The 138,365-nt window shown below is 41.7% G+C and overlaps 7 protein-coding genes across 16 annotated transcripts; 5 read left to right on the top strand and 2 right to left on the bottom strand.

Annotated features, from left to right (window-relative positions):
• Positions 1-26,752: 26,752 nt before the first annotated feature.
• s1pr2 (sphingosine-1-phosphate receptor 2) lies at positions 26,753-46,704 on the top strand. Its single transcript, XM_030058892.1, has 2 exons — positions 26,753-27,404; positions 45,348-46,704. Exon 2 carries the CDS (start codon positions 45,480-45,482, stop codon positions 46,593-46,595), a length of 1,116 nt encoding a protein of 371 aa, XP_029914752.1. The 5' UTR covers positions 26,753-27,404; positions 45,348-45,479; the 3' UTR covers positions 46,596-46,704.
• A 6,058-nt stretch (positions 46,705-52,762) lies between these two features.
• On the top strand, positions 52,763-69,069 carry dnmt1 (DNA (cytosine-5-)-methyltransferase 1). The gene is made up of 34 exons (XM_030057876.1): positions 52,763-52,955; positions 53,555-53,597; positions 53,990-54,097; positions 54,190-54,433; positions 54,562-54,634; positions 54,782-54,866; positions 54,972-55,012; positions 55,089-55,143; positions 55,248-55,331; positions 56,030-56,139; positions 56,811-56,929; positions 57,088-57,180; positions 57,277-57,428; positions 57,519-57,706; positions 59,429-59,612; positions 59,971-60,068; positions 61,365-61,515; positions 61,609-61,724; positions 61,820-62,021; positions 64,323-64,456; positions 64,552-64,731; positions 64,841-65,050; positions 65,137-65,329; positions 65,733-65,823; positions 65,941-66,081; positions 66,228-66,510; positions 66,637-66,778; positions 66,904-67,070; positions 67,178-67,355; positions 67,534-67,729; positions 67,846-68,009; positions 68,296-68,412; positions 68,594-68,687; positions 68,774-69,069. Exons 1-34 carry the CDS (start codon positions 52,909-52,911, stop codon positions 68,809-68,811), a joined length of 4,521 nt encoding a protein of 1,506 aa, XP_029913736.1. The 5' UTR covers positions 52,763-52,908; the 3' UTR covers positions 68,812-69,069.
• A 1,895-nt stretch (positions 69,070-70,964) lies between these two features.
• On the bottom strand, positions 70,965-76,528 carry eif3g (eukaryotic translation initiation factor 3, subunit G). 2 transcript variants are annotated; one of them, XM_030057879.1, is made up of 10 exons: positions 76,417-76,528; positions 76,281-76,327; positions 75,542-75,630; positions 74,960-75,019; positions 74,743-74,847; positions 74,294-74,489; positions 74,080-74,190; positions 73,809-73,945; positions 71,197-71,303; positions 70,965-71,080 (listed from the first exon to the last, which is right to left on the bottom strand). In XM_030057879.1, exons 1-10 carry the CDS (start codon positions 76,437-76,439, stop codon positions 71,065-71,067), a joined length of 891 nt encoding a protein of 296 aa, XP_029913739.1. In that variant the 5' UTR covers positions 76,440-76,528; the 3' UTR covers positions 70,965-71,064. The 2 variants fall into 2 exon arrangements, with proteins under 2 accessions (XP_029913739.1, XP_029913737.1); XM_030057877.1 differs by lacking the exons at positions 70,965-71,080; positions 71,197-71,303 and adding an exon at positions 71,587-71,699 and having other exon boundaries at positions 73,781-73,945.
• A 1,286-nt stretch (positions 76,529-77,814) lies between these two features.
• On the bottom strand, positions 77,815-84,483 carry LOC115363161 (suppressor of SWI4 1 homolog). The gene is made up of 13 exons (XM_030057262.1): positions 84,262-84,483; positions 83,715-83,885; positions 83,338-83,439; positions 82,862-82,912; positions 82,488-82,658; positions 82,220-82,296; positions 81,753-81,860; positions 81,468-81,591; positions 81,302-81,380; positions 80,979-81,108; positions 80,736-80,893; positions 80,019-80,452; positions 77,815-78,738 (listed from the first exon to the last, which is right to left on the bottom strand). Exons 1-13 carry the CDS (start codon positions 84,274-84,276, stop codon positions 77,830-77,832), a joined length of 2,529 nt encoding a protein of 842 aa, XP_029913122.1. The 5' UTR covers positions 84,277-84,483; the 3' UTR covers positions 77,815-77,829.
• Positions 84,484-86,474: 1,991 nt separating this feature from the next.
• Positions 86,475-89,404, top strand: angptl6 (angiopoietin-like 6). Its single transcript, XM_030058461.1, has 6 exons — positions 86,475-86,945; positions 87,056-87,193; positions 87,305-87,512; positions 88,477-88,670; positions 88,870-89,140; positions 89,220-89,404. The coding sequence occupies exons 1-6, from the start codon at positions 86,475-86,477 to the stop codon at positions 89,402-89,404; spliced, it is 1,467 nt and encodes a 488-aa protein (XP_029914321.1).
• A 5,505-nt stretch (positions 89,405-94,909) lies between these two features.
• On the top strand, positions 94,910-100,853 carry LOC115363011 (hemicentin-1). Its single transcript, XM_030057072.1, has 11 exons — positions 94,910-95,080; positions 96,153-96,443; positions 96,538-96,867; positions 97,103-97,345; positions 97,479-97,805; positions 97,977-98,237; positions 98,475-98,792; positions 98,923-99,159; positions 99,328-99,555; positions 99,689-99,952; positions 100,124-100,853. The coding sequence occupies exons 1-11, from the start codon at positions 95,008-95,010 to the stop codon at positions 100,306-100,308; spliced, it is 2,757 nt and encodes a 918-aa protein (XP_029912932.1). The 5' UTR covers positions 94,910-95,007; the 3' UTR covers positions 100,309-100,853.
• A 970-nt stretch (positions 100,854-101,823) lies between these two features.
• trip10a (thyroid hormone receptor interactor 10a) lies at positions 101,824-120,660 on the top strand. Of its 9 annotated transcripts, none has more exons than XM_030057500.1 (16): positions 101,824-102,123; positions 108,853-108,968; positions 109,577-109,633; positions 110,164-110,311; positions 110,815-110,877; positions 111,509-111,613; positions 111,735-111,863; positions 112,202-112,348; positions 112,529-112,717; positions 115,933-116,097; positions 116,445-116,468; positions 117,221-117,330; positions 117,601-117,733; positions 118,413-118,501; positions 118,590-118,723; positions 118,980-120,660. In XM_030057500.1, the coding sequence occupies exons 1-16, from the start codon at positions 102,100-102,102 to the stop codon at positions 119,129-119,131; spliced, it is 1,785 nt and encodes a 594-aa protein (XP_029913360.1). In that variant the 5' UTR covers positions 101,824-102,099; the 3' UTR covers positions 119,132-120,660. The 9 variants fall into 9 exon arrangements, with proteins under 9 accessions (XP_029913360.1, XP_029913362.1, XP_029913359.1 ...); XM_030057499.1 differs by having other exon boundaries at positions 101,825-102,123; positions 110,161-110,311; XM_030057502.1 differs by lacking the exon at positions 116,445-116,468.
• The last annotated feature ends 17,705 nt before the right edge of the window (positions 120,661-138,365 follow it).

Raw genomic sequence — 138,365 nt, 5'->3', positions numbered from 1 at the left:
TCACATCATTTACAGTGTGGGAAATACATTTAGGTCTCATTTTCAGTGGCTGGTCTTCCACATGCGTTTCAGTTCCCCCATTCAGATCTCAGAGGATCAGTGGGAAAAAATCTTAAGTCCAGTTGAATAAGAGCAAAACTGGAAGGGGACAGCAAAGAAAGCACTCTCTCTCTCTCTCTCTCTCTCTCTCTCTGACCTGGCTGTAAAATTCAGATTTTTAAAAAAAAAAATTCTGTTTCATTATGCCCACATCTCTCCGTGTTGATATAAAGATTCACAATTTTCTGCTTCCTGTTTCAGAGACAAGCAGAATATCTTGTATGTTTTCTGCTGAGATTCTGTAGGAGCAGCATACATCACACCATCAAGTCATTGTTGCCTTACTGAACAATAACAGTAAGTGTGACATCATTCACTTTCAGGAAGAGGTGAATGTTATCCCTGGACTTTCCACCAAATTGCCAGAGTAAATTGGTATGTCCTGTCACCCCCTTCCTACCAGTACTTTCAGTTTTCACAGTAGAAAATCGCCAGATATGGTTGCTAATGACCAAAGGTATGAGCGAGAGATATGAAAATGGGAACTGAAAGTCTGATGATACAAGTCACCAGAGGTTGTCAATGTGGGAGACTGTACGCGCGCCAGCCATAAATAACAAATGTGGAGGCTGGGACGCACATTTTGTAGGAGGACCTAGAAAGCGCACTGTATAATCAGACCTGCAGTGGGCTCTAGTGTTTGCCCATGACTGTCACCATAACTTCCAAACGGTGGCTGAAAACACAACTGTCTGTTTGTGGTTGTAATCAAATGATAAAGATAATCCATTTCTGGGAGCATTCCATCCCCAGCTTTTCCTCTCTCAGAGCTTCGGTGAACCTGAGGCGAGGCGTGCAGTGGAAGGAGAGATTGCCGGGAATAAACAGCAGCACCCTGGAAATTCTGTGGAATGCATTCAGGGTCAAAGGTTACTTAGACAATCTGTGAGATGGGACCTTAAGGAGACGATACTGGATGACATGCAGTTTGGGAGACCTTGAAAGCCAAATGCGGAGGGGGTTTGTGCTGAGAAAATAAGCATTTGGATTCCACTCATGTTTCTAAAGCACTCCCTATTCACAATAAATTAAAAACAGACATTGTGTGGCATTATTTAGTCTGTGCTCCCACCGCGCTGCCTGAGGTTCGTACACACTTGCATAACAGATAGAAAAGATTGTTATTACAACTTCAATAAAATGCTATTGACCTCTTGCCAATAGTAAACTTTAATCTCCTGACAGGGGGTCCGCGTTTCCAAGCAACAGGGTCAGCGGAATGGAAAGCTAAACAAGTTGTGCTGCCAAAGAGAACTGAAATGTTTGGAGACCTACTTTAGGATTCAAACGTTCTTTCTAGCTGCACTATGATCAGTATCAGCTCCCCTTTTTCCAGTACTGCTTCCTGTTCATGTAAGACGTGCAGGGAGGGACCTCGGAGAGTTTTAAAGGTCATCTGTAAAATGCATGAACGAATATAACAGGCGTGGCACCGTCCTGTGTGAAATAGGACAGTGCCCAGTTTGTATGTATTTATTTATTTACCATTAAAACATGTAAGCAATAATCATGACATGGTCAATTAAATATTTATGAAATAGTGAAACTTTCATGTGTGCATGTTTGATTCATTACCATTTTTTAGGCATCGCTGAAAAAGTGAGAAAGTTTCGGGTGGTTTTGATATCATACTTTGCCATACTCATGTCTGTTTGATATATATATAAAAAAAAAAAAATCCATATTTTCTACCTCTGTTTATTTTATCTAGTTTACAATTAGTGTGTCTGTATTTGTATTGTGGTGAAGGGTTTACTATCAGTGGTCCTGTTGGAAAATAAACCCTTTACATTGTGAGGTATGATTAATATGTAATCCTAAAATGGCTCTGTATTCTTCCAGCTATTGTTTCACCTAAAATCAAAGGAACTAAGGTTAAAGAAGAATAGGAATCCCTTGAAAGCAGGAAATGAAACTGTCAGTGAAACAACAAATAGTAAACATAGCAAGGGGAAGTGCAAGTACATGGAAGTCACATGATTTGCGCGAAAAGCCCCCGAAAATTAAGTTGATCTCATACACAGTTGAAGTGCCATTGAGGGCTGGTAATTACCGAGTATGCCCCCTTTTAGCACACGTACATGTGCGCCCTTGCAGACGTACAAGCCAGGGCACAAAGAACAATGAGTGGGAGGGAAGTGACTGGAATGTGATGAGGCTGCTGGCTTTGAGCAGCAAGCTCCAGCAAGTACCCTGCAGGGATTTGAGACAATGATAACTCTGTCACCAGCCATGTCTTGTTGTGCAAGATTAAGAGAGAGTAGCTACGAGAATGAAACAATGACAAGGACCAGAGACAGAAAAAAACTGTCAGAATAAGTAAAGTATGAAGCATTTTGCATGTACCAGCCTGAAATGTGATCGATATTTAAAGGAATACTCCAATGTTTTGAGCAAAATACCCTTTTTTATTATTTAATCAGAGACAAACAACTCCGAAACTCTCTTATTTAGACAAAAAAATAGTGTGTATTTGAAACACAGGTCTTGGAATTAAAAAAGAAGAATGAGAGTCACTTTAGGAGGTACACATCCCAAGATGTGTATTTTAGATACACTTGATACTCTGTGTCAATAAAGCAGCTTCAGGGTTGCTGTAAGGTTTATTTCACTTTGACAGAGCTAGGCTAATGACTCCCATAGACTTCAAGTCTTTATGCGAAGCTATCGCGAAATGCTACCCATATGAACCTAACCATTGGACCTATAGAGCTGAAAATGGTATTAAACATCGTGTCTTAGTCTGGTAAGTCGGAAAAAGGGTATTTTGCCCAAAACGTTGGAGTATTCCTTTAAACTGTAGCCTTCTCTGGACACTGATAGAGTGACCTTGTGCTTGTTCAGAGCCAAACCCACGTCAGCTTTGGTGAGCAGATTTTGTTTTCTCACACCTCTGAGTACAGTCCACCCGCTCAGCATCTGTGTTGAAAACGGAGTGAGCATTTACCACTGAAAAACAACGTTTGTGAATACAGGGGATAAGACCAGAGACATTCACATTGCAACAATACAACTGTTGTCCTCTTACTTAGTGAAGCAAAGCTTACTGTAATGTGATCATGGAGAATACATGAGTCTAACAGAGGTCCTTCTGTGCCTGCGGATTCCTTGTGCAACTGCTGGCATTTTAGACTCATTTTGTCTGTCTTGCGCATGAGAGATGCTCCCAGCAGCGAGACACATTCAGTGAGTTTACCAGGGTGCACTTACTCAGAGGAAACCATTGACGACATTCCGCTTCCTATGAAGTTAAAATTATTAGCCGACTGCTTGCATCATCAAAAATGCGGTTTCTGACGAAGCTGCAGACAGTTTGCCTCCCAGCTTTGACTCATATGTATCAGCAGTTCCTAGGAATTCCAGAATAAGACATAACCTGTACTGCTGATAAGGAAATGTTTGTGTTCAACACACATTCCTTGATTCCCGTTGAGACCTCACAGTGCACAAACCCCTGCAGTTGGCGTTGAGAATTTACAGGCCTCGGTGTTAACACAAAGAAAATTCGCCCGCCAAGGACTGCATTCTTTCCTCGATCATTAAACCGAGCACAGGTCAAATCTGGACCGCATGTGTGCTTTTATGAAGGAAATTGTACATCTGATGCTATATAAACTGTCTTGGGGAGGTGCCAGTGAAACAAATGCAGCGCCCTTTTCCCATACCTTCTTAATCATGCAGTCAGTACTTCACAATAGACTTTCATGGGTGTTTCTGGAAAGAGGAAGTGAAATTCATTCCTATCATTACCTTGACAAAACTTCTCTGAGTTCATTTGTCCCTTTAAAAGGTCAGTCGGTTTAGCTGTCATTTCCTGTCAGGAGGGGGTGGCGGTGTTAGTAGTTGTATCAATTCCTCAATTGTAGACACCCCATCAAACACCTCAAAGCAAAAACACTATTATTTGTGTTTTTTAGTCCGTCAGGTTTTCTGGGAGATGAGGAGAAATCAACACGTGGCTAAGTAGTTGACAATAATCTTAGCTATTACCAGTGTGAACAGGGGAAATGAAGTGTATGCAGGAAGCAGATAACAAACAGGAAATATCCAGTTTATGAGGTCTGTGGAGGGACCTGACAGCAGACTCATGACAGGAAGAGTGTTCTCAAAATCACAACCAGAAGTGGGACCCTGACAAAGATGACCACTGTCCTGTAATTAATGAGCCGCATGGCATGCAGCGGCCTCTTTGCCTCTTCCCCAGTAATTTTCCCTATCCGACACCCTGACCTTAATCTGTATCTGTTTACTGAACCCATGAGTAGGTTCTTTTCCTCTTACATAAACCCTCACCCTCTCTGTCTGTCGGCCACTGATTGCATTGTATAAGTTCACAGGAAATTTCCCACCATGAGTCTGTTATTCCACATTTTAACTCTCACTTAACAAAGGAGCAACATCAGGTGTTTTTTTTTTTTTTTTCATTGAATAGATATGGTGCTCCGTGAGTCAGCATGAAGTCAGCATGCAGCTTTTGGCTTAAATCCTTTTTGTCCCCTGTTTTGTCTTATACCCCCCTGTTTTGACCATCATTCTCCTTCCCCCTCTGTGCTTGCCATGTGCCCCTTTCTTCAGCCTCCTTTTATATGCATAGCTCTCTTCAGCTGGAAATGAGGGAGGGGTAGTGCTGATGGATTTGAGGGTCTCAGCTGTCTGGAGGACTTTGCTCCCCTCTCTGAGTAATTACGTTGTTTCACGCAGGGAGGCTCACAACTCCTGTCCAGCTGAGTCATAGCAGAATCGTGGAAGTACTACAAGAGTACGCCTGGCCAAGAACAATCCGCCCTTTCCCATGTGGAGGGGGCCCCTCTTTGCCCCGAACTTACTGACAACAGTCCGATTCATCTAACATGTCCCAGGTGGCAGGGGAGGACAAGGCTGAGGATCACCTAAACAGGCCCCATTATCTGTCTTGATTACAGCCACAGAAATTTGGAGCACATGAAACAAAACACATTATTTTATTTGTATGATGCTGCACAGATCCCTACTTTCTTTCTTTTTTTTTTTTTATCTCTGCAGGGGAATTCTTCTTATTTACTTTACTTTACTTGATTCTTTTTTTTTTTTTTTTTTCGTCCCCTGTAGGAGTGCCAAGCAACAGGTCAGTGACAAAATATTGGCCTTGGAGCTGGTAAATGTTGTTTGTCTTGCTCGAGGACACTTCAACATGCTAGATGGTAACAGATACAAGGGCTTATCTCTTCAGTGCTGGTCTTATCGTTTGGTATGTTAGTACAAATGCACGCTGCACAGCCAGGCTTTGTTCAAACCCACAAAGTCTAGTGGCAATCCCAAAGTTTCCAAAAGACACCACATACGTCCTTCAGGGAAATGTGTATGAAATGATGCACACAACAGCTAGATATTTTCTATCTGATGTAATGGTGGCCATAAAACATGTTGGGTTTGAATATTTCACTCAGCATAAGTGTAATGTAGCTTAGGGGAAGTATTGCAACCAGCACATGCAGAATACGTATGTGACATCATCGTACAACAGGGGAGACTTATTTATCGCAGCAAGGGGAACTTTGAAGGGAAAACCTGAGTTTCAGGGGGTTAGACAAGTGGGCGTTCTGGTGAGTGAAGTTCTCTTTGGTAACTTTGTCACACATAGGCCTGATGGTCCCCAGAGAGCGACATCACTCTGAAACATAAAGCTTGACATCATAGCCATCTGGGAAGGGTTAGTGAAAGATGGAGGGGAAGGGGAGCTCTGACCCGAGTCTTTTCCAAATGATCTTTCAGCCACTTTCGCCCACATCGCATCGATAACAAAACACATAAGATAATGTTACAGCCAACAAAGGACGATTTGTGCTTTTGCTTTGCTATTTGTTTCACTCACAAAGGGGGGGAAAATTGTGATTTGGGTGGGGAATATTCTCTGTGATGGGACTGCAAAAGATGATGTAACGCATTTGGGAGCGATAAACTGTAAATATTTTTCCAGTTCAGTGAAAAAAGACCCTCCTACATCATTTTATTGTTCCAAGGGGAAATTCTTTACACTCGTCTTTTGCATGAAACCTAAGCCCATCAGCAGCTCACAATATTGGCGCATGATCATGAGGTAAAATTTCATCTTCAGGTGGAAGAAAAGAGACCAAACCAGTGGCTTATTACAGTATGATGCTGGAGAAGTCACCGCATGGAAAATAAATTGATCTCTGGCACCCCCACATGTTGAATACATAGCAAATAACAGCAAACAAGCCACTTCCTTTGATTTCTTTTTGTGTACCATATGTATTCAAAGCCCTGTTTTACTGACAGATCAAACTAATTTTGACATAATAAATATAATAATAAACATTTCAAATGGTGACAGTTTTACTCTGTTTGACAGTGTTTTTCAGGGGCACTGCTGTACAGGTGCACTGGTTTATATAGTCACCACTAGATAGCAGCAAAGTGTCAAATCTAACACCAGAGCTCTGGCTTCCAGCTGTTTCTTGAACCATCATAGGTGGAGGAAGGGGTGTGCTGTAACCAGTTGGATGTTGTATGGATTTGGGAAACCTCAGAAGCGGCAACCACAGCGACCACATACATTCTCTCTGAGGCTATAACAAAGCTCATGGGAAAACCCAATTAGCAAGGTCAGAGCCAAATGGTTTTGATCATAGGGTTCCTATTACATTTACCTTGAAGTAATCATTATTAGTGGAGGGCAAGAGAAAGCATTACATGCGTCGTCAGAGCCCTCCACGCTCTGCTTGTTAATGCAAATCAAAAAAAGAAATGGTTGGTTCTTCTCTTTGTCATCACAGCTGATCTCAGAGACTGGAGCTGTATGTCAACTTTGAACAGACATTTGGCAGGAAATGTGATTCAAAAGCAGATCTCATGAGACATCACTGTGAAGTCAGATGGTTACAGTTCAGACTGAAGACACCACAATTTTTTACGTACATTGGTGTGGTTATATTACACTGCAGTGATTGTGAAACAGCTTTACTTATCCTGTCTGCTGGTGACCAAAAAGGGAGACTCAGTATTTTAGAAGCCTGTCCTGCTTACTAACCAACATTTTTTCCCCCCCAAGTACTCATTTTAGGTTTACACAGAGGTGCAAGGCCTTGTGAGCACTTGAACATGCACAGTATACAGATTTACATAAATGTTGTTGAACTGTTGCCAGAACGTCAATACAAAATATTCTGTACATGACACCATCCTTTAAAATGTGGCCGTTGCGGTAAAGAGCGAATAAATGTTTCTTTATGAGTCTAACTTTGATGTCAGCAATTATTTTGTAAAGGCGAATGTCACATTTCTCAAATGAGACATATCTTAATTTGGAACAAAGCTTTTCAAAGGTAGCACAAGAGAGTTAGAGGGCAAAAAATTACATGCTATCTACATTTACTTCAATGTGTTGACAGATGTGCAGGTGAAGCTTCAAAGGATGAGTACTATTACAGCTCTAAAATAATTTGTGTGTGAAAGTGTGAGCGATTTGTGGAATTTCCTGAGGAATGGCTTCCTCGGTGAGATACACCTCTAAAAAAAATTCTTAAACTGCCTTTTAAAATGTTATCAATAATTCTACATTTCTACATGACATGGCAACCAGCTGTTCCTCGACCAGCGGTGTAACTGTTACCGAGATTATTGGTTGCATTGTGGTTAGATAAACCACAAAATTGACAATTTCTCAGACCTTTGAAATGGTAACACGGTAATCCTCTGTTTGTAAGAACTTTAAACATAGAGATCGGCCGTCTTTCTGTGGTTTAATTTTAACTTGTTTGTTTTGGGCCGGCTCCAACATGTGCTGCAGATGGACACATTCTCACAGAGCTGTTCTGCCTGGAGCTTTTTCCAACTCTCTCCAGCCTGCTCGCTTTGGTTTCGGTCTGACACAGAGGCACTGGCCTCGCTCATGGCCTCGGGACCCAGTGGATGCACTGGCCTGCCAAAATGTTGTTCTGTTGTCTTGCTCAATGCCCCTTTGCCCACACTATGCTAGTATATGTTTTATGATCAGCCTTTCTGCCCTGGTAGTTTGCCAATACTATCGCAACATGCTGATCTTTTTGGTTCTCCTGGGAGTGTGTTATAACTGCGACTGGAAGCAGCCCCATGTGACAGATATTAGTATTTTACCATCTAACCACCCTAAGGTTGTCGAGCAAAACATCATTAATAAATAAGTAGCACAGCCTATAGCAGCCAGATGAGAGCCAGTGCCTGTTTTACAGACGGGAATTAGCATAGTAAAAAGTGGGGCCTGAGGGACTGTGGCTCACTACCATGCCCCTTGACGCTCGAGGGTCCATACTGAGGAACAAATAGGGCCTAATGATCGTTTTTTCATGGATTAATAGAGCCCAGCTTGGTAACACTGTATGGGACATAAATCTGAGACTGTGACACAAGATCATTTAGTGAGGGTCAAGGGGAGGGCAAGGAGTGAAGACAGTAACATAAGCTGGCTCTTGAGAATGGCCATTGATTTTCTACGCTGGATGCTCACCCTACTAGACTGAGAAGTACACTAAAGGGATAGAAAGGGAAGTGTGGTAGGGTTGTAATAAGCCCTGGGCTGATGAGGAGCAGCTGACATAAGATACCCAAAGGCCAAACCCAAGGATGCAGACAAATGAAACCCAATAGTGTTTACCACCATCACCATCTGGATAGAGGACAGCCACAGAAGACTTTGTTTGCATGTATGCGAGCCCACCTTCTTTTCTCGAATGTTACCAGGATGTCTTTCAAACCACACCCGTGTTGTCCATGCAGCTTTCCATTTGAAGCCCCGCTGATCGGCGCAAAGAGGAAACAGATTAGCGATTACCTTGTGAAAGGGAAAGGATGCATAGGCCTTTATGTGGACCCAGTAGGAGCTTGAAAGGCCTTGTGACCAGCCCCCCTCCCCCTGCCTCAAAGGCCTCCTGGGCACCATTAACGCCATGAGAGAGGGGGCACTTACTTCCAAAAGCTTCGTAAGGCTGGAGAGTACAGCATCTCGACATCTGGAAGGCATTACGCTGTTACTGCCCAAGCACAGGGAGACGATGAGGGGGGAGTGTGTGTGTGAGTGTGTGTGTGTGTGTGTGTATCTGTGTGTTTTAAAGGGAAGGCTTAATTACATTGTTGTGTGTGAGTTAGGGTATGAAAGCATGACCTCTTGGGAAACACTTGGAGAGTGAATGAGGGTGGCAGAAGGGAGGTAAAAACAGAGATGGAGGGAGATAGTGAAATACTGTGTATTCTTTCTGTGTGTGTGTGTGTGTGTGTGTGTGTAGGTGGGTGGGTGGGTTGGGTCGGGTGCATGTGTGTGCGTCCACAGCACACAGCCTGTATGGGTCTTTGTTCATGCAACTTGTTTGAAGACTGGTCCTTTCACTGGGCGGCAGGATGTGGAGCTCAGGACCCTTGGCAACAGAGCAGTTCCATCTGAGCCTGGCTTAAAACAAGATGGCTTTGTATGAGCAATCACCATGCTGCCCCTCCCTTCCTTCCCCTCACCCCTCTACCTATAGTAGTGCAGCCTCGGGCTCAGCACACCAGGTGCTCCCCCTCATCAGGCTCACAGCAACCTATGTCATAAGGAGCAGAAGTCACCTCAGAGCAACCTGACCTTCACTGAGAGTCAGAGCAGCCCACTCTTTAATCAAGACTCCGCTGAGCTCAGTCTGTCAGAAGCAGGCCAGCTGACAGGGAAAAGTGATACCACATTGGATGTCTCTTTTGTCTGAAGCTTCTGTGCCGTGGCAGCAGGGCAGCTGTTAAAATTTAAGAGGCAAGACATGATCTGGCTGGTTGGAGGCTCATGGTGTCAGTCATAAATGAAACCCGTCCTGGGGTGAAGCAGAGCATTCTGGTTAATGGAGTGCTGATCCTTATCTGAACCCATAGATGAGTATATTTAGGGGGGTTTTAGAACCACGGACCACCTCATGAGGCAATTACCACACGGAACCATCTGTGATTAATGAAAAGCAGGGAATTTGTCAGGCGGCTCTGGAACATTCTCCGCCATTTCGTGAGATTTTCCTGGCTAAGTAGTTTTCACACCCCCACCCCCTTTGACTAATTTTTTAAGAGAGAGCAGAGTCCTCTCCATAACACGAGCACATGCTGTGCTCTGCCAAGCGCCTTAGGCTCACTGGAGACAGGCACTGGACAGTCTATATTTTCTCCTCCTTCTCCCTCTCCTTTGCTCCCCCATCAACCTGTCATCTGCTCCTCCACCCCCACTACGAGTCTTGGTTCTCATCATCGTCCCTCCTCCCCCTGCCACGCTGCGCTGCCATCACTGGGCTGTTATGAAGCAGCAGGCATTTCACAGACACTCCCACTGAGACCAGTGACCTCATCAGTGGGCAGGAAGTCAGAGGGTTCATGTTCCCCCTGTGAGAGTAATCCCACACATCCTTGTGTAATCGATTCAGGAGAGGGGAGAGTGTTCTGGGCCATGGGGGTGTGGAGTCCCCTCGCTCACTTGTTTCTCACTATCAGACCACGCCACATCATCACTGACATCACGTGACCATAGACGATTGCCTCAACTGTGCGGCAACAAGAACAATCTCGGTGGAAAGCCTAGCTAGATCCAGGTGTCTCAACTTCCCCAGTTCCTTTGGGCTGCAACGTGGCAGTGGAACAATGTGGAGGAAGAGACCGGCTTACATAGGAAAAGACAGAAGAAGAGGGAGCCTTTAGCACATGACGAAAGACGTGGTGTATATTTGACCATTAATAGACAAAGAATACAGTGTTCTCCTGTCTGTAAGCTCACGTTGGGGAATCAGAGCCAGTTTGAAACATCAGGGACACAGACAAACTGATTGGTGGCTTTTTCCCTGAAGTGGGTCAATGACCTTGACTGTTTGTTTGCCTCTTCCTGTCAAACTCTGTTGCCTCAACAAATGACATCAGTGGGAATATAAACCAGGACTGATTCAACTCTTGGCTGAACACACCCACCTGGCCTCATCAAGGCCAGCATATTACATATTATGATTTTTTTTTTTTTTTTTTTTTTTTTTTTTTATACTGTTCTAACCTTGTAACACTCAAGTATATTTTTGTTACTTGAAGAACAGGCAGAGCTGCCAACCTCAAATAGCAATAGCTACATTAATAACAACAGCTACCACACAAGCTATACTGTATAATAGCATAAGAAATGTAGAATAAATAAAATAGTAACAGTATCACCTGCACAAAATCTCCATCAAAACAATCACATTGTCTTAAAATCTTTCTTAAAGCAAGTTCTGCCAGTGGGATGTGTGTGTATGTGTGTGTTTGTGTGTGTGATATTGCAATGCTGATCAATTTCTTTCCAGCCAGATCTTTTTTTTAATTAAGTGTCATTTTCTTCATACTAGTTGGCAGATCTGCTTTATTCTTGTTTCAACATATCTATACTTATTCTTTCTTATCCCAGAGATGAGAAAAAAAAAATCCTGAAACCACTGTGGAAAAAAACGAGATTATCTCACTCCAACCCATCCAGTTTTAAGAAAACAAGTGAAAACTTGCACTGAATTTGAAACTAAATTATTGAAATGGAGGTTCTTTGTGTGTGGGGTTGTCTTTATATGATTGTTGACACTACTGATCATGTTGTCTCACCAACAACCAAACCAGTGGAAATTTTGTCAAGGGTAAAGTGGTTGCACATTCTGTGCTCAATATTGATCCATTCCCATTTCATCCATCAAAACTGCGGCATGTGAGTACATGTTTACAGTCGATCAATTGAGTTCTGGCCAAATGTATCCCAAAGCTATCATGCAAATCCCCCCCCAACCCCCACCAACACACACGTTCACACACACATACACCTCACACCTCCATCCATACATTATATACATTACTGTGGATCGAACACTCCCTATGAGCATGCAGTCAATGTTGTAAACACTTTAACACATTTTCACACCAAGTGCTCTCACTTCCCACACACACCTCCCTCTCCTAACCTCTTTAGAGGAGCCAGAAGTGAGTGAGTTGCAACACGTTTGTTACCGGCAGGTCTTGGTTTTGAGCTGACGTTGCAGAAACACACTTCAGTTCCAGAGGGTTGCGTCTGGGCTTGGCCACTCAAGGCTTGCACGGCATAAAAAAGACACTAGCACTGCCAGAAAGCCCATAGCAATTCCACAGAAGAGGAGAAAAACAGAACACCCCAGAGGAGCTCACAAGGCCAGGCAAAAAGCAAAAAAAAAAAAAAAAACTGACTACAAGCTAAGGCAGCAACTCCGCTCAGCTCATCACAGATCTCTGCCTGCAGGGACATTGGTGGGTTTGTGCACAGATGTGAGGGAAGGAGACAGAGCTGAACAGTCATATCCAGGGTTTGTGAATCCTTTCCAGCTCCTCAGGCACTGTCCATTCTACTCAACAAAGCTGTTGTATTTCCAGGCACTTGGCATCCGTGGCTTGATCACTCATCATTCTGACACACACAAATAACAGGCTTTGTTGCCTTGAAAACAGGGGAATAAACAGGCACAGCAGAACACTCTCCATCCTAACAAGTCATTTAGATTCATTTTGTGTATTAAAACTGAGTCAGTTGTGTGTGACAATTCTGTAATCAAGCTGAATAACATTAGAAACAATTTTATTTTTCATTTTATGTTTTTCACTGATGCAAATTTGTGTGTATGATAGTGTCTCCTATCATTTATGCTAATATGGTGACCAAAATAAATTGAACTTGAATTGTGATGTTTTGTCACTGACTATGAGACTTCTTAAAGGGGAGATTTTTTTTTTTTTTTTTTTTTTTTTTTTTTTGGCAGTGCACTCGTGCATTACTGTGTGCACAGTTTGATACTGTGAAGGAGGCCCAGCAGCAGGAAGCATTGTGTTAACACATATTTTATCTCGTACTTATCATTCAGGAACAAGAATGCAGTGATAAAGAGATGGAATTAAAACAGAGCCGCGTGTCTGTCGCTAGTCCCTATCACAATCAGCCTTCAGAGTCCTACGTGCCGTCCATGTGGAGTCTCTATGTGTTTTAAGAGCCTTAAATCTCTCCTCCCTCTGACTCGACGCCAATATTCATGCTTTGGTGAAACACAGCATTCAGACGGAGACAGCAGTGAGACTGGAAGGACATTCACAGATAAACTCTGAACTCTCACAATGAGAACATTCAGACTTGTGGGCAGAGATGCGTTCTTCTCACTCAGCAGCCACCAGTTCACCATGGTGCCTCTTGTTTATCACCACGACTGGGGCTTTCGTCATCAGTCAGAGAGTTAATTGTGCAGTTGCTGGTAAAGCATGTACCTAAATAATGAGCTAAACCAAAAGTGAAAAGCGGGCCAGTATCAGCATGACTCTGTGGAAATGTTGCTTATGTGAATGCATGTGATGTATAGACAGAGAGAGAGAGAGAGGGAAAGAGAGAGACTGAGAGAGGGAGGAGAGTCTGAAGAGATAAGTGAGGGTCACTGGAGTCTGGCTGCTCTGAGGTCAAGAAGGTCAGCATTGCCGAAGAAAGGTGGAACACCATGAGCTATTGCTGTGTGGGAAAACTGGGAAAGAGAGTAAGGAATAGTTTCAGGTCTGTTTGGGATAATTGAAGTGCGTCCTTCAGCTGCAGTGTGCGCTGGTTGCACTGGGAGGGAGAGAAGAGGAGGGAAGGAGTGAGCGAAGGAGTGAGAGGGGATTTGGTTCCTAAGCAGGTCTGGTTCCCATTAGACCAGAGGCCCGGGGTCGGTTTGTTTGTACAAGCAGCGCGTCCCTAAGGAGCACAGAGGCAGCCTGATGTTGCTCCTCCCTATTGGGCCACCATAGAGGGAATATCATCTGCGGCACTTCACTCTCACCCTTCCACTCCCCGTCCCTTTTCTGCATCCGTCCTTCCCACCCACCCTTTTTGGAGCAAACTCCAAATGGGTTTTTGAAAATGTTTACGGATGTTCTCTGTTTATGTCCTATTCATGAGAGCCGGGTCTTGAGTTCCTGTCAGAGCCCTTGGCCCGACTTCCCCCAGAAACTCTGCCCTTTGATAGATATGTCATTCACTTGTGAAACCAAACCTTGCTTATTAATCAGCGTGACTGCGCCTAATGGGCAAGTAGGGACAGGTCTATCACTCACACGGGTTGGGCCTTGGCACGGCAATCACACGCTCCTTTTAGACATCACATGCTACTCAATTAAACACTTTTCCACAAGTACAGTAAAAGTACGCTTGTGTAACTTTTTTTTTCCTTCCCGTTAGAGGGTGTTGTATCATGGAAAGTTTTCTGAGTTCTAATTTTGGAGTTCTTGCTCCAATTATTTATAGAAATTTGCAATATTAGCTTCCCTACACTGATTCTCCTGCAAGGGACAAGTTTTTTGTTGTTGTTGGTGTTTTTTTTTTTTCGCTATGTGCTTTGTGATATTACTGTTAGAGATAGCAGGCAGTTAGGGATGAATGGCACCACTGAGGATTGCGGGCAATAAAAGGCTAACGATACTATGGCCACATGCAGCAGCACTAACAGGTAAATAATTCAAAGGGGACTGATTGAAGCAGCATGACTTTGACGCCACAGTGGTGCGACAGACAGGGCCGTAAAGATCTGAACGCAGCGTGACCGGCTCAAAGTGGAACACAAGCACCTGGTGAGGAAGTGGAAAAGCAGCGAGGAAGCTCTCATCTGCTACTCTATACTGCAAAAAAAAAAAAAAAAAAAGTTGGTGGGAGGGGGAGGGGTAGAGCTGGAGAAGGGTGGGGAAAAGAAAGGGAAGAGGATGATGTTTCTCCCTCGGTACTCTGCAGGGAGCGGCTGGGGAGTGGAAATGTGATTTATGGAACCCAGAGATTCACTCCAACTTTTCCTGGAACTGGGAGCTGTTTTTAGGGGGAAGGGTCCGGCTTAGCAAGGGGTCGGGGGCAAGCGTGGTCCGAAACTAGGGTAAAAGCATTATTTTACAGTGGCCAACTAGCTGTTAAATCATTTCATCTCACAAAGAAGCCAGCTAATGAATATTTTCTCTTTGCACATTGCATTGAGATACAGGGTTGCCACAGGTTGGAGGGCTCTTTCTTTCAATTAAGCTGTGTTATTGAAGCTTATTGACATTGGCAGTGCAGATTATTAGTGGCCAGCACACACCAGGAGTAGAAAGCTGAAGTAGAAAGTTGGAAGTGAACAAGAGGAAGGCGCTCTTGTAAACAGTAGTAAAAGTCCCACAGCGAATATGATAAGTGACTCATGCTGTTTCCATTGGCGGCAATGTGGAGAACTTGTGAAAAGAGTAAAATGAGATAACAACTGTTTGAAAAATGTGACCACTACTGTTGCAACAGAAATGGTTGCTTAAAATGAGAAGTTACAATATTTTTAAAAAATGAGGGCAAGTACCTTAAGTCCTTGGTTTTCAAAATGACATGTTTACAGCCTGGATCTGTATATTAGAAACATAAAGTGATATGTGTTTGTGTGTGTGTGCATTCAAAAGTGGAGAGCAAACCCATATCCGTGATAGTAACGCCAACTAACTCAAAGTTAATAAAGTCTGTGGTTCTGTTGCTGTTTGACCCCAAGGAAGAGTGTATATTCAATGTGTTTTAGGTTAGTGTGATTACTGCAAGCCATAGAAGAGTTTGTGTGAGATGCTAATTAAACCCAGATTTCTCTCGTGTTATCCAGCAGTGATTTTCGTCACTTTATGGAGCGCTCTCCAGGGCCGCTCGCAGTGCTGCTAAATTCAGATTTTTGGGGTAAACACTGGATCTTCCCCAAGATTATACTTTGTTTGCGCAAGATTACACCACACACGCACACGACATGCACCGACACATTCATGGCTGCACAGTCTCAGTAAAACGAAAAGAAAGTTTGAACTCCTTTTGCATCTCCCATCAGGATCTAGTGCTCACTTCTTTTTTCTTTTCTTTCTTTTCTTTTTTTTTTTTTTTTTTTTTTTTTTTTTACAGTTAGAGCTGTTTCGATTTAACTAGCAGTCACACTGATGAAGCAGTCTGCATCTGTTCCCCTGGGCTGCCATTAGGTCCATGACGGCTCAAATGGCATGACTCACATTGAGCAGAACCAACCCAGCTGGCAAGCTGCAGCATGAGTTAACAGTCACCATCATGTGAAAGCATCAGTCACAGATGTTTGCATCCAGGACACATGGATCAGTCCTTTCTCAAATGATCGGATGAGAAATCAAATGTCAGGGAACACACTTTGGCCATCAGTCATCTTCTCTTTAAGTAGCTTTGGCTCAGCCTGGACTTCAGCAGGGAAAATGTGATGGCTGAATGTCTGTATCAAGTTTCCTGATTATTCAGTGATGACTGAATGTTCTTGAGCAAATCTGTGGTATCTGGAGCTGCAGTTAAAAGAATAGTCCACTCAGAATACAAAATAATAATAATAACAACACTAATAAGAATATTTCCACACTTACCCCCAGGACAGCCTGTCTATTCAGTATGTTTCTATGTGATTTGGTGAGGTCTGCTGGGATCTTCCCATTGCTCTAACTCAGTGGTGCTGGATGGCGATTAACCTCAAACCGTCAACTGATACCCTGCATAACCCACAGCCCTCTGGATGAACAGTTTTCTTTGGCACTATTTCCTGCCAAAGAAAACTGGCAAACTTAACTTACTCTGTTTCCTGGGGGTCTTTATTTACCTCAACTTCAGAGGGTGCCAGGTGTTTATTTGATGGTGGCTTTTGTTAGAGAAAGGTCTTCATTTCTGATTCCCTCTGTTTGATAAGTATATTTGCTCATATTTTAGCATGAAGTCTCCTTGTTTTCCTATCTGCTTCTGTTTGGGTAGCGTCTTGTCAAAGTGTTTGGTATCCAGGTTTCAGAGAACACAACTCTGTTGGCCAAGCATAAGTGAAAGCGTCATTAGATGAAGTAATAGCTATGAGTAGCAGCCTGGCCGGTAGCAACAGAGACACAGCAAGTCCGGGAAAGTGGGTAATTTCAAGAGTTACAAAACTATGAAATGAGCTGTCCATTTTCAGAAGGATGTTTAAGAGGCTTTTATGGCTGAAAACCAGTGATGAAAACGGTTAGCAAGAACACTGGATACAGAATCCATGTTTGTTTAATCTCCAGCCTGTATTTGGGGCCTTTATTCATTCGTGATGACCACGCCCCGGCCATTAACGGATGGATGAAACTGAGTACAGGCTTTTATTTGAGGAAATATGGTATCCACCCTGAATTCACACTCTCCGGCAGCTAGATGGATAGATTACAAGTGGGAAAAAATCTTTTGTGGTTGTTATTGTGTTTTAGGTGAACTGTTCCTTTATTTTTATTTTTTTATAAACATTTGGTTTATTTTGTGTTTTTGCACTGTTGCTTTTTATGTATAAGAGGAATGCATGGGTCATTGTGGTATTCTTTTACTTTTCTTTAATTGTTAGGGTTATTACAGTTTTGACTGGCTGCAAGTGATATGTTATTTTAGATTTGACAGGATGTGGCCTATGAGGTCATTGTGTAATTATGTTACAGCCTTTTCACAAAACCATCATTTTCGCCCACCTTCTACCCTGGCCTCCGTCACTGCACGAAGGAGCCTTGCCCTTGCAGCCTGTGACGCTCGGAGGTCAAAGGTCATGGTAAAAGACACAGAATGGAGACAGCAGGCACCAAACAGGACCACCAGATGCAACAGATGCCAGTTTATTTCTGCACCGTACAATGCATTAACCAGGTTAAATAGAGCGTTTCTGCTTACAGTGACAATAGTCATTCAGCATTCAGTCATTCAAGACCAACTAGATCAACGCCACTGATACCTTTGATCTAAATCTGCACAAAAAGTTTCCTTCCTTGCTTCTAAGATTACATGTGCAAGCTTCAGTGAAAATAAAAGAAGAGGTGGAGTGTTATTATTTTGGAGAGAGGGACTTTGTCAGCATGACCTTGGTGGAGTGAGGTCTTAGTGACTGGAGGTGATCCAGCTGCAGCCAATAATAAACACTGTGAAGGGAAGTGAGATGGTGATGGGAAGAATGTCTGCAGCGTGCAGATCAAAGTGACACTTCCCGGGTGGCGTGTGGGGCTTCACTACAGGGGAGGTAACTGTGCAGTCAATAAACCTGGTTTCTCTCTCAGCTTTAGAAGGACACAATGACCTCAATATAAAAATAAAACCGATCCATAAAGCTCTTTCTTATAGACTGTATGTAAGTTGCAATGAATGTGACATGTGTTGCCCATTTAATATTACGGATTTTACAAAGATACTAACTTTCACGTTTTTGAAGCCCTTGTTTGTCAGTCATACTTTTAAATTTAATGATACTTTACATGCTACCATGCACCATAGTAAACTGATGAAATATTAACTAGTTTAGCAATTTTATTTTATCTTAAAGGACACTTCTGCTTATGCGCAACCTGGGCTGCGTCTTTCCATATTTTCCAACCATGGCAACCAACATTTTTGGTGATGTAGTGGTCACTTTGGCGCTTTTCTCCTAAGAATACAATACAGACTATGAGGGAGTAAAATACCAGCTGTCAGTGCTTTAGAATGAAGCATTTGATTACACTTTGATCACAATCAATAAATACATTTAGTTGGAAAACATGGGGAAAATGAGGCCCAGGTTATTCATTTAAGAGCAGTTGCACTTTACAGCATCCCACACATTGCTCATTAGTCATTTTGAGTCAAACAAGCAAGCATGAAATTGTGATTCATGCACATTCTGTGGAAGTCGTGTGAAGCAGGCTTCCTCTACCGTGGAACTTCAGGTTCTCGGTCAATGCAATCGAAACTGAAAAGTACAACTGTTTGGTCATGATCTAAGTTGAGACTTTGGTGTTCTGTTAGCCATTACTTTGTCTAAGTGACTGTCTGGGATACGTCCTTGTCTGGGCCAAACTATTTGTTGTGTGCATGTGTGTGTGTGTGTGTGTGTGTGTGTGTGTGTGTGTGACCAGCTCTAAAGACAGCAGTGCTTCAGGCTGTATCAGCAGAGTGTGAGATTTTGACCCCTGCGGCCCTCTCTTTGTCTGTCTTTCATTTTGGTTTTTGTCTTTGTTTTGTCTTTGTGTGTTTATGATGCAGACGTTTTATTAGCCTGACCACATGACTAGAATATCTTCACGTGACTTCTCATCTTTATTTTAGGGTGTAAAGTAGAATACAGGCCACGAGAGAGCTAAGAAGAACAAGTAAGAAGTGATGGCCTGACCCTGATCCTTCTTATCTGATGACCCCCAACATTGACCCCAATAGCCGAGTGCCAGTCTCCCTTTGGGAAACAGAGGATAAGTTATGGTTGGGAGGAGAGAACGGTGCACGTTTGACGCATGTGTTAACGTTACACTCTTTTGTAAATGCACCTCTACAAACAAATACGGAACGCCCTGCCTTGAGCAAAAACACACAGAGATCGGCTCTTGGAGTCCAGCCTCGCCGTCACAGGCATAAAACTAGCAGCCTGCATGCAAACTTCTCCAGGCAAGATTCCAATAGGTGCACGCTTGACCTGGTTACTGAAAGCTTATTTTACCCTCTATTGACCAACCTCCCTTCACTTCCTTCCCTCCTACACTTGCAGCCATCCATCCTCCCTCCATTTCCTTTTTTGACTCCTTTACCATACCTCTGTGGCCCTTTCTTATAAAACACATTCCACCTTCTGCAAATTCTCCTATTTTCCGTCTAAAATATTCATGGCAGCAACATTCTGCATGAGTGCATACAGAGGGACAGGTCAGTCTTTTTTCCGTTGTTGCGCACGCTGTGAAACATCTGTGCACTAATTCTTCTCTCTTGTACCTGAGTAAGCACATATAGCGCTCACAGACACACATTCAATCAGCACTGAGGTCTAAAGAATGTGAGCAGATGTCGCGCTGCGTATTACAGATGGAGCTGCAAGTAAACAGTATCCCATGACCGTCTCACACAATGTGACTACAGAACTGTTAGTGTGCCGCACGAAGCAAGTGGCTCATAACGTCAATTGAGAAAACAAGTTTTTCTCACTAATGAATTACATATTTGTCCTGTCCCGTCCTGTCACTCGCTCTTTTGCTCCCTCTCTCTCTCTCTCTCTCTCTCTCACACACACACAAGCGCGCGCACACACACCACATATACACACACGCACACACACTTAAACCTAAGACCAACCTTTTGAACTCAGCCTCTGGTCAATAAATTAGCTAAAAACATCAGGGTTGGCTTTCTTTCTCTCAGTAGCAGATGACAAGAAGAGCTCCTGATGGCTGCCATATGGTTTCAGGTCAAAACAACAGATTTTAGCCATGCCCTCTTTGATGCCCATGAAGATTAAATGACAGGGATACTATCATGTTACTCTGCTGACTCCTAAACTCAGGTCTTTGTCCCCCCCCCTCTCTTTCTATGCCTCAGCAATGACATGTCTCCAACCGTCACGACCACATGATATAGTGACCACAACTGACAAGAGTTGCATCACTTCTCCAAAGCATGATCAGGCTATGAAGACATTTTCCCTCTGTAATAATGCTTAATGGAGAAGAGCATGAAATTGAACATGTGGATCTGGAGGTGTTTTCCTAAGGGTACTTAGGAAAAGGCAAAGCTCTGTAAACACCGCCCTAATCAGCAGGAAGCCACAGAACTCATGACTCCCATCCACCCGTGTCTCCTTCCACACTCAGCCCACTGTGGGCTCCTCTGGACTGTTCCCAATGGATTCACACAACATGACATCAAACACAACGGACATCCAATCCTAACACGCAAGCATAGTCACCAACAAACAGACGGGTGCGCAAGTGGACGATGGGAACGGTCTTTTCAGGCTTGACTGTAAAAATAAGGTAACTCTATACTCCTGTGAGAGACTCCACAGCTGAGGGGGCGGTGCGATATAACACTGGGCAAGCAACTATAGTGACATTTGGAAAATACTGAAAAAACTGACATTTTTTGAGATGCATCATGCAGCCAGACACTTAAAATGTCACCCAGGGAGTGGGCAGACAATGGAGGACATCACACTTAACTCATCTCTCACAAATTCCCTGACACCTTTGACAGAAATAATAAGTGACATATTGGTTATTGTCAGTGCCACATCATACTTCCTTTGTGTGTGAGCAGATAACGTGGTCTGAATGCGGACAAACTCAATCCACGCACAATGGACAGATCAGATGTAGGAAGAATTGAAGGCCCATTGTGCAGGAAAAAAACACTATAGATGGGGGAAGAGATAAGGGGTAAGCTAACACTGCAGGTCTGGAGGAGTGAATGCGGGGGTGCAGATTTCCTCTAAACCTGTGAACAGGAGAAACATGTGGCACCGCCAACACTTAAGCCCTGAATTTGGTGTGGAGAGATAAGCCATCCTGACTGCAGGCTCCACTAATGATATTCAGGGTTAAAGGGAGATACCAAACACTTTTCTACCACCACAGGCGAATTATCTGCCCCACACTGCTGATAAATGCACCCTTAACCAATTTACTAATGTTTAATGAAATCTGACAGGTATTATTTCAGAAACAGAACATACAAGAAACACTGCATTCATTTTGTGAATAAAATCAGGAAGTTTTGCAAGTTGCAGCAGTGCATGGGATGATCCTCATCTCCACATTTTGTCATGTTTGGCTCCCATACACCTGCCTCAAGATGACTCGGGTGTGCAAACTTTTTTGTTTTACTTTTAAAATTGTGAGTCTAAAAAGAAGCCGTTGCTCTTTTCCTTAAAGGAGCTGACAAGGAAATATGCTAAAGTTTCTGTATCAGTTTTTTCTCCTGTTAAACTGCCCTAAAAATGACTCCTAGTGACATCACTGACTCTTCATTTTGCTAGTCACTTAGGAAATGCCTAATATAGGTCATCAAACAGTAAAGAGCTGTCAGAAACATACAGCATATGAATCAATGTACCAGTCCCTGTTTGTAATCAATGTCAGTGTTTTAGAGTGGATTTTTCCTTTAATGGCATAGATTTTGGTGATATTGACAGCGCAATGGATTTTCAGATCCATGGCATCAACAATTCTCAGCCCTGTTTATGAAATAGCATGAGGTATGACATGTTGTACTGGGTCACTTCAGACATTTTCCATTGTGTCTGCCAATGTGTTACGCCTTGATCTCTGCATGCAACTGATGAGCTGAAGTAAATGCAACTACAGCAGCAACAGTAAAGCCATTACCTCTATTTCAACATGGCATTTGATGTGAATCAGTGATATTTAAGTGAGAGGAAGGCCTAAAATAACCAGGAGTTGTCACCAGCGTGCATCTGATCGTGTCTCACAGAAAAGTTGTGATAACAGCTTCTCAGATGCAGATTGAATGCGTTTCCTTCTCCTTTGACGTGAGCAAAAATCCTCTGAGAATCATGTCATCCGGTCCGTCGGTTCTGATTCAATTGCAGGACTTTGATGCACATGACCAGAGCAATATTCACAGCACTAAAAATACACATCTAACTTTGGACTGAGCAAAAGAGGAAGATCTCTGTCCAGCTTTTTTTTTTTTTTTTTTTTTTTTTTTCCAAGGAGACCATGAAGAGGAAGTCAGAGGAGATCCTCCGCCTGTATCTCCCTGTCTATCTGTTTATGGGTGTTTTGTTTCAAATCCAAACAATTTGATGCCTCCAGAAGCATTTTGTCTGGGAAGTTTATATAAAAATGCAATCTAATTGGTCATGGATGACTGGTACAGGACAAATAGCTGCACAGCACACATTTGGTGTTACCCTGATTTCATTCAGCATATGTTAACGGCTACCTCCATTGTTTACTTACACTTACTATAGAAATTAGGTTAGAGGACTTTCAACAAGGGATGGAAAGTCCCCCTTTTCCACAATATGGAGCCTGAGAACAGTTAAAGCCGACAGTTAATGACTTCCCCAGTGCAATCCTGTGTCTAAAAGTAGAAACGAAGGAAATTCAGGCCCTGCTCAGAAATCACTGCCTTTTTGGGTCTTGAGGTCTTTCTTGCAACGAAGGGGTCCAGAGATGAGTAATCAAGTACATGAAAACCAGTTTATGACATCCTAGTATGTCTGCTTCGTGTCCTCTTCTGTTTTTTCGGTACCTATTCTAGTCTTTCAAATGACAAGATTTGCTTAAGGTCTCACTTTCGCATAAGGTGTAGACGCAGGTCAGGTAACCACAGACTGTCTCCACATTGGTAACCAAGTCAGATTTTTTGCAGTCTTGCAGTTCCGCTTTATTTGCTGAACCTCATTGGAAAGCATAAGCCTCAATTCAAGTGTGGCTGCAATGATCAGTGGTGGAAAGAGTGCTGCATATTGCTACTCAAGTAGAGGTACTGTCACTTTGCTAACGCTTAAGTAGAAGCAAAAGTATTGCTGTAAAAATCTACTGAAGTAAAAGTAACAAGTAGCTCATTTGAAATGTATGTAATCAGAGTAAAAGTTACTGTGTTGCTATTTCAAAACAGTAAGTGTGTCAGGTGAGATCTTTTCCATGCAGTAATAAAAGGATGAGAGTACACAGTTCAAACTACATTCTTTTACAGGTGCATAGTGAAAAATAGCAGAGGGTTTATTGAAGTGAGGATCCTGTAGACTCAAATGAGATGCATACTTTATGGTGGCTGAGTCTACAGGGTTCTCACCTTCAAGTCAACTGGCTGATGTTATTCTCCATTTTTCCATGCTTATCCTACATTTGTTGTGAGTTGACTCTAAATGCTCCTCGCTTCCATTGACCATCTGCAGTTTTTCATGGTGCAGCTTTACTTGAAAATTTGACAATGGCAAAAAATAGAATCAGCAAAGATGATTGGATGATGTGGATTCCTCTTCTCATATCTGCTGACTGAGCGTTCACTGTGAAAGGTTCCACAATCTGTCACGGATCACTTTTTTTTTCTCTGTGATGGATATGATTTAAAAAAAAAAATTGTGAAGTACAAAGCTCAAGCAAAAATAACTTAAGCAATATAGAAATACTGACTTTGAAACATACAAAAAAAAAAAAAAAAATGTACAAGTACACAAAAAGCTACTTAATTACAGTAATGTGAGTAAATGTAATTAGTTACTTCCACTTCTGGCCATGATGATATGAAATGACAGGTTGAAAGATAAAAATGCAAGTGACGAGATAAAACAGTAAAGACCGGGTCAGACAGCAGGTGTTTATGGAAGAATACCAACCGAGAGAGATTATTTTGAGGTGTGTTTTGGGGGTGCACATCCACTAGCACACATACTGGTCTTCCTGGGGATGGGGTGGGAGGAGGTACAGGAGGTTGCTAATAACAGCTGCCAGATGTGGGGAGTCCCCTGAGCCCATGCACATTCTCACAGACAATGGAATGCTTGTGAGGAGCCCCTACAGGAAGTGAGGTCAGGGCTCTTGACCCCTCCCCTAAGCTTAGCGAGAGACACAGCATCGAGGCTCCTAAGTGAAACACTCCGCAGTTCCTAAACGTGTCCCATCATAAACCCGCTGACAGTGAGCAGCCAGTCCATAAAGCCTGTCTGCTAGACATCCAGATTACCCGCTGTCCATTCAACCTGCCAGCACTTAAGTTGAGGGTGACATACACACGCAGAGTGAGAAACAAAGGCTTTGAGTGTATGCACACCATTAAGATTTGTGTCCTTCCCCTGAGAGTGAGCTGAACGTTAAAAGATTTGGGTAACACAAACAAAAGTATTGCAGAGTTTATGATGTTTTCACAAGTTCTTCTTTTTTTTTCTCCCCAGAGCTAGAGCACATTGCACATACCAGCTGAAATAGGGGAGGCAGGGTTGACTGCAGTGGGAGTGGATTACTCAATCATGAGCCTGTTTCCCCCACTCACCCACCAAAAGACATGAGTCACAGTTTAAAAGCTTTTTGGTAAGGCAAGACCCACTGAAGCTTTATTTTGGAACTGCTGGTCTATTTTTTTTTTTTTATTGGGGAGTCTCAGTCACTACATAGGTGTACAGTATCCGGTGAATTGCTCCGCTGGTGTAACAGCTGTTTTGTCAGACTGTGTCACCATCTCCATTTTGAAAACAGTCAACCAGATGGGATTTAGAGCAAAAGGCCTGCATGCAACCATTACTTAACCTACTTTAACCTTGATGATTTATGTGAACTTTCCATATGCATGTACGTAGTGTAAAAAGTTATCCTAAATTATGAACTCCGAATAATCACATTCAGCATTGGAGATCATGTTAGGTTTCCTCACCTGATTCCCTTGTCTGTTTTGCGTCTCTCATCTAAACTACTTCAATTTCCATTTTCATTCCATTTGTGTCTTTTCTCTTGAGCAATAACTGTCAAAAACCAAAACAAAAGATCATATTACCTTTCTCAGCATGATTTGTGAAAATCATTCCAGACAACTGTGAGTCACACTTGATAAATCCAAATGGAACATTTAAGATAATTTTTTCAGAAATTTCAATGCTGCACCCACAATGTTTCACTTCCTTGTATTATTGGCTTCCTATCACATAGAAGTTCTTTCTTTGGAAGTTAAAAGGAACAGATTACCGCAAAATACCAGCTACTACAAAAAAGTCTCATAATCTGTTTACCCCATTTGTTGTCAAAGGCTGTAGTGATGCTTTGTGCTAAATAACTTTGCAAATATAGTTCTTGTCCACTCAGGATGTGATGGGCTTTAGAGGACTTGAATGGTGCTGCACAAGCATGGTTTTGTTCAGTGGTTTTGTTGATGATGTTTCTTCCTTCTTCTGACTCTAATAAGCTTCAGTTTTTACTGCATTTGTTTTGGGGAAGGCTGATCCAGAGTTGCATTAGCTCCCTCCGGCTGTGTTGCATAAACAAAAACACATCACCTGTGTTGCAACTGTCACAAGGGATGACAACATTTTCATTTTCATGTCCACTATTTCTTTAAATGCAGGAAGCTTTACTATTCCTTGTATTATTGGATGAAACTCCTTCTCCTTATCATACACACTGAGTTGTGGAACCCCTATTTTGTTTTTTAAGCTGACTAATCAATATAATGACAGCACTAGGTAGTCCTTTAGTCATCACAGACACATTACATCATACACGGGGGACGCTGGATATCAGAGTCATGTCTACACAGACATTATGGCTTCTTATGGGGCTGGAAAGAGGCCCTTTCTTTAAAGCAAGCACCTGCCCCACTGTAAGACAAGGCAAGGCCTGGTGACTAACATGTCGTGAATACTCTCACCTCACCCTTTCTGTTACACTTACATGCAGACCTGAGGCAAAATTTAAGAAATGACTCACTGAAAATAAAAGTACATGCTTGTTTTATTTTATTTTATTTTATTTTATTTTTTTGCACAATGTTTGATTTACTGCTGTTTATGTTCAAAATAAAGATCTCAATCAATCAATCAATTTGTAAAAAACAAGCATTGGCCATGTGTAAAATAGCCAAAATGTTGTTGACTGACCAAATGTTACAGAGGTTCCTTTTTCATGTGAAACCAATAAAACAAAACTGTATTTCTGTCTATGCCAGTCAGTAATACTTATTTTGGTAGGATTACACAATTTGCTGCCTACAGGGCAGGCTGTTGCAACTATTCCTTCCTGCACTGCCAGCCTTTTGCAGCAGAAGGCTGGTCAGGACTCTCAGGGGAAAGTCAGCCGAGATGAGTTTACATATGGACTGTGCTTCATGCTGGGATCTGCTAGGACAGAGGAAGTGAGGAGGTGGAACAGGATGAGAACATCTGGACTGCATTTGTATGCCTGAGAGTGGGAAAATGGCCCAGGAATTTTTTTTTTCATATTAGTTTAATTAGAGTCCACGAATCCACATCACCATTATATTGAGATACTAAAACATTACTCGTATAGACTTATGACGTTTCAAACTCTCTCTCTCTCTCTATCACTCACTCGCTCTCTCTCGCTCTCTCTCTCTTTCTCTCCCTCTCTCTGTGTGTGCGTGTGTGACCGCGTATTGTGTGTGCGTTCCCTTGACGCTCCACAGCCCGTGTAGCTTGTTGTTCCAGAGAGTTGAGGCGCTGCAGGACAATCAGACGGACTCTTGGATTAGAGCGACAAAAGGGAAAGTGTGATCTCCAGGAAAGGTCTACACTGACTTTCATAGCTCCTTGTTTCTTGAATCGCTACTCTCTCCAAGACTTCCATATTCCACTGCGGCGCACAGCCCCGATATGGATTTACCAGTGGCTAGACAAGACACGCCGTCTCGTCCTCTACCAAAGTTTTGATTGTCATCGCCGCTTGTTGTCCTTCTCGACCCCCGGAGGAAAGCACTGGACTTTGACGCGGCATTTGGAAACTGGCAACCACATGTTAGGACATTTGGAGACGAATATCACACGGAGCGTCTTTTCGCTGCGCTCTACGGTATCTCTCATGGGGTAAGTAATGGCACCTAGTCAAAATAATGTTGGTGAAATAGAGTGTGACTGTCTGCATGTGTTGCAGCAACCTAACGAAAAAAAGAGACTGGGTCTAATCTGATGCGTCTCGTAGATTATAGTGTTAAGGAAGCCTACTATCTGGCGTATTATCATATTAACGATCAGCTTTTCTGTACTGTGCACCATCGCCTATGGCCAATATTGAAATCCAGCACCCCGTCTATGTCCCTCATAGTCAATTGCACGAGGTTTGTCCGCATTCAGTTAACGATCATTCCAAAAAGTCTCCAGTGACAATGTCTCAAAATGTAATTGACTCACAAATATCGTGCATTAATGACAGAATGGTATTCTTTGCATCAGACTAGTACCATGTTAGTGCATTTGCAGCCTATATGACACAAGCAGGATTGGTGCTGCAACCCCAAAGCCAAAGTGAATGTTTGGACTCCGTGTGACAGCTGCGTTTGTTGAACACGGCTTATATTAATGAGTAACATTGCATTGTGTTAAATATTAACATGCAGAGCTGCGGCTGCTGGGTCGCAGGGGGTCAGTGAAGTATGCTGCATCATGTGTAGCCTTTATGTTGGAGGCTGCGTGCACCCCCGGCGCGTCCTCGTGGGGGCCTCCGCAGCCTCTTGGAGCCGTTGCGAGGCCTGCTGTGCCCCCCCACCCCCAGACCCCTCCGATGTTGTTGAGGCTTGTTCATCCGTCACTCTAAAGAAGGCATTGTATTGAAAGGATGTATTAATAAGACAAAAGCCCCCATTATCCCCATCTACCGGAGTTAATCTCATGGGGTTTGAGTGTAGGCTCCCCCAAGGGAAACAGCAGAGAGATTTAACATGCACTTTGTTTTACCAGACCATGTGAGAATTAAGGTTACTAGAACAGAACAGAGGTCTGAATACAGTTTCACTGTAAAAATGCATGTCAAGTGTGGACAGAATCCCCTATTGACCCATGTTTACACCATAAATAAAAACTAGTTTCCAATTGCAAGCTGTCAAACTAGTGTAGATCAGTCTGATCTGTCTTCTATAGTGGTTAAAGTGCCTTGACTTGTTTTTTTGGAGATCAATGTGAAGGGGAACAGACCATTGCCCTATCTTATCACTGTTAGGCAATACTGGCAAAACAGCACAAGGCGTTTTCTTACAAATGAAAAAGTAACATTGTGTGCCAGCCTTGTAGAGAGGGATATGTAGGTATCAGTAGTCCAGTCATGAAGCACCCTGTTTTAGGAGAATCCTCAAACCACAGTGAGATAAGATGATAAGGTGGAGGAACTAATGTTTATTGCCTAGATAAAACCCTCAATCCATCATCGCCTGTCCCGTGGTTGGTTTGTGTCAGTCTTTATACTGTGATGCTCATTAACAGGCTGTCTGAAATGGTGAAGTCTTGTGGTGACGTTATCTGAAGCTCCACCAGCAGCCACAGGGCGAGAAACTGAACACTCACATTCATCTGGAAGCCACAAAGGCCATCCAATAAAGACTAGCAAACATCTCTGTGTGATAACATCATTAGGAGAGGGTGAAGAGGAAGCATGGTCAACAGCAGCACAAGAGGAGTATCGGGTGTTGAAGGCGCTGTCAGCAGGTCCATAGATGTGGTTTGTTTGGGGTGTGGACGCCTGCTTACGGGCTCGGATGCTGGGTGTAAATGACTGAGTCTGCCATCATGTCTGCGGACCGGCTGGAGACAGGACATGATACAGCCGGGCCTGCCGTCTGCGTTCGGCCCATGTGACCACATGGTTCATTACACCAGAACAAAACCCGGCACACCACCACCCCGACTGCTGCCAGGCTTCTTCACACACGCGTTCACACACTCCGTCCTTGGCCCAGGCGAGAGTAACCCCAGGGTGCTGTGAACACTGTAAAAAATCTCTATCTTCACAAGTCATTCAGTCTCATCTGCTGTGTTAAAATCAGTCTGCCGGTGGGATAAGATAATCCCACTTTCTAGAGCAGTTTCACTTGTTTCAGATATTTTTCTGGGAAAAGGATAAATATGTTGAAACAAAGGAGAATAAGGCAGATCAGCCCAATATGATCAAGGAAGTACCACTTGATTCAAGAAAATTATTCACACAAGTTGATTAGTATTAGAAACTAGTGTTTGTTTGTTTTTTTTCATTTGGTTTAAGAAGAACAAGATTTTAACACTGAGCAGTGAAATGACTTGTTGGGAAGGATATTTTTTGTAGTGAAAACAGTCTGGGCCAGACAGCCAGCAGCTACAGGCGCATGCTCAGCTAAAACCTTTAAGAGATGTGAGGGAGAAGTGAGACTCTGGCACACATGTTGTTGGTTTCACCAGTCTATATTGAGGGACTTGGAAATCCATTATGTCAGAGAGCAGGGAGACTGGCACAGACCAGCAGGGCATGACATCATGAGTTGAAGACCTGGGCACCAGCTCACTGTGCTCTGCCACCCGGTGCTCCTCCATACTGCCCATGTCCATGCAGCCCAGGATCACTGCTGTAATCGGACCCCTCTCAATGAAGCACTGCCGGGGGTAGCGTGAGAAATGAAGACAAATAGATGGGGTGAATAAATAAATACATGTGTAAGTGAATGGATAGATAAATAAATGAATGGTAATTCAGTGGTGGGAACTGGATGTGTGGGATTTTTTGTTTTTTTTGGGGACAGGTCACTAGGGGGTTGAAGGCGGAGATGTGTTTGGAGTGGGTGGGGCGATCCCTGAAGGATGCTCCGGTTTCAGCTCAGGCCTGGGAGAGGCCGCTAATAGGAAGCAGTGAGAAGGTTTTTCCTTAGGGAGACTGACTTTTCTTTTGTTGTCTACAAACACCACTTTAGTCAGCCATACTGAAGAGTTAAAAACATTGTGAAAGATCAGAGAAGGGAACAGGAGAGACCTGCCAGAGGCACACTGGCTTGTTACCTGGTTAAGTGAATCTAGTCAGAGGTTAGGGGTCAGCACATAACTTTCCAAAAAAGAATAGGTGCCTTGGCAGATCACAGAGGACAATATATTTAATGCACTTACACATTGCTTGTGGGCTTCTCCTTGTGATATTAATAGTGTTCTGTGGTGACACAGCCATCTGGGCTCTACTGGCTCAGAGTTTTAGCTGGTACTCCCCCTTTGCCTGAAAAACACTTTCTTTGGGTGTGGCAGCTGGAGCAAAATAAACGCCTTCTGTTCGCAAGCTGCTGAAGCACAAGTCGCAACATACAGCCGGCAGCATGTAGCTTTCTGATTCACAGCCAGCAACTGGGAGTGCCTCGGATCAGAGAAATAAATACAGCCTCCTCTGCCTTTTCCCATTCTCTATCTGTCCACACAATACACTGCAAAAAATCTCCACCTTAAGTAATTTTATCACATATTCAGTGTTAAAATCTTGCTTTTCTTTAAACAAATGTAAAAATCTGCCAGTGGATATGAGATCATCTCACTTATTGCCAGAGCAATTTCACTTGTTTTAGGATTCTCAGTTTCAGGATTTATTTTTCTATAAATACGTATAACTATGATGAAATAAGGTAGAATAAGGCAGATCAACCCACAACTATCGATAAAATGACACTTGATTATCACTGGAAACAAGTGGGACTGTCTCATCCCACTGGTAGGATTTTTGTTTTAAATGAATTTATTTGTTGAACTTGAATTTGTTTAAAGAAAAACAAGACTTTAACACTGAATATGAAACTAAATAACTTCTATTTTTTTTCCAGTGTCGGCTGTCTGTGAACTGTGTCTGTGCTTGTTATTTGTTTGTATAAAAAAAAAAAACTCACACACATGTGCACTTTCGCAGACACGCACATACACTCCCACGCACACGTCCTGTCTGTTCGTCTCTCTTCCACAGCATAATCTGTCTGATGCGCCCGAATAATCTCTCTGATGTGCAAGAAGACGCCGTCAGTGCTCTTCTGATTTTTTTTTAAATAAATATTTACATAAGCTTATACTTGGTGGAGGGAAAAAAAGGCTGTTTTAGAAGAGTGTTTTAACCTTCTGTGACAGCATCCATTTGCTTTAAAGGCTCTTGTTACATGTCTTTTTTCTCTTCAGGGACTTAGACAAACTATAAGACCCCCCATAGCCAGGCACTAATGCCTGTAGCAGCATGCCAGGATTTCCTGACACTTTGTGGTGGTGGTGGTGGTAGTGGTGGTGGTTGTGTGTGTGCAAGTGTGTGTGTGTGTTGGAGAGGTGTGGGAGTGGGGAGTGTGCGTTGTTCAGATGATTTTGTGCTGTTGTGATGAGACCGGTCTGTACATCACATTTGAAGCCCAGACCACCCCCTTATTTCCAACGTGCTGTCAGTTGGTACTCACTCTGAAAATGCTATTTAGAGCTCCACTTGACATTTTTCATAGCGCGGCCATAAAACAGAACGTCATACATCTTTCAGAAACGGTGACAAGGGAATTAAACACAAGGTTTTTGGTTACTGCTGTGGCTTTGGATGGGTGCAGCAACACTTTGCAAACTCCATGTAGGTTTTTCAGCATGATTTATGGATTGGACAAGAATGGAGACATGCTTAATCAGTGTGGTCATGTCGTGGTTTCCTGATGTCTGGTCAATGCTAACACTCACTGTGCAGTGATCGTGCACGCAGGTACATGAAGATGCTGTGGTTTCTGCAACCTCCTGCTCCTCTTCCTTCTTCTTCTCTCCTGGCAGCCATTGTTATCCTCCCTGCTTTGTTTGTGCAGCTGTAAAGCTCACCGGCATTACTTCAGTACCCCCTTCCCCCGCGCCAAATCCAGAAGTAGGGAGAAAATAAGCTGGAGACAGTCTCCTTGGATTTTGGATTTGCCCCATGCAGCCAGCAGAAGCTTAGGAGTTGAGTCGGTGTCTACTGATAAGAAGCTGTTTCAGATGGCCTAAAAATTAGTCAGATAAGCCGAACGTAATGCTGTATTTTGTCAGGAATAGCCGTTTGATTGTTTATCATAAAACAGCCTGAGTGTGAGTCATCTCTCCAGGCGTAAAGACGTGATGGAATTAACCCTCAGCCAAGCAAGCTGGGTCATGATAGAGTTCAGACTGCTTCATTTGGACAGACAGATTGGAAGTGGATGCTGTTTGTTTCCCCTAACTGCTCAACCGTGACCATTTGAGATCTGCTCTGTCTTGGTCAATGTCAAGTAGCAGTTGTCTCATTACCGTTGAAAAGCTACACCACAGCAACAGCACTTTCTGACCTGTTTGTCTTATTGCAAAATACCCCTTGGCAGGCAGTGCTACCCAAACCTTGCAGCTGGCTTACTAGAGCTGTATAGGAGCCCAAGCGATTTAACGTGGGGCCATTTCTTATGAAGGCTGAACTCGTGTGATGCTGCCAGGAAATAAAACAGACATAGTCTCCCTCCAAAACTGTAACTCCAAATACCACCGGGTGTCTTTTCATGCAGCACACTCATTGCATGTGGTCTTTAAATGCAGTTTCTGACTGTAAGGCTCCTGCACAAATGCTGTCTATATTTGCATGAGGGCATAACATCCTCCTGTCAGAGAGGCCTAAGCTGCCTTACAAAACCAAAGACCAGTAATTGGGAAGTGGTGGAACTGAAACAAGAAAGTTGGTCCTCTACCCTGCAAAGGATTTTTCACATAAAAGTGGAACATACATCATTTAATAGAATTAATGTGTGTAACTTTTACTGATATAGAATGATTCCATATGGTGGTTGCTACACATTGGTGGTGCAGTAGTATGATGATGATGATGATAATAATAATAATAATAATAATTATTATTATTATTATTATTAGTAGTAGTAGTAGTAGTGGTAGTAGTAGTAGCAGTAGCAGCAGTAGTAGTATTCACCTTCAAAAGAACACAAAATAGTTAATATAGCTTGCAGGGAAAAATCAGTGTTTACATTGCATGTGGTTTTTCAAGAGATAAATGTGTTCTTTTATGCAAGAAATCATGAATCTGTGTAAAATGCATGGAATCAACTGTGGACTTTGTGGACACAACAATGTTCCCTCTCCAGGCAACCATGTTTTTCTCCAACAACAGAGCTCTGTTTAATGGGTTTGTGTTTGCCAGAGCAGTCTGGAGCTGTGCTTTTTTTCTGCTGGACCAGGGGAGGGATGGAGGGCCTCCATCAATTCATCATCTTATCAGAGGGCAGAGGCAATCAGGGCGGCTTTGTGCCCCTGTGTGCGGCTTCTGTAGATGGTATCATTTTCCATTGTGCATCTTATCTTGCCTTTGTTGCAAAGCCCCTTCTCCACTCCTCTCCTTCCTTCTATCAATGCCTTTTGGCATGTGGCATGCCCATGACTGTCTGCTGGTCCTGATGTTCCAATGCATTAAAAATCACCGGAGCACCCAGAGGATCCACAGGATCCAGCATACAATGTAATACTCACAGAAAGCTTCCACTGTGACACACAAACACTAATGTGTCATGAATACGTGTAACGATGTCTAGTGTTCACTGACATGACATGAAACACTACATGCTCTCTCACGACGCCCTAACAATATAAAAACCAGGCAACCGAACATGAGAAGGGGTGGAGTCCAAGCTTTAGCGACAGAGTAGAATAGGAGCAGGGAACCAGGACAAAGGAGACCTGAATAAGAGTTCAAAGCCATTCATTAGAAGAGACCTCATTGCATAGACAACAACATGGGAAGGTGTGAGAGAGGCAGAGGGGCTGAAACTTGAATCAGCCTTTTAGCCTTAGCCTTTTCTGATTGCTTTCCTGATTGCCAGTTGTTTGGGATGCAGACCAGCCAGTCCTGATTCAGAATCCACAGCGGCTTTCTGCTGTAGTCAGTGTACGCGCAACCTGCTACTGCAATGGGACATCACCAGAATCAGAGTCAGAGTCAGCTTTATTAGCATAAGTATGCTTATGCATACAAGAAATTTGACTCCAGATACAGTAGCTTCTTGTACTTACATATATCACTTAAGAACAAAAAGAAAGACAACAAAAAAACCCAAAAACAAATGGGTATCTCATAACTATACAGTGTTGTTATAGCTGAATAATTTATAACCAACATACAACAATTGTGTATGTATTTATAATTGCACATTTATATTGCACTAACAAGGGGTCGTGCACATCAGAGGTATGAAAATGAAAGAGGACAGGCCGTTTCTGGGTTCGGGGCTTCAAGAGACATGCAGGCTCTACAAACGCTCATCAATATCTCGCCTTTTTGTATGTGGTTTAACACTTCGTGAAGAGCTTGCATCATGGAAATCGTGCAGAAATCTTGATGCTGTACATCATGAGAGGCTTAGGCATGCAGGACTGCCGCAGATTCAGATGCACAGCGTGTTTTTTCAAGTCTGTTTTGAAATTAATATGTGCGCCTCAAAGGTATTAAGGTTCTGTCCTTGATGGCACTGTTCTACTTATATATATATCTATATATCTATATGTATGTATGTATGTATGTATCTATCTATCTGTGTATATCTATCTATATCTATATCTATCTATATCTATATATCTATATCTATATCTATAGATATAGATATAGATATAGATATATATAGATAGATATAGATATAGATATAGATATGTCAGATAAGCTACATAATACAGCGCACACATTGCTCCAGAGGATCCAGGGTAAAGCCCCAGTTCTGGGAGAATCGCTCCCTCAAGTGTAGCAGTGGAGTTTCTTTAATCGAGAAGTGATTGTACAGAGTGTGCTGTAATGAAGTCTTTAATAGGGAACTATAAGAACATGTCTGCCCCAGATGTGAGCTATATAAATCCTTCCTGATGTGCTTTTAATCACCTCTTTGTGGCCTCGTCTTTTGATCTCTGTGGTGAAGTTTTAAATATATGAGGGGGAGACGGGGTGTTTGAGTGAGGAAGATTTGGTTCTGCAAATCAGGGAACAGCATAAAAGGGGAATATGCAAAATAGAGCGATATTAGAACATGAATAATTTTGAATCCTGGGTGTACAGTTGACAGGAACGGGCCTAGAGTGAATGTATTTCAGTAATTGCCTCTAAGGCACCACCCACTGAGACCCCCAACCCCCAGACCTGGCGGCGAGAGAGGGGGGGGGGTTGTCTGCCGGTCATGCTGGTTTCTGCTCCTGAGGCTCTATGATGCCCGTCTTTACACAGCTCTTTGTCTCCAGCTCCTCTCACCGGCACCCTAAGAACCCCACTGCACATGAACAGCGGCCATAAATAAAGCATTCTAAAGTGGAGAGACCATGTAAAAGAGGAACAGGCATAGACAGCAGCTGAAGTGACCCAAAATACATGCAGGGGTGAAGGTTTTCCTCCTTACTGAACTGTTTTGACAGACTTGAACTCAGAAGAGGCTGTGCCCAAACTGTCAACATTTGACGAGCGAAAGGGTAATCCCTAATTACATGATTAAACCTCACGTATTGGGGACACCCACTCCCCTAATATCTCGCAGCTTAAACAAGGTTTTAATGAAGCGTGCTCGTGAAATTACCATAATAACGGACAGAGACGAGAGATTGAGGAAGGTATGGTTTTGGAGTTAAAAATATACTAGAGTGAAACACAAAGTGTGTGGAAAAGGGACAATTTAATCTGGAAATGAAAGAGAACTGCTGTGCTCTTTCCCTTTCGTTTACTGCTATGGCGCATTCAGCTTATTAGGAGAATGATACGGATGCAAATTTGTAACAGAGGAGATTATTTTTTGGAAGCCCTAAAAGGAATGTGATTTGTGTACGTCTGGGATATGGCTTGGCAAGTTTACACAAAAGTAACAGCCGCTATTTAGCCAAGTTTTTTCTCTATCCCCCTCTCTCTCCCTCTCTCTCTCTCTCTCTCTCATATGTGTTTCCCAGTTGAATTCCTGCTAAAGCACCAAGCCGTGAGATATTGCAGGCCCCCGTCTCATATCACCAGTCTGTGCTGCACAAGTCACAGAGCGACACTGAAAGAAGCTCTCTTCTCTCACATTTGGATTTCCCCTTAAAGGCCTAAGTTTTTTTTTTTTCTTTCATTTTGTGGGTGATTATATGAACTGTCTGTGTCTCAGAACAACAGACCCTGCTGTTTTCTCTTTCTGTACTTCACTCCTCCATCCTCAGCCCACGCATTGGTCCCTCGAGTACAGCTCTACAGTGTGTCAGAAGAGAAATCACTGCCACAGTTCGTCTGACGATCTCTCTCACTTCAGTATTTGTCTGCTCCCATTTCCTTTGTTTAGAGAACAGTCGGTAAACGGCTGTGAATATCTAGCTGATGGGGTGTAAGATAACGAAATAGTACCCTGAAGTAAGTGCATTTGCCGCAGAATTCATCACAGCCAGGACAAGTTCAAATGGTGACACAAGCTAACAAAACAGCACTCTGAAATCTGTATTTAGAGTTAGATTTTAAGAGGACCACAGACAGGCTGATGTTTTGGCTGACTCTCTCAGAGCCACCGACGCTGTTGTGAATATCTATAGTAGTCGACGTAGAGCACTGATAAGAGTGTGGGGGTGAGTAAATGTGCATCTTAGTGAGAAGGATTGTAGGTGGTTGCTGATGCTACGGTGCTTATTTCCTGGCTGAAACGAAACATGTTCCTGTTTAAATCTTGTTTTTGTGTCAGCTGTGCCTCTTTATCATCTGTGTTTCTGTCATCAGTCTTATCAGCACACTGGTCAGTGAGGCATGTAAGAGAGATATCACTGGAGAGAAGGGCAGCAAAGGCTTGCCCTCTGCTCATGCCTTTTTGTATTTGCTCAGATAAGCTCCAACAGTAGGATCTCATGACTGAGGACTTAAGAACTTAACCTTGCGGAAAAAGCTTCATGCACTTTGCATGACTGGGAATTCACTCTATGACTGACTTGTCTATGTCGTGACCAAGGTCATTATAAGCACTAGGCCAGAGCTTGATTATGCCACAGCAGCGGTACGAATCCTCACTCCAGCCTTGTTACAGTGCTCCCCCGAACATTAATGCTCTTCCCCGAGAATTGACTGTGAGTGATCAATAGTGGTGCTGTGCTGATGTGAATAGAGTTCATGGATGGAGCCCTGGGGCTCAGTGATAGTTAGAGAGGCAGGGAACACACTGCAGCCACCTGCTAACACCACCAGCACATACAGTTTGTGCCTCTTTTATCTGTGGTTTCACAGTGTGGCACATGAAGCCGCTGGGTGCAAAAAGGCCTGCCTTAAATGGCCCAAGTGTGCAGTGGCTTGTGAAGGCTTTTACAGGAGCACTGAGCTGGCAACATGTGACTGAATAGGTATGTCACTACTGATAAACTACTTATGAGCTGGAAAAATGTTGAATGCAGAACGAGTGGTTTTTGCATCATTTGCTTCAGTCATTTCTCCAGAACAGGAGTTATTGCGGTAGCAGTGGTGAAACGTTGTGGTTGTGATGCTTTTGTTGTCTTCTGTGATGTCTGACATGTTAATACTTGACTGAGGAAACTTGCTGACAGCAAAGATGTGCACTGCAAATGGAGTTTCCTCTCAAACACCCAGTCTCTGCAACAGTATCCACACTCTCTTTGCAATCAGTCACATACCTCTTGTTTAACTTTTATAGCTTGTACATCAGTGTCAAGTCAAGTCAGGTTTGCTTATGTAGGCCTTTACTACAAAAGCGCATTTTACAAAGAACAGACTACCTACCAAACATAATTTAACTATTCCAGCAATCAGTCAAAAGCCAAATTGGTGGAATACAGTATATAAACAAAATAAAAAACAAAACAAAGCACAAGACATAAAATAACATGTTGGAGGACATAACAGGTCCACCTAACCTGCTGTATATTGCTTACCGTTGCCTAACTAACAACACCAGAACGAAATTCTTTTTTCAGGTGAAAAAAATTTCCAGGTGAAACCTTACAATGGTGAACAACATGGACATTGGCCAATTATGATGAGATAACAAAGCAAACTGGACAAAGAGAAACACGATGAGGCCAGAAAGCGGAAAATATTATAACCCGTTACTGCTCAAAGACAAGCACAGTGGTTTCCCTCGAAACTTGTTTGTTGCTGTTGTTTTTTTAATAGATGATGCACACAGTTTGAGGTTTGAGTAGAATCACGCTATAACTTCATCACTCAAGCGCATCATTCTCAGCTGCTATGGCCCAGCAGTGCTCAACTTCCTCCCTCAGCTTCAGAGGTGACAGCCACGTGCGTCAGCAGTGGTCACAGAGATTCATTTAGTGGCCAGGAGCAGTCTCGGGGATGCTGGACGGAGGTGGAGGTGGAGGTGTGGACCGATACCCCTGACAGTTATAGCAAGAAACTACTCATACTGAGATTAAAGGGGGTGGAATTGAACAGCAAAGGTCAAATCACAGAAGCAGATTCTTTCTGTGCAGTCATAATGGATAACCTTGTGGCTGCTCCAAAAACCAAAGGAAGATTTAGTCTCTGCTCCAGAGGAAATGCCTGGTTTCCACTACAGGGCCCAGGAAGTAATTAAACCCCCTGGCCCACTGCCCCAAGTGTTTCATGTTTATCTTTTTCATACTGCACTTTATTCCCAACAAAGATGATTTTTTTGTGGACTATAGTTTGCAGTTTTCACACAGCCCTTTTTGATCCCATACTACTGACATTTCCCACCCGGCCCTGCCGTGGAAAGTGGCTCATGATTCTGTCCAGCCTTGGCCTGGCTTGGTGCTGTGTTGCCACCACAGCAGCTTTTGGGCAAGGAGTGTGAAGGGCAGATGGACAGAGATGTGTTGCAGGAAGTTCCTGACCGCAGTCATTCAGGGAAACCGCTCAGCAGTAAAACACGCTGAGGGCTTCATCCAGGTAAACAAACAGTAAATGCAAACAAGATAAGCGGCAAGTGTAAACTGTCCGAAGACAAGGTTAATCACAGCTCTTATCTAAACCAAAATGTTTGCGAGGGATAATGCATGTGTGGAAGACGGCATCCACGCTGTGTCAGGGTTTAGGCACTCTGTCCATTTTAGAAGTGTTTTCCCCAAGAGAAAAGAGAGCCAGGTTTAAGTAGAGTGTGTGACAGGTAGCAGGTGTTGTAATGGGGTGGTGTTGCCTTGGTTTTTTGTGAGCAGACGTTCTGCTAATTGGGGCTTATCAGGTGTTTCTGGGCAATCCAAACAACACCTGTGGCCTTTGTGCAGCTGTCAGTCCCATGATGGAGAGAGGAACTCCTATTAGGATTAGGGGGAAACAAGGATCAGCTTTCAGAACCATCGCCCCCTTTTGAAAATATGTCGTAAATTTATCTCCTTCTTGATTCGCTATGGTAATGTGGTTTTAGTGAGAATATATTTTGTTGTCTCTGTGTGTATGAAAAGTAAACAGGTCCCTTTGTGGCTTATTTATCATTGTATGTGTGACCACGCACCATAAAGTGTGCCTTTGCAGTTTCACAAATAACCCAAAGGTTTTGATGAAGAATAAGATCATTGTCTTTCTGACAGGACTTCCTGTCCCATCGAAGCCAGTCTCTTGTTTGAGGTCTCTATCGCTCATTTTTACTTTCATGTTCTTAATCTCCATCATCACCTTTCCTTTTCTTACTGTGCTCTCACCTCCATGCTACATTTGCTTTGACATCTAGACAGGATATTGCCTTAGCTGATATCCTTTAACCCCCTTTTTTTTTTTTTTATGGCTGCAGCCGCATCTCAGTTCAAGTTGACATTTATCTGGGCCTTTGCTGTTGTGTCTTTGCACACCCCTGAAAAGGAGTGATCTCACTCTCTTGCCACCCCATTGTGTCAGGTAGGAAAAGAGCCATCGGTTGCCAAGACGTGACTAAGTTTTCGACAATGTGTTTATGTCTATTGTAGAAGTATGACAATGTTGTCTGGGTCGGCTACAGGGCACAACTATGTCGGCAGCATGGGAGGGAGGGTTTACGGTGCCGGAAGCACGCTGCTCCCGTCAGCCAATCACATGGGAAATGTCTACACAGTACACAGCAGGTAGGCAAAGGGCAGGGCTGCAAAGGGACAGTGCTGCAAGCAAACCAGCCCTTCAGGTTTCACACAGACTGTCAAATCCCTCGATGACAAACGTCAAGGACTCCTGGGTGACATGGGGCTTTGAGCTGCTTAGAAAAATACTCACGAAAACTGAAAACAGAGACAAGCTAAGAAGAAAGCAGTGTGCTCTTTCAGAAGTTTGGAGACTGTCGAGATGCAGAGCTGGTCTAAGTTGATGGACTCCATTAGCATCATTGTAGGCTGCCATAATGTAACTGAATCTAATTATACTTGTGCAGTTGGCATATGTGGTTAGCCTCAAGCTTCATGCTATCATCTTTTTTTTTTAATCACTATCATCTTTTTCAACGACTAAAAGGATGTGGGGGGTGGGGAAGGTGCTGATGTAGTGGCTCTGATAAGGGACTGCGCAACTGCAAATAAAATTCAGCTGAGATCAGTGTAGGGAGTAATGCGTTATTAAATAACGCGGTACTGCAGTTAGATTACTTTTCTAAGTAATTGTGTTTGAATTTTTGATGATCAGATTAGTTACTTTTATCATAAAATTTGTGCTGCCTCCATTGCTTGAGCACATGAATTCAGTTATTAGAAAATTTAACACGTCAAAAATCACATCAAGTAAGCCTGCTTGCATTCATATGCTGCTTCCAGTGCAATAGGTTGGTTCAGTAAACTGCCGAGGAAAGAGGGGTGACTGAGGTGGTTTGGATTGTCAGGGAGTTCATTCAAGATTATTCAGAAACTCAGGAAAATCCACTGTCTCCTCCTGATCATGTTGTTAGTTCTGTTCATCCATCCCATCCTCATGCGCTCAATGCAATATCTCAGGAACACCTTACAAGGATACAATTATACAAGGAAGTTTATTTGTCATTATACAACAGGTTGTATAATGAAATTAAAATGTGGTTCCCTCTTGATTGATTAATTGATTGTATAAAAAATAAAATGATTAAACATGGAGGAGTGTAGATGGTGCATTTAGTAGTCTCACAGCCTGAGGGAAGAAGCTGCTCTGTAGTCTGGTGGTACGGCAGCGGATACTTCTGTATCTTTTTCCTGATGGCAGCAGGGAAATTGAGGGAATTTCTTCAAATTTGGCACAAACGTCCACTTGGACTCAAGGATGAAGTAATGTGCTGGCCAAAGGTCAAGGTCACTGTATCCTAACAAAGTACGTTTTTGGCCGTAAGTCAAGAATTTATATGACATTGTTTCACACAAATGTCGAAGGCTAAAATTATAAAATAAAGTTCTGACATTTTGTATCCAAAAAGTCAAAGGTCAACTTCGCTGTGGCATCATAATGCTTTAGATTGTGACCATATTTCACATTTGGTCAGACACCGAATTGGTGAATAATCTTGGGTGCCCACCTTCAAACTATGCTGATTGTATAGCTCTTCTGTGCTGCCAGGTTGAAGATGTGTGTGAAGCATCCAACAAATCCTCTGCTGTAATGGGTACAGCTTTATGTTTTATCAGAATCAGCTTTATTGGCCAAGCAAGTGAACACAGACATGGACTTTGACTCTGTTTTTTGTTTCTCTCAACAAAGCTGAGGCAAAGGGAAAGACAATGAATAACAAGCCAGACACCAACAAAAGGAATAGTTTTCCAAATACACTTGACTAGGGAAGTTGGCTTTCCACTGTAGCTGAAAAAACAATCATGAGATGAATGGGTGAAGAGCCAGGGCTTAAATGCTGGAGAGGTGGTGAGCTGATTGAAGGCAGGTGTTGAATATGCTAAGTCACTTTGTTCATAGAACTGCAACCCAAATCACATCATGGTCACTTAATGCCTTTTATTAAATTCCTTCTAAATGCTTCTAAAAATATTATGGGTCCTGAAAGACATGGATATAAACCGCAACTTGACTGGTTGTTGGAGGCATACAGCCACGAGGCAGCATTTCTAGTTGAAAGATATAATGGATTCCAAGCAGGGAGAATATAATATATGAGATGAGGTGAGTCTGGTGGAGGTTTGTCCTGTCCAGTCTGCCTTTTATCTGCTAAAGGTATAATCCATATAATCCATACAGTAAAACACTAGTCACTACTTGGAACTGCTTTATCACTCATGATCTTCACTCAGAAAACCATACAGCAATGAAGAGACCCACTCAAAACACACATACACACACACACACACACACACACACACACACACACACACACATGCACACACTAACAGATAGATGTTTGATACCCTTTTCACCTCTGGACTTCGGAAAAAAACTTATTTTGCCCGAAATGTTGATGTATTCCTTTAAGACTGCTGCTCTTGAATCAGACATAAACTTTTATTTAATATGGCATGATAAGGGCTGATGTAGGTTTTGAAAAGCGAAAGAAAAGTAATCTAATGACTTTTTGGCAGGAGTAAGTAATAAAATGATGCGATAGCAATTTGTGGACCGTAATGAATAACTTTATTTAAATACTTTTTTTTTTTTTTTCGGTAACTTACCCAACGCTGGCTATGATACAGTATGATACAGCAGTTGCCAAATGGAAGTGCTCTGTCCCATTATTGAGGCTGAAGGGCAATGCTCTCCACACTGAAGGAGACTATTGTTCTTTGTTCCTGCATGAGGAAACAGTGTGCTGGTTATTACTGGCAACCAATAGCAGCTGTGTGCTGAACCTGCTGGTATGCAGCTGGATGTCTTTCTAGTATGTTTGCTGTGTGCATGTGTGTGTATAGATTTCTTTGCTGGTTTGACCCATCTGATTTTAAGTCCTATGTGTTGCAACACATTCATGATTGTGTGTTTGTATGTGAGTGTGTGCGTATATGTGTGTGTGTGTGTCTATGTGTGTGAGCATGCATCACAGTAATGTCTCAGATTCCTGCCTTTGTGTCCAGATGCCGTTCCACATGCATGCTCTCTTTCTCTCTCTCTCTCTCTCTCTCACTCTCTCTCTCTCTCTTGCTCCATCTTTCAGTCTCTCTGGGTTTCTGAGTCGTGGCTCGGCAGAACAGGGCAGAGGATCAGCTCCCAGTTTCCACTAAATGTTGAAAGCAGGGCGCTGGAGTTGCTATCCAGGCTAGCTGTAAAGAGAAGCAGTGGAAGCATCAGTGTTGAATTACCACTGGAGCAGGCCTGCAGTGGGATCCTGTTACCTTTGACAGGTTTAAGACAGCAGCTCCGCCTCTAATTAGATTTCCAGATTCTCCGACTTTCCTTTGTTTAAGCCAGCACCCCTTTGTCTTGAAACCATTAGCTACAGCGCATTTTATTTCAATATGGTTCGTTTATAGGTTCCTCCTCTCAGTGGGTTCCCTGTGTAATTTGAAACCACATTTGTCCCTCACTGGGCTTTTGTCACCTATCTACTGCTCGGGTGTAACATTTTAAACCTGTCGCCTTTGTATCAAAGATTAAGAGAATTACTTGCATATTATGATAGATTATATATTTTAACTCCAACTGTGTCATTCAAATCAACAGACAAAATTGATAATAAAATCCAATTTTAAAACACAATGTCTGTAGCAGTTGAAGTGGTGCTTATAATGCACTATAATCATATTATAAGCACATTGTGAGTGCATCATAATCATTACAGCTAGGGAATGATATACAGGAAATGTGCAAAAGACTTAGGGTTTCAATATTATATAAAGTTTATGGTTAATGACATGATATTAGACTGAATGTAATTTTCTTTTACCCATCAGATGTTTCTCTCTTGACTGTGTCAGTAAGAAAAGTTTATCCCTGCATGAGCTGGCCTTATAATCTGTTTGTAATGTATCGCAGTCTACTGCAAGTAAACCGTGGCACTTTGCCACCAAGTCAGGAAAGCTCTGTCTGCTTCCTCTCAGGTATCTGTTTAATAAGTTGTCAGCTTTGTGAAATGTTTGGAACGGGTGGGTCGAGATGGAGCAGTCTGGCTGACCTGCGAGCTGTGCAGAAGTGAGAAGAGGTAGCTCACTGGAGTGGAATGGTTGCTTCACACAACAATGCCGTGTGTTGACAGCCGAGTGCTCGGACAGGGTTAGTGGAATGTCCCCTTCAGTCAGAAACTCTGAGCGCTTGTTTGAACGCCAGCACTCAGCTTTACAGAGTGTCTGTCATTGTATCCAAAGGTGATCTCTCTCTCTCTCTCTCTCTCTCTCTCTCTCTCTCTCTGCTGAAGTTTATTGGCCTTAAAGGGAAACTCTTTTTATGAGGCTGTTTTCCCCCAAGCTGATATTGCACACTTAAGGTCCCCCACAGAAAGCCATACCTCATAATAACATATTAAACTATAGTTGCTGATAACTCTCTTATGAGGCACTGAATTGTTGCAATCCATTCCTGTTTGGCAGCTAGAAACCACAACTGTCTGCCTGTGTGGGTGTTCATCTAACAAATGGATACATAGAATGCTGTGTATTCATAGTATTGCAAGCATGTGATCACACTGTCATATTTGTCCTGTGATTGGATATAGTTACTTTAAAATGAAAAGCCAACTCTTCATAAAGAATCTATGTTATGCATCAGCAGCGCTCAACCGGAGGCGTCAGGGCCCCCCCCTTGAGCTTGTGAGTTGCAAACGATTTATGGGAAATGCCTATCTTTTTTACTCATTTTCTTTTAGTTGTACACAGAATAGTTATCAGCTTCAAGGTCCCCTCTGATAATAAATCAAATAAGAGAGCATAAAAAGCGAAATTCCCTCCTTTTGATCTTTAGTCTTCATTTGACTACACCACATGCCTGTGACAAGGGTCGTGTGTTAGTATAGTTTCATTTTAAGGGATCACAAGTCAAAAAGGTTGGGGGCCACTGAGTACTTGAATGAAATGCTTGACATAAACACTTTTGTCTAATGCTGTTTGAATTTCCTACAGTGTCTTAAGTAACAAGTGTATTTCCAAGGCTTAAGTCTTTCTAAATAGTTTTGCTTTATGAGTCACACAGCTTATTCTCATTTATGCCGCTAAATTTCCTTTCTGAGTAACCCAAACCGTCTCTTCCTCTTTGTGTGCCTGCAGGTGAGCCACACTGGGCCCCTGAGATGTGACAGCGGGACAGGCAGCTTCCCTCCCAGCCTGCGCCCTCGCCTCGTCTCTCCCCTAGAGGGAATGATTATCAGCCCAGACACTCTCCACCAATCTGCTGTGTGAATGCCTCTTTGCCGTAAAGCCGCTGTGCTCTGCCACCCCGTCACCATGAAGACCAGGTATTCCCAGTACTACAATGACAGTCTGATCAAGGAATACTATATGTATGCTAAGGAAATGACGAAACAGGAGCTGGATGAACGCACCACGGGGAAGAAAGGACTGGCTACCCTCAATGTAGTCATCATGGTCATCTGCTGTATCATCATACTGGAGAATCTGCTCGTTCTTGTTGCCGTCTGCCGCAACAAGAAGTTCCACTCTGCCATGTTCTTCTTCATTGGCAATTTGGCATTTTCCGATCTGCTGGCAGGCTCTGCCTACATAGCCAACATCTTTCTATCAGGGCCAAGGACCTTTGAGCTAGTGCCAGTGCAGTGGTTCATACGGGAGGGAACAGCGTTCATCGCTCTGGCAGCCTCAGTTTTCAGCTTGTTGGCCATAGCTATAGAGCGTTATATTGCCATCACTAAGGTGAAGGTGTATGGCTCCAACAAAACCTGTCGTATGTTCCTGCTGATAGGAGCCTGCTGGGTCACCTCCATCCTGCTTGGCGGACTTCCCATCATCGGCTGGAACTGCATCAACAACCTCTCTGAATGCTCCGCCGTATTGCCTCTCTACTCCAAGAAATACATCCTTTTTGTTGTCAGCATCTTCAGCCTCATACTACTCTCTATTGTCATCCTCTATGTGAGGATCTATTTGATTGTACGCTCCAGCCACCAGGAAGCGACCAACTCCCCAGCCTATGCCCTTTTAAAGACTGTCACCATAGTGCTGGGTGTCTTCATAATGTGCTGGCTGCCTGCCTTTACCATTCTCCTCCTGGACTCATCATGCAGGATGAAAGCCTGCCCCATCCTCAGCAAGGCGGACATCTTTTTTGGCATTGCCACTCTGAACTCAGCGCTGAATCCAGTCATCTACACACTGCGCAGCAAGGACATGAGGAAAGAGTTTCTGCGTGTGTTATGCTGCTGGGGGCTGCTGCAAAGCGGACGCCCAGCCGACCGTTGTCTGGTCCCTCTAAAAAGCTCCAGCTCTCTGGAGCACTGCACCAACAAACATGAACAGCAGACCACACCCATCATGCAAGACTGCACCACCTGTGTCTAATGTGGGGCAAAGGCACCTGTGTGTTGGTGTTTTTGTGTGTGTGTGTGGGTGTGTGTGTCAGAGCCAGTATGTGAGAGACAGAGAAAGACTCTGTGTATGATAGAACAAGTAAAAAAAAAAAAAAAAAAAACTGTGATCAAGCAAACAGATGAAAAAAAAAAAAAGCATAAAAATGAGCCCACACCTGGGACACAGCTATCTGTTAAGACACATTCAGCAATGCAGACTGTCTATCATTACAATCAATATTGTGTGAAATCACAATCAGCATTGAATGAATTCACCCGTGGTAGGGTGTGAAAACAATCATGCTAGATGGAACTGAATCAATGAACTCACAAATGTAAGTGAGACTTTTCAGAAATGTGAAAATAGCTTTTTCATGGGTACTTTTGCAATTAATGTGGAGTTGTAAACCATTTTAATATACATGCTTGTCAGTTTTTTTTCCTAACATGTAAACCCCTATTAAAAGCCAAAAATACAAACATCAGCTACATAGCATCAAAGTTATGGTGAGTTGTTTTGGGCCTTTTAAGGTCTGTGCCAGTGCAAAGCTTGCAAAGTTGCACTTTGTAGATTTGTAGGCATTGTGTATTTTTTTTTTTCTCTCCAGTGTTGCCCTTAATAAGGCTTAACCACATCTCCTTCATTTATATTTATATACATTAGGCCTGCATAGTCATTGCTCTTACATTACAGAGCCAGGGGACAGTGCTCAACTGATTGCTGCACCCCAGACAAGCCAAATTACCAAGTGCCCTCCACAAAAACAGGGCTATGTACTCCCTATATAACCGTACTTAGAACCCTTTGATTTCCTACAACAAACATACGTACTCTGCTTACATTTAATGCATGAAATTCTAACTCATTTGTAAGTACTAATATGTATGATATATTCAAGCTCCAGCTTCATCATTAACACCTGCTCCCTCATTTGTCCTCATAATCTGTCCCTCTTGCTTTTACTGTTGTCTTTTGTATCTTAACAGTTTCCTGAGAGGAAAGCCCAATCAGAGAGCACGTTTCCTGAAGTGAGTTGGCACTGATAAATTTCACTCAATGACAGCTGTCCAGCAGCCTTGACGAATGGGCCTGCTGCCTCGACAGTGTTGTAGCAACGTAGCAGGGATGTGCTCTCTCTGTTTGCGCCCTCCTTTCAGGGAACAAGGCTGAATGTAAGTATGAAGTGTTTGGGGCGAGTGCTCCACTGTTGACAGTATTATTGATCATTGTTTTGCATTTAAAGTGTCATTGACGTGCAGAGAGTGGGATGAACAGGGTAGGTCACTCTCACTGTGAAGTCTTAAATAGTACTACAAACAACAACTTATCATGAACGTCCCAGTTTAATCTGCCAAACATGCGCCTTGTGTATGTTGGATGAAATAAGATCTGTTCAGAGTAAACGTGTCATCTTTCCAAAAACCTGTTACTTTTCCTACTAAAAGGGAAAAGATCCTGTTTCAAAGGAGCGAGGTGGGGGATCGGGGTGGGGTCTTCCTTCATGGTGGGTCAGCCTCATCCTCATCCTCTGAAGACCTGCAACATGCAACTTCCTTTAACTTCCCTTAGCTGTAGGAAGTCCTGTTTTTCATAGTCTAGTTCCTGTTGTTCAAGATTAGTCTCACCTTCTTCCTGTAGACACACACACACGCCTACATATACATACATACACATCTAAAAACTCTCTTCATCACAGTGTTTTTATACAGGTTTTCACATCTACACAGCCAAGTAGAAATGGTAGAAAAGCACTTTGGCAGCTTTGGTGGTATCTGCTTCCCCCCATGGTTTTTCAAATGGAGACACATTTTAGCCAATGTACCTATCACATTGTTTTGCCTAACTCTGTATGATTTTTTTATGATAAAAATATGAATAACTATGTATGTTTGTAAGTATGTATGTATGTATCTATGTATCTATGTACAGTATGTATGAAGTGTGTTATTGTATGGAATGTCTCGTGTGCAATAGCCTTGTGTGTCCAGTAGCACGCTGTGTGTTAAATCGGTACAAACACTAATATAGGTACATAAACATTTTGTTAATTGCATTCCCTTTTTATAAAATAAACGAAATACCAAAAGAACCCAGTGTGTGTGAATGCGTTGGACAAAGTAAGGCTCTGAATGAATAGCACTGCTGAGCTGTGAAGTCTCATCCAATTTTAATTGCAGCTGTAGGTTATCTGCAGGTCCTGAGATGCCTCCCTATTGTGCCTCCAACTCTGAAGCATTCAAAAAACAGCATTTAATCCAAACATGCTCTGACAAGGTCAGGAAAACACTGGCTTCAACATGAAACGCTTGAAATGCTCTATGCAAATGCGGCTTGGCCATTAATCATGGCATACTTACCTAATAAAACTGTTATTGCGTAAAGGCTGAAGAGAAGGAGGGTTATGATGGGAAGCTGGGCAGAGGGCAAGAAGGGAGAAAACATGGTTTAGCAAAGAGGAATGGCTATTTGTAAGTTGGTTTGTCTGGGAGAAGCATAAAGAAAGGCCCTGGGAGAGGTTTTTGGCTCAGGGGGAGACTCGGGGTGAGGGGAGAGGCTGACTTAGTGTGGCCTTGGGAGAGTCGGGCCTGGTTCCTGTCAGACGTCCAGGATTCCTGGGTGGGAACATTGGCTGAATCAGCCCCAGGAGGCTGCGCTGCTGGGAAGTCTGCCAAGTCTTTCCAGAGGCCTGCAGGATATGACATCAGACTCAGAAACCTGTAGCTGAAGTATACAAAAAAACATTAAAAGCTAAAAGCATATTAGAGAGATGTGAGTTTAATCCTGTAAAAAAAAATGGTACTTGTCAATGTGAAAAACTTCAGAAATGAATATCTGTCAGAACTTAAAAAAAAGAAAGAAAAAACAGTGGTGCTCTTTTAAGTAGCTCTATTATATTATTTCCATTAGCTGATCTAAAAGTGTGTGCATATGCGCCCACACAAGAGCTATAGCCTTTATCTCCTTGCTGCAGTGAGTAATCTAGGAAATAATCTGTACAGTCTTTCTGTGGAAAAAGTTGACTTCAAAATTCATGTAGGTGTAGAGTTTGCACGTCAGTGAGGAAACAGACTGTAAATATGGTCCAGATAAGTTTGCATACGACGTGACAGGAAAATAATTCAAAACCATAACTTGCTAAACTGTTAAATCAACTTGACTAAGCCACAGACTCCTGCTCTCAATTCACTTATGACATAGCACCACCTTGTGGTGATTTAGGCATATAGTTTTTAGGGATTGATGCACATTATACATTTTTCAGAGCTTTTGAAGAAGGTAAAAAAGAAATCCTGTTTCTGATTGTTACTCCCATTGCTTGTTAGTTATCATTGTTCGTGGCTTTCCATTAATTTTGTGACTAACAATGTCACTGAGCAATACACTGGATTCAAAGTATACTGTCACATTAACAAACAATCAAAGATTTGAAAAAAATGAATGCATAAAATAAAGTGGAAAAAGAAGCTCTAAGATTTTTGCATTTTTATTCATTAAGTATCTACTCTATCCTGTCCTACTTTACCATCACAAAATATCGTATACATCATTCTATTACTCAAAATATTATTAGATTTCAGACCTCACAATATTGAATCTAGAACTGTTACCCTATGCTAAACACATTACACCCCCATTATGCCCACTAGCACAATATTAAATAAAAGTCTTTCATTATTTGATAAATGCAGCATTTTTTTCTTTGTTTAAATAGGTGTATACAACTGCATGCAATAACAGTGTGTAGAATCAAAGCTCTAATCCAGTCCAGTGTGTGTCTGTGAGTGAGGGGTGTCTGATCTTGGCACAAAAGACTTATTTCTTTTCACAACAACATACATCTATCTAATAATGCCTTACAGGCCACTTGAAGTAGAACTGAGGCCTGTTTGTCCAAACCTCAGCCAAGAGGGGAAAAAATCCTGTTAAACTGCAACCTAATTTTGATTATTAAAATAATGCCTGCCTTTAACGCTATTCAGTTTGTTTGTCAAAAAAAATCACAGCAGCTTTAATAAAAACTTTACCTCCTCCTCATGAGGAACTTTTTTACATCACTCTGATTTTAGAGTTCTGTTTGGCATCTTAACATCAGCTTTCCTTTCCAGTTACACCAGCGTGAGACAGAACCCAATAAAACCGAAAATCAACACCTAATCACAGCAATGTTACGTCTAACTGCATAACTTCTCATGGTTTCTGCTCTTGTAATACTTGCTGCAGCTGAATCTTAACATTTTACTGCTCTTGTGATTTACTTTGCTGCACTGTAACTTTAAAATGACAGCAGTAAGTTAAGTAGAAACCACAGAAAGTTTGTCTGGTAACAATCTTGCCTTAAATTCTGGAGCAAACACATCTATAGGCTACCTATTCAATCATTTGTAAGCTCTTGAGAGATGTAAAATGATCTTCCACAAACTCCTCAGCTAACCTCGGCATAGATCTTGTAAGTCTCTGGATCTCTACTAGAAGGATGGAGCACCATTCCTCCAAAAACACTGTGCATAGAGAGGGATATTATATTTAAGTTGCATGCATGCATAATGTGTTTTTGAGAATTCAGTGACGCTGGTCTACAGAAATGTGGAAAAAAGTGATGTGGGCAGAAGAGTCATCCTTCACTATATTTTAGTGAATACCTCTGAACATGTGGGCAAGTGCATCTGTGGCGTCCACCAAGGATATGCAAAAGGAAAATCAGTGCAGTGTTATAGTGACTGATCACTTTTATCTTATCATGAAACATTTCTATCCTGATGGGAGTGGTCTCTTCCAGGATGACAGTGCCCCCATCCTCAGGGCAGTAGGGCTCACTGAATGGGTTGATGGGAATGAAAATACAGTGGTGGAAAAAAGTTTTCGGACACCCCATGCATTTGTGAAATATTGCATTAACAAATCACTCTTAGGTCTTCAAGTGCAATTTCCTTTAGTACAGTCACAGCCAAAATACTAAACAAATCCTAAAAAAAGCCATTAAAAACTTAAAATTGATTGGTTCCATAAAAATACATAAGACATTTTGAGTATTGGGTCATTTTGGTACCAGTGATGAAGGTCGTTCTTTTTATTAAAAGACCCAATTTTTGTTGCCAAGCTTCGTGTCTATATAAAGCCAGCACATTTGAAAGTTCTTCAAACACAAAAATGGCTAAAACAAGGAACGTAACACAGGAAACACACCTGAAGATAAAGATTAAACTGTCAAGAATTTAGTTTTTAGTTTTTCTTGTAAACAATAAACAAAAAAAATATAATTTGTACTTGTTTGTATCTGTTTAATGCAGCCACACCTTTTGAAACACAAAAAAGATTTTTCCACAAATATTTCATGATAATATTTTTAGATTGTGAGATTGTGTAAAATTTTAAGGGTGTCCGAAAACTTTTTTCCACCACTGTATATAAATCAGTATGCTATGGCCCTCACAGTCATCAGATCTCAGCTCAGTTGCCCATTTGAACACCTATGGGAGATTTTGGACCAGCCGTGTTAGACAGCACTCCCCACCACCACCACCACCATCATCATCAAAATGAAGAAATATAGATGTATAGGAGAATGGTGCTCTATCTCTCCAGAGACTCATGGTGGCCCAACTCCTTATTAAGTCACTTAACATGGATTTTTCCTTTAATTTGCCACCAATCAGTGGCTCTTCACATGATCTGCCTCAGCCCAGTCACGCTTTTTCTGTATTAATGTCAGTTCACATGGTACAAAAATCTACTTTTAACTGTGCATGTTCTGCAACGTTTTGGATGCTCCTGTCAAATCATTTCCCAGCCACTTTCCCAGGTTCAGGTTGATCTCCACCACTGCCTGTCTGCAACAATGTGTCTCATTAAGCAGTCATTGGTCAAACAATCAAACGCTTCCGCTTGGTCAGCTGCCTTGTGCATGTCGTAGAGATAAGGGGTGGTGGTGTTTAGTGTGCAACTCAGAGAAGATCACCCTGTGCGAGAACACAAACATGATAAAACGCACATGAAAGTGAACTTCATCCGGATATCAGTGTGTGTTTCGAAATGTAGTTTATGCAAACGCGGGGGGGGATATTAGACCCCGGAGTAAAAAGTTTCCCCATAACATCACTATGTTGGTATGGTCCAAAATACCCGGGTTTCAGCGCGAAAAGACGGCCCGCGCGCCCGAACTGCATATAGCATCCATTGCAGGCAACACGCCAGTCCCTGTACAAACCAGCTGCTGTCAACCGACGCTGATTTTAACGCTGTTTTTAACGAGTTTTAACGGCTTTTTTAGCTCTTTTTGTCTGCCACGGTTAGATAGCCATTTGCAATGCCAACCAGGACCTCCTTGTCTCTGCCAGAGGATGTCAGGAAAAGGTATAGTAACCTGGATGCTAATGATGCCTTTGATTGTTTAGCGTGCTGCTATCATCTAACGCCACCACAACAATAACAGCAGCGAACACGATTCATGTTTTTCGACTGGTGCTGCTTGCGCCATGTGGTTGTGCAACTTGGACGGCATTGGTTTTTTTACATAACATAAGCGTTGTGTGTGTGTGTGTGTATGTGTGTGTTAGCCAGCTGTAGCTAACGTTAGCGTGCTCCTGCTTGACATTTCAGGACAGAGTACATTGAGAGTCAGCGCTGTCAGTTGAACTGTTACCGTTAGCTTGTTCACGTTAGCAACTTAGCCCGGCTATGGAAGCAGCGACGCTGGAGATTTGGCGCCACTCAGGAAGTTTTGTTATCCAGGTGGCTGCTAGCTCACCGCCTCACCACATACATTTGCAATAACACTGACAGCCGTGTGTTTGTGCTTATTTTTTATTTTTTTTTCTTCACAGAAGAATGGTTAGCTAGCTAGCCTCACAGTAGCATAGTTTGATATGTTTTGTAGAGTTAATTCACTGTCTCCCAGTTTTTTTGTGTGTGTGTGTGTGTGTGCCCGTAAATGACATGTTACGTTTCCACAGGCTGCAGGTGTTGGAAAAAGACGAGGATGGCTTTTCAGACGAGGTGGGTTTTTGTTTTTGGAAAGCTGTCTACAAAATCATCTTCAAGTGTTGCTCCAATCAAGTCATTAGCTGTAATTGCTCATGGCTTTTCATTCAGTTTGGGGCTAACAGTGCTATTGAGCATCATACTGGATTCTCACTATAAGTCACATTAACTAGAAATGTAAATAAATAAATAAAATAACTGATACTACTTCCAGTGAAACAGGACAATGTTTGGATTCGCTGTCACAAGTTAGTGTAATAATGACCTTGTGTCTGAGGTGCTGGTTGCCATGTCAGGTTATTTTGTGTTTTAACCAACAGTTAACATTTTCCATGTAGAGTTTTTGCCATTTTTTTTAAAAGACAGGCCTTTCTGAATGAATCAATCCGTTATCAATTCCACTCCAGGATCGTGTGAAGGAGAAGCTCAGGTTGGTGCAGGACTTCCTGCATGTTGATGCTCAGGACCAGCTCAATAGCCTAAAGGAGAAGATGAACACTTCAGAAATCTCAAAGGTCCGTGACATGTCTTTGATTTCTGTGAATGTTCATAATCCCACCACTTGTGACCCTCATTGATCCTCATGTGTGCCATGTACTCCCATCAGGAGGGCTACCTCTCCAAAGTAAAGGCCTTACTGGGAAAGGAGCTGTGTGTGGAAAATGGTTCACATTTTGGTGGAACGGAGCAGAACGGAAAAACAAATGGTTTTACTACAAATGGTTCCCACAAAGATGAGGATGGTGGAGATGTAACAATGGACATCCAGGAGGAAGCTGATGCTATGAAGTCCCCATCTGCTCCCAAAGGAAAGAGTGGGCGCAGGAGCAAGGCAGACTCTGAAACTAAAAGTAGGGTTGAAAGAGTTTTTTAATGTGTGCCAACTTAACAGCTGCATTCAAAGACAGAATGGAATTGAACACAAATGTAATAAAATGGTTGGGAAATAAATTAAATTTAGTTGTTTTCTGTGTTGTAGAGTCCCCGGGCAGTGCCAGGGTCACAAGGAACAGTGGGAAACAGCCAACCATTTTGTCAATGTTCTCCAAAGTGTGAGTGTGCTGGGGTTTTATCTCTTGTATTGTGCCGTCTTGTTCATTTTGTCACATCCTAGAAAAGAACCCCTTCAACTTTTTCTTTTCTGATAAGAGTGAATCTCTCTGCTGCAGAGTAAACTTACTGTATCTCCTCCTTTGCAGTCAAAAGCGCAAGTCAGAGGAGGTGAACGGAGAGACTACAAATGGACAAAAAGAACTGAAGAAAGAGGAGGAGGATGTTGAGGAGGTGAAACATTATGAATGTACCAGTCACTTAAACATTACGAAGCCATTTAACAAAAAAAAAAAAAAAAACTGCTTCATAACTCTGGTTTGTTTTTGTTTTGTGTAGTCCCGGGAAGAGAAGCGTCTCAAAGTGGATTCAGATGAAAAGTAAGTCTTTTGTTACTTCTGAACAGTGGTGATACCACTCAGACAATGAGACACTCTAATATTTCTGTCTTTGTAGCACTGCTCCAGAAGAATCAAAGAGTGAGATAACAAAGCCAGTTTCTGCTGCGAAGGTAATGAGTTGTGCCGTGAAAGTAAAGTTCCCCTGTTGTACACATTTCCCGTCTGCATTGTTTTCTAATTCTGACACTTTTTACCTACCTTTTTTTTATATCAGACGCCACCCCCCAAATGTCCAGACTGCAGGCAGTACTTGGATGACTCAGACCTCAAGTTCTTTCAGGGGGATCCTGATAATGCGGTGAGAAACCATGTCACATTCATGGTTATTTAATAATGGCAGTAGGGCTGTGCTTGACTGAGTGCTGAGACTGGTAAATCAGGCATGAGGCAATTAGAGCTGCTTTGAAATGAACAGCTGTTACAGAAAATCAGTCCTGTGTCTTGATTAATTAGCCATCCAATGCTCACAATCATCATGGACATGCTGTAACTGTGGACTCGATTCGAATTGCTGCATCCCAGCATTTTCTGTAAAACCTGAATCAGTTTTGTTGGTCCCAGTGTGGCTGGTACTTGCAAATCCAATATTGATTAGTGGAATACTCTGGCCTGTATCCACTTTCCCAGCTTGAGGACCACCTGCTGTCCTTTCTCAAAAACCTGTTTAAGATTATCTGTGGAGTCTTGGTCAAACAGCTTCAGTCACACTTGAGCAGTGACAAATAAAGTGGATAATGTGAATTTGTCATTGTTTAATTGAACCTGAAGGCTCACATTTTTTTTATTGTGATGTGAAATAAACAAATCAAATGTGAGTGTTTTTGTCCTTGACTTGAAAATTTGGATTATACTACCTCCTCACATTTTTTTTCAAATAATAGTCTAAGTGATACTGTCTGTTAAATGCTTTTGAGTTTAGTAATGAAGTTTTGATTTTAACTCTGATGTTTCTAATGGCTCAAACCCTTAAATCATCTCTGTTCTTTGAATCCACAGCTGGATGAGCCAGAAATGCTAACAGATGAGCGTCTGTCCCTGTTTGATTCTAATGAAGATGGATTTGAGAGCTATGAGGACCTACCGCAGCACAAGATTACAAACTTCAGGTGAACGGTGCTCCAGAGACTAACAACCTGATTCTTGAGCATTTTGCATCAAAGGTCAAGGGGACATACACAGGTGGTTGACAGCCTATAATTGACAGAGCTCTGTCTTATTGGCTGAAGACCCATGCTGGTTCATCAAAATTTAAATTAAGTAGTTAATCGTCACTCTTATACAGAGCTAAACAAAATGGATGAGTAGGCAGAGATTCAGTGCCAGGCTCATATTTTGGCAGGTGAGTGTTTTCATTACAACACTTCAGGTCTTTTTTTATAGATGACAGTTGTGGAATTTATTACATTTGGGCAGTTAATGAAAGACTTTGGCAAACAGGCGAATGCAATGCTGAACAACTAATCTTGTACAGCAACATTGCAGAGTGGATCTCTTCTTCTTGACCCCATATCGGCATCTGGCTCATTAACCTGATTATTCCACACCTAATAACTTGAACTAGAGCAACAGTTAATGTTGCACTGCATGTGTATTTGTTATGGGTGCAGCATTTTTTTTTTTTTTTTGTATTTTTTTTCCCTAGTTTGTCTCTAACACTAAGGGCACCATGTCTCAGCTATAAATAGAGTGATTGCCCTCATCCAACAGGAGAATAATTGGGTGCTTTTTTGTAGCATCTTGGGTCTTGTCAACTAAAATATTAACTACTGTTTTGCAGCGTGTACGACAAGCGGGGCCACCTGTGTCCATTTGACTCTGGACTGATTGAGAAGAATGTGGAGCTCTACTTCAGTTGTGTAGTGAAACCCATCTATGATGACAACCCATGCTTGGATGGTATAAAATAAAAAAAAAGTTTTTTTATTTTTACCTATTTATTTTATTTATTTATTTTTTACCATAGGGAGCTACTTTGGCTTATAATGACTCTTTTAGCCAATGCAGTCAAGCAGAAGCCTTAATAAGTAAACTTGTGTTTTCTTTTTTGTTTTCAGGTGGTGTTCCTGCCAAAAAGCTTGGACCCATCAATGCCTGGTGGATCACTGGCTTTGATGGGGGAGAAAAGGCTTTGATAGGCTTCACTACAGGTAGCAAAGCTTATTTAGTTCCTGCTTCAAATTATAATTCAGTTTAAACTTTCGTTGTGTACAATGTGCTAATCCTAACCCTGTCTCAATACACAGCTTTTGCTGATTACATCCTGATGCAGCCCAGTGAAGAGTATGCGCCAATCTTTGCACTGATGCAGGAAAAGATCTACATGAGTAAGATAGTGGTTGAATTCCTCCAGAAGAATCCTGATGTTACCTATGAGGATCTCCTTAACAAGATTGAGGTGAGGACTTGTGAATATTGGCAAAACCTCAGTTTGACTCTGCACCACATGGCCGCAACGCTGACCAACTTCTGTTTTTCTTTCCCTCAGACAACAGTGCCTCCTGCAGGGCTAAACTTCAACCGCTTCACTGAAGACACATTGCTGCGTCATGCCCAGTTTGTGGTGGAGCAGGTGGAGAGCTATGATGAGGCCGGAGACTCAGATGAGCAGCCCATCATTGTTACCCCTTGCATGAGAGACCTAATCAAGCTGGCTGGAGTCACTCTGGGGAAGAGGTATGGCTAAGAGACGTTAGGATTCCCTACACCTGCCCTCTATAATGGTGGCTGCCTTGTTTGCCGCTGGATGTTCGTCTGAAAGAACTTAAAGTTGTAGAGCCACTGTATCCAATCATGAGCCGTTGAGGACAAAGAGTATGCAGGTTTCCATTCTCGCCAAATGACATGCTCTTGCTTCACCAATTCGTACAGCTTCAGCTGAAATGGGGGAAGCTATTTGTGAAATCAGCTGCTTGTAGTATTTGGTAAACCTTGATCCTCTTGGTTCTGAATGGCCAATAGACATTTGAAATGGGCTTTTATTGCACCATTCATACTAATGGCAAGTTGTAGCCATATAAAAGTGGAAATTTGGCGTTGGCCATACAAAACTGCAAGCAGTGTATGTGCCACATATTAAACTTTGAAACACCTCCAATCTCAGTTTCAACTATTTATCTAGCAACAACTCCTTGGCAACACAAATGCTTCAGGGTTTTGAATTTGTCCATTTGACTTTTTTTTTTTTTTTTTTTTTTTTTAATTTACTCTTTGATTTATTTATTTTGCCTTATGTTCATGTATTCCTGCTCCTCGCTCCTTGTTCTCCCTAATGTCTAACATTCCTCTGACATTTTCTAATGCAGCATGCTGCTGTACTGGTAGGTAGGCCGTGTCCTGAATGCATCCTTAGCTTGTTTTGTGGTGTGTTTAGTGTGAAGCTTCTAGAGGCCATGTGGACAACAGGAACATCCTACCAGAGTTCACGCTAGAATTTGAATACATTTAAAATTTTTTTTTCTTTCTGCTGGACGTTGTGGTTCAATTTCAGTTTGTCTGGCATATTCTTGGAATTTTAGTCATATTACCTTATTGTGTGTTGCTTAATGTAATCATCGTGGCATAATCTCTGCTCATTCAATACTAGGATACATATTTTTTGTACAGAAATATGCAAGTATAAAAAGGCTGAATTTTGGTCAGTTAGGGATCTGAGGGGCACAACACAAAATGTTTGTGAATTAATTATGTCTACTGAATATTTGTTAACTGGCAGCCTGCAAATCACCAGTCATGCAGAAAATTTTCCAATATTTCCTGTGCATACAGATTAAAATAACATTTACAAATGATTCTCAGTTCATGAGAATGAACCCTATAAGCAGTTGGTGGAATTAGTAGCAGTTTCCGAAGGTAATTGGTGATCTCGCTGCGCAAACTATTTCTAAATTGAAAATCTGTTTGAGGAGAGTTTAGAGGAAGACAATTCAGTTCAAGGCTCAGAGTGACTTCCAGTGAGGCAAAACTTAACACAATTTAGCACACTCTTAATATATCAAAATATAGGTGATCTCTAGGTGAGCTCGCTTTTAGCCTTCAGGAGGTAGAAAATACCTTAAGGTTTGGCCAGATAAGATCAAAGCAGAATCTCTAAGCTTTCAGTCTTATATTTTTGTGGGTTATTGTTTCTTTGCTGCCTGGAATGTCTGGGAGGAATTTGCTTTTTTCTGATTTTTCATTTTATTAGCTAATTGCCTCTAACGCGAACTCTGCATTCTACATCGTTATCGTGTGTCTGGTTTTGTTTGCTTGTTTCTCATGTTGCATGGCTCAGTCACCTGATGCTGTGATCGGTTCAGGGCCGGGAACTCAATATTGCCATCCCTCCGTATATCATCAGTTGTAGTTGTATCAAGCAAAATACACCATTCCTCAAGGTCCTCTTAATTCCCTTGACAGGAGAGCTGCCAGACGACAGGCCATTCGCCACCCAACCAAGATAGAGAAGGACAGTAAGGGACCCACTAAAGCCACAACCACTAAGCTGGTCTACCAGATCTTTGACACCTTCTTCTCTGATCAGATAGATCAGAATGATAAAGAGGCCGGTGGTGTCAAACGGCAGCGCTGTGGTGTTTGTGAGGTGAGTTTAGTAATTCTTAAAATAAGAGGGTGCATGCAGTTTAACACAGGCTACCTCACATTTACTGTCTGTATTCACTTTTCAACTTCATCAATTTTAACAGTGGAAATATACTAACTGCTACCTGGTCGAGTCACTTTTTATATGGCACATTTAAAAATAACAGGAGTTGACCCAAAGTGCTTTAAAATTGTGGCAGAAGGATTAACAATACAAATGTATGTGATTAAAAAATGTATTGCATCGAAACCAAGACAAATGGAAAACACTAGAAGAAATTCTAGAAATTATATACGAGTGCAGTTAGACTGCAAGTTTGTAAGTCCTTTTCCATAACCTGGCTTTGTCCTGTCTTTAGGTTTGCCAGTCTCCTGATTGTGGCAAGTGCTCAGCTTGCAAGGACATGATCAAGTTTGGAGGAAGTGGCAGAAGCAAGCAGGCTTGTCGACAGAGAAGGTGGGCAGTAGGGTTGTGCATCTCTAGTCTTTGGCTGATACGATACGTGTCTTGATACACTGACAACGATTCAGTACATTAAAGATACATAAGCAGCAACTACCGATACGATAAGATATGATATGAGTCAACCCCTAGCCGCGATGCAGTGTGATTTCACAATTTGAGTCAACAAAGTGATTTGATGCATTATGATGATGCAAAGGAATGATGCTATGCAATCCAATGAGTTTTTTATTTATTATCCAAATAATATTATGACTTTTCACAAAGGGCCCTTGTTGTACAAGTCATGTACAAGTGTTCTGTCTTTCAAGTTGACATTATAGCACACTTTCTCTAACACTGTAAAGCCAGATATCTTTACATATAAAGAAGGCTGTAGTTGTTTTTTTTAGTCTGTGAGCAAGTGGAACTGTTAGCCAGTGGGCCATTTTTTATAGAAAAAAAAAAAAAGAAAAGTTGCAATACTGTGCTCACCACTCTTGGGGCTGTTAACCCGAGATGAATCAGAACATCAGGCGTGGGGAGGCTGGGGCACTGGCAAAAGCCTGCACATTCACACCATGTCACAATCTCAAGTGTGTAATAAGGTTAGTTGTGCTCTCTGTGTACAGCAGCACGGCACATTTTGCAGATTGCATTTAATTTGTCAAGATGTCAGTCTCTCGTAAAATCATAGTGTTTCCAAATGTTCGATTTGTAGTCCGCTGGTGTGTCTATTTGTTTCACCTCAGCCATCCTCAACATGAGCTTTTTTTGTGACACGCCCCTAATGCATGCTGTTGGCATCCACTCCATGACGTAAGGTAATGTAGGAGAAATAGTCCATATTATGAAATTATTGTATGTGTCATTTGTAAGTAAAAGCATAGAACATCTAATTATTAAATGAATTGGATTTTAGAAGTGCAAAGATGCAAAAATTGATGCTTCTGGATTTCATCCAAAAATTGTATCTATTCATGACCGCTCAATGGACACACTTGCATTGTGCCCGCTTGTCAGTGTATCATTACAAATCGGTTAATCTTGCCATCCCTAGTGGGCAGATATTTCAATAGTTTGGCCAAGACAGCATGTTGACTGTTAAGCCCCTTTTAATTGCATGGTCACAAAACTTGTGATTGCAAACGTGTGCAGTTTTGTTTGCTTGATTTGTGTAATTAAAGGCTGAACCTTGGAACCACCTCATCATGGGCTATAAAAAAGCGCTGTAGGAATGGCATGCGAAACTACTTTTTTCTCACCCTTCACCCCCCTTAGCATTTTTTAATTATAAAACCATCTGTTTAGGTGCCCCAACCTTGCAGTTAAGGAGGCTGAGGATGATGAGAATGTTGAAGAGGAAGATTTGCCCTTGGACAAGACCCAAAAGAAGGTGTCTCAGGTCAAGAGAAAGAAGCAGACCCAATGCAAATTGACATGGATTGGAGAGCCTATTAAGGTATGTTTCCTCCTCTGTAAATTTGTAGAAAAATCTAGTTTGTCTTCAATGCCTGAGACCACAACTTATATCCTGACACACACCCCTCCCCAGGCTGAGGGAAAGAAGCAGTACTACAAGAAGGTCAGTTTGAATGATGAAGTGCTGGAGGTGGGCGACTGTGTCTCTGTTTCTTCAGAAGATCCATCCATTCCTCTCTACCTGGCAAGGTAAGTTAACATTTTCCAAAAGGCAGTGTTTGACCAACATTTTTTCACAGTTGCACTGGTTCACTGGGTTCTTGCTGATGCATTTTCTTCTGTAGAATCACGTCCCTCTGGGAGGATAACAATGGGAAAATGTTCCATGCCCACTGGTTCCTCCGTGGCACTGACACAGTGCTGGGAGAGTCATCCGACCCACTGGAGGTCGTCCTTGTCGATGAGTGCGAAGATATGCAGCTCAACTATGTTCTGGGCAAAGTAAACATTATGTACAAGGCCCCGTCCAACAACTGGTTCATGGAGGTAAGAAAACTGTCAAGGCTGAGCACACATTAATTGGTTGGTGATCGTTTGTCAAAATTTAATTATAATTGAAATTTATTTGGATAAATCCCCTTGATGCATCATCTTATTTTTGAGGGGGTCCAGATATATATAAACAAACATGGACTCAACAGTACACAAAAACTGAAACCAATAGACAAAAACAAAACAATACAATGACAAATAACAAAACAAAAAACAAACAAAAGACAGCCAACAGTTAAAATCATGATGACATTAGGACAATACAATCATAAGAAGGCCACAATGGCCAACACTGAAACAACAGCAAATAATGTGTATGATAAATTCACCAAATCAGAAAGATCATGCAGCTTCAAAAAAAAACAAGAGCAAGTGAGAAGATAAAGAACTCTTAAAAATAACAAGCGATGAAATAGATCTGAGGGCTGTACTACGAAGGAGGCTCAACATACCCAGGCTTTGTGTTCACTATCAGGCTCAACAAAACCTAAAGTTCTAGTCAAAGTTAAGTGGTATCACGACGGTGGTTATCATCAAAGTTTGTTAAGTCCGGCTGTCAGCTTTGTGCTCTGTGTGCGTTCACATAAAAGGGGGCGTTTTGGCGTCATATGATTCTACTTCCGTGAAAAATGGACCGTTAACGGGCTGCATAGTTCACGCAAGAGGAGCAGCTTGTCCTCATGGAAAGCTATGAACATTTTAAAAATAAAATTGGCAGAAAATTGCTGACCGAGTGAATGCATAAGTCAACACTGACTCTCATGTTCTATATATTCATTCGGTATTATGAATTTTAGTTTAGAAATATGTAACTTCAGTAGCTTTATGGGAGTGTTGCCTAGGAATTGGAGGTAAAGCCTGAGGTTAAGTCAGGTGACTGAAGGTGTGTGTGGGTGAGTCCAGCAGTGTCGGACGGAGCAGGCGGTGGTTACCATGGTTACATGACAATTTTGACCACTATTGACGCTGCTTAGAGCTACTTGTCAGTAGTTTCAGATAATTGTTCGTTACATTTGAAGTTTAACTAGAATTATGGAGCCATTTCTGTTGTTTGTTTGCTCCTTTTTTGTTAAATCTTTTTTTCTAATTTGGAATAAGTGGCGTTTGGAGTGCGTTTGAATCACCACGGACTGCTCCCATCCAACATCACCTTCAGATGCCGTGACAGTCACCGTTGTAAGGGCTTTCCTTTAAAAAAGTAGGCTGATATAACAAAGTCTGTGATACAAAGGAATATTTATAACAAATGTGAAGTCTGTGCACCACTAATAGTAGGTATACCTGCATTGTGCAGGTATACTATTAGCGCTCATAACCTGGTCCCGACCAGGTTATGAGTTAAGCATAAGTTACCATGGTGATCTAGCCGGGTTAAAAGAGAGCCACCGTCGTGATACAGGAAAGCCTGGCTTTAGACTCAACATACTTCGCTAACCCACTAAACCTGCTTCGTAGTACACCCCTCTGATGTTATCAGTTAAGTTATTCCAATCTGTTGGTGCTTTAAACATAAATGATCTCTTGCCGAATGATTTATTGACACTAGGAACAGAAAAATAGAGATGGGTAGAATGTCTGATACAATAATTTGATGTATACAGTATAAGAAACTGCTGTAAATAAGGTGGATAATTAAAATAAATACATTTATATATAAGTTGTAACCAGTGCATATCTCTTCTCACATTCAATGATGGCCAGTCGAGTCTGTTATACATTGTGCAGTGATGGGTGAAGTAAGGGCAACCAAGGACAAATCTACAGAGTCTATTATAGGCTGTGTTAAGTGAAGCAAGATCTGATGAGCTTATGAGCATTTTGATATGACACTTCCAATCATGGATTATTGTGATATCAGTTGAATGGCAAGTTTCTTGCAGACATTGAATGTAAAACAGTTACTGGAGCGATATAACATTAATACCAAAGTTGACTCTCCGTAGAACATGATTTATATGAAGTTTAAAAGTAAGTTTTTTTTTTTGTTTTTTTTTATGGCAAAATACAGGAGCCACTTTTTTTTTTTTCTTAAGGATAAAGGTTAAGTTTGTGACACATGGCATAATAAATGATGTATTGTAATGCTACAGAGATGCCATGACCTACAAATCATTCTCTCCAGAAACAAGAAAATGTTTGGTATAGGCCCCAGATGAAAAAGTCAGCATTTTAATAGGTCTTAGTACAAATGAAAAATTATAATGCAAAATTTAATGCATGAATCATATTGCAATATCAGGAAAAAAAAATTCTACCAAATACTTCACCCCTATTCCAATGTTAATTATGTTTCAGGGTGGAATGGATGTTGACCTGAAGGTGATTGACGATGATGGTAAGAGCTTCTTCTATCAGTTTTGGTATGATACCGAGTTTGCCCGCTTCGAAACGCCTCCACCCTTCACACCATCTGAGGACTGCAAGTACAAGTGAGCACCATTTACAAATCTGTTTGTCCTCAAGTTTCTTATGTGCGTGAGTATGCAGTGTTTGAACTTGTTTGGGATGCTCATGATTATTTTAGGTTCTGTGGCAGCTGTGCCAGAACTAAAGAGCGAGAAGACCAGGAGACTCCACGTGCATTTGAACGCCTGGAGGATGGCGACCATGACTCAAAGACCCTGTACGCTCTGGCCTGCTTCAAGGGTGAGCAGTTCAGGGTAGGAGACAGTGTCTACCTACCTCCTGAGGCATTTACTTTCAGGTGAGTGTAACCCTAAAGTCACCGGCTTTTTGAAAGCTGAATTTGTAATCCATTCAGTTTTGTAAAACAGAGCAATGTAATTGAATCTGTTTGTCTGTGTGGCTCGTAGTGTGAAGGCAGCTAGTCCAGTGAAGCGATCCCATCGGAAAGAGGACGTGGATGAGGATTTGTATCCAGAGTATTACAGGAAGTCTTCAGACTATATCAAGGGATCAAACCTTGATGCCCCAGAACCCTTCCGTGTTGGACGCATCAAAGAGATCTTCTGTCAAAGACGTGACATGACAGATGTCAAACTGCGAATCTATAAGTTCTACAGGTAAACATTCAGACTGACTGAGCAATCAAGTCATTTTTGTTGTGACCTGGATTCAAACTCACTGGGCGTTTTCTCTCACACCCCAGGCCAGAGAATACTCACAAAGGTGTCAAAGCCAGTTATCACACAGACATCAATCAACTCTACTGGAGTGATGAGGAAGTGACAGTCAGCATGTCAGAGGTGCTTGGCCGCTGTCAAGTAGAATATGGAGAGGACCTGAATGAATCTGTGCAGGACTACTCTAGTGGTGGCCCAGACCGCTTCTACTTCCTTGAGGTAAAACTGCTTTATATTAATAAATACTAAACTACAATATGCATATACATTGCTGATTTTAGAATTTCATGGATAGTAACAGAAGAAAAGTAAAATTACACTGACTACACTCCCTTTCAGTAAATGGCATTTTGCAGTCAAATTATAGTCTTTTTAATTAACCATACAATTTCAGATTTATTTGAGAAATGGCAGTCAATTGTGAAATACCTTAATCTTTGAAGAAAGTGGAACAAAGTGAAATATGTTTTCAAAAAAGTGTAAATGCTGATATGCTGTACATCAGTTAATTTATCAAAGAGGTTATTGTGCAAAACCTGGCCATTAGGATTTAAAAGCGTGCGCTAAATTGAAAGACGATGCATTTGTCAGTGTGATGGAATATTACATTCTTCACCCATAGGCCTACAATGCCAAGTCCAAGAGCTTTGAGGATCCACCAAATCACGCCCGCTCTGCTGTTCACAAAGGAAAAGGAAAGGGCAAGGGAAAAGGTAGAAAACAGCTGATTTCTAAGTTTTTTTTTTTTCTTCCAATTTTTCAGTTTTTTTTTCCTTAATCTAATTGATCCAAAAGGGGGTCTAAGCTATCTGAAATCTTATTTGTGACAGGTAAAGGCAAAGGGAAGGCCTCAGTTCCACAGGAAACACAGGACTTGCCAAATGAAACAGAGACATCTAAAGTGCCTAAGTATCGCACACTGGATGTGTTCTCCGGCTGCGGTGGACTCTCTGAAGGCTTCCACCAGGCTGGTAAATACTCTCCTTTTGCAACAATTATGTTTTACTCCATTGTTTCAGATGTGTTGTTAGATCCATGAACTTTGCCTGAGTAGCTGAGCCTGCAGTTTGTGACATCTCTATTCTCAGTGTTGAGTGACTGCTGTGTTTGTCCTCAGGTATCTCTGAGACTCTGTGGGCTATAGAGATGTGGGACCCTGCAGCACAGGCATTCAGGCTCAACAACCCCGGCACCACAGTCTTCACCGAGGACTGCAACATCTTGCTGAAGTTGGTCATGTCTGGAGAGAAGACTAATTCTCTTGGCCAGAAGTTGCCACAGAAGGGTGACGTGGAGATGCTGTGTGGAGGCCCTCCCTGCCAAGGCTTCAGTGGCATGAATCGCTTCAACTCTCGCACTTATTCAAAGTTCAAGAACTCACTTGTGGTCTCTTATCTGAGGTATGTGAGCAATGTGGCTCATTTTACTTTGCTGTTAAAGTTGCATGATTGTTTTTCCTCAGTTAAGCCATGCAGTTCTGTTATTTTTGAGGTATGGTATCACTAACAATTTATCCCCTCTTGCAGTTACTGTGATTACTACAGACCAAAGTTCTTCCTGCTTGAGAACGTGAGGAACTTTGTCTCATTCAAAAGCTCCATGGTCCTGAAACTGACTCTACGCTGTCTTGTACGAATGGGCTACCAGTGCACTTTTGGTGTCCTTCAGGTGGGCCTGCATTAATCACATTTCCTTCTGATTTCCTCTTATTGACATGACTTCTGTTTATCTTTTGGGCATTTGAAACCAACTTGATTCCTAGGTGAAATGCAACAGTTGTGCTGTCCTTTCAGGCTGGTCAGTATGGTGTTGCCCAGACTCGTCGCAGGGCCATTATCCTGGCTGCTGCTCCTGGAGAGAAGCTGCCCCGCTATCCCGAGCCTCTGCATGTGTTTGCTCCCAGAGCGTGCTCTCTGAATGTGGTGGTGGATGAGAGGAAATACGTCAGCAATGTCACACGGTAATGAATGGGTCCTGACGTCTGTATGAAAACTACTAAAATTGCGCAACACACTCCTCAAATGCATTGCAACATAGTCTGTAAGCCAATTTTCTGTCTTCTCACAGAGGAAATGGAGGTATCTACAGAACTATCACTGTCAGAGACACTATGTCTGATCTGCCAGAGATCCGCAACGGAGCAGCTGCCTTGGAGATCTCCTACAATGGAGAACCCCAGTCTTGGTTCCAGAGGCAAATCAGAGGAACACAGTATCAGCCTATCCTCCGAGACCACATCTGCAAGGTCAGCCTGTAACCTTGTATCTTGGTAGAAGTGATATTAACATGATGCAAATTATTTGTTTGGGACTAGAACGACATTCGCTCATCTGTTCTTCCCTAATTGACAGGGGAAATATCACCTTATAAGTGCTTTTTCCCTCCCTCTCCCCTAAAAAGTCTGAATCCTTCTGTATTCTCAGGACATGAGTGCTCTGGTTGAAGGTCGGATGCGTCACATCCCGTTGGCTCCAGGGTCTGACTGGAGGGATCTGCCCAACATTGAGGTTCGGTTGAAAGATGGTACAATGACCAAGAAGCTTCGTTACACACACTCTGATAAAAAGAATGGACGCAGCAGCACTGGCGCACTAAGAGGTGTTTGCACTTGTGCAGGAGGTATGCAAGTTTAATTTACTACTTAATGGAAAGTAATAGAAATTGTATTGGTTGAATGAGCTGTGGCCTGGTGTTTAGATGTTTCTAATGATTGTGATGCTTATACATTGCTTTAGGGAAGCCATGTGACCCTGCAGACAGGCAATTCAACACCCTGATCCCCTGGTGTCTGCCTCACACTGGGAACCGCCACAATCACTGGGCTGGACTCTACGGTCGACTGGAGTGGGACGGCTTCTTCAGCACCACTGTCACCAACCCTGAGCCAATGGGCAAGCAGGCATGTCATGTTTTTAGAGTTTCTATAAAATCATTACCAGACAAAACCTTTAGGAGAGTAGAGCCTCTGAAAGTGTCTCAATGAGGGGAATGAAGAGTTGAAAGCATTAAATCAGATGAACAACTTGTGGTTTAAGTATTTAGTAGATGGGACAGAAGCTCAGTCCATCCACTAAGCCCTGTCTGCAACAAAATGTATATCAGGAATTAAGTCTGCTCAAATTTATTATTTTTTTTCCATAGATGGCGCTCTGCAGCCACTGAACTAAACTTTGTTTTATTTCCAGGGCCGTGTTCTGCATCCTGAGCAGCACAGAGTGGTGAGCGTGAGGGAGTGTGCACGCTCTCAGGGATTCCCTGATACCTACCGCTTCTTCGGAAACATCCTGGATAAACACAGACAGGTGCACTTCTATCAGCTAACATTTGGCTTGTGGTCACTCTATGCTCTGGCAATGTAGCAAATGATTGTACTTTATTTTACTTTGAAACCACAAGCAATTTGCACCTTTCCCAGCAAATACAGAAGTAACGTTTTGTGAACAGTTGTATATTACAGTACTGAAAATTGAATTGTTTTCCCAGGTTGGAAATGCTGTGCCTCCACCTTTGTCCAGAGCCATTGGGCTGGAGATCAAGAAGTGTGTCATGCAGAGAATCAAAGAAGAGCAGGCATCAGGTAACTCCTCATTTTTGTGTTAATCAGGAATAATTCATAGGCGTAATTCACTGGAACATGTTAATTTACCAGTTTTGTCTCTGCAGAGAACGTGAAACAAGAGAAGATGGAAGTCTCAGATTAATCCCTTGTTGCCCTCCTGTGTGGAATCAATTCCTCAAATCCTGATGCTGAGGCATCAGGCAATCATGATTTTTAATGGGCTGGTTTTGAGCCGTGTCACTCAAGTGGCCACTCTGGACATTCTGTGCAGTACCATTCCGTGTTTTCAGTTTCTAAATGTGGTTTTAACAGTGTAATTGAAATGTTCACATTATGTGATTTAAATTGTATGTAGCTTTTATATGTTGTAATATTTTAAATAAAGCTCTTATCAAATGGATTGTTGGACTGTACTTCATTAACAGGACAAACATGGTGTAGGAAGTGATACTAAGGTTGGTTACTTGACTTTACAATTGTACTTAACCAAAAATGGTTATCCATATTTGGTATGGGCCTTGTCAGCTTTTTTTAAGTTGTGGCTGTATCAACTAAGACCACATGTTGCACTTGGGAATGTTTGCTGACTGCTACTTATTCTAGCAGTAGTTCTGGCAGTTGAGTCAATATCAATATAGGGTACCATTTGGTGTCCCGGGCAGAAATCACTCACTTTTCATGAAAAATTTGCAAAATAACAAAACTCTGAGGGTTTATTATAAATGGCCAAACATTTAAACACACATTTGTACAGAGATACATCTTTAAAAGGGTGTTTTTCATATTTTTTTTTTTTTTTAAAAAAGTTCTATGATTAGATGCATGTGATTTTGCCATGTCCCAAACTCCTCTCTACTAACTTCACTGAGTGAAATAAGTAGATAAATGATATACAATGTACAAATCTTTTACATGCTCTTGTTGCTCTCATCAAGTACTTGAATAAGATGAGTCAATTGGATCATTTATGGTCTAATGTCATAATAATAAACGTTTTGCATGTGTCCCTGGATTTGCTGTCCACCCCATCATTAGGTGGTTACTGCCACTATAAGAAACCCCCCAAACCCCAATCTTAATGTGTCCACCCTGTCATTGCAAAATATGAATCTATATAAATGCTTTTCAGAAATTCAAAATATTTGTTAAAGTATACCCAGTCACCTTCCTAACTGATACATGTTGCTAGCTAATGGCCCAACATGTGCTCATTAAATGCTAACTTCAGCCAAAAATGTCCTCCCTGTCATTGTCCACCCCGTCATCAAGTCTAGTTTTATAACAGTTTTATAAGTTTTTCAGTGTTCCAGAAGTCAAGTGGAGGACAAAACATATGCAGAGAAAGAAACCATTTGAAAGGATACCTATGTTCATACTTTTCGTGGTAGGCCTACATTTAGGGACAAATGGTTTTTGTTTTGTTTATATCAATCTTGTTTTTTCATCTAGTTGAAGGTTTTATTTATTTATTTTGCTGTTGTAGAGTGTTATTTCCAAATGTAGCCTACCTGTTCACAATTCAAAATACAGTAGGTGAAAAAAGTCATGTTTTGACAAAAAACATTTGTTGACAAAACCATAACATTGTTTCCTTTAAATATATATGGGGCACTTCACTATTGTCCACCCTGTAATGCCAAGGTCACATTTTGCAATTCGCTTGTACTTTCTATGCTTGCAGTCAATTTATAAAAGGTGCAGGAGCTTGACCAACATGCATTTCTAACAGCTTAAGGTCTACTTTATACAGTGGATATGGAGTTCAGTGGAAAATCTCATCTTTTTTTGTGTGACATTGGGAAGTCTCAATGGCACTCTATACTGATATTGACTCCTGTTACTTTTAAAAAAAAAAAAAAAAAAAAAGTTTTCCATTTGTCTAGCACTAACTTTCAAAAAGTGCTATTTAATAAAGCTCAGCTTATACTTTGGGATAACACAGTAAAGCTGAACAAGAAATGCTTCTGATTCAGAAGTTAAGGCAATACTTCAAACGTGTGGGGGGATGGGGTCTGAAACAGTTATACTTGTAAGCCAAGTCATCTCTGCAATCCAACAATACAGTCTGTAATATTGCAGAACAATTAAAACTTTCATGAGTACGTGACATGTCAATCATGACTCCATTTCCAACACATGGATATAACTTAACATTTTAATTCTCAATCTGCTAATTAATCTTCCAAAAGATGAACTTTAAGACAGTCACTTTGCAAATGCTCTACAATGTAAGGGTTATTTAATGTTTTTCAGGGCTATCTACACAGCATTTATGAGCCAATGACAACAAGGGAATTATCACAATCTGGTTCTGATCACTTCTTTATTTAGGTTACAGCCGTATTTTACCACAATAATAAAATCTGGCATTCTCCTCAAACACTCTGGTTGGACCTCAGTTGTTTGATGGTCTGTAAAAAAAAAAAAAAAAAAAAAAAAAAAAAAAGACAGGAGTTAATAAATGATTTACAATAACAAGTATCATTACCATGCATTAATGTTAAATCAGTTTTACAATACTACTTACTTGGCCCATTCAACATTGAGAATAAGATGATCATATCCAAATCCTGACACGCCTGCAATGGCTCGGGCTGCATCCTCCCGACGGTGGAAACTGATGAAGGCAAAGCCCTGCAGGAAACCAAGGTAATCCTTGTTACTCATCATGAAGACTCTGTATGGGACCAACTGGCTGTGCTGTATAAGTTCGCTGAAAGTGTTTATTTCGATTTGTTGATGATTGCAGTTAGCACATAAATTTAAATAAATCGGTACACAATACAGTTAAGATAGCAATTATTTAAGTTATTAAAGCAAAATGGTGTGATCTGCTGCTGCAAAGAAACCTCTACTTTTTGAAGCTTTTTTTTTTTTTTTTTTTTTTTTTAAATTCCCTACCAAATCAGCATCTCTGTGCTCCTCTTTCATCTTATGCATGATTCATCTGGAACTCCACACCTATAGACACCAGGAGCTGTCCTTGCAAGACGAATGCCGTACCAAATGTCTTGCACTTAACAACAATAACTACGTTTACATGCACACCATATTCCAGTATTATTTGGAATATTCACAATATTCTGGTTGCACACAAGTCATGTAAACACGCACCAAACCCGATTACGGTCATATTCCGGTTGGAGGGAATTCCGAATAAGACCCCTGGCATATGCCTGTTCTAACCGGAATACTGTGGCATGTAAACACCTTAGTCGGAAAATGCCCCGAACTGGAATATTCAGTCACGACTGCACATGCTCAATTCGCAAGGAATTCTGGGGCGTCTTTGTTGCTATGGTTACTGCAAGCGGGGGAAACAACATGGCGCACACTACAGCATGGCGAAAGCCAGGAGCAAGCTCCAGGAGACTGCAGTCCGCCTTCAGCTAATGAAAGACTTAAATATCATGGAGTATATCGATGGGAGAAAATACAGAAATAGCGACAGAAGACTTCTTCTGTATTTCCGGCAGACCAGACACCTATACGCGTACTGCTGCCCCCTACGGCTGAGTGTCGCATTACGTAAGAGAGTGGAATACGCCGAAACACAGGAACAGGGCTTAAAGTGAAAAATTTTCCTGAGCCTGAAACCTGTACCTGAGGTACCCACAGGTACCTCAGTTTTGCTGATTACTGTTAAATTATTATTTGTTTTAAACATTATTTGTTTATTATTTGTTTTAAACATGTAAATTACTTATCAAACAGACCTAACAATTCAGTGAATGAGCAGGAGTATGCTTGTGATAACATGGTTTGAAAAATAAGCCGAAGTGATACCTCTTCTTTGAATAGACAAGCTAAGCTGTCAGTGTGCAGCTGTTAGCCAGTGAAGGAGTGGCAAATAGAGTGGCGACTCTTCGCTTTGTTACACAAGCTATGTCAATGCGCTGCTGTAGCTGGAAAGTTTCTCTGCCTTTTGGACTCGTACGGTGCCAGTGCAGGTGTTTTTTCTTGGTGGTGCAGTTGCAGGTGAAACCACTGGAGGGGTTGTGCCACCCAGATTCTCTCCATGTAATTTTCTCCAGATATATGTTCATATCCCACACAAAACAGCATTTCATTCAAGTTATGTCAAATTCCGCGTTAAAAATAGATTCCGTTTTTTTCGGCTAATTCCGCGATTCCGTGTTCGCGGAAATTATAGAGCCCTAGTTAAGTTGACCCTTAACTGCTCTGTTTGCATCCCTGTAAGTTGCTCAATATTCTTCAGATTTGTACTCATTGACCCATCTATATTATATCAATCTATATTAATAGAATAGGCTCTGGTCGTGAGTAACAGCGGCAGTAGTGCTTTAAACGCCCGTGTGGGCGTCCATTCGACTTGGATCGGGACCGGAGGAGTGCAAACTCACTCATCTTCGCCACTGGTGATCGACTCAGGCTGTCGCGCCGTGCGTTAAAAAAAAAAATGCCGATATTTTCGCCTGTTTTCAGGAGGCTGGAGCCGACGCAACACTAATTCTTTATTTCACTTACGTGGGTCCAGGTGTGATCCTCATCTGATCTCTCTCTGTCTGCATATGGATGAGTGCGGGTACAGAAACGTGACGTTAAATTATTTCTGTTGTGATTTTATTTATTTTTTACTTTGAAAATTAATTTAGCGTGTCGGGGGGCAGGCGCTGCGTCCCGCCAATAGAATGATAGGGGAAACACTGAATGTATTTTGCTTTCATCTCTCTGCCCTTCTCTACTCTACTTCAACGCTGCTTAGCTCCACCGGATCTATTCTACTGGACGGTAGACTGCCGCATCCACCTGTTGTACAAAACGCACAAGGCATGCTGTTCTTAGACCCTCCCCACTCAGCTGTTATTGGCCAACTGAACTTGATAACACTATACTATTGGTGGATCTACCCATGTGCTTCGCTGAAAGTCAGAAGATCATTCGTTAAATGCTAACTTAAGCCAAATTGTTGCCAAAAAAAAAAAAAATGCCCGTCAAGCCAGAAATCCGGCACCATGCCGGAGTACTTTAAGCCCTGCAGGAATATGCCAAATAACATGTAAATGGAATATTCCAGTTGCCGCAGTGCAATTACCTTAACCGGAATTTTGACCCGAACTGCAATATGGTGTGCATGTAAACATAGTCACTGAGGGCTCTTGAGCTGCATTCACTGACCTTGGACTGTCCGGTGTTCTTGTCTTTGGCCAGGTAGATCCTGGAGATGGACCCAAAGGGCCTGAACAGCTCCTGCAAGTCAGTCTCACGAGTGTCCTCAGACAGATTGGTCACACGGATGGTAGCGTTGTCATCAGCTATTGGGGGAAAAATATATATGTACTGTTAGTTCTGGTGTATCTGAACAATTTCCATGAAGCTGCAGTATGCACTGACTACAATGACAGAAGTACACAGAATGACTGCATAGACCCAGCATTCAAACTCCCACCTCTGCGGTTGGGCTGCATGGACTCTCCTCTTCGCGTGCCTCCATCCCTCAGGCTAGGAGGCACATACTTCCCTGTCTTGTTCTGTGCTGGCTGTGCCGGCTCAGGCTCCGCTGGTGAAGGAAAGGTAAAAATCGTCACATCGACTTTGAAAACAAGCAACCAAATGTGACAACAGGTCATGCCAAACAACTGTTTAGAGAGTGCTGACGGTACCAGAGCCAGCAGGCTTCTCCTTGTCTCCGGTGGAAAGCCCAAGCTGCTCGGCCAGCTCCTTTTGCATGGGGCCCAGAGTGTCCTTGTACGGACAACGGGTGGTCCAATGGTCCCCTTTGCAGATACGACAAGACACAATCTTCTGTCCTTTCAGCTTGTTCATGGGATCTTCATCCTGGTCTTGGGCGTTTAGGTCCTGCAAAAGTTCAGTTCAGGTCAATTCATTTCTTTTTCTACAGCAGCATGTTAAAAACCAGGGCAAACAACAGTTTATATTTATAACATACATATAAATATACTGAGGATATAAGCAACAAAATGACAAATGGGGGTAAGTGGTACTGACCGATTAAACAGGTTGAACAGAATCAGTGACAGACAATCACCACAATAAAAGCATGTTTGCATGTTACATATCAAAACAGCAGCACAGGATCAGAACCTCTCACCTCTTTGCTGGAAATGAAAGTCATGAAGACGTCATCACTGACTGTTGTGGTGGCAACATTAGGACCTGGAGCGTCATACTCCGAGTTGCCAAATTTCTTCCAGTTCTGAAATGCCATGAAAAGCCGTATATGATTTAGAATATACCCATAAATTAAATCTTCCAGCTGTTGCTTCAAAGTGAGTGCTGCTGCGGCTAATTTCAAGTTAAAAGCAGACCTTTCTCCTGGCAACAGCTTTTGAGGCTTTTCTTGTCTCAATCTTGAAGGTCCGCACAATCTAGAGAACATTAAAAAAAAAAGTGTATATGCAATCAAATACATTATGATACACAGTACATACATAACAAATACTACCAATAACATCAATATAAAAATTACTGCCCTGTGCAGAATACTGTGACTCTCTTCCAACATTTGATTAGCACAACAACCTGTGCAGGGCTCCATTAAATACTGGCACTATCATCTTTGAGGCTTTTTTAACAGGTTAAATGAACCACTCGCAAACCATTGCAGATATGTTCATTTTATTGGTAAAACAGCACTGCTTTCTGCACACCTGAGACCAAAGTCATGGTTATGTTGACAAGGATAAAACCTCTACACTGTCTACTCATTTTCTATTAGCTGTGCTTTCTTATTAATGTCTCAGTACTGGCACTTTCATTAAATTCTCTCTCAATTTTGGTTGAAATACAATAGGAGACAGCAGAGTAAATGAACTAAATGTACAGATAGGTAAAGAACCACGATAGTCTGACCAGGTTTTAACAACTTCCTAAACAGAAAAACAAATTACCTTGAACTTCTTTCCATCTTCATCTATTTTATATTCCGTTACGGTTTTGATGTTTCCTTTGATGGTTTCCTTGGGAGACGGTAGTGTACCTGCCAAAGGGATATGTAGCTTATTCAATAAAGAGACTTGAGATTGATAATACAACAATGCCAAAGAGAAAAAAAGAGACTACTGTTTCTCCTGCCTGCTCGATAAGGTCTTTAATTTGTTCTGCGCTTTTGTGATCTGTCCAACAGCCTCACATTGGAGAAATAGCATGTAACTGGTCCACTACAAACACATTGTGTGGTTCAGCACTACTTGCCACCATGCAAATGAGTTACTTTTACTGTTTACATTGATTACAAAGCACTTTTCCTTACCCCTGAATCAACCATAATACCACCTGGTAAGGTTGGCATTACACTACGGGTGTCAAGTCTGACTAAAATTTGCAACACGGCTCGCTGATGAGCTGCAAACTTGCTAAGTTAGCTTAGCACTGTTCGCTAATGACGCTGCCTACGTCACCGCGGCCAGGCCGAGGCATATGTCGGAGCGCTTTCATAAAATAATACCTTTCGTCAATCAGTTACACCTAAAGTTTCACAGTGTGACTTGTGGGAGAAGTAAATAATCACAAAATGTATGGCTCTAGTATAAAAGCATAAAAGCATAAAACCACGTGGGGGTGAAAACCGCCCGGCTGGCCTCCTCCTCCGGCAGACGTCAAACTAACCGCTAACTGTTAGCTCTTTACCTTCATCTCCTTCCTCCTCCACCTGGTCGGCCCAGCTGGGCTTGGAGCTGCGGGAGAACGACAGACATTAAATATGAGAAGCTTAGACGACCAGCAGTGTCAAAAATAATCATTAAATGTCCACAGAGACACTCACTCGTCGTATTCATTCGACGGCATCCTCTCGGCTAGCTTCAGCTCCGGGAGCGCTGGGAACGGAGAGGCGCCGCCGAATACACTTCCGGGTGACGCTGTCTATTTAACTTCACAATAAAAGTCTCCAATACATTTGTTTGTATCATACTGACATTACTGTATTGTTACAGCCTCGCTTTACTCAGAGAAGGGGAAATAGTGTATTTTTTGTAAAGTTACTATATCTGTTTTTAATGTTTTAAAAAGGGATTTAAAAAAAAATCTCCTTCCCCATTGTTAATAAATGAGGAAACAGTATCGAAGAAAAGCTATGTTACAGCTATTATGTTACATTATTTATGGCAGTGCATCTGTTTTATGTTCATTCTGTGTCTATTTACATGTCTACATTATCTAAGGAAAATTATATAATCATTTAAGCTGGATATTAAACCAATATTAATTTTCAGCAGAAATATTACTTTTATGAATTTACTTAACTTTGATAGCCAATATTATAGCAAAATACAATAACGTCTGAATCTTTTTTGTGCATTTATTAAGCATATGGTGATTTTCGTTAATGTTCACCTTGCTATACAGAGACCCTGGTGGTTAAGGAAATTGTTAGTAGTATTTTTAGTAGCAGTACGCAGTGTAGTGCATGGCCTAAACCTTACAAAAAAAGTTATGGTCCTTTGAATGTGAGGGGAAAAAAACCCTTCTTTAACATGTCTTAAAATTTGGGGAAAATACAATGCAAATTCGTAAAAAAAAAAAAAAAATCAATGGATCTGTCAAACAAAGACATACTGAATTTTGGCTTACAATAGGAGATTAAATTTGATATTTATCTCAAATCATAAAGTGTCACCTTTGGCACCCCAGATCTAAAATATTGAGTGTATTCAGTTCTGCCAGTTAGGATGAGAACGACTGATAATCTGGTGGTTTAGTGATGCATGCAGCAAAAACATGGGTGCATGCCAGAACTGGAGTGGATAAAGAATGCAAATTATGTACATCATAATTCCAGTGTCTTCCCATTTCCAGGTATTATGACCTTTGAGATACACTGAGTTTGAACAAGTTGGAGTGGAGTCTCAGAACTTCCATAACTTCAATATCAAGAAGTTCAGTGTCACACGAACCTATAAAAAATATGAATAAATAAATGTGGGAATGAAGAGTCCTTTATTACAGATCTGTATATGTGCCAGCATTAATGTTACAAAATAATACAATATAATGACCAAAACACATCATTTTGGAGACTTGGAGAGTAGAAATACAACAAAGTTCCTCAGCAGAGGTGAAGTCAGAGGATTTTTACACAGTCCCCAGAGTGTGGCCTCATTCAGTTGACTTTTTTCACATTTATTCAGCCAAATTAATTAAGATCAGGAAAACAGCAGTCTTAATTATTTATTTCTCCTCATTTCTCCTCTGCATGCTTCCCACAGCAAGCTATCCTGATACTGTCAAACACAGCCATGTACAGGAGTGGATGGATACACATGTTCAGAGCTGCCAGTCCCTTGGACACTTGGTAAAAATCGTAGACCCAACAGATGAAGTCGTCAGGATATTTAATTTTCAGGTAGAAGTGGTAGTTTTGAAAGACATGGTAAGGCCCAAAGGAAACGGCGTAGAGCACAATGACTGACATGACCATCAGGGCAACCTTGCGTTTCTCCAGTGCGGTTATATTTGCATTCCTCCACACCACCCAAATCACCACAGAGTAGGAAGCGAAAGTAACCAGGAATGGCACAAGGCATCCAAACACAGAGAGGAAGATTTTGTAAGTGAAGTGAGACCTTTCATCAAGCTGGTCGCAGTAGGAGACACACAGCGTCTTGTTTGCATGCCTGGCCGTGCAAGTGGAGGCAAATCTCAGCACAGGGGAGGAAATCACTCCCACAAGGATCCAGATGGAGACACTGACAGCCTTGGCGTGAGTGGGCTGCACATGGTTTCGAGTGAAGAAGGGGTATGCAATGGCCACGCAGCGGTTCACGCTTATCCCCATGATGAAGAAGATGCTCACATATAAGTTGCAGGTGAAAAGGAACCTCTCTATTTTGCACACCGCATCACCAAATGTCCAGTGTTTATCCAGTTTGTAATACACAATCAGCAAAGGCAGGGTGAGAACATAGAGCAGGTCACTGATGGCAAGGTTACAGGACAGGACAACACCGGTGTGCCAGTTCCTTCTCTCTCTGGTCACCAGCAGCCACAGGGCAAACAGATTGCCCACCAGTGCAATACAGAATTCAATCCCATACACTGAGGGCAACAGTGCTATTTGAAATTTCTCACAACTGGCGTTTCGAACCATCTTTTATGGTGATTGTGGCTTGAAGTTATCTGCTTTTGTACACCATCCAAAAATATTTTCCTTTACAATATCTGGAAATAAAAAATAAATTAACTCATGTCAGTTGTTTCATTTCCATATCACCCTCTACACAACAGGGTAAAGCTCTGGCTGAAAGTTAGGCAAACCCGTGGCTGAATTTACAAATAGGATGTTACACAATTTTTAGAAAAAATGTGACAATGTGTTTATCATTTCCAATTGAGAAACACACCCATTCACGGAAAGGCTTTCAAAAATTAAAATGTTAAATATGAATATAAACCATGAGACACTTACCAAAAGCAGGTCTGCTGTGCACTGAGGTGTGAAACGACTGTCAGTCTGATTGTCTTGCATTTCCTGTTCAAGTGTGAAGAAAGTATCACCAGTTCTACTTGAGCGTAATTTAAGTGCAGTGTGGAGGCTGAGCAACACAGTTTATGCCATTTCACTTCCCCGTAACCATAACCTCTAAAATCTGAGGAAGTGAAACTCTCCATGACATGCCTTTTTAAACCATACAGTCAATAAAAGCATGACTTTGTATTCTGCACAATAGTACTCCATCTTATAAAAGCGGTACTTCAGATTTTTACAAAATACCTCTACAGTAAAGAGTAACCAATGTTATGCATGCACTTTTGTAGCACAAACCTTGTTTTTGCGCTGTTTCCATGGCCATCATGTTGATTTTCCAGACATTTCTGAAATCATCAAAGTGTTACCAAACTACAAAGAAAGCTTAGCCTAACGTCTAGGATCCTTGTATGTCACTGACTGACTGACTGATGCCCCATTGTTTATATGTGTGTGCAATGTGAATCCCAAGTATTCCCCTCAGGCAGCAGGGCTGGACCAGCTCGACTGTGCTCAGCTAGCCACTGTTTAAAGCCAATAATACTTGTAAGTCTGTATCCTTCCATCAAGATAATGACTGAAAATGAGCCAGACGCCCAAAGCCTGCATGTCCAGACACCCGTGTGTGCACCAAGAAAACCTTTTCAAACATAAAAGCACCCACAAAATTGCAGAACTTGTTTCCTCAAGCATTTTATTAGTCCAAGCACATTTTACTTATTCATCCATACAGTAAAAAAAAAAAAAAAAAAAAAGTAGAACTTTTATTGAGTCTCTGATGATTTACAACAATAAACATTCTCCAGCCCCACTTTGCAGTGGTGGTGATACCACGCTGCCCTCTGGTGTTCCTTCCGGCAGTGCAGTGACTGTCTCTGTCCATCCAGGAGGGGGCGCAATCAGCCTTTGCCTTTCTTCTGTTTGAAGCCCTGCTTTGCCCCGGCATGAGGACCTTTCCTCTTGAAGCCGGGCTTGCCTTTCTGACCCTTGGGTTTGAATTCCCTCTGCATTTTCTTCTTTCCACCCATTTTGTTTTTGTCAAATTTTTTCTTCCCACCAAACCTCTTTTCCCCGTCACCAGCTTTCTTACCCCCAAATGTCTTACCACCGGGTCGATTTCTCTTCACAAACGGTTTCTCTCCATCCCTAAATTTGTTCCCTCCTTTTCTTTGTTGATCTCCTGTGTTGTTTCTGTGCTGTCCTTCTGAACCGTATCTCTTTGGTGATTTCGCATTTTTGTCTTTCCCCGAGGATTTACCAGAGGACAACCTCCTCTTCTTTAAGGGTCCTGGGGACTTTCCTGGATGTCGCCTCTTCTTGGCTGCAGGGAACATGCCTGATCAAAAAAAATATGGTTATTTGTCATTTTGCCAAAACATAAGACATGTTTTAGATCGAAGGGCAACTTCAAAAAAACTCACAGCACACAACTGTCCACTCAAAAAATAAGCTGCGAGCGCTGCTTTCTAATACGTTTTATTTTGCATCTGTATCAACACTTTTTCCCTTGAGGCTGAGCTATGTATGGCTATAAATTATGGGTATCAACCATTCAATAAGGCCTGGGTTGAAAAACACTGAACATATGCTTTAAAAGTTTCTGTATGAATTACAATCACCTTCTTCTGGCTCCTCCCCGACTGCCTGTCTGTAGTACTCCACCTCGTCTTCAGAATCAATGGCAGCTGCCTGATCGTCCTGTGTTCCTGGATCCTCCACCTCACTGTCCTCCTGCTCAACCTGGTGCTTCCTCTTGATGCCCTCCAGGCTCTTTTTCCTGGTGGGATAAAAACAGGAAACGTTCAACTCCAATCAACAGGAAAATAGTTATGTCGAGAAAATGATCCTGAGAGCAAAATTACTTGTGCGCATCCCGTTTCTCTTTCTTCTGAGCAACATTCTGCTCCTGCTTTTGGCGACGCTCCTGTTTCTCCTTGAGCTGGGCCTCTTTTCTGCTCAGGATTTCCTGGAGCTCTTCCTCTGTCTTGGAGACTGCAAACACAGTATACAAGAAAAACCCGTTTACAGACAGTTCCGATGAAGTCCACATGAGTCCAAGCAGTCCCAGGATGTATCAGTAAGCGTTTACTTTTTGAGAAAAATCACAGGGTTCATACTTTTTCTTATCATCATCTACATCAGAATAGCAAGCATGAAAGAAAAAAATAAAGACAGATGCACTCACTAGTTGCATGATAGAGGATGTTGCCCTCTCCCATGCCTTCTTGTATCTTAACCAGTTGCAGAGTCATGCGAGGACCAATCTGAGGACAGAACAGCAATTTAATTCAGCTGCCACCCAACATCACTGACATATGGGTGCAAATATTATACTCCTTAGGCATAATTACCTCAGTCAAGCGGACAGCGCTCTGCTGGGACGCCATGTTGCCACGGCCAGAGTAGACCTGTGGAAGTTCAGTTATGTTGTGCTCCCCATCCTGCTCTGCTTCGCTCTCTGAAAGATTAGCTCCCCTGAAAGTTGTAGAGCAGGGCACAATCAAGCCTGGGCTCTTCAGATACACCACCAGGGTCGTATATTTTACTAAACTGCTATAACGACAAGGTTCACTATAAAACGGAGCGCCTTGGTGCCTTCGCGCTGAATGGTAATTGTACCTTGACGAGAATCTTACTTCAACAGCAGCTCACTGATGTCCTCAAATTTGCCCATGTTGGGGAACCTCTCCTGCATCAGTTTCTTCACGCCACGGCTCATGCCCACAGGAACCACCTTCAGGCTGCTGCAGGTTGGGAACAAGACAGCGGAGGTGAGTGTGATGCTGAACAATCAATAGATACTAGAGCTATGAATGTATTTTATTAATTTTTTTTAATTTATTAAATGGAGGCCCATCAGTGCGTTTACTTTGACAAAGCATCACTGAACAGTCATGTCATAATCTGTCATCATTCGAGCCAGACCATCTTTTTAAGATACGGTTTCATTCGAGGCCACATGGGCTGTACTTTGTCACCTCTGGATATCAACATTCACAAGTAAAGGTATGCAAATGCTATGCTCCTCACTGAGCTAGTTTGCAAGAAAATAAATTAATCTTAAATGAGGAAACAATAAGTTTGATAAAATATATATACTTACTAATGACGGAACTCTACCTCCTGAGTCTCTGGGTTGTAATTCAGAAGCACACACCTCTTGATGTTATTAAGGCTAACCTGCAAAAAAAGAAAAATATAATCTACAATTCTTACAGAAACTAAAAAAAATGCTGGAATTCAAGGATCATGAGGTCAGAAAGCGTTTACTTTGAACAACTCTTCAGCAGTAACCTCAGAAGACTATACTTTCATCATGCCAATAATTCCTGAACCCTTGATTCTTCTACCATTTTACTAATCAGACATACCTTGTGCACATTGATGGAAGGAAACATATTTTGAAACATGGTGGCCATGAGTTTGACCTGCATGCCGTCAGACCCAAAGTTATTGAGGACGAGCAGTGGATGATGTGTGAACTGCTGCTCGTGCATCCTGTGCTTCTTCAGTGACGACACCACATCTTTGATAAGGGAATACTGGGAGGGGGAAAAAAAAAGTTTAAGAGTCATTATGTGAGGAAAACACTCCAAAAATAAATACCAAAACAGTTTTGATGATCTGGGTCCATCAGTGCGTTTACTTTGAAAAACATCACTCAACAGTCAAGTATTTGAATTTGTCATCATCTGGGCCCCATCCATCTAACACAATTCATGTTTCTATGCATTCATACTGGTACCTTGATCACTTTGAAATAAAGTGTGGGACCTCTGGGAAGTCGAGCCAGTCGCTGAAAAGGGAAAAACGTGTTGTTTATTTGACCTGATAATGTTAAAGGCTTAACACTATACAACTGCAGAGTCATCAGATGAGCATTGTTGAATTCAACTGAATTGGCAACGTGTTGTATTTACACCTCAGTGATTTCATACACTGCTATTTAACACTGGCTGCCCTGACATGAATCATAACAGCTGCCATTCTTGTTTTTCTTCTGTTTCATATGACTGGTAACTGCAAAATTGACACATTCAACAGTAAGTAATCTCATTTCCGATATATGTGGAAACCCATGGTGTGTCAATATCACTCAAGACTTGAGAGATAGATCATGCAATTTCAACTAGATATCAGGATTCAGATACAAGGTGGCTGATCCATCACCAGCTGAGAATGTCTTGTTCGTAAATAGTCTGTTTTAGACGATGATCTCACCAAGTTGACACTGCTGGGTGTCTTGCTGAAGACTATGAAGTGTGTTACTCCCAGAGGTCCTGCGATTGACACAAAGTCTTTGAGCACATTCTTCTTCCTGATCTGTCAAACAAACATGGAAAAAAATAATGTGACAAAATCCATAAAAGTTCCACAGACATTTGATAGAACTAAAGGCACAGTGGTTCTCCAACAAGGCATGAGATAAACTAAGGCGACCACTGACATTTTCAAAGTAACTAAATCCTAATGTGTGATTAAATATGAGCCAATTTAGTGACTTTCCAATCAAACTTAAAAACACACCATCAATCCCAAGCGGTACCACTTAGCAGATGAGCTGGTGGTTAAACCAAGTAACTCGAACACACACACACCTTCAAGGACTCAGCAGTGTATGGCCTCATGACTTGTCGCATATCCAGGACAAGCTGACCGACGTTTTTGCCGATCTGACCCCGATGAAACACGAAGGAGTGGGGGACGGTCCCGTAGGCCTCCTCGGCCACATGGTTGGCAGTCACTCGGGATTTCTTCTGATTCTTGGTCTGAAAGCAGAGTATCGTCCAAAGTTAGTTACTTAACTAAGCACATAACATTACATTGTCACCAAACATGTTGCTGCACATATACCACTCAGATAACGACACCAGCTGACAGATTAATGCAACAGAGCCATTAAATTAAGCTGTATAACTTTATCTTAGCCGCAGCAGCGTTGCCAATCTAACAAGTTTAACGTTAATTACTTAGCGTTACGCAGATAACGTAAACTGCTAAACGCGACATACATTTCTCTTTGATAACCGGATATCATTTAACACATTTAAGTATAAAGAAAACACGCACTGTCGCTTAAGTTTAGTTTATATCACGACTGCTCACTTCAGCTAAAGCTAACTGGCTAGCACACGTTAAGCTTACCTTTGATTTCCCCATTATTCGGCTACGCGTAACCCTGGCAAAATAATTCAGAAAAACGCCGCTTTCTAATATCACAGTACATTAATACTACGGTGCAAAATGTGCGGCATACTTATTTCCTAAGTATCTAACTTTAATAAGGTCTGTAAGACTCAGAGTACATGACGCTACTCCACATGGTACTCCTGTGTGTCACATCCAAATGGGTCCGTGTATCTCCCTGGTCTTTCAACTGTTTCCTGGCAAATTTCGGTCCATGGCTGTGTGCTCAAACTGGACCGACCAGGGATGCATTTTTTAAAATTATGTAATCGGTGTGATTTTTTTTTTTTTTTTTTTTTTTTTTTTTTTGAGTTATGCATTTATATGGCAAATAAAAATGCAAACAATGTGGGTCGATGATAGAGTCTGACAGACAGGAGGAAAAGTTACAAGTCTCCTGCAGCAGGGAAATTTCCCTCAGTTCAGTTCGGATTAAGTGAATTCATTCATACATTTGTCTTTACCCCCAGAAAAAAAAAAAAAAAAAAAAAAAGAAAGAAAGTTGCTGGAGTCCATCCCATATTGGGCGAACTACACACACTAATAGTATGGACTGTGGGAGGAAACTTGAGCAACTAGGAGGAACATACACACACACACACACACACACACACACACACACACACACACACACACAGATAGAGAGCAAGAGAGAGAAACAGAGAGAGAGAGAGAGAGAGAGAGAGAGAGAGAGAGAGAGAGAGAGAACATGCAAACATTACATAGAAAGGACTAGAACCAGCAATCAAACCCAAGACCATTATGCTGTGAGATTGGCAACCACTGTGCCTGCATGCTGCTCCTGTTCAGTTCAGTGTTTTCTATTCTATTCTATTCTATTCTATTCTATTCTATTCTATTCTATTCTGTTCTATACTACAGAGAGGAGTCTATGACAGGGTAGGTGGTTGATGGCTGAGGGAGGAGACAGCACACGGCTCCTGCATCGGGGCCCCAGAAAAGAGGCGCTGGGAGGCGGTGTCATTAGGCTAGTTTGTAATTATGTGTCTGCTTGTTTAGAGAGCCCGTGGCAAAGATCAAGTTAGGGGGTGGTCTAGCTGCTGCTAAAACCTGCATGTCAGTGTCAGTTTGTGTCTCCTTGACTTTTCTCTGTGTCCCAATTTTCTTTGCGGTCAAGTCTGGCTTTTAGTTTTAGACTTTTTGAGTGCAGTACCACAGAGGACCTTAAATTTGGAAGACAACTCTTTCTTCTTTTTTTTTTTTTTTTTTTTTCTTTTTACCATAATCCTTTTTGATGATGTGATTTCAAAAAGCTTTAGTGTCTTTTTTTACATTCTTGTGTTCAGACACTGGCAGCTCCACACGTGATCAGAGCACAGAGGTCCAAAATATTTATCAGCTAATACGGTGAGTTATATACAGAATTTACTTTCAGACAGATTTAAATGTATTGTTATAGATGTAAACCAAGCATCCAAAGCAGCAGATGGCCAAACTATGTATTTGCTACCTTAGTATTTATTTATTATTTGTTATGCTGTTTACTCTTTAGTAAACAGAGCCAGAAAAATCTCATCCTATGTCTTCCTTTCCCCTCAAACACTGAAACTGACTTGCATGCCATAAACTTTGTCGCTCTTTTCCCTTTGTCATCAAGTGTTTCTCAACACTATTGTTTGATGTATATGAGCATGTACCTTTGATTCCAGTAATATGTTCCAATGAGAAGATCATATAAGAAATATAAGAGATTTTTGTGTGAACTGTCAATATTGACGTTTTGGTATTAATGGTGTTTACGGTGTTGACCGTGATTGTTTTGGTGGGAACTGGAGCTGCCCCTGAAAAGAGTCTGTTGACCATGGCATGGAGGTGTGTTGATTCTGGCTGGATTGTGTTGACTGTCGTCCCTTCAGTGTTGACCTGCAAATAAATTCCGACCGGGAGGAAAGACTCAGATTATGTGTACTTATACCTTACAAGGCAACATCTGGAGAACACTTGAGACCCAGAGGAATATATGCGCTCTTTTTCTTGAATACTTCAGTCAAAAGTTACTCCAGGTTTTTGTGACAGGGTGACAGACATGCTTATGGATTATTAGATCTCACTCAAAGGTTATCAGGTGTTAGGTGTTGTTATTGTTGAGGAAATTCTAATCTTGTTCCCTCCGTCATTACCAGGGGTGTCTTAAGAAGTTCAGCAGATACATGGAGAAGACACTGACGATAGGTCTGATTCTCTTCCTAACACTGGGTCTGGGCCTACCAGAAGCTGGGGGACGGAAGGAGGGGCCCCATGGGGAGAACGCGCAGAAACGGCCCTCACGTTCTTCAGAGATGAAATCAGGTCGTTGCTCATACACCTTCATTGTTCCACAGCAAAAACTGACGGGGGCACTGTGTGTAAAAACGGAGTCAGGTGCTGCCAACCACTCTGAGGTGGCAGCGTTGCGGGCAGAGCTTAAACGGCAGCAGGAGCTGCTGGAGAAGCTCCGGGAGCAGCTGGAGCAAGAGGGGTCTCTTGCCATGGAGGTGAGAGCCCTTCGCAAGGAGAGTAACAGCATGAATGCCCGCATTGCCCAGCTCTATGCCCAGCTGCTGCATGAAGTTATCCATAAAAAAGATCAGGCTTTGGAGCAGCGAAGGGTTGAAAACCTTCTGCTAAATGCTACTTCACAGGTGAGCATACTGCTTAAATGGGTCATTGCTGCAGCTGGTTAAAATCTATCTCAGAATCTCATCTTGCTATAATCTTTATCATGTTTGTTGCTGTTTGTGGAACATCTCAGGCACTGCAGGTATCAAGTAATTACAGGGAGCTGGAGAAGAAGTACGGAGCACTCACCTCCACGATGAGCTCCCAGAACCAGCTTATTGCCCGTCTGGAGAAGCAATGCCAATGCAGGAACACTACCCCATCATCACTGGTAGGAAACAAATCATGCTCTAGGTCCTACAAATCTATACTGGGTTTGGAAAACAAGGACTGAAGCTGTTTGTGTGTGTGTGTGTGTGTGTGTGTGTGTTGATCTTGGCAGGTAACCACCGAGCCACCAAGAACGCAGTCTAATGTACAACCTAATTACAGCTCTGAGGCCAACGAAATGACCAATGACGTTCAAAGGGACCAGAGTGCCCTTCCACCACAGCAGGACAACACAATGGGAGGCAATGCCTTCCCCACCACCACAGCCAACACACCTACAGATCCCCCTTTTATTAGCTTCCCTGTCACAAAGACCCCAGGTACATTACTGCAAAACATGCCTTATAGTGGATGTGGAAAGATACAAGGCTGTCCATGTAAAGCACCATGTTAAACATAACTTTTTAAAGTTACCTTTTTGTCTTAGTAGCATTTATTGCATGCCTGGATTCTATATCTTTTGCACTGCACTGCACCAACCCCAACTCACCACATGTTTGGAGATATCAAACCAGTTACAAGAAAATATATTCTGTTATTCAGTTTAGTTTGATTTTATAAACTGGAACAAGCATGTGTCTGCTTCGCTATTTAGCTGCTTTGATAAATTATGTAGCACAGGCTGAGGGAGTCAGTGACCTGCTGGGAGAAATTATCTATCTGGGAATGCCTAAACAATTTAAAAAAAAAAAAAAAAAAAAAAAAAAAAAACTGCTAGTAGCTCTCATCTTGACTGAGGACAAATTCCACAACATTTTCTGGAACTTTAAAGACTGAAAGGCTGGGCTGTACCTCCTAGATACCGGTATACTTGCACAACTGGAATGTGTGAAATTACAAACTAGTAGAGGACTTGAATGAACACAGACTTCCTAGCAGAACTAAAATGACCCAGAATTGCTCTCTGTGTGCAACTTGCAACAGTGGGTGACTCACTGCATGTCTAAAGGTCTGATGAAAGACCATGCATTGCTACATGTGCTCTGAGTGACTATGACTGAACCAGGCTTTGAGTTTGAATCCTAATGCTTATCTGGCATTAGCTTTGGCTGTGGGAGTCTTTCCTCTATGTATACATTTTCTCTTATCAGTGTGATATGAGACACTGAACATGTGTTGGGAAGGAATTCTCCTATTCTAAAAGATAAGCTAAAGCTGCTGTGTATATGGGAGCTTACTGATGTTAAAACAAACACAACTCCAGAGCTTTCACTTGGTTATATATACTGTTCATCCACATGTCTTGAAACACTCTGAAGCCCACACTATGTGTTTGTAACACAGGACCCTGGCGGGACTGCCAACATGTGTTTGATTCGGGTGAGACCACCAGTGGGATCTACCTGCTCCGCCCACAAAGTGCCAACCGACTCCTGCAGGCCTGGTGTGAGCAGAGTCGAGCTCAGGGAGGCTGGACGGTCATTCAAAGGAGACAGGATGGATCAGTCAACTTCTTTAGGACCTGGGAGCAGTATAAGGTGATTCCTCACATCTTTAAAGCCTATGAAACACACTTGAGTCCAACTTGATATTCTGCCTGTTTTAAATTCATCATTCAGTTTCATTTTCATAATTTTTAATTTAAATACAGAGAAAAAAAGACACAAAAAGAGCAACTCGTGCACAAATCATCACAAAATCAGTACTTTTGCTATGACGAAAACACTCTGTTTGCAGCAAGGCTTTGGGAATCTGGATGGAGAGTACTGGCTTGGGTTGGAGCACCTCTACTGGCTGACCAAACAGGCCAACTATAAGTTACGTGTGATTCTGGAGGACTGGCAGGGACGGCAGGTGTTTGCTGAGTATGATAGCTTCCACCTAGAGCCAGAGAGTGACTGGTACCGTCTGCGGTTGGGGGAATACCATGGCAATGCAGGGGACTCGCTCTCGTGGCATAACAACAAGGCCTTCACAACTCTGGATCGGGACAAAGACAGCTACTCAGGTCAGCTCTGTTCCTCTGTGTTAGCTCTCTGTTGTTATTGGTGCTTGTTGTTAAACAGCCCTTTTTATTGCCTCATCAGGTAACTGTGCTCATTATCAGAAGGGAGGCTGGTGGTACCACATGTGTGCGCACTCCAACTTAAACGGTGTGTGGTATCGAGGTGGACACTACCGCAGCCGCTACCAGGATGGGGTCTACTGGGCGGAGTTCCACGGAGGGTCTTACTCTCTTAAGAGAGTTTTCATGATGATCAAGCCTACATAACATACATGGACTGTGGACATGTCAGAGGAAGCAGTGCTGAGAGGCTGATGTTTGTGTTATAAATGTATGGAGGGGACCTGAAGAAGACAATGAAAAAATCTGTTTCAATGTAATACGAGTACACTACGTAGAGATGCTCATCCGATCAATTATAGCTCAGCCAATGGGAAGTGTAGGTAATGTTTTGATATGTTATGAACATACAGTCAAAAAATGTGATTATGGACAGATGAACCCAATCATGGTGAGTTATGACCTATTGATGCTGTTAGTATGTTGTTTTTTTTTTATTATTTATACCAAGTTGACAAGTTCATCCACTGATGTTTTACAATCTGCATTGCAATTTTCTAAATAAATAAAATCAAGCTGCAAGCAGCAATTGGAGGGTGCATGTGCTCTGCTTCACACTCACACAGTTACACACATTCACACCTGAGAGCTGCCCGGTACAACCAGTCTTCACTGCTGGCCACCGAGCAGCTCCACTGTTGCAGTTGTTGGTCAAGTGCCTTGCTCAAGGGCATTTAAGCTACGGGTATTCAGGGAGGTGAGAGAGCTGTTCATTTTGGCAAGGCAAGGCAAGGCAAGGCAAGTTTATTTGTATAGCACAATTCAACACAAGGTAATTCAAAGTGCTTTACAGAGACATTAAAAGCAACAAGACATAATTTAAAACATTAAAAACAGTCAATAGAAAAGGCAAATAGAAATTGAGAATGAAACGAAGTAGAAAAATAAAAGGCATAAATCAACAGTGTGTAGTTAAAAAGTACGGGCAATACAACAGGTAGTCCTTGGAGTGCGGAAGAGGCATAAATCAACAGTGTGTAGTTAAAAAGTATGGGCAATACAACAGGGAATTATTTAATCTAAGAGTACGCTTCAGTGAACAATAGTGTTTTTAGCCCTGATTTAAAGGAGCTGACAGTTTGAGCAGACCTCAGATCTACAGGAAGTTTGTTCCACAGGTGAGGAGCATAATAACTGAATGCTGCCTCACCTTGCTTGGTTCTTGTTCTTGGAACACACAACAAACCAGTTCCAGATGACCTAAGGGGTCTAGATGCATCGTAGAGAACCAGTAGATCAAGCATATATTTTGGTCCGAGACCATTCAGGGCTTTGTAGACCAGTAGTAGGATTTTAAAATCTATCCTTTGACTCACAGGGAGCCAGTGTAGCGATTTAATGACCGGTGTAATATGGTCCAGTTTCCTGGTGTTTGTAAGGACTCTGGCGGCAGCGTTCTGAATCAGCTGCAGCTGTCTGATTGATTTTTTTTAAGGCCCATAAATATGCCATTGCAATAGTCCAACCTACTAAAAATGAATGCATTAATAAGTTTTTCCATGTCTTGTTTAGACAGAAACCCCTTAATTCTAGGAATGTTTTAAAGGTGGTAATAGGCAGATTTAGTAATAAACTTTAAATGGCTGTTGAAGTTCAGGTCTGAGTCAATAATAACACCAAGATTTCTGGCTTGATTCGTAGCTGTCAGTGACATAGAGCCAAGGTGAGTGCTGATCTTTGCCCTTTCATTTTTTGGGCCAAAAATTAATACTTCTGTCTTTTCTGGATTTAGCTGGAGAAAATTCTAGCACATCCAGTCATTGATTTGATGAATACAGTTACTCAATGAGAGTAAGGGACTGTAGTCATGTGATGACACTGAGATATAGAGTTGTGTGTCATCGGCATATGTATGATAGGAGATGTTGTGATGTTCCATAATCTGGGCAAGGGGTAGCATATAGATGTTGAATAGAAGTGGTCCAAGAATGGACCCTTGAGGAACCCCACATGTGATCATAGTTCACTCAGATTTATGGTTACCAACTGACACAAAAAAGTCCCTGTCTTGTAAGTAAGATTTGAACCATTGTAACACAGTGCCGGTGAGTCCCACCCACTTTTCCAATCTGCTAAGTAGTATACTATGATCAACTGTATCAAATGCAGTAGTAATACCAGGACAGAGGATTTGCATGCATCATTATTCTGATGAATAACATTTAAGACTTTGATAAGTAGTCTCAGTGCTGTGGTGTGGCCGAAATCCAGACTGAAATGTGTTAAAAAGATTGTTTTGCATCATAAAAGTATGGATTTGCTGGAAGACAACCCTTTCAATGATTTTCCCCAAAAATGGCAGATTTGATATTGGCCTATAGTTAGTAATTGTTGTGGCGTCCAGATTTGATTTTTTTAGAAGAGGTTTTGTTACTGCAGTTTTCAAGGCCTGGGAAAACTGGCCTGCTTTAAGAGAAGTATTTATTATCTGCAGTACATCCGGAGCTATGCAGTTAAAAATGGTTTTTAAAAAGTTTGAAGGCAGAATATCAAGGCAGCATGTTGTGGGCTTTAATTTTGAAACTGTTTCTGTTAGAGTTGTGTAATCAAGGAGGCTAAAATGTCCTAGATTAACTGGAGGACAGGAAGGCACAAGTGTTATCATTCCTGAACTGGAACTGCACACTGCCTGTCTTATCTGCAATATTTTGTTTGTGAAGAAGGCTACAAAGTCATTACATGACTTGTTGGACAGTAGTTCAGGAGGGAGTGATGCTGTGGGGTTGGTCAGTCTATCCACTACAGAAAAAAGTGTGCAGGCATTATTACTGTTTCTATTGATAATCTCTGAGAAATATGATTGCCTTGCATTCTTCAGTTCCTGGTTATAGTTGCGAAGACTCTCTTTATAAATGTCGTAATGTACCTGGAGTTTGTTTTTTTTCCACCTGTGTTCAGATTGCCGACATACTCTTTTGTGTTCTTTAACCAGTGTGGCATTTCTCCAGGGTGCCTTTTTCCTTCCTGACAGAACTTTGGTCATAATTGGGGCGATGGAATCAATAACAGTCATAACATTGGAGCTAAAACTGTTTACAAGGTCATCAACTAGAACTAAGGGCAGGGTTGGTGATGGTGTAAAACCCTGGGTGAATAATGCACAGGTGTTATCATTTATGTAACGTTTTCTGACCACCTTTGCTTCACTTTTCATATTATTAGCAGGGGTGGTCACAACCTCATAGATATTAAGACCTTTGGAAATAATTAGATGTAATATGTGTCCTCTGTTATATGTTGATTCTGTGACATGCTGAGAAAGCCCAAAGTTATCCAGGATATTTAACAGTTCCTTAGCACACCCATCTGTAAGGTTATCAACATGAATGTTAAAATCTCCCACTAAAAGAACACAGTCAAAATCCATGCACACAATAGACAGCAATTTTGCAAACTCATCAAAAAACCTTGCATTATATTTGGGGGGTCTGTAGATGGTCATTGCTCGACAGGGGGATTTTAACTGAGTGGCAACATATTCAAAGGAGTCAAATTGACCATAAAACATTTGCTTACACTGGAAGCTGTCCTTGAAAAGAGTGGCAACTCCGCCTCCTCTCTTGTGTATTCTCGCTTCACTAAAGAAACTAAAATTTGGAGGGGTTGTCTCAATCAAACCTGCTGCACTATTTTCCTGACCTATATATGATGACGACCCGTGATGACAGAGGCTCAAATCTGTTGGAAAGGCTGAGGTGGGATGAGAGACCGAGTGAAGTCCTTGTTTTGCCCCTTAACACCACCTCCGACCATTGCAGCTTACAACGGGGCGTTGAGCTGCTGGGCTGCGGAAGGGAAGAGGCAGGATCCCAGGCTACTGTGTCCTGAAGAGCAGCTTTTAACGAGGAGATCTGTAGAGACTGCTCGTGAGCCACGTCCAGGGTGTTTGTCAGCAGCTCAGATTGGGACTTGAGTTCCGCTGACAGCCTTCGGATGTCTTCTCTGAGGTTGGCAATAATCCTGTCTTTCCTAACGAGTTGGTTTTCATCTGGGGGCTGGATGTAGCCATCTGCTTAGCAAACCAAGCTAAGTTGCTACAGGCAGTCTGACTGTGACCGAGTAAAGTGGCAAAAATCACTCTTCAATGGCGATTAGAAACTGACCAAACTAGAACGACGCAAGTAAAAATAAATAAAAGCCCCACAGAAAGTTATGTGGTGATAGAAAATGATTAAAAGCATAAATAAAGTAAAGGAGAGAAAAGCAGAGAGCAAAGAGCGGAGCGTCTGCACTCCTCCGCACTCCAAGGAGTATTGAGTCTGTGTCCCTCTGGTCACAGGTCCGCTTCTCTGACCTTTAGGCAGCAGCCACAAGCTTCTGCACCATATGCAGCAGTCCTGAGAATATAGGCCAGTAAGAATCAGCTGTGTTTATAGTCCAGTAATTTTAGGCCAAAATTGGGGTCAACCTAGGACAAATTGCAAGAGAAGCAAACTCAACTGATTTTGTATCCTCAGTTTGTCCTGAGTGAGGGGAAAAAAGTCCCAAGAAATCCTATTGGTGGAAAGTTTTGAAAATCACCTATTTATGACCACATATTAACAAAAAACACTGTTTAGTTTTAGTTTTCTTTCAGGTGACTACCTCTTGAAGCTCATCGAGAGAATGCCAAGAGTGTGCAAAGCAGTAATCAGAGCAAAGGCGGGCTATTTTGAAGAATCTAGAATATAAAACATGTTTTCATTTATTTCACCTTTTTTTGTTAAGTACATAACTCCACATGTGTTCATTCATAGTTTTGATTCCTTCAGTGAGAATCTACAATGTAAATAGTCATGAAAATAAAGTAAACGCATTGAATGAGAAGGTGTGTCCAAACTTTTGGCCTGTACTATATATATATATATATATATATATATTTTTTTTTTTTTTAACCTAATTGCAGGTTCCACCAGGAATAACTAATAATTTCTTAATAATATTAATATATTATATAAGTGTTTCTTATATAATATATATTTCTGTAAAATATAATGAATATTTCTGTAAAATATAATGAATATAGTGCCACAGCAAAGATAATCTTCTTAATAGTTCTTCAATGTACCAAATGTATGATTTCACATTTATTTATTGTACTTATTCTACTGCTTTGATTTGATTTGATTTAATTTATTAAATGTTGCCGTAGCCTAAGTTTATGTATTTTTTTTCCCATTATTGTCAGGCTATGATGAAGACTATAACACCTAGGCTATGAGACCAATACCAACACTTTGTGTCCTGAATTCCTGAAATGTCTTGGAAAAACCAACATGCCTGCCCTGCACAGGGCTCGTGTGGATCTGGTCATCAGGTTAGTTATCTTTAACTTTAAAAATTAGGTTAAAAGTCTGTCGAAAAACTGTGTTAGAATGAAGCACACTGGAAAAAATGCCCGGGGAGCTTGATGGGGCGAACCACCACTAGACAGGTGGGGTCCCCAGTGATCTGGCCCCTGACACCACTGGAAAATGATCCCACTGAGAGGTTAGCCTGCACTTGTTAGCCTACAAGGTGTGGGAGGACTCTGTCACTCCCTCTGCCTCTGTGGTTTCAGAGTCATATTTCCGTTTCAGTCAGTTTCCTGTCTAGTGGGGTGTTGGGCATTTTCTCTTTCACACTGACAGTATCTGGCTGTATTCCCATGACTGGTAACGGCTACTATCAGGACCAACAGCACCAAGCCAGGATCTGTCCCATCCAGAGCCAGAAGCCATAGCATCCTCTGAAACAGCTCTAATTTCTCCTGCCCGCCCACCTGCTCTTGCATGGTGTTGCAGAGATCCAGCATGTTGCCTCTCAGGGTGGTGGGACTTCTCGTGCTGATGCTTTCGCAGAGTGGTGAGTAGTACAGTAGTTAGATTTGAGTCTAAAAATGAATGTGTCGTGTGAAATTATGAAGAGAGATGATACTGTGCCATATAAAAATGACAAGGTAATTACTTACTCTTCTAAATGCAATAGCCTGTTCACTCTCATCTTCCACGTGTTGTCAATGATGTTAATTATAACAAGATTTTAAGGTGTGTTGCCTTTTCAAGGCAAGCATATAACTATAAACTGTAAAACTTACAGAGGGACTTAAACAAGGACAAGAAATTAAAATTGTTATGTTTGGATGCAGATCTTGTTATTTCACACTTGCAACATTATATAAAATTGAAGTGAACTGAATGAACAGTTAATATTTTTCCTCTTTTAACAGTTAACACTTTATGGTTTTAAGTAGGTGGGGTAGGTGTTATATGTACAAAACTTCCTGTGTCTTTTTGTCACACTTGACAGTGCTGTAGCTGTAGTTGGAGGGTGTGGTGGTTGGTTTTTCGATGCAAAATATGATATGGAACGCTTTATTAGATCCATCACACTCATTTTGTTTTGCACAGGCATGTTATATATTTTTTGTATTACAGTTCACTTACATAATAGGAAAAAACAAGTTTTTCTAGAGGGAATGATACATGCAGTATATTTCCTTTTTTTGCAACAGTCTTATGAAGAAATTACAGATTTTTTTCAAGCACTATACAGCAGCAATAGAACAGACAGGATCACATGCATCTTTTGATATCAGTTTTCCAAAAAAAGATTTGGTGCAGTGTATTTCTCAGACATTAGGACCCATGTATGAGGTATTTGTTGTTGGCATTGTAAAAGAGGGAAACCTCAACTGTCTTCCGAGAATAAATAAAGGTTTCAATTAATCAATCAATCAATCAATCAATATAGATAATATGTTGAATTTTCAAATTTGTGACAGTTGCTGTGAAGAAGCACAAGGAAATAGTTTGTGACCGCATGAGCGGGAATTTACCCATATCCAGTTAGGGGTAGCATGCTAACTGATCCACCAGGGGGAAGCATAGTCTATTGTTCAAAACCAATAAAACCATCACTGATTGTGTTTCTACAGATGCTGATAGCACCTGTGAACCTGAGGAAAAAGGTCTCACCCTGAATCCTCCTGAGATTGTGGTAGAATATGGACAACCAGTCGAAGTCAACTGCAGTACCCCAACTGAGGACTATGAGCTAATGCAGTGGATTACTGGAAATATCACGTCGAACAAAGAAGTCAAAGATGACACATCACTTGTCACCTTGATGATACCAGAGATGTTAGACTGGGATGCACACCTTCAGTGTAAAATCAGTTTAAGTGGATCTCATGAATGCAGGAAAGATCTCCTGCCCACTGTATACAGTAAGTGTGAGTTTCCATGATTGGTACAGTATGAATGGAAAATAAGAATTGAACATAACAAAGTAGCTCTGTATCCACCATTTTATTTCAACAGAGAATCCAGAGGGTGCCATAATATTTGCAGTCAGCTATGCTCCTTTCATCGAGGAGGGGACACAGTACGAGCTACAGTGTGACATTATCAATGTTGCCCCTGTGCAAAACCTCATTATGAAGTGGTACCGAGGCAACCAAACTATCCTGACAGACAGGAGGAGCCACAACACAACCAAAATACCAGTGAGCACATCTTCTAATCTGATGATCAATGCCACCAGAGAAGAAAATGGAATCCAGTTTAGATGTGAAGCTCAGCTGGACTTTGGAGCAGAGGGACCACAAACTCCTGTTATTTCATCTGATCCATTAATGCTTAATGTGCACTGTGAGTAGATCGGCATTCTTGTTGTTCTAAAATAGGAATAAAAATGTGTTCCGAGTTCAAATTTTTGGCAAAGAAATTTATGCTCGAAAGTGCAATAAATGCTGTTATAATGGGTTTTGTTGTCCTTATAATGGAGGAATTGATTACAATATGTTTTTCCTTTCGTTCAGTGTTTGTGCATCCAAGAGTCTCCTAATGCAGACTGTGACTAATTTTGCCTTTGCCCTGTTTCCAGATAAGCCAGTGGTTCAGTGCCAAAGCAATTTCACCTGTACAGAACATGATTGGCACTTGAACATGACAGAGCACTTGCCCTGTGAAGTTGATTGGAACCCCTCTGGTAGTATTACATGGTACCACCAAGGAAAACTAGTTAATCACTCAATGCCCTTGACCAGGATGGATTCAGGAGAGTATGACTACGTAGCCACCAATAACCTTGGTAGCTTCCGTGCTACTATTAATATCATCATTGAATGTAAGTAGCTTGGAGAATGTGTAAGACTTGATTATGTCTAAAATTCAGTTTCAGTTGCCAGATAATAATTTAAAATTCCTTGCATGTCTCTTTTGTCTCATTTAACTGTAAAAGCCTTTATTTGCATCTTTAGATGCTCCTGAGTTCTTAAATCCAAACAAAAATCTCCAGCTGGCTATGGGCATGGATCTGCACGAAGACTGTGATGTTGATGGGCAGCCTGTCCCTGAGGTCCAGTGGGCCTATGATGCTGAAGGGCTGAATAAGGTGAACACTATGGAGAACCAGAGCATTCTTTCAATTAGAGGACTGAACACCAGCACAACCTTCTACTGCATAGCCACTAATAAACTGGGGAATGCAAGTATGATGGTCCATGTGGAAGTGATAATACCCTCAGCAGCAACCACAGAGCAGCCGGCAGCAGCCATGCCCAATCCAATGACAGATGCGCCAAAAGGTAGATCCTTATGCGTTCTACATTAAATGCTTAGAGGTCTGGAACTGGTGCCCCTAAGATCCCCAACTATCAGATTTCCCTGTTGTTAATAGCTTTCATCATGCAAAATGATTGTGTTTGAAAATTAAGCTGTGATTGGACTGAATATGTTTATGTTTTGCCTTTTTATAGATCGGTGCCCTCTTCAGCTAATGCCAGCCAGACTAGTGGTGCAATATGGAGATCCAGCTTCAGTCAACTGCAGCACATCATCCACAGATCCAGCAGGAATGGGCTGGGAGGCCAGAAAGGGAGGCACAGGCTTTCACGATGAAGCACGCTTTGTCTTATGGAAAGTAGAAGAGTTGAAGGACTGGACCTTAGAGCCTTTATGCTACATTACTCTCTTTGATAATGAGCAGTGCAAAAAGAGGGCATCAGTTACTCTTTATAGTAAGTGAAGGCCTGCAGTCCTACTTCATTTAATGCACAGTAAACAGGGAAGGAATGGTTCTGAGAATACCACAGCAGGGAATATCCCAAATTCTAATGTTGTCATTTTTATGAAAATAAAATCAAAGGCTTGGTACGATATACCTATGCACATACATACACATAATCACACATGATCATAGTTAGAATTGTATTCACAGGGCAATTCAATATTCATTCAGTTTCTTCTGTTTACAGAGAATCCAGATGATGTGTCAGTCTCTCTATTGGAGCAAGGTCCAATGAAGGAGGGCTCAGAGTACCATCTGCAGTGTAACATCACCAGTGTGGCTCCCGTGCAGAACCTCACTGTGAGTTGGCACAAAGGCAATGAAGTTTTGAAGACAGAATCATTCAATAATACCGAAAGGACCCCAGAAGATGTGGCTTCTTTCTTGAGCTTTACTCCAAGGAGCCATGACAACGGAGTAAACCTTGAATGCCGGGCTCAGCTGTCCTTTGGATTAGAGACTCTCCCTCCATCTGTCTCAGCAGAGTACAGTGCTGAGGTGTACTGTGAGTTTTCCACTAATCTATTTATTGTCAAACAATTTTTGCTCACCAATGCAAAACTTAGTAGTTGTAATTTCGGAAGTTGTGATTAACTGATGCTCAGATGAAGTTTTCCTATTTATTCCATTTGCAGATAAGCCATTTTTTGAGGATTGTCCGCATCATTACACCGGGGTGGAGCAACGTTTTAATCTAAGCATGGTGCCCTGTCAAGTTCATGGGAACCCTCCATCCAACATTCAATGGCATTATTATGGCGCACCGTTCAATGCCTCTGTGACGCTTACCAGGATACACTCTGGAACATTTATACTTGAAGCCGTAAATACCATGGGCACGGACACCACCTCCATTAACATCAAAGTGGAATGTGAGTATACCAGAACCATTGAACTTTTTACCATGTTTCATTATCAGATACTCAAAATACATGATCATTTTTCATTATTCCAGAATACAGTGTGTCAAATCCTCAATAAGTTGCAACTGTCTTTCGCCATGATAGAATCTGACAAGTCTTTTGATGCAATCTTTACAGATCGCCCTGAATTTAACTGCAGCGATCACTATGAGGTCAAAGAGAATGATGTGCATCAAAATCCATGTAAACCTGAAGGAGAACCTGAACCTAGCATGATCTGGCTTAAAGATGGAAAAGAGATGTCTTTCCCAGAGGGGCTGACAAGGCGGAATAGTGGACAATACACATTGAGAGCAAGAAACGAACATGGAGAAGCATATCGCAGTCTAAGTGTTGATGTTTTGTGTAAGTTTTAACTCTAGCAAAATTTGTCAATCTGTGCTGTTTTGCGGACAGAATGATGTACATTTGTGATCAGGATCAGTTTGACAGTGTGTGTTTCATGCAATGGTTGCAAATTTCATCCTTTCTCACACAGATGCCCCTGAGTTTGAGCAGGGAAATTGCACTAAGGAAATAACCAGTGGTGATGATGTGACTCTGAACTGCAGCACTGAAGGCAACCCCTCTCCTGTGCTCCAGTGGACCTTCATCTCTGCAGATGGTCTGACGAGGACCACTAGAGGGAACCAGAGTAGTATTAACATCATAAGAGCCACGTCTACCAGCGCTGGGATTTACATCTGTGTTGCCACGAATAAAGTTGGGAGAGTGACAAGATTCACCACACTGATCATGAAAGGTACAGTTATTGACTGTGCCGAACACATTTTATAAAACAGTGACACTGCAAATTAGTGAGTGATGCTGACCTGTGACATACAGAGGTTTTAGATATTGTTTTTAAGACAAAAACATACTCATGATGTTAAGCATAACAGACTTAATTTGTTCTCTCTTGTTTGCTTTACAGAGAAATCTTATGCACTCTACGTGGTGTCAGCAGTAGTTCTCCTGTTTCTCGTGGTGCTCCTGATCTTGTGGTACCACCGCAAAAGAAGCAGATATAGGCAGTATGATGTTGCCAATGCCAGCAATAATGGTTCAGATATCCCTATGACTACACAGCATACTGAACCTTCATCACATGCTAAATAGAAAAGGTGAAGTGAGCCTTGGGACTGTTTATTCATTTGAAGCACAAGGTTTACATTTGACTTGAGCTTGGACTTTTGACAGACAGCATAGTTTTGTACTTTTGTCATTTGTGATGCAAAACCAGAAACACCTCTTGGCAGAAGCTAAATAAAAATATGGTGGTATTATAAGAGAGAATTGGCATTGGCCTGTTACTACTGTAAAGTGTTATCTGGACTTGAGAGCCAAGGCAAATCCTGTGCAATGTACAGTATGTAGAGATGAAAAGTCCTTTGCCTTCAAGTAAACAAAAATCGGCAAAGACTTGTTTAGCACTGGTACAAGGTTGATGAACTGTGGTTGTAACTTCATGTACATTTAATTTTTATCTAGTCTTTGCAATGTTCAATCACTGACCTTAGCATTTCTTATTTTGATTTTAATTCATTTTTAAATTAATCAGTGACTATTTACGTGGTTCAAAAATGAAGACTGAGTAGCCTGCAAGGTAGAGGGAAATGCAGACTTTTTTTTCTAGTATGAGTTAGGGGCAGTAATTTAAATATAGGCCTACAATTTAATGGGGTGATACAGTAACACCCCTTAAATTTTGTAAACCACCCATGCTACTGTATAGCAATTGCATACAGAGAAACTCTGAGTCAGTGGTTGACTGACTGGAGAGAGAATATAACCAGGACCAGTTACAGTGCACTGTTGTCTTTTCAGCTTTCTCGGCATAGCCTTGACTATTGTCATTGCCAAACTTTGCATTGTGTTAATTCTCAAGTGGATGTACCCTATACTGCACTGTACTTCAGCCTGCCTGCATTGTTGAAAATTCAATGCATGGTTCAAAACAAAAGAAGAAATGTTTGTCCCTCTACCTAATTTAACACCAATGTACATCTCAGGTAATAAATTGAAAAAGTGGCCAAAAAGCAGCAGACTGTTTTCTTTGGGGAAAGTGTACTTTTTTTTTTTTTTTTTTGCTTGAATGTGCAGTAATCTCCTGATGTTAATGCATGCCCTCAGGCAAAGATTTTATGATTTCAAATGTCCTTCTCATCATATTACTCATAATTTTGTGCATATTATTCATATGCACCAAAACTAGGTTAACTGGACTGTCAAAGAGTCAATAAATAACACTTTAAAGGTTAAATGAGGCTTTATCTTTAGAATAAATATCAGTGGCTTTGGAGGTATGTGATGTTATGTATACCACATTTCACTGATCCGAGGGGGCTTATTCTCCTTTCTTACAGGGAAGTAGATTGCATAGTCCTTAATGCTGGTATGATGATTCAGTGCCTTGCTCAGGGACACTTCAGCAGAGCAGATGCCTGCCTGTATTGCCGCTTGAACCCGACTCCTCTACTTTAATGGCATCTCCAACAAAGTATAGGATCGAAACAATGTAGAATTAAAGGGAAAAAACTGAAACAGAAGTGTAAGTGGCATGTTGTGGCATGGTGCTGCAGCCGGTGCCAGCGTTGTGTACCTCTGCGCACTGTCCCTTTAAGAATTAGGATTTGGGAGTGACGCGGATATGAAAGCTAGTTTATCCCTCTTTCCTTCGCTATGAAAAATATTTAGACAAACTGGGCTAACGGCTGCTTGCCCAAGTTAATTAGCTAATTATGCTGCTGTTGTGCATTGTTCCTTAAAGAAGCAAAACACGGAGGGACGCCTTGGCTGCGATTTATTTATCATCTCGGGATTATAAGGCCGTCCTCCGAGTTGTTGGGATAACTTTGAAGAAGTTCTTTGTATTCAGGATAGACAGACAGCTTGGGCTGCAACTTGAACATGGACTGGGGTACAGAGCTTTGGGTGAGTGCCACCAACAGGCTTGCTTTGTTAATACTTTGTTAATGGCAGTTTTCTTCAGCAGTGAGAGAAAAACAAAAAAAAAAATGGAGCGATACACCTCTCCGCTTGAAGGGATAAATGCGATGCGACGTCTGGAGCGGAGAAAAGCTAGCTGTCCGCTTGTGTCATGTGTTTGGAGAGGCAGCAGACGCTAGCTAAAGGATACAGCGTCCATTATCGGACAGCGGTGTAGTTGAAACCAAAGAAGAAAAAAAAGAAGAAAAAACATGTTAAGTGCCCCTTGGCGACGTGTTGCTCATGTGCTCAGTGATTCGCGTTTTATCTGGTGAATCAACCAGCTTGGATCCACGAAATTGCATCTTGTCTTTAAAAGATGTGTGCCTGTGCTTGTTGCCCTAATTCCCTTCTCTCCAGCGGCAGTGAAGTAAATAGCCCACTTCTATAGGTAGACGTGTAACTATGGCCTCCATGGTAAGGCAAACAGCCGTGATTGTAAACAAGAAAAAATGCCTTTACAACAAAAAAAAAGATTCATCTTTCTTATTTCCCTTGAAAAAAAAAAAACTGGCCCTAAAATAGTTTAATGACATCAGTTTGACAGTATTTACTATGGCGAGTACTAAGAATTGACCTGGGATTTATGTCAGTAAGTCTCAAGGTGGGTATACTCCATTTTGCAAATAAGTAAACAAATTAAACTGAATTTTCCTTTCACTATATCCCTGCATGTCGGTTATTTTCATGCAGCTACTCATTAATAGTTATTTTTTCCAGTTTTGCTTACTGCTCCCCTCCCTGCTTCCATAGAGATGCATCCTGATAGCGTGTCTTCCCTTGATGACAGATTCATGTTTTGAATGTGCCTCACCTGTCTGCCTTAGTAACACAATTCCCTGTTCTGCAAACAGTGCATTGAATTCCAGTTGCATTGATGCTGAATGATTAGAGTCTACCTCTGCAAAAAAGAAGAAAAAAAACAAAAACAAAAAAAAACAGGCTAACCAGAGCACAGGGTATCTCTTAAACTCGCTGTTTATGCCCTTTTCCAGTAAGATAAGAATCAATTGTATCAGCTCTGTTAATGTCCATGATGAGAGCTATTTCCTACTTGAGCACAAAACAACGTCTCATGAGTATCACATTTGGCCGTACAACAACTTGTGGCTGAGCTGAGAGTGAACTGTGCAGGGTTAGTGACATAATGCTGAATGTAAACATATCATGTGTAAAGATCAAACAATATAAGTTATTACCTTGCTGGCCTGTACAGTTCATATGGCAGTATAATGTACCATGGCAACACACATACACACACAACAGGAACCAGAATATGTAAATGGAGCATGGCAAAGAGGATGGGAGGTTCTGACCTCATTACGAAGCCCCCACCTCACCCCTCCCATACCTCTTCCCCTGTCCCCTTTCTATCCTCCATGCTGGTGCAACAGCCTAATTAGTTTTGCCCTAATTTGATGGAGTCAGAGAGGCATCCATACTTTAAGCCAGTGCTCTGTTTTCACTCGCTGTGACACCAGAATGATTTCATTGTAAGTGTCTTGACCAAGTTTTTGCACAGCATGAGTTTTTTGTTGGCTATATTATATTAGCCTCTCATGTCTCTAGAAGTTCTTGGCTAGACAAGGCCTCGCTAGTGAGATTAGTTTTGGTAATGTTTGGCCGTGCAGGCTACCCTTGTGGCCAAGCCTGCTCTATGGCATCTGTCCCCTGCTCTTCTTGCCGTTAATCCAATGGCTATTTTAAGCCACAAGTTTTCAGCGTGCAAGATCAGTGGCTAGGCATTAGCTCTGATAGTAAGTGCTACTGGACCAATCTACTTCATCACTCACAACCTCAGACTTGCAGTGTTTCAGGTCTGGCTGGGCCAGGCGTCTAAGTTTCTTGAAGACAGGGTGACTCAGGGCACAGACATCCACCCAGACCTTATAGGTTAGTGACTTTACACGGTGACTACTTTAGAAGTTATTTGGCATGCAGCTCATGCCAATTCTTCTCTGGCATTACTGGAGGTGCCGGTTGATGAAGTCTGGTGGAAATGTAAGATTGATTCTAGGTTTATGCATGGCAGTCTGGCGGTATGAAATTATCAGTCTTTTATTATGCCACTTCGGCTAGATATCTGTGCCCTAAAGAATAACTCTTAATAAAGCTTTTTTTCTTAATGCTAATTGATTGGGCTGAATGCCATTTAGCATGATAAGTTATGATGGATATGGTACTTTAAAGATATTCCAGAGATAGGCCTAAATCCAAATGTGAAAGCAGGGCTGGTGGACTGGAGACTGTCTTGCCTCCCACCCAAACAGTAATGAGTTAGCAAAGAGTACAAACTGTTTTCTTTCAACCAAAAATGAGCACCACTTAATGAAAAGCACAATGTTTCTTTCAATCATTATTGTGATCTTCTTTCTCTGTGCCTCTTTTGCAGCGTTGTCCATCATTTTTGTTTCTGCCTCTTCTGATGCAACTGGCTCTCTGTCATTATACATTCTTGTGTGTTTTTGTGTCCTCCATCACACATTTAAAATAGCATCTAACTGCTGAGGAATGATTCCAGAACAAAAGAATGCAAGGACGGAGATTTGATTAAGATCCCGGAAGTTTAATCGCCAGCCAAGGATACATTAGATGGTGACTTGACCATCAAGAACGAACAGGAAGCCTCAAGATTTCACTGCAAGAACGAGTCGTCACGTCGTCAGTGCTGCAGTCTGCAGTACACAGATGGTTGAAACAGCTGGGGATAAAAAAATCTTAATTGATCACACGCACAGCATCAAGCACAGAGCCCATTTTAAACTATAAGGAAGCTTCTCTGTGCTTACTGTCAGGAGAAGTGGGAGTAACGGTCTCCATACTGTCACAAGTATTGACTTGGCATGCTCGGTTTTCATAATCAGCTGTTATCATGCTTCAAGAAGGATGCCATACTGCTGGAAAGAGCCCACAGTCTTGCATCTGCACAGTTCCAGTTGACGGGGGTCTGTAAAGATGATTTTGAGTATAGCCATTAGCTATGAAAAATTGTAGTTGTTTGTCAGCCTTCTGTGTTTGAAACAGTTCTAATCAGACTCTTGTCAAATCCGGAAAGCTGCTTCAATAACATGTAAGGGAGTAATAAGCAGGTTGACCTTTTTGGTCTAACTTGGATATTCATCTTTAAATATAGGAAAATGTTAAGTTTATTACTTGATCCAAAGCTAAAGTAATTAGCAATGCGAAATATTGGATTTTTTTTTTTTTTTTTTTTTTTTTTTTTTGCTGATAATCAAAATATATATATATATATATTTTCTGACTCTAAGATAAATGTTGATACTGATGCACATATTTTTTCCACCTAATTGCAGAGAATATCAAGTCTTTCCTGCAGTGGACTTAACATATTATTGTGCCTACTCTTATCGTGGCACTGGCAGATGCAGACAATAAATACAATGCTTTTCAAAATGTAGGCCTACACATTCACTGAGCAAAATTAGAAAACTACTTAAACTTAGGTTATGTGAAACATGGTATATTTATTTTTTTTTTTAGGGATGCAAGATATTGGATTTTTTGCCAGTATCTGATGTGCTGATCTTATCGTTTCATCCCTAGAAACAGTGCTACTTTTTTTCCAGTGTTACTATGGTGAAATTATTGTAGGGGAATAATATAAGCTATATATGTTTTATAGCAAGGATACTAATTTATAACCTGACAACGTCTTTGCAGAATTAATGGGTGCTTTTGTTTTTAGATAGTAAGACCACAAACTTTATCTCTGTTCAGTATGAGGCAACAAGATAGGTCCGTTTTAAACAGTTTGAAAAGCCAGCAGCAGGAAAGCAATCCACAAAAAATAAAATGTTATTTTCCTCCCTAGTGGGAAATCAAAGCACACGTGAACACAAGGTGAAACATTTTATTTCTTTGTTTTTTTGTTTTTTTTTAATCTCTATATTTATTTATTTATTTGTTTGTTTTTTTGCACAACGTTGGGAACCGTTTCCAGCACCAGGAGTTCAGTGCAGCAGATGTAAAAGCTTTCATGAATTGGTTACACACTGAATCACAATCACAATCACTAATTGTCAATTAGTGATAGGGAATTGTAGAATGGAAATATATATACAAAAAACATCATAGATTACTTCAATTACTCCACGGGTGAGGACCTGGGTTGAGATCTAGAGGGATGGGCGTGTATTGGCCAGAAAATGTATAAATAGAGCTTAAAATACAACTTACTGAATTAACACCTGGGTAGCCTAATAAAATACATAACAAAGATGATAAATGAAGTGACACACTGACTCAAAAACAATTTAATACAATTTAAGTGCATTAACACTATCAACACAAGGGGTACAGAATCGATACAGTATTGTGAAAAGTAGTTTAATACTCAACTGTATGGTGACAGCTGTAATCGACATGGATAAGAACCAGGTTTAGCTACACCAGGCCTACACCCCTCAGACACATGGGCCTACGCTTAGATCACAACAGTTCACCCAGCAATTGCTCACCTGGCCATCAATCTCAGCAATAATCTGGAAAAAGGAGAACTGACCTTTCTTACTTGAAACACACCGCTTCTCAATTTGGAAACTGAATCCTATGTGCAAACACTGAAAAACGAAACTATGCAAAACAATCACATCACGAGCTGATGCGTGTACTTGGAAACATTCTTTTAACCACAGCTTTATTCCACAACATAATAAATAAACTTCAGTCTTTGTCATGAGATTGATTTCTATACTTTGGAAAGCAAATGGTGGGCCTTTTTCTCAGCCACTTTAGCTGCACATGAAAGCTGTGACTTTGAATCCCTTCCTCCTCGAGTAAACTGGTAGTGGATGTAGCTATAAATCCATGGCACTGAGCTTCCACAGGGAACAGAGGGCTGTTCAACTTTAGCTGAAGCTTCTTCCTGTCATATGCCTTGTCTATCACATCTTGATTTGGTGCAGTAGGTTGTATAAAATTAACATTTGACTATTAACAGTTGACTATCTCTGTGGCGCTGTTAAGTTTCTGTTCATTTCCTCTCGTACTTCTCAGTCCCTAGTCTCTCTTAGCTGTCCTAACTTGTCCTCACACATTTAGAAGTTCTTTCCTGACTTGTTTACCTTAATGCACCCAGCCAATTTAGAGCTCTCTGTCTCTCAGTGGGTGAATAATTAATTTCTGCTCACTTACTCTCAGTTGCTGCTGCTTTCAGCGCCCTGTTATGCTACACTGTTTATTGAGGTGTATTGAGAAAAACTAACTTTGCATACCGAGGTGTTGGTGTTGCAGTAAACAGAAGCCTTTGCTAACCACAGGGTGAGGTTCCAGGGAAGTGGAAGCCCATTAGTGGTTTCTCCAATAATGAATCTAATCCTAGACTCTGAATTTTAGGCCAGTGTTAGCCAGGCATTAATGGCCAGCCGTAGTTGTCCTTGATTGTTGTTGTTGTACCTGACATGAACTGCTAGTGTTTGCATTCAAATTAGATACCAGCCAGTTAGTTGTACATTTCTAGTTCTAAGTGGGATCCATTTAGACAAAATGATAGATCACATTATGCTAAGGGAGGTCTTGATTGCTGGCTTATTTGAGTGTAGTCCTTTGCCACCATTTCTATTTGCAAGTCAGATTTGGGGGACACCCATTCTTCATTTGAGGAGAAAATCTATCTTTCACACAACGACCAAAGACAATTGGAAAATCTTTGGTGGGAGATAGTTATTGACTATCATTAGCACTGCTCCTGAATTAATGACACTGTCTTCAAATTGCAACATTGCCTATTGGTTTGGCCTTAGATAAATTAAAGGCTTCTGTCTTAACCTTTAAATGTGGTCTGTAATTAGGTTAGACTCTGTGTCATTCATTTGGGGTTTGTCTCTTTTGTTTTACCTAAAGGGCAGGAAAGATTAAAAAGAACAGCAAGGCCCAACTTGTCAGGAATCCCCTCTCAGAGATGCCCCCTTCTCAATACTGTAAAAGTCAACACCAAAGAGAGCGTGGAGGAAGTGCTCCGAGTGGGGAGTGAGGGAGGATCAGCTTAGATATCATCTCTCTCCCTCTAACAGGCTTGTCTGAGCTTGAAGGTGCTATTAAGTACTTGGCCAAATAAGGAACAAGAGAGAAAGAGACAGCACAATACACCACCTTCTGAGCAAAACAGTGTGTGAATTTCAGAAAAATCACTGATTGCATTTGGCCACAGGTCTCTGAATTTTAACATAGACCTGAAATAACTACAGGATCTATTTGTTAAGGCGTCTGTAATGAAAACCTGATCTAATTCATATATCCTATTGTTCTGTGAGGTCACAGCACTGAAGCAGTACAGTTGACACAGTTCTGCAGGATATGTATGAGAGGAGCACCTCCTGTTTCCTGACTGATAGTTGCGACCTTCGCTGTGACCCTGTGTCCTCTGACTGTCCTGTCTTTCGAGCAACTGGGTGCCTCACGCGTTAATGCTAAGCCGTAGCTGAGAGAGAGTGGCTACAGTCAAGGGGGTTGCGCACACTGAGCACATGTTATTCCATTCATGGAATGCAAAGTGCAACACACAGGAGGAAATAAAACATCAGTATGTTCAGTTTATTACCCTACATTCAAGAATCTTAGATGACCTCAGACTAAACCAGAGGAACATCCCAGATATTATCTAGTAGTTAACATATGTCTTTTCCTTGTTCGTCTCTTGTATGCTCCTTCCCCCAGGACCAGTATGACATCATTGAGAAGCACACTCAGTCTGGCCTGGAGCTGGTGGAGAAGTATGTGAAATTTGTGAAGGAGAGGACAGAGATAGAACAAAACTATGCCAAGCAACTGAGGTAGGTCTCATTCCTGTCATGGTTCTCCTGTATAAGCTGCATCAAATGCTTTTATGTGTGTGAGAGTGCGATTGTGTGTGAGTCGCTCAAAGCAGCTTGTTTCTGTGTGTGTTTGCATGGGCATATTTTAAAAGGCTGTTGATGAAATGTATGTCTGGGGTCTTATGACTTCTTTGGGACAGAATTGAATGTGTCCCTAAAACACTGGCCTCATTCTCTAGCTGCAGTGCTCTCTCTCTGTCTCTCTCTCTGTCCACCAAGCTCACTCGAACTCCCAGTTGTCTCCCAGTCCACAGGCCCACATCTGTTTAGTGCTGAGCTTTGCTGGAGAGGGGAGGAAGTGGGAGCAGACTGGCACATGATAGACAGGATGTGGTCAGAGGGAGAGTGAAAGAGGGAAGAACGGGAGAAAAGGAGCTATTTTAATTTGGCCATGCTGGACTGTTGTTTGTTTTGAATCCCATCATATAAAAAAGCCAGTGGTTGCCTAAGAATGATTTTGTGATGTCTTTTCATCTGTTATCCCTCTTGCCTCTCCTCTGCTCCTGAGAATTAATAAAGTATCTATCTGTCTACCCATCCATCTGACCGTCTTTCAATATCCACAGGAACTTGTCAAAGAAATACAACCTAAAACGAGGCAGCAAAGATGAACCTGAGTGCAGGTGAGCCACTGTGGGTTAGAGTGCAAACTTTGTTCTGAAAGTTGCGAAATTGAGAAGTCTGAAATTTATTTTAAGCCTCTGATAACTGCATTTTGCTTCAAGGAAATAAATTTAGCCATTGAGCCGAGTCTGCCAAAATTCAGCTTGGTGGCACAAATTGTATTTGTCGCCATCTATCCAGAAACATTGGATACTATTAGGGCTTGGCTGATTTATCACTGACAAGCTCCTTTTTAGATAGATAGCTTTGGTTCTGACATTAACATAACTTAACATTAAAGCAAAATTTCAATTTGCTCAGAATGGTGCCATCATTAGTCATCCATTTTCAGAGTGTGAGACTGCAGCAGGAGCCATGTAAATGCCCCCAGCAGGAAGCAGGAATAAGGAAGTCATGAGCTTCTTATCATGGCTTGGCCCAACACTGGCTCCTATTTGAGCCTGTGTATGCAACCTCTTATCAGTGGACCCATCCATTGTGTCTCTTTCTGCTGCACCCTTTCCTCCCTTCTCCTCCTCATACACAGTAGGTTCTCCAGCTATCAGTCTTTCTTGGACATCCTGAACGAGATGAACGACTACGCGGGGCAGAGGGAGCTGATCGCGGAGAACATGATGATGAACATCTGCATCGATCTCACCAAGTACCTGCAGGAACTCAAGCAGGAGCGGAAGACGGTGAGCTGGATGGCGAGGGATGGCGGGACGGGCTTGGTTCAGGTTGGGTGAAGTGTGATGCTGAAGTGTAAAGTGTGGGAGGAGGACAGAGTGTGATGGAGAGGAGGAGTGGAGATGTGGAGCGCCCACTGTTGTGGCAGGAAGGAAGCCTTACTCAATAATGTCTTTTGAGGGAGGGAGGGAGGGATGGTCACAGTAGTGGTGTGTCATTTCTCGGTGAGGAATGCTTTGGCTCCGTCCCGTTGGAATGCGGAACACTGCAGCCATGTACCGACTCTCACTGCAGACGTGATGTCTCGAAACAGACACACTGGTATTTGTTTTCTTGTCTATTTTGTTTTGTGGCTTTTGGAGGTCATTGTTTATTCTGTCCCCTCGCTCATTGACTGCCTGACTTAAGTAGTGTCTGCCACGATGTGCTATTGCTGTCTCTCTGTCATCTGACCCCCCACACCCCCCACCCCCCAGCCCTTCTTACTCTCTATTTTTATGTCTCTCTGCAGTATCTTTCAGAGGCCAAAAAAGCCCAGCAGAGTTTGGAGAGCACATATAAGCAGCTTGACAGTGTAAGTGCAGTGTCTGACTTTCAGGTTTGAAAGTCTTTGAAAGTTTGAAGATTGTTCTAAAAAAAACCTTTTTTCCCCCCGAAGAGTCTTCCAGCATGCTTTGTGTACCATTGCTACATTTTCTGTTGTAATAACTAAAGCTCAACAGGTTTGTTTTAGTGTCCCTGTCCTGTCGTTGGGTTGGGTGTATTGTTCATGGGTAGAAATGATTCAATGTCAGTGAATAGCCGCTCATTCACTATGTTTGGCCAGGTGGCTGTATTTGTCTATAGTAAAAACAGATGGGCAAAGAAAGCAGGAAAAGAGAAACCGCATGTACCTCGTGCTTAAAAATCTCACATTGCAATCCTGCTGTACTGGTCCCCTCTTAGACATGGATCATAAATTCAAGTCCTATTTAGTGATCATTGCAGTCCCAGGGCCACAAACCTTCCCTATCAGTCTTTTTGGAAAGACAATGAAAAATGCTCTGCTCAGAATAGAGGAACCTCTTCATATTTCACTCAGACAAAGGCTCATAGCACAGGTTGGATGGTTGGATGAACTAAAGTGAATAAGGTCTCTCCCTCTCTCTCTCTTGTTCCCTCTTTCCCTCCCTCTCTCTCTCTCTCTCTGTCTCTCTGCAAACCAGAGTAAAAAACGCTTTGAGAGAGAGTGGCGGGAAGCAGAGCGTGCTGCACAGTACGCAGAGAAGACAGATCAAGACATCAATGCCACAAAGGCGGATGTTGAAAAGGTAGCACTCCATAGGGGGCAAAAAAAAATCAAAATCAACATTACAAACACTTGCCTGTTGCACATTATCATCTGTAGAATCAGGTCCACCTGTTTAACCTGTGCTTGTTCTGTGTGTCTAGGCCAAACAGCAGGCTCACATGAGAGCACATGTGGCAGAGGAGTGTAAGAACGACTATGCTGCACAGCTGCAGAAGTACAACAAGGAACAGAACCAGTTCTATTTTAATGATATGCCACTCATTTTCAATGTAAGTGATTGATCTATGGCAGAGGTAGGCAACCACATGCCACAGTGAGCCAAGAGGTTGCAGGTTTTCATTCCAACCTAGAACTCCACCAGGGTGATTTCACTGTTTACCTCACTTTCAAGCAGAGAGGAAGAACTAATCGGTGAAATCACCTGGTGGAGATTTTGGTTGGAGTGAAACCCTGCAGCCTCTTGACTCACTGTGGCACATGGTTTCCTACCCCTGACCTATGGCAACACAGCGTTATCCCTCTCCTCAGGGGGAACTTTTATGAAAGCTATTTCCTTGTTGTCCTGTAAAAACTGAAGCACAAACAAATGTTGTTGTGTATCCTCCAGAAATTGCAGGACATGGATGAGAGGCGAGTAAGGAAGTTGGCACAGGGTTACATCTTGTTCTCGGACACAGAGAAGCATGTGATGCCCATCATTGGCAAGTGCCTGGAGGGCATTACTAAAGCCGGCACTAATGTTAATGAAAGGAATGTGAGTCACACCAACATTACATATATGCTCGATAGCCAACACACTGCATAGATATGAAAACATGCTTTAGGGCTAAGGCTTCATGCACCATATTCCTTTCATTTGTGCATGTTTCAGTCCAATGAGAGTATTGTCAAAGTAAATATTAATTGTTCTTCTTGATGTTTCTATGTAATGCAGGACTCTATGGCTGTAATAGAGCAGAACAAGTCAGGCTTCGAGCGTCCTGGGGATGTTGAGTTTGAGGATTACAGTCAAGGCATCAACAGAGCCTCTTCTGACAGCAGCCTGGGCACGCCCAAAGGCCCAATGGACCTTCTGGGAAAGAACAGGAGCAAAAACTTCTGGCTGTTCAGCAAGAAGAGTAAGGTAGGGCCCTCCACACCAGTAGAACACCAGTAGCCTTCTTCTGTTAATAATGTTAATGACAACACTTTATTTGTTGAGAAAACTGTGATATAAAGTGCTATAAAGGTGAAAACAGATTAACAATACGTGTAATTGATAGGAGTTGATCCAAAAAATAAACTACAACAAGCAAAAAAGAAAAGATAGTAAGTGTGGTACATATATAAACAAACTATCTGACAGCAGTTTCAATGTAGATCAATATTCGTCAAAAGCAAGTTAGACAAGTTTTTAAAAGGGATTTGAAAAACTTACAAGGCTAATATCAATTTGCAGAGCTTTTATTAGCTTTTGTAGAGAGTACAGGCTTTGATTGCACAGGCTCAGTCACCACTGTTTTTCATCTGGATTTAGAAGGAACAATTACACTTTTTCTGTAGACCTTAGGCAATGCTTGCTCAAAAGTAGCTAACAGATCTGCCATGTAAACTGGTCCCAATCTGTGCAAAGCTTTAGAAGCATTAAGTAAGATCTTAAAATCACTTCACAACTGTATGGAAAGTCAATGTAATGAAGCTAATACTGGAGTAATATGGTCAGTCCTTTTTCTTGTGGTTAGCAGCCTTACAGCTACATTTTGCCCTAGCTGCAGGCGAGACAGAGTCATCTGAGTCAGGCAAGCATATTATCCACAGAATGAGTCGCAACAGTCTAATCTGGATAATATAAATGTATGGATGACTTTTTCTCAATCAGCAGTCGTCAAAATACTCTCATATAGCATAGGGCCTCATGCTGACAGAGGAAATGTTGCTATACGTTGTGCAGATTGTGCAATGACTGCCTGAGCAACAGTCTTCGTCAATGAAAATCGATGTGATGGCTGACTCCTTGCAGAGCAGTGTGATTCAGTAGTGAGGCCGAGCGGCTGAGCCAAGGAGGCAGCAGTCAGAGCCCAGGAAATCCCCTCTATTAAGAGCGCTCATGATGGACCTGTGGCTGTACACACACACACACACACACACACACACACACACACACACACATACATACACAAATAAACACACACATATACACACATGCCCTTCTAGAACAGGTCATTTGCATGATTCTGTCCCTGGCTGTGAGTGAATAAGCCTTGCCCCCCTTCACCCACCCTCCCCTCTCTCTTTCTGTAGCGTGGTTCCCAATAGGTCAACTGGCAGTCAGCATTCTGCTGTGCTGGTGCTTTCATCAGCACAGGGCACAAACAACATTGAATTTTCCTCTACAGGCATCCACAAACACACTGCTTCCATTATGCTACCCAGAACCTAGCATTATGTCTCACATCACAATAAAATCTTTGTGCCAACTATCGTGGATGACACCAGGTTTGGCAGGTCAGAAAACCTGGCTCAGATCCCTACATACATTCATGTTAGATGTTATCATTAGCTTTCAGTAGGGCTGGGCAGTGTGGACAAAATCAAATATCACAATATTTTTAACTGCATACCTAGATATCGATACTGTGTTGATATTGTAGAGACAAATAGATTCTTGAACAAAATATTTACACATTGAGATTTTTGATAAACAGTCATCAGTAATTTGGATATATGCTGACCAGGCAGGCAGAGACAAATAACGGAATAACTCAAACAGTCTAATAATTCAGAGAAGTATGAATAAGTTGCATTCCTATATCCAAAATCCTGGATATCTAATCTTATATCATGTTGTTGATGTAATAGCAATATACCGCCCAGCCCTAATTTGCTGTGTTTGCCCTTGGAGCTCCTTTTTGGGTGAGGAGAGCTTCACCACATCAGAGATGTTGCCGTGGATCATATCTCAAAGGAGCATTCTGAGATATCTTGCTGAGCTGTTTGAGTTAGCTCAAAATTAAACCAGCGATATTAAACCAGTGATATGAGTGGCTGACCTCTAACAAGCTAACTGACCCCCCCCTTCCTCCTTCCCAACCCTCAGCCCCAGCACTAAATGATCCCTTATATTTTCTCTGCAATGTTCCCTTGTTTCAGAGCTTCTCCTGCGTCTGCATGTCTCACTGGCTGTGCTCTCCTGTGCTCTCTTCTTTGCTGTGATATGTGTGTGGCGCACTGCTCTGTGTCATCAGTCATGCTCTCCCAATTAGGCCTGTATGAATAGGGGGCTGAATATTGGAGACATATCCTGTATCGGCTTGAATGAGCTTTCAGTTTACGCTGGCCCATTTTAGTGCCTCAGCAATTCCATTCCTAACTCCTCCCCTGTACTTAGATCCCTATAACTCTACAGCAAAGTAGAACCTTCTCAGTAGATGTGCACATAATGATAGTCCTGCACTTCCACCTAGAGTTTTACACAAGGGAACTTGCTGTAGGGCTGTTTCAGACTGCCATGGTTGTCTGCGTGTTGAAAGAACAATGAGGTCGTCAGCCACCTATGTAATTTAGCTAATAGATCCAAGACTTGGCTGTTCTACCTCTCCGTGTAGTCACTCAGCTGACACTGACAGATCAGCCTGCCAGAGCACAGTAGTTCACTACGGCGTGTTTTTAATTTAACCTCCTTCCAAGAGGTCAGACAGGGCATATTTCATCAAGCCTATAAAATCTATGTGTGCAATTCCACTGCACTAATTGAACAGGCTATTTATAATAACCTACATTACTCCACCGCCAGTTGAATCACTATTGATCTAAATAGGTTGGATTGGGAGGGAAATATAAGGTCATGGACTGTGTAAGAACTGCAAACGATGTACATGATTGTTTTATTTCACTCAGCATCAGTTTGGTGATGGGATGTAACCACTGAAACATACATTGTTAAAGTCTGACCTGCTCCATCTCTGCTCCTGAGGCTCTACCCTTCATCCTGGCTTGTGTTGGACTGCAGGTGTCGGGCTGCCGTGGCACTGGTGTGGGAGCTGTGGTGGGGTGCTGTGTTTTTGGTGTGTGTATTTGGGAGGGGGAAAGAGACAGATTCGTATGTGTGTGTGCGTGAACACACTCGTGTTCTCTGGGCTCCTTTGCTGGGTTTGCTCCAGTGTTGTCTCCCTGGCTGTGTGGTGTGCTTTAAGGTGTTGACGGTGTCTTTTTCTTTCCCTTGTCACCTTGTTTGTTTTTGTCTCCCTCCCCAATCTTTTCTCTCTGTCCATCCATCTGCCCCCCCACCCTCCCCTTTGTCACCCCATCCCTTACATACCTCATCCTTGGGTGTTGGTACATGGTCTCACCCCTCCTCAGCTCTCTCCCTCCACGCTCCCTCCTTTCTCTACTCCCCCCGCCCCCTCGCCTGCTAACGGACCCCCTTCCCCCAAGTTTGGCCGGGACCCCCTGTCGTACTGTTTGAAGGAGATCAATAAGACAGTCAAACCCAGAATCTCTTCCTTCCGGACCCTCCGGAGATCGGTGAGTCACCAAGGGCAGAGGTGATGGGTCAGATGCCGGGAGACCTCCGCCCATCCTGGTTGGCGCGTCATCCTGTTTTTTTTTTTTTTTCCTTCTCTACAGGATTGACTGAGTTCTTCAAAGACTTTCAGGACATAAATTTTCACATGTGAAGTATAGATATCACTGCTCAAAACCCACTGACTGTCATTATTGTCTATAAATGTCCATTGAATGCGCTTTGTTACGACGTGAACAGTGTGTTTAACAGTAAACATGTAATGCTCATGTTTATGGTGGAAATCAAGAACCATTTTAAGAATATCATAATATATTTTAAGGTTGACATACTTTTTCTTTCTTTCTAGAAGTTTACCCCAGAGAGGAGCATGGTAATATTAACAAAAATAAGAAATATGCAAGATAATAAGATGTGTTGCCTTTTCAAGGCAAGCACATAATAAGGCTGGTGTCGGGGTGTGTTAGCAAGGGGTCACACATAAATGGCCACCCTTCCATTACTGCAGATAGCTCTGTCTCACAAACGTCATCCCGGTGCTTTTCCCTCTTCACAAATCTGGGTTGGAGTGTCTGTGGTCTTGCAAACCATCATGCAGCATCTAGCATCATGTTATACAGGACTTCTGCCACATTATGTTGCTGAAGTCCTGTCTTCCTATGTTTGTATTGAAGAGGTGGCCACCTGGTGGTGGGGGAGGGGATGACCACTTGATTACACAGCCGGAAATGGGGCAATTTAGAACCCAGTTTTGAGATAATTATAACCATTTCCTCACTTCCTTTGATCAACTCTGACATTATTTCCATCAGAGACTTTCATTCCTCCAGGTATAAATAAATCTCACAATATAAAGTTATTAGGGTGTGCTACTGATTGAATTATATGGTACTTGTTGGGTTTATTGGTGGAAAAAAAAGATCATTTTAGCTTGAGGTCGTTACAGTAACTATAACGGCATCAATAGGAGATTTGACGTTTCTTTGACATGTCAGTTGCACGCCCTTGAGCCGAAACTGCAGATCTGTTTCCTCTGCAGTGTGTTTTTCTCACGATGGTTGTGGGGAAACTATTTCCAGTGTGACAAGTTCAGTGTTAACCCGCCTTTCCTGTGAACTCTTGCAGCCTACAGTGACAGAGGACTTTGCCCATCTACCCCCAGAGCAGCGCAGGAAGAGGTTACAACAGAAACTAGAAGAAATTGCTAAAGAGCTGCAGAAAGAAGTAGATCAGAGGTGTGTGTGTGTGTGTGTGTGTGTGTGCGCATGCGCGTGTGTGTATCCTGCTGTGTATTAATAACCGTCTTTGTTAAAACCACTCTGCTGGGAGTGTGAATGTGATATTTATGCATTGCACATCAGTGTGAATAACTGCTGTTACGTTTGTGTGCGAGTCTTTGAATTGTTTACCCAGCCATGGGCTCTGCAGGGAAATGATTTCTATAGAGACTCCCATTCCCTCTCCCTCATGCCTTTCTCTCTATTACCCCCCCTCCCTCTCTCCAGTGAGGCACTGGGGAAGATGAAGGATGTTTATGAGAAAAATCCTCAAATGGGAGATCCTGCCAGCCTGGCCTCTCAGATCAGCCAGACCTCCCAGAACATCGAACGGCTCAGGGGAGAGCTCAACAAATATGAGGTCGGGACTTCCTCTGTTTCACTTAACATATCGTGGAACCTGTTGTTCATTTTTACATATTATAAGGAAACTTGGGACCTCCATTGCTCCTCCCAACATTAGTAGGTAATCAGGGCCTCCTTTGTTCATCCTAACTTATCATGAGGTAATCAGGCTGTCTGTTGTTAAATCTAACCTGTTATGAGTCAATCGGGCCCTCTGTTGCTCAATCCTGCATATTATGAGGTCATCCAAATGTCCTTTGTTGATTCTAATATGAGGCAATTAGGCTTTTCGTCGTTAAGTCCAACATTGTGAGGTAATTGAGCCCTTTTCATTCTTAAATTGTGAGGTAATCAGGCCCTGCTTTGTTCAACACAGCATATTATGAGGTTACTGTGACCTCTTTTGTTCATCCTAACATATTATGAGGTAATCAAACCCTCAGTGATTTAATATCTTTTTTGAGTTCATCAGGTCCTCTGTTCATCCTAATGTGTAATGAAGTATTCAAGCCCCCCTGTTGTTCAACATGACATGGGGTCCATGCAAGGGTCAATTTGATGATGTCAAAAAATGCATTGAGATCATCAGGGCCACCATTGTTTGGTACAACATATTTACTAGTTAATATATCACCTGACAATTTTCTTTGCTCTCTCTTCCTTTCCTGGTGGCTCTGTTCCCTTCTCTCCCGTAGACTTGGCTGGCTGAGGCAGGAGGTCGTGGCGAGACGTTGCGTTACAGATCTCACACATTCAACAACAATGGCGCTCACGATGTGTACAGGTAACACTGAATGCCTCTGTTGAAGTGCCCTTTCTCAATGGTGAAGTCGTGTCTGATTTCCATGTGAAAATTACGTGTTCCTCTCCAGCCCCGATGGAGCCCACTCTGACGAAAGCACTCCAGATGCCTCCCAAGCCATTTACGCAGAGTTTGATGATGACTTTGAGGAGGAAGAACTGACTGCTCCTATTGGCAAATGCACAGCCATGTACAACTTTCCTGGTATGTCTCGAGCAGGCTGTCAAGTGTTCCTCCTCGTGTTTAGTAGATGCTTTTTTCCAACGTGACTTACAGGAAGTACATTTTATCATTAGTCGTCAAAGAAAATTGGATTTCACAGTCTTCATCAGCTAAGTTCAATAAGTAGCACTCATAGATTTAAAAAAAAAAAAAAAGTAGTTAATTTGTGTACCTCAGTCAGAAATTAGTTCAGGAATATTTGCACCCATTTAAGGTCTGTCTTTCCTTTCCCTCCCAGGTGCCAGTGAAGGGACCATCTCTATGCAGGAGGGAGAGGTGCTGGCGGTAGTAGAGGAGGACAAAGGCGATGGTTGGACCCGCGTCCGCAGGAACAACGGGGATGAGGGCTACATTCCCACCTCTTATGTCACCATCACCTTAAATAAGTGACAGACACATGAGGCAACAGACAACTCTAACAAAGGATCACTTCAGAATACTGCCCGCAGCTCTCCCCATGGGACCAATCATAAAGAAGCCACAGCGATAAGGGCGGGACAACCGGTGTGTCCGGGAAAGGACCTAAATGAGGTGCTTTGATTTCTTCATAGAGATGTGCTCACGTTTTTGCCACCATAATGGGCAGATAAATGGTGCTAACAGTATGTCCCTCATGGCTTACTAAAGTAGACTGAGTCATTGTAATCCCAGTTACCTAAGCCACCTTAACCACACTTTTCAATTAGTCTTTGAAATTTGATCACAGTGCTTTTGTGGTTGTGGTTAATTAGAGTTGCAGGATTGTGAATGGATCTGAGGCACCATCATATAGATATATATACACACATAGGTATAAGGGCTTGCCTTGTGCCACAGCCTTGTAAGGCATTAGCTTCTGAATGTGAGAGGAAGAGGAGGAGGCGGAGGAAGAAGAGTGCTGCTGCCAGCTCAACACTGGGTGTTAGTACCAGTAGGCTTAGGAGATTGTTACCTCACCTGTTCACTTTTCTTCATTTAAAAACTGACTTGCTCTCTATCATTCTGACCCATGGTGATCCACTTCACACAGAAAGTTGAACACAGAATACGTGATCAAATGCAGGTCTCAGCTGTCTCACACGTGTCAGCTTCCAGCTTTAATAACATATGAGAGGATTTGAGGCACAGTCACTTTGCTCGTATTTGGAGCCATGACCTTGGGTTTTCACCAAGTGGGAATGAGTGAGTGAGGGAGAATACTTTGTTCTGAATTTTCAGACATCTGCGAGGCCAAAGGTATCGACAGCGCTCAACATGCATGACATGCACACAACAGTACGAACGTTTAAACAGACAATCACAGCCATATCTCACCATAGTTTAAACCATTTCACTAACCATCTGTACAAGGACACAGCTCTTGTTTTCTAATGGTAATCTGAAATTTGTGCTGAAACAAAACAAAAACACATAATTCCATTATTTATTAAGAATGTGTATGTTGCTATAAATAAGAGTTTCAAGTTTAACAGAAAATCTAGTTTGTTTTAAGGATGTCCTCACACTTTTATCCTTGCACACACAGTTGAGTGTCTGTAGCCACAGTAGGGAGTAAATAATACAGACATAAAATGTGCTACATTAAGACTATTGTATTTATGTAATAAATAATATATATTTTAGCTATCACAACACCACTATTGTCTTATTAGCCTTTTAACCCTTTGATTAAAGATTGTTAAATTGTGAACAGCAAACTGAAAGTCTCTTACGGTAAGGTTGTTTTCATTTTGTTTGGATTTCTTTCACACCTTGTCTTGATCCACATCTTGTTTTACATTGTTTTTGAGCCAGACTAAAAGATTACTCTTTGTGTAAGCCTGACTCGTGTCTTGGTGCCTTTCTGGTTAAAAGCATTGTGTATATACCATATTTGCATACAAAATATCTGTAATGTCTGTATATCTTCAAGACTAAATAAATGTAAAGCACATTTTGAAGTTGGTTGTGTTATTTTTGACAGAGTCAGATAGTGAGGTTGTACAGTACACAAAGTGTCTCCTGAGGGGGTCATACTGTGTCTTTATTTATTTGATCAAATAAATGTAAGGCCTTTAAGGTATCCCACTATAGTTTAATGGCCTTTAAGTCTTACATAAAGTTTTGGATGTCTTAATGTGGGTTGTTGGTGCACACAAAGCCATTTTTTGTATCTTTTCCATGTTTCATTAATTTGGGTTATAAATTGGTGTTTATGCTGTTGTCATAAATTAAAGGTCTTTTTAAGTCTTAAAAGGTGTAGATTATGGGTCCCCAACGTATAGCTTGTGAGATATCAGTAGCTCACCATCTGTTTCTGAGTAGCTCAGATCAAAAGGTTTTACAAAAAAAAAAGAGAGACAAAAATCAATGTGTCACTATGAATGCAACATGAACCCCCTTCAATCCAATCAACCAAGCAACCCTGAGAGTATCTGCCTTGTTTGGCTGCACATTCCTTTGTGATGCAGCTTTTCTGATATGAATGTCACAAGATGAACATCTAAGTGACTGTAAGAGTGAACATAAGTGGAAAAAGCCTTCTCCAGCATATATGTGGACTCTGCAGTTAAAATCATCTAACTAACTGAGGATGAGTGAATGCTCCTCTTACACACGTGGACTGTAAAATGATCAATCATAACACAATCATAACCTAATGATATATGAAGGAAGGCGATTTGTTATACATTGTTAAGTAGGCTTTGTCTTCTATGACTTTTGTGAATTTAATTTGATTAATTGGAATTCAGAAAATATGCCTTTTGATTTGCATTGTCTTTATGCAAAATGTGGCTTTTAGATAACATTTGATACATGCAATACATTTGCTTCATTTAACTGGTAAGTATTTAAAGTTCATTGATGAGTGGTTTGATACGATATGTGAAGAAATATAAGTAATATAAGACATGAGTTGCTCTTGGACACTTTCATTTTATCAAAGTAGCTCTCGGGTGTAAAAAAAAAAATAGGTTGGAGACCCCTGGTCCGGATGAATTGCACTCACTCTGAAGATATATGGAGGCTGCTTGAAAATCAGGCTTAGACCAGGTCCATAGTGCATACGGCTCATCCTCAGCAGGTGGCAATGTTTCTTCATTTCTTGGTGAAGTTGCATCGCTCTGCCATCTACTCCCCTCTCTGCATAATTATATTTTCAATATAGGCCATGTATTTTGCATACATGATTAACTTGCGCTCACTTCAAAATCACACTGTTTATAATGGTTAATTAAATAACCCAAAACTCCTATATGCCCCACTTTCCTTGTCCTTTTTATCACAACAGACAAACATGAGGCAATCAAATTGTGGTCTGTCAAACATGGGGTTTAGATTGGACCGTCCTATCATCTTTCAAATGGAAAAGGAAAATCAATGGAGGGGAAATGGTCGGCTATCACATATAGGGTCTACATGCTGCTGTTTTCAGCTAAGCCAGCATCCAGCAGCGCTGTGGCATGGCACTGAGTGACTGGTCAGTTGATTGAGGATCATCATTTGTATGCAAAGCCTTAAGTCTCAAGATACGTTAAAGGTCAGATTTTCAATAAGGCTGCTGGATCTAACCAGCATCCTATGCCTGCATATGACTTGGATTTCTGGGAGGCACCCTGCATCCTGGCACGTCGCTACAGCCTGGTCGGGACATTAAACAATGCAAATGTGGTGACTTCACCTCAGCTATCATAGTTTACCATACCTGTTAACAGTATCTCCTATGCTTCACCCCATGACAGGGATTAGAGCAGGGTTGCTCCAGTAGTTTGGAAAGTACAGCCTTTCCCAAGGAGGTATGAGCACCACAGTTATTTCCCAGCAATTAAAGGATAAAATCTCAACCTCTTACACTATCTCACACCATCTTTTATCTCTGATAATTTTCCACATACAATATATTGACTGACAGATTAATATGGGATTAAGATGTTAAATATAGCAAGAGTATCACTGAAAAGAATCTGTGTTTTGCACATCCGTAAAAAAAGTCCATCTTGTCACAACAATTAACAAGTCATTTACCTTTGAGGCAAACAAGGTATATATAGAAAATAGATCTGCTCATGACATTGATTTAATTCATTTAACTGCAAGTAGCAGAGGATACGGGAAACTGAGGAATGTTTTTCATTTTGTGAAACTGAGGCAAATTAAATATGCAATTATTTTAAATTTCTGTAGCTAATACAGTTGTTGAAGTGCAACTAATTAAAAAGGTTGTTCTTTTGGCATATTACCCCCATATGGTGGGAGTAAATTGAGTGTAAGATTGGGGTAAATTGGGTTCACAGTATCATAATTGATATATGAACTAATTTAATGTATTATATAACTTCATCAAATGTAAAGGTTTTGTAACTAAAATGAATATATAAAACCTCAAATGTACCTGCTTCCATTTGGATACACAAATGACATCTTTATCATGGTAAAATAACTTGACATAGCAAAGGTCACTTTTTTTTTTTAATGTCTCCCTTATCATTTTCTCCACACTATCTCTGCTCCGTCACACATTCAGGGAAATCATGCACTCCTCCTGAATCTGTGATCTATGTTTTATTTTGTATACGGTTGCCTAGATACAATGACTGGCTCATGTTTGCGCCTGGCTCAGCTTACCCTGCTCTCCCTTTTTATGTGTTTGCTGTCTGAGGATCAACCAAAACAAGTTTCTCTGTCACTTCCGTATGTTAACAGACTTAAACTGTTAACTAACATCACCTTCTGGATTTCACTACAGGCATTTGAGAATGAAATCACTTATTTATCCATAAGAGCATGGGATAGATAAGAAGATTGGGCTATAGCTTGAAGTAAATGGTGGTGTGGTATAATTTACAGTGATTAATATGTGTTGTATGCATGCTGGGAGGATTAAAAGAGCCTCTGACTCTGAGTTAACATAGGATGATAAAGCTTTCTGCTGAACCTCAGAGGTAGCTGACGTGCAGGAAACGTCTGTGTTTATCCAATGTTTTGTCCCCCCCAACCACAACACTGCCATTTTGGTGGAACTAATGGATGAGGGTAGCTCACCTTCCCATTTTGCTGTCCTCGTTTCATTTTATAGTCAAGGATCTTTGGTGTTCTGCTAATGTGCAGCAACATGATGGTCATTAGCAATCCTTGTAGGTCAGTTCAATAGCATAGTAATATTGACCTGAGCTGTAAGAGCTCTAAGTGAACAGCCTCTGGCAAAAGCTCAGTCTATACATTCTTTGTCAGTCACCATAAGCCTGTAAGTGATGTATGGTAGTCTTTTTATTATGGCGGCTGCTGCTACAAAATAAGCAATTATTTCTCTGCCTACTGCACCAGAGGTGATTAAAGATTTAAGAACTCGATCTTCTAACAGTTGCTGCAGGAAAAAGGGAGGGATGGAAAGAGACCTTTAAGCTTCTCTATGGTTGTGTGTGTGGTCTACCAGCTTAGTCTCTATTTAGAAGCTATGGCCTTTAGGGAAAGAAGACACGACAAGGTGTATGGCCATGTATTGCCATGTTACCATGACAGTTTGAAGGTCTGCTGAACAATAACTGAATCAGTAACATTTCATTCTGAGATGAGTTTATGTATCACCTTCTTAACAGGTCTGTGTCATTTTTCATAACACTCACAAGTGAACAATGCATTCTTGCAAATGTTGTGCATCATCTTTTATCTCAGCTTTGTAGGATATTTAAAAATAAAAGTCCCTCAGATGAATCACTGCCTCATGTTCATTCCTTCGGCACAGCTTGAGGCCAATTTTCTGTCTGTTTATACTTCTGTGTTCTCGCAACCATTCTACCGTAGCTTGTTCCTGCCACATTGGTGGCATTCTGGGGAAGTGAGTCCCAAGAGCCTGTAATCAGCTCTGCCAGTCATGAGTAATGTAATACTATCATCAAGCCTGAGCGTGTAGTCAGCTTCCCCCAGTCAGTAATGCAACACTGCCATCAAGTAGTTAGTTCTGCCACTCAGAAGTAATGTATGAACACGAGAGTCGATCCTGGCTCAGCTGGCCTGGTCCACGATCGCTGAATGCCAACAAATACAAGTGAATCATAATCTAATACGTAATTTTGAACCATGCACTTATTTAACAGAGACAATGGAATATAAAAGCGTAAACAGGATTAGCCTAAGTATTTATGCCATTGTCAAATTTTATAAATAACAACAGAAGTGATTAACTCACTAATTTGCATTTTTACCAATATTAAATTTACATCAGTGTGTGTTGTGTCTGGCCTGTGCTAAAACACTCAGTTGCTCCACTGAGACTTGGCCCTTCCTAGCCTCTGGGGCCAAAAGCAAGCAACAATTTAAGATGCTGCTGTATTATACTGTATTATGCTGTATTAAATGCTTTATCAGTAGCTGCTGCCCTTCTGTGCTTGTGCCATTCCGTTTTAGGGATTAATTAAAATGCAGTCCATAAAAGTGACAATTAATGAATAATAACTCCAAACTCAGATATCTGGATCCAAGATAATCCTGGCATTTCCCCTCCTCCTCTCTCAGGGCCTCCATGTACAGTTTGATTATATCTGCAAGCTACTACCTCTCCTAAGTACCTGAATGTTGCCAAACTCTGAATGTTTTTCTAATGCTCAATTTGGAATCACAAATTTTGAAGGCTCAGTAGAGTTTACACATTTTATATAATGTGTATAACAGCAATCTCAGCTAACGCCACTCTGGCATCAGAACGGTAGAATAGCGGGTTCATTTTAAAGGGAAACCCTGAAAGAGACTCACATATGCAATTCATTATTACAAAGATCTTGCACAGTTCTGTCAATATTTGTAAGCAGGAACAATTATCTCCCAAAGCTAGAATCCAGAACGCCAAGGCTCAAAGCAAGACTCTTATCGATTGTACCATCAAGAGATTAAATTTCAATTAAGATTACAGTTAGAGATTACAATTAGGGGAAGGAGAAATTCACCTTTTTCAGTCTCCTGCCTACAGTACAGAACCAGAAAATTTACCCATATTGCTGGCACACACCACAGAGTCAACCTCCTGAACAGAGCAGTCACTGAAGGTGCCGCATGATGATATCACAGGCTAGAGTCTTTCCTTTTTTTGACTAATTAATGTGAAAAAATCTATACCAGCTTTGAAGAAAGTAAAATCACAAAAATCAGAGATGAGAACAAATCCGTCCTTTGGTGTGTAAAAATACGAGATAATTTGATGGTGTGGTCTTTGATAATGAATTTTGGAAATATTTCCTGATTCAAGAGGCTTTCGCATTATATGATATCCACAGAGCAGTGTGGTGTACTGCAGATCAGGAGTTACAGGACGTGCCGTAAGGGTTATCTTGTTTCACATATCTGTGCAACAGAGGTGATTCAATTTCAGTCAAATTGCCAGGTACTTAATGGATAAGTGGTCATGTGTGCAGAGTTCAGATTTTGCATGTAGATCGGGATGATTAGCTGAGGGAGGCAATTTGCAAGGCGATACTTGGATATCAATGTCAGCAACTGTAATTATTCTTAAACTTTAAAGAGCTGCAGTGAGCCCTGCTCTCCATTATACTTCCACAGGGCCAATGCAAACTGTAGCAGTGGAACCTCCAAAAAATGTATATAAAATAAGATATATACATTCAACTCTCATTTTGGAATCTGCTTACAAATGATGACCTGTATTGCAGTATTAGAATAGATATTGGATATTCGAGCGCTCTGATGCTGCATTCATGTCATACTGGATTTACAGTCAGTACAAACTACTGATAGAAAACAACAACAACAATATTTCATATCAGTCTCCTCACAGTAATCACAAATAGCATATGCAGTAATTTTTTGCCGGTTCTGATATCTCCAAGCAAGGCTGATGCTGACTGAGTGAGATAGCGGGAGCTGTCCCAGCCCATTTCAACAGGCTTCATTCATTTGGCAGAAGTCACTGGCAGAATCTGAGCACTATTTTTATTTTGTTCTCATGTTTGAATTTGCAATGCCCCTCATTCGCCACTCAAATCATTTTTTATCATTGTCCCTTAACCTGCTATGCCATCACCTATGCAGTAGAGAATGCGAATTTATGTCATGCCTACTTGCATGATGGGGCTATGGCACCATCTTCCAAGGATCAAGGAAACTCTGTCTCTGTTATCGTTCCTGTTTTGCTCAGCTGAAAACTGTCCAACTCGATATGGTAGGGCAGTTCTGCTGCATTAAAGACTGCCAAAGCAGATTGAGCTAAGATAATCGAGCTGGGGGGAAAAAAATGATAAAGGAATATGCTATTTCTCATTTCTTACGTGGACAAAAATGAAGGGCCACATGTGGATGGCCAAACATAAAGATGCCAGATGGCATGGGTGGTGGCTGTCAGAAGAAAATCTATAACATTCAAAAAAAGTTCTGACATTTTCAGTCAGGTGAGTTCTCTAGTGTCTAGCTGGTAACCAGCTGGATGTACACTGGTGTGCATCGAACCAGGAACCAGTAACGTGGTCACTTATTATGACCTAAAAATGTTAAGGCTACTTCTTTTTCTCTGCTCTGCAAGGGCGGTTCTCCAGCTGTAAATTTGCAGATCTTACACCCATCCACCGCAAACACTTGGTAGTTCACAATGTCAAGATATGTGAGTGGTGGTAGTTCATTGGGGTCTGTAATCCAGTCCTAAACTGCTAACTCATAAAGATCTATATCACTATATCTAGATATCTATATCTATATCACCTGCGATTTCACTATATATCTTTGTTCATTGCTGAAATGTAATTTTCCCCCATGGGGGAAAATTACATTAAATTAAAATTAAAAATTACAGTAGGGTGCTTTTTCATTTTATCTTTCATTTATCCATTGCTTCCCCTCTTGATCATATGATAAGCCATTCAACTTTTTTTCATTCCATGAAAGCTACAAGTGCTAAGTTACAGGTAGTAAAAAACCAAAGACAGTCATCAGAAAATGACAGATGTGATGTCATCCTTGCATTCTCTATAAACCGTGCCCACTACATGGAGGTGGTGTTAGTCAGGTTTGATAACTCCCACTTGACATCACAAAATATGGAAGCAGAAACATGGTGGGGAATTCAATGACGGTAGTCTAAGAAAAGTTAATCCACGCCTTTGTTACCTCTAGGTTAGACTACTATAACTCTTTATTATCAGGCTGTACCAGCAAGTCGTTAAAGACTCTCCAGCTGGTCCAGAACACTGCTGCACGTGTGCTGACTAGAACTAAAAGAATAGATCATATTACTCCAATATTGGCTTCTTTACATTGGCTTCCTGTAGAATCTAGAATACAATTTAAAACTCTTCTCCTCACCTATAAAGCTCTTAATGGGCAGGCACTATCTTATCTGAAAGAGCTCATAGTTCCTTATTACCCTGCCAGAGCACTGCGCTCCCAAAATGCAGGTTTATTGGTGGTTCCCAAAATCTCTAAAACTAGATCAGGAGGCAGATCCTTCCAATTCCAGGCTCCACGTTTGTGGAACGAACTTCCTAACTCAGTTCGGAGGGCAGATTCACTCTCTATCTTTAAGAGTAGAAGACTTAAAACTTTCCTTTTTGACAAAGCTTATAGTTAGGACCAGCCCAGGTTTGCCCTGGACCAGCCCTTAGTTATGCTGCTATAGGCTTAGACTGTCGGGGGACTTCATATCATGCTCTGAGCATTTTCCTCTTTTTTAATCTTCCTCTTCCCTCTTGCATTCTTCTTCTTCCTGTCCTCCTCTTGAGTTTTGATATTAAAACTCAAACGTGAAAATGTGAAATTCTAATGATGGAGGCACATCAACATAGAACACATACCATCAGCCAATCAAATTCTCAGATTTTGCGTAGCCACACAATTTTGATATTTATGACAGGTGGCACAAATAGGGGCCAAGAACTCGAAAACAACAACGCTGCAAGCCCAGAATAGCTCAGGCAAGGGAACTGTTGAAAATGGTGGACTTGATACAATGGAAAAAAAATGTAAACACGCACACACACACACACACACACACACACACACACACACACATGCACATATATGTCCTTCAGAACAAGTTTTATGACACAACAAGAAAATATATATATATATATAGGCAACTAACAGAGAGAGGGCTCTTGTCTTGTTGGTGTTGATCGCACTGCCCGGGGGAATTTTCAAAGATGGCACTCAAGTGTGCTGTCTTTTATAATCAAAGTGACTCCAGTTGCACTCTCACTAATACAACCCTATTAATGAATAGTGAGCAATATCTGCAGCGGGCTATTTATGACTGCTTTTATATTCATAAACACAAATGATTTTAGATATGGGTATTCCAATACGTAACCCAGAAAGAATACTTTCAGACTGAAACAACTAATTCCCATTCTTCCACCTCTTCTAATATGATGTGAATGTGGCAGAAGACTGGCAACCAGAAACATGAACAGGGAAGAGTGTTAGCAATGCATGAAAAAAATCTGATTGGCTGATGTAAGAGGTATGTTGTTTATAACTGTTTGATCACAGCTTTTTAAAAAGGATGAATAAGTGCAGTGTGTGTTATTTCATTGAAAGGAGTTGTTTTTATTGATTTTTGGGGAGGTCCTGTGTGGGTACTAGAGAGAGCAGCACTCCTTGTGGATGATGGGGTATGTAAATTACAACAGTGAAATGAGTGATCAAACACAATTATTCATCACTGTTGCAAAAACTAGGACAACAGGAATAGCACTCAGAGATCCCACACCTGTGCGGCTTGTATGTAATGTAACTTAAGGCTTGTGCAGGAAGACGCCACACATGGCACTCATGTTTCACAAAGTAGAAAGAGGATGAGCAATATATTGTGATTAAAAAGGAAGCCTTAGACAGAGGACCTTCTTGTTTGTATTGTGCTGTCCCTCCATGAGATTAATTAGAAGACATAACTTTTGGGTGTGAGCTGTTTGCATCTCTGTGTGGACTGAGTATTTTGGTACCACTGTACTTTTTTCTTTTTCTTCTAGTGGCACGCAACTGTACTACTTGAAGCACAATAACACCTCTGTAGGGAAGATCGTGATGAAGACTGTGTATGCTGCTGAATATTATCATTTCACTTATTCATTTTTTTTTTTTTTTTGCATTTTATTATTAGTATTATCATTTATTCATTTGTGTTTCTCTTAACTGTTTTTTGGGAGGGGGGGTGGGGATATACATACTATATATTTTTTTATATACATTTGTTTCTCTGGTATCAAATATTTCTTTCCTTATATGGCTAAATAATGAGTATATATACCCATACAGTCAAACTCCTGATCTTTTTCTTTTTTCTTTTTTTTGGGGGGGATATATATATATGTACATACATGTATTTTTCTTTTTTCTATTCTCTCTTTTCTGTATTTTATATACCTTCTTTGCCTCCGCCTGTATCTTAAGAAAATGCTGTTAAAACAAACTGAGAAATTTTCTGTTTGAAACATGACAAAACTATTAATAAAAGATAGATAGATAGATAGATAGATAGATAGATAGATAGATAGATAGATAGATAGATAGACAGATACTTTATTCATCCCCTCAGGGAAATTCTCTGTATCCCATAGCTCATAATACACATAATACATATATCATAAAATACATACACCATAAAGGACAAACAGTACATACAGCCATTCAATCAATCAATAAAGAACATAAATGTGAGCCTAAAAATGTTTAAAGTGCATAAATAGAATAAAAGAGTCCAAATTGAGTTATAATAAAGTTATAATAAAGGACCTGATATAAAAAGGAAGCCTGTTAATGGTATTCTAGGGTGAGTCAGTCGCTCGTAGCCTGCAACCTCATCAGTTGGGGTGCGGTTCCATTCACAAACAAATGTGATTTCTCCGATCATGGATGTAAGGCTAAAATTACCAGAAAAAAAAAACACTATCTGTACCACTTGTTTTGCCTGACTGTTTGGCTCACACCTTGTGTTTACAAGCCTGTGAGAGTGTGTCTCCATGGTTTCAGACATTAATTCCTCTTTGGGAGTGGGGTCTACTATTATTAGAAGTTGATGCACCCAAGCAAAGTGTCTGCAGCCCACACTACATCAACAATGCATAAGCTCACTGTTGATCGTCTGCTGCACCTAATTGCATTAAGCTAAAACAGAAATCCTGGAAGCTGTAATTAGAAGAACAGCAACAAAACTGCACACATCACTATACGACATGAGGTGCAAGGCATTATGAGATGTTGCTTTGAAACATGTTGGTACCAGTCCAATAAAATCTCACTGCAACAAGTTCAGTGGGCTGTGCCAAGAATAGTGCTGGTCTTTTTATGTCTAACTATGAAAATATCTAAGTCTGATTGTGATCCGATCAGAATAGTGTAAGTCAGACAGACAAGGGGGACCGCAAACACATTAGCAACGTCAGTATATTAACACCCAGGATGTACCTGAAGGATATGACACTCTAGCTGACTGTAAAGCATTTCAATTAAAAATGGTTTTGGCCAAAGTAATTTAGGTTAATGGCTGACTTGGTGCCAAACCTCGAGTCTTTCATTTTGACAAAAATTCTGTCTAGAATTATGCTTTATTTAATTAACTAAATTTATGTATCGCCAAGGGGAAAGGATTATTAGATTACTTCCTTCTAGAGCTCTTTATGTGAAAGCTTCAGTCATGTATTACATGGTGCTAAGTAAAAATGCCTCGTGTGTAACTCATATTATCTTATGTGTCTGGAAACATGAGGTGATTATAACTGTACTAAATCCCATAAAATGGTTCCAGCCCATCCGAGGTGTATACATTCTCTCCTTACTTTGATGTGATTATGTCTTATGCCATATTTGTGACAGCTGCATGGCCTAGGAGAGAAAACAACAGCGCTGAGGGGCGGGTTAAAGAAAAGGTAAACCAGAATGAAGATATGCAGTTTATCTTGCTCTCGTCAGTGTGCTACCTGCCAAGGGGGATGGATGGGTTTCTTTAAATAGCTCTGATTAATTAGAGGTTTTAATTGGATGGGTGTTGGTGGCAGCAGCTCTCTCTCTCTCTCTCTCCTCACAGCCAGTCATTGAAGGGAGTGGTGCCCATGTCAAAGGGACACCTGGCACCGACTGACTCAACAGCATCAGCCATTCTGCTCAGTCTCTGCTGTCACTAGACCTAACAAAGACCTAGCCTCCACTGCTGTACGCTCTTAAATATGCATCACTTTCAAGCAATACCATTTAGTGTAGGTTACTCCACTCAGTAGCCCCACCCCCACCACCATCCATGCACATTCACCCACATTCTAGCTTTGCTTTTTCCCCTTTTTTCCCCTTATTGCTCTTTCTCCCCTGTTGCATCACCCCTCCTTGCCTCTCTGTAGTGCGTGTGATTAACACCCCTTTATTCTAAGCTCTCCCAGGTCTCTCTCATTGTTCCTTGCATTGCTTTGCATCACTGTGGGCTCCACTTATCTCCATTCACACCATTTATCAATGATTCCTTTTTCCCCCCAAAAAATTTGGTTGGTGACGTGTGATTCACAAACCATGAATGTTTTTTTTTTTTTTTTGAGTGAATTTTTAATGAACTCAGAGTGATGATGATCTGCCTCCATGAGAGAGTTGGTCTTTTTTATTTTTTTTTTCCAAGCCTCTCAGGCTAACGTACAGCTGTGCACCACTACCTGAGCTGGCATGCTCTCTCTATCAGTGCGCTACCATCCTGCCTGTGACTGCTGCTGCTGCTGATGAAACAATAATGTTGATAAAATCATAATTGAAACATTCACCACTTCACATATTTCACCATGGTGCATGTACACTCACACACACACATACACACTCAGATGCTTAGCTATTATCTCTATGTCTGGATTTTTCAAACCAGGACAACCTTGGAAGTTTTTCATAAAGAAGGTTTTATCCTCATGACAAGTGAATATGCATATCTTTATTTTTCAACTGAAGAAGAAATACAAAAGAGAAATTCACATTTCACTGACTCTTCTGGACTAGGCATGTTTATTGCCATTCTGCAAGTGCCTGGCTGCTTGGGCTAGTGAGTGACATTGCCCGGCCTTTTCCACCTTCTCCAGCCTGCTTGGTTATGCAGGGCAGCCCCTGGTGATTGATGAGTGGGCAAGGGGAGAGGAAATCTATCCCCAGGCTACAGTGCGGCCCTGGTGATGGATGGCCCCTCAGAGGTCTTAGCAGGACTGATGGGTCATGGGCCTCCAAGAGCCCAGAGCTGGGAATAAGGAGACAGATAAGGAAAGAAAGGATGAGGACACAGAATCAGAGTGGGAGTATGGGAAAAAAGCAAAGTCTTAGACTCGATCTGCATATTTGTGTCTGTGAATGAGGCACAACAGGCTCTTGTTCCTGTTCTTATAATCTGTATGAGAAATATTTTCAGCTTTGTAGCTGTGTGTACAGTAGCACAAGTATTATCAGGTGTATTTAGGGGTTACTTTGGTTTCTGGATGGAACAGTAACTATGGCTTTCAGTTCAACAACAGCATTTCAGAACTGCCTCAATGTACCATTAAAACCAACACAGTGAAAACTTGAGTGTGCTCTTCTGAGTGGACTTAAGAACCAAATAATTTGCCAAAATGTGTTGGTTGGTTGAAACTTGAGATGAATGCAGCTCAGTGCAGGAAGATAGATTGGCTGCCAGATAAAAACATTCTCCTCCACACTGTTTGCATTCCCTGCTAGTATCCTCACATCGCTGAAAATAAACTCAGTGCGCTTTTTCAGTGTGTGACAGCTTGGATGTCAGCATCACCCTAAACACGGTTTTGTATGGAAGACAGACCGCTCCTGTTGTAATCTGTTGGTATAACACCTTTCTTGGACCCATGCGTGATCATTCTGCAATGAATAAACTGAAAATCAATCAAGGTGATGCACAGGGAGTATGGAGAAACTGACAGAAAATTAATATAATCTGTGTTTTTATTATCTCAGGAGATGCAGGAGAGGCTCCTGAGGGCTGGTGATGATTTTGTGAAAATATCACATCTGACAAGTTGAGCCCCGTGAACACAGACACTTCGTATAAGGCTCTGCTTCTTAATGCTAGCGTCTTTCATAAACAAGTAATGAATACTTCTACATTGGCCTCATGCACTTAAAGCCCGAGTGATCATCAACTATTCTCTCAATGCAGCAGATATGGTAATAAAACTTTGAAGAAACTTTGCAACAGTCTTTTCATCCCGAGGCTATTGAGAAGATTCATTTCTATAGCTCGGTGTAACAGCAAACTTGGCCAACTTCCATGGAGCTGTAAGAGGTGCAGATAATTGGCTTCTTTATGAGACCTTCTTAGATTTTTATTCAAATATGAATAAGCCTTTCTCATACGTGTTGCATCCTTATATGGAGATGATATGGAGAATGGACACAAATACAGTGTGCATGCAAGGACGCATACTCACACATAGACTCATAAAATAAATAAATAAATAAATAAAAATACCTGTCAGCTTCAATATTTGTGGCTGTAGTCAGTTTTGAGGCTTCTGCCACCCAGTAGTGTCTGCTGGGGTGGTACAGCAGAGTGATAAATTAGCATGGATTAAATGTCAACCCAGGAACAGAGGCACCTTCACTGGAGCTACAATTCTTTTCATATAAGAGTGGGTTAGACAAATCAGCGCAGGCCCCATCCTCAACAAACTGTGTTTACTGTCAAAAAGACAGACAGCAGTCAGGTATGCAGGCAGACAGTAACACAGGAAGAGGGAAACAGAGTGAAAGTGGTAAAGAATGGGATACAGAGATGGATTCAAGGTGTTATTGGCGTGAGAATTTAGATCTATCAGCTCAGGCCTCCTCTTCTATCAAGCCTTTACACTTAACGCCTTGGCTACTTTGAACACGTAACATATGCAGACTGAGTGGATGTGTCTGCGGCGCATGTATGGCATAGGGTTGTGTGATAAGCCAAAGGGAAAACAAGATGGTGAGCCCTTGTTTTGGGATTGTGTGCGATTGTGTCTTGCGTTTTTGGACTGAAGGTCAAGTCCACACTAACCTGGGTAGCCTTGATGAGTTATTACACATAGTTGATAATAACTGCTGCAAATATTTCAGTTAAAAAATATTCAATAGTATGTTTGTTTCTTTTAATTCCCCTTTCCCTTGAAAACATCTTGGGGACCAGATGAGCTTGCTTGTGGGCTGGATTTGGCTGTGGGTTGTTTCTCTGACATCTCTGATCTAGACTGTATTCTAGTAGTGAGCATGTGCAGGCCTACATAAATGGCCTGTGTGTGCTTGAGAGACTTTAATGCATTTTGGGACATTTCACTGTGGACACCTGGCTTTTGGAAAATGGTCTGGAAATGCTAAGAAAATGTTAGTGTGGTGTAGTGTAAGTGGAACACCAAGACGGCGGTTTTCACATTTACCCATGTTAGTGTGGACAGCCAGTTGGAAAATCAAATCGCCTGTTGAGATCCCCACTCAAAATAGATGCATCGCCATTCTAGGGCAGCACTAAACTTGCCATTTACTAACAAAAAGCCTGTTGGGACTTTGCCTATCTCAGTACAAAGAGACAACAGGGCATGACTACAGTCTCCGTTCAAGCACAGCACTGTGATGAATGCAATTTAGACCAGTATTGTCAGCTCCCTGTTTTCACTTAATCTCGGCCTTCTCCTGGAGTCCATTCTGCAGATGCAGTAGCTCAGATCTTCGGCTTTGGCTAAATGGCTTTTACACATCTTGTCCAGCCTGGCTCTCTCTCTCCACTCTCATAATCTCTCACTCATGTCTCCACACTAGGCTAGAGCTGCAGTGCAGTAGTGACATTTAGAAAATAAAACACAACTAGACAAACTTCTGTTTGGATTACAGGAATTTATTCTTTGTAAGGCTGGGTTTAAACCAAATCAGAAAGCTAAGTAAGAGTTCTACAGAGCAGCAACAAAGTGAGGGCATGACGCTGTGAATTTATGTGTGCTCGTGTGTGTCTTGAGAAAGTTGAGAGCACTGCTCTTGTTCATTTGCCCTTGGGCTGAATGATTTCCCTTGTGAACGGCAATTAAACAGAAGTCTCTAGTGAAGGAATCAGATCACACTCCACAGTGTGAGAACCTGAATAGGGCTGTGCTTTTATAAGGCAAGCACTGTAGGTGTCTCTTAAGAAGGACCTTATGTTCCCCTCCTTTTTTTTTTTTTTTTTTTTTTTTTTTTTGGAAAAAAAACTTTTATTTGATGTTCCTTTGTGCTGTGGCTTCTGTGTGATTGCTTAAAGTAGCCCTGATGTGATTTGCAACCAGTCGTGGCCTTTTCTTGACAAGTCCTCATTTGTATTTTTATTTAAATGTGACCTCTGCTCCAAGGCGTTTCAACAACCAGCTGCTGAAATTGTTAATTGGCTTCCCTGTTAGTATATGCTACTCTCTCCCACCTCCGGTCAGCCCACCAGGCATGTTGCTATTCCTGTAACACGCTCATGCAGGGACACGATACATACAGAGAGCACAAGATGCATGCCTACCCAGGGGGGCCAAGAACCATTACTGCTCTGTACAAAAAAACATTGGAACTAACTTAGCACAAATGTGTGAGCAGGACACATCAATCATTTAACTCCCTAAACAGTTCCAGCAGCCTCGTACATTCCAGATTTTTTTTACATCTCCAACCTTGCTTCTTTCTTGCCCAGCTTGGACTCCATCAGAACTTGTGGCAGTGACAGAAATTTCCTCATGCAGATGTAGCTGGCAGCTGTGAGATGAGATGGAAAGCAGGGTGCACGCACTAGACTTTTAGTCGCTGAAAAAGACAGGAGGCAGACCGGCACGTGCCTTGGGATTGCTGGTTTGCCTGGCAGGCAAGCAGACAAGAGATCAGGGCTGGGGATGTAGCAAGCTGGACAAACCGACTGTGCGTGTACTCTCGCTCTCGCTCTCTCTCTCTCTCTCTCTCTTTCTCCTCCTCTGTGTTTTGACTCTGATGGACGAATGCCCAGAGCTAAGTTGTTTCTGGGAACGAGGGATTGGAGCAAGAGCATGACGCTTGTTCAAAGCGGAGGGGGGGCTATTTTGTTTCTCTCTAATGAACAGAGAGAGCAATCATACAACACAAACTGCTTGGCAAGCTGAAGAGGCCTCACAACCTCATCATTACTGTGAGAGGGGTGGAATGTGCATTCACTGAGCTGCGTCACACACCGGCTCTGCAGACTTTTGTCAGCTTTCTCCCTCAGTACTCGAGATGCCACCGGCACCTGTCAACAGCTACTTAGTTCCTTTGGATGGGCAGTAGATTTATAATACACCTGCTTTTTCAGCAATGCCCGTTTGACTTCTATGATGTGAAGTGCGTGCAGCTTTCAATTGGCAGAGAACCAGAAAGGGTACCGCAGTGGCAGAGATGTTCCATTGAAGTGGATGGTAATTGATGTATGGCTTCAGCCATGTTAGGGCTGTGTGGTGGAGAGGAGGGAAGCAATTTGTGGCTCGGCTAGGGGCCCTCTCAGCAGCCTCAGTAAGCACTCCAATTTCCCTTTCATTCTGCCCAGTGCTTTTGTCTGAGGATAAACGGCAAGCTGTGAATATCCACTGATCACATGGGCTTTCTGTTACTCACACAGTCATGGATGGAAAGGGCTATTCGGGCTCCTCAAAAGAGTGTTTTCAAGGCAGAGTGAGTATCAGTGGATTCCTTGCTTCTGACGAGTGAGCAGGATGCATAGCATAGACACAGTGAAGGAAAGGACGGGTGTGTGTTTGGGTTTTTAGTTGAAAATTGATTGATTGGGCTGTTTGGGCTGACAGAAGAAGGGAGGAGAGTGAGTCGGTTGCATTTTTGGCTTTCAGCTGCTTAGTGAAGTGCTCCCACATGTGCCTCCGTATAAATATTCATCTTCCTCACTGTTCTGCATCAACAGCTGAAACACTTTCATCTCCCTACATTTGCTGTTTCAGAAAATAGATCTCTGTGCTGGGTTGTGAACAGCATGGCAGAGTTGTATGCTGTTTTAGCAATAGGGCATCGTTAGGATACACTCTGATGTGGTTATCATATAGGCCCCTTAAAGACATGCTTATATAGCAAATAACACACAAACAAGTCAGGGATGCATGCCACATTGATGACACATTTCAGTATTTTATTGTTATAGATAATTTATAGACGTATCTTCATAAAAACGATGCAGAAAGATTCACTCTCCACTGCTGTTCACCAGATGATGGTCCTGAGTTCTGAGTAATATGGACTCAAAATTAAAAACATATTCATCTAAGTGGTCACTGATATACTGCGTATGGGCCACGTAATGAAATCAGGATGACTGTGTTGTGCTGAGGCTTTATTGTGGGCTCTTCCTGTTGATGAAAAGCCCTGTCGCTGTTTTTCCACTATATTCAATTTTCAGTTATTGCGAGGAAATTAAACATGGCTGTCAGTTTGCCTTTCCAATGAGGTCCATCATGTTATGAGAAACAGGGTGCGACATTTCTCTTGCTCTGTGGCTCTCTTAACACCCCAGCACTGCACACACACACACACACACACACGCACACACATTCTAATTCTTCCCTGCTGCAATTATCAGTTCTCTCCTGCTATGTAGACCCCATTTTTTGCAAACAGTTCCCTCTGCCTCATGAAGCTCTTTTTATCCCGGCAGCTAATCAAAGAATAATAATAACAATGAAAGAAAAGCCTCCACGATGATTAAAACACCCAAAAA

The sequence above is a fragment of the Myripristis murdjan genome, chromosome 8 (assembly GCF_902150065.1).
Source record: "Myripristis murdjan chromosome 8, fMyrMur1.1, whole genome shotgun sequence".
Classification (NCBI taxonomy): Eukaryota; Metazoa; Chordata; class Actinopteri; order Holocentriformes; family Holocentridae; genus Myripristis; species Myripristis murdjan.
Note: the sequence above shows the minus strand (reverse complement) of the source record. Positions and strands in the feature narration are given on the sequence as shown.

What these genes read in the sequence shown, in the direction of transcription:
- angptl6 (XM_030058461.1), top strand. Translation starts at nt 86,475, where the DNA reads ATGGAGAAGACACTGACGATAGGTCTGATTCTCTTCCTAACACTGGGT. An exon ending in CCCTGTCACAAAGACCCCAG is followed by an intron (nt 87,513 to 88,476) that starts GTACATTACTGC and finishes TTTGTAACACAG; the next exon opens with GACCCTGGCGGGACTGCCAA. An exon ending in GGACCTGGGAGCAGTATAAG is followed by an intron (nt 88,671 to 88,869) that starts GTGATTCCTCAC and finishes CTCTGTTTGCAG; the next exon opens with CAAGGCTTTGGGAATCTGGA.
- dnmt1 (XM_030057876.1), top strand. Translation starts at nt 52,909, where the DNA reads ATGCCAACCAGGACCTCCTTGTCTCTGCCAGAGGATGTCAGGAAAAG. An exon ending in ACACTTCAGAAATCTCAAAG is followed by an intron (nt 54,098 to 54,189) that starts GTCCGTGACATG and finishes TACTCCCATCAG; the next exon opens with GAGGGCTACCTCTCCAAAGT. An exon ending in TGACAACCCATGCTTGGATG is followed by an intron (nt 56,930 to 57,087) that starts GTATAAAATAAA and finishes TTTTGTTTTCAG; the next exon opens with GTGGTGTTCCTGCCAAAAAG.
- LOC115363161 (XM_030057262.1), bottom strand. An exon ending in ACACTGCTGAGTCCTTGAAG is followed by an intron (nt 83,440 to 83,714) that starts GTGTGTGTGTGT and finishes TTTGTTTGACAG; the next exon opens with ATCAGGAAGAAGAATGTGCT. An exon ending in CGGGGAGGAGCCAGAAGAAG is followed by an intron (nt 80,453 to 80,735) that starts GTGATTGTAATT and finishes TTTTTTGATCAG; the next exon opens with GCATGTTCCCTGCAGCCAAG.
- s1pr2 (XM_030058892.1), top strand. Translation starts at nt 45,480, where the DNA reads ATGCCTCTTTGCCGTAAAGCCGCTGTGCTCTGCCACCCCGTCACCATG.
- eif3g (XM_030057877.1), bottom strand. Translation starts at nt 76,439, where the DNA reads ATGCCGTCGAATGAATACGACGA. An exon ending in AAGCTGTTGCCAGGAGAAAG is followed by an intron (nt 74,848 to 74,959) that starts GTCTGCTTTTAA and finishes ATGGCATTTCAG; the next exon opens with AACTGGAAGAAATTTGGCAA. An exon ending in CATGCAGCCCAACCGCAGAG is followed by an intron (nt 73,946 to 74,079) that starts GTGGGAGTTTGA and finishes TTCCCCCAATAG; the next exon opens with CTGATGACAACGCTACCATC.
- trip10a (XM_030057499.1), top strand. Translation starts at nt 102,100, where the DNA reads ATGGACTGGGGTACAGAGCTTTGG. An exon ending in CAAAGGCGGATGTTGAAAAG is followed by an intron (nt 111,614 to 111,734) that starts GTAGCACTCCAT and finishes CTGTGTGTCTAG; the next exon opens with GCCAAACAGCAGGCTCACAT. An exon ending in CAGAAAGAAGTAGATCAGAG is followed by an intron (nt 117,331 to 117,600) that starts GTGTGTGTGTGT and finishes CCCTCTCTCCAG; the next exon opens with TGAGGCACTGGGGAAGATGA.
- LOC115363011 (XM_030057072.1), top strand. Translation starts at nt 95,008, where the DNA reads ATGGTGTTGCAGAGATCCAGCATGTTGCCTCTCAGGGTGGTGGGACTT. An exon ending in TCTCCTGCCCACTGTATACA is followed by an intron (nt 96,444 to 96,537) that starts GTAAGTGTGAGT and finishes TTATTTCAACAG; the next exon opens with AGAATCCAGAGGGTGCCATA. An exon ending in TATTAATATCATCATTGAAT is followed by an intron (nt 97,346 to 97,478) that starts GTAAGTAGCTTG and finishes TTGCATCTTTAG; the next exon opens with ATGCTCCTGAGTTCTTAAAT.